Below are 144,179 nucleotides of genomic sequence, written 5' to 3' on the forward strand. Positions count from 1 at the left end.
TATACTTCATAATTTTGATTTAGGTGTATCCTGATGAACATATTATTATGCATTTTACACGATATTCGTAAATTATTTTTGAGATGTTGCTGTAAGTTATTTCACCTTCTACCACCTGAAATCTGTATCTTGCATTGCAATAGTGTTTTTATACATCTTGAGATACAAACGACAATGTGCAAAACCCTTCATCAGATTAACCTTTAATCAATACATAAACCTAACGAATCATCTGCTTGACTGGGTCAGTGAACTCAGAAATTGCATCTGCAATCACGCTCTCGGTGCCCTTAATGAACATGGTTTCGAAATTGTATTCTTGCAGGAAAAGACACCACCTGTTTAATCGTGGATGTGTTAGCTTAAAAATAAGAAGAAAGATCAATGATTTATGGTCGAAATAAATTTTCATATGATGGCTGTAAACGTAAGATCGGACGGAATGGCGGGAGCATGTGGTCGAGCACTACTTACAAAGAAAGCACTATAAATTCACCAAAATTTCCCCAGAAAAGGGGTGTAGCCCTACTAATACTCATTTAATTAAATTTGCAAAATAAGAAAATTAACCCAAAATATATTTTAGAAAGACCTAAGCTAAAATTCGACTAATTGTGGGTACAAGTGGCCAGGTCCGACATAAAAGAACTATCCTTAAATTTAACAAAAGTTAACCAAACTGGTACTGTCAGAACAATATCACGAGAATTTACATGTGTTCCAATACTTAGCAACCGCGATGCAAAAGTAAATAGAGAGTAAACAGACGGTTCACACTTGGCCTGGACAGTCCCAGCTGAGTCGCCTTTGACTTTTCAACCACCAAAATAATATCAATTTATGCAAGTTTCGAGGTTTCTCTGACTATGTTGATGGTGATTGAATTATTAACGTTTTTTCTAACAAACCAGCACATTCGAATACTTTCCTTTCCATATGATGGAACATCTGCACACCCATACAGCTAGCTGAACAACAGCAGAACGGCACAAACGGAGGGACAAAGCTTCCTCGTTTAAACTCAATGGAGGCGGTATATTTCTCATTGATCTTGAGCAACCTCACGCCTTTTATCCTGGTAACACCGTTTATCTTTGCTGATAAGTTCCATTTGCTTAATCCTCTCACCTAGGTCAAGTTGATACAACCTCATTCTAATCCCACAATCTGTGGATAGCCCTAAGCCTGCCTACTTTCACCTCATTCCCACTCTCACGCATTCTTAGGAATGGAAATGGAGGGACGAAAAAAGGAGAGTGACATATAAAATAAACACAAATGGGTACTTGTTTCCATTCAAAACACGTAGCATGTCAACATGAAGAGAAGGCGGTCATCCATATACCATCCATCGATACCAAATTCAGATCGTGTGAACACAGTAAATAGAGTGGATGTAACAGTTCCACTTCATATTAACGAGTGCCTTTATTCTAGGCATAACTGACATGTTCTTAAATAAAGAAGAAATCAATCAATACCCTGTACATGTAATACATATATTAGATATACACATCGTTATAGATTCAACGAATAACATCCTGCGTTCACTTTTACGATCAGATAACTCGTAAGATATAAAACATGGTATAATTCAGTAGATTAGATATATAGCAATGGTCCTCCTCTATCATTCAATACCTTTCTTGTCAAGACCACAGGTTACATTCAACAGTTACCAATTTTTAATAGTTTTCATACGATTGTTCGTTTATAGTGATAGTGTAACTTCTGTAGATGTTAGAATACATATAGTGTTAAGTCCAAGGACACACCTCTCAGTGCCGCACTGATATGATTGATTTTGTGCATCAGTCAGTCTATAAAGTACTACTTCATTTTAAAATTTCAAAGAAGTCGTCATCTGTCATTTCATGACAACCTGTATTACTGAAGCCATTGTCTCAGCCCATGCAGACTAAGTATTCTCACCAAACGTAACCAACACTTCCCTGGCTTTAGGGCTATATAAAGTTCACATCCAAGTTTACAGCATGTATGCATCCGACCATCCTGGCCATGGGCAACTGCTGATAAGGCAGTCCACACTGCCTCAGCACCTGCTGCTTCAATATTCATGACCTCAACAACGTAATCCAGCTCCTAAGTGACTGCTCTCCAGCATATGTAGAATTTACCATTCATTTGTGTCAGACGAATATTACGAGCAACTCTGTGGCGGCGGTGGCGTATCTAGCAGCGTGAACTTCATGAGACGTGACAACTACATAAACTTAGCCTATAAAGTCATAATAAATCCCAAGCAAAGAAAAAATATATCGAGAAAACAGACATGAACATAAATCACAGATAAAAACTCAAGCATTCTAATGTTAAAAAAACAATGGTAAGAACAGCATTATAAATACAGTCTTTTTGTGCAGCTGTGTTCACTATAAATGTATTAAGTTTTGACGACAGACTGTAGTAACATTTATCAACTACTGAAATTGGCCCTCGATTATTATTCTCTTATGTTTTCTGTTTAACACGTCAGAACATCACTTCAATGCACCTTCACCTGGTTGCACCACATAGCAGCGAGGTTTTCCCATTGGGCACCAGTACTGCACATTCTCTACATGTCTCTGCCGACTGGCATGGCTCCAAAGCCATGTACTATGCCTTTATGTACGTAATGATTTGCAGCCACTGTCAAGATGGAGGTATTTCATCAAAATACGACGATGGTGTAGTTTCCAATAATAAATGGGATGGTAAACCATAATCAGCCTCTGAACGCCATCCCCAGTAGACCAATACAAACACACTATGAAGTAGCAATACAAAACGGACCTTAATGTTTGGAAAAATATATTTAATTTAGTTCAAAAGTTTTTCTAAGTCTCTCTCCGACAATATGTGGGTTTTTTGCTAGCAGAATTCGTTAAAATCAGTCACAAGCCATGTTCTTCAACTACTATTAAATCTTCATAAACACACATGCTTAAATTAACTTCTCTGTACAATTTTACTATACATCTCAGTACATTTTCTACAATAAACAAATATTAATTTATCCACGTATTGACAGTAAGTCTTTACCCACCAATAATTAACCCTGTCGTTTGAATTACACAGCACAGCTAACCCCACAAACAAGTTACATACATAAACACCGAAACCAGCCCAGATAAAAGTACTCCAACGAAACAGACACAAAAATTTAACTTTCGGGCTGCACTGGACTGAATCTCTCCTTAAGACAGAAATAAATAAATAACTCGTTGTTTATCGACTTGTTCACACCAAATTATGTATCATGTTCTCCCTATGTCCATGCACCGAAATGTGCCACCTTATTCTTCGTGTGAATGAAAATACCACCAATTGCTTCAGTTCTGGCGGAACACAGACATGAAGCACACTTATATACCGACTCCAAAAGATATTTACTCTGACACGAATAAAAGGTAAATGTGACACGACTGCACGTAGTATATAGTATGAATACCTTTTATAACAATTTTCTCACCAGCGTAAATTAATTTTGAAGTTCACTATCTCTGTGTTTTCTCCTGCTCAAATTCAAGGCCTTTTTGTTTGTAGATTAACGGAACCATACATAGAATTTTAAGATTCCACTGGAACATTACATTTTGAACTAAGCAGAACACATTTTATTTCCTCACAAAAATCGATCTCCTTAATAGCAGCTTCTTGCACATTATCAAACTCTCTCCCCTTCGCACATTTTTTCCATGACCGTTGAACTGCAATATCCCTTCATTTATGTTCTGCATTGACAGCATGCATATTAAATATAGAGAATTCGCATAACAAGTTCTATATCTGCATCTGCATACATACATACACCTCAAACCATCGTACGGTGCATGGCGGAGGGTAACTTGTACCACTACCAGTCATATCCTTTCCTGTCGAACTATTTCATTCGCAAATGGAGCGATGGAAAGCAGACTCTCTGTACGCCTCAATACGAACTCTAATTTTTCTTACATTTTCCTCCCGGTTATTACGCAAAATTTACATTGGTTGGAAGTAGGACTCTTCTGAAGTCATTCTAAAACCCCTCTTCTCTACATTTTCTCAACACTGTCGTCTTCTCACCGGAGATTGTCATTTGAGTTCAAGAAGTTTCTCCACAACACTCAAGTGCTGATCGATACCCACCGGTAATATATCTATCAGAATGCCTATGAACTGCTTCGATGTCTTCCTTTTAATCTCATCTGGTGGGGATCACAAACACTCCAGCAGTTCTCAAGAATGCTTGTATACGTTTCTTCTTTACAGATCAGCAACACCTTCAAAAAATTCTCCCAGTAATACGAAGACCATTCGCCTTCTCTACGATCGTACTTACATGGTCGTTTCATTTCATATCACTTTAGAATATTGTCCCTAGATATTTCTACCTTCAACACACCAACTCACACCTACTTCGCTCCTGTTTCACCCTCGCACACTTCAAGCTTCCTGACCAGTTTTTCTTTGTTTTTCTCTAGAAAAAAAAATTCCATCCTTCTGCCCTATAGAACATGTACGTCATCCCCGTATTGCTTCCCGTGGAATGGCTCTTTCATTGGCCAGACAGACAATAGTCGGGAGGACCGAGATCAGGGCTGTAGGGAGGATGAGGAAAAACAGTCCACTGAAATTCTGTGAGCCCTACAGGGTGCTCAGACTTATGTGAGGCCTTACGTTCTCATGAAGAATGAGAAGTTCGTTTGCATTTTTGTGGCGACGAGCGCACTCAAATCGTTTGTTCAGTTTGCTGAGGGTAGCGCAATACCCATCAGAGTTGATCATTGCACCATGAGGGGGGGGGGGGGGGACATCAAACGAATAATGCCTTAAAAGTTCCAGAAGACCACCATGAATTTACGGGCTGAGGGTGCGGCTTTAAATTATTATTATTTTTTTTTATTTTTGCAGAGGAGAGGTGGTGTGGCGTCATTCCATGGATTGCCGTTTCGTTTCCGATCGGAAGTGATGAACCCATGCATTATTACCTGTGATGATTTCTACAAAAGAATTTCACGATCAGCCTCGTAACGCTCAAGCAATTCCGCACACATGGTCTTTTGTTGCTCTTTATGGGCTTCCGTTAGGCGGCTATGACCCAGAGGGTACACAGCTCTGAGAACTCCGGTGGATGAGAGTGTCAACACTACCAACGGTGACGCCCAGTTGTGCAGCGAGATGTTTTTGTGTGATCCGACAGTCAACTCGAACACGAGTGTCCACACGCTCAGCATTGCAGGAGTCACAGCTGTGTGCGGCCGGCCGGGACGCAGGAGATTGGGCAGGCTTGAGCGACCTTTTCACGATGATGATAGATGCCTTGCCGAGCGACTGACCGTGCTTTTGGTCACAGCCAGGTCTCCGTACTCTTTCCGTAGAATCCTACGAATATCTGCAAAGCTCTGGTTTTTCGTCAAAAGAAGCTCAAGCTTCCTGCTTGGAACAAACCGCCATTTTGAAAGCTGAATGCTTTTAGAATATTATAAGTGTGTTATTGTAATGCTTTCAGATATTTTACTATATTACAGTTTTTCCGTTATTCTCTTCTAGTTACATAAGAAACAGCTCTTTGAATAACGAATTTCGTAAGGTTAAAGTACTGGTTTGTCTTACTTAAGACTCTTTGAGGTCGTACTGTTTCACAAATGTGTCGCCCTGTAATCGTACTTCGTTACTCTGCATATTCGATTGGCGGCGTTTAGGAGCACATTTCACTTGCACTTTCAATTCACGTTTGTGTTTCAAAAAATTTTTAGTTTTGAATTATTACTGTTTATAATATTGCCAGCCGCCTCAGTGTGATTTCCGGCCTTTTATTGTAAGTGCTATCGCATGTGTATGCAGCTTTACAGTCGTTTGCTTGTTATGTAGTTGCTTCTGTTATTATATGTTGGTAAGATCCTCTGGGCAAAAGGCTTGCTGGGGGGTGGAGGGGGGGGGGAGTAAGTTTCATGGCAAATATAAGGGTTTTTGTGTTATTGTGGTACGGGACGAAGTGTTAGCGCTGAGGGGATTGAGAAAATTATAATTCATCGTGCTGAATTCTACATCTCGGTTTGATACTGTTTTAACGGCTAACGTTATCAGTGAGTTGTTACTTCCATCGATTTGGCCATTTGTTACACACATCAAAAAAGTTCCAGAACCTGTACATAAAACTGGAATAGAGATCAACATAAACATCATTTCTGCCCTTTTTGTAGCTCTTGAAAACCACACATTGCATGTTGCACCACCAAACAGCGAGACCTTCAGAGGCGGTGGTCCAGATTGCTGTACACACCGGTGCCTTTAATACCCAGTAGCACGTCGTCTTGCATTGATTCATGCCTTTATTCGTCGTGGCAAACAATCAAATAGTTCATCAAGGCACTGTTGGTCCAGATTGTCCCAATCATCAACGGCGATTCGGTGTAGATCCTTCAGAGTGGTTGATCGTCCGCAAAGAGCCCTTTGCAATCTATCCCCGGCAATGTCGATAGGGTTCGATATGGTTCATGTCTGGAGAACATGCTAGCCACTCTAGTCCAGCGATGTCTTTATCAGGAAGGAAGCCATTCATAATATGTGCAAGGTGGGAGCGGGAATTGTACTCCATGAAGAATGCCTCGCCAATATGCTGCCCATATGGCTGCACTATCGGTCGGAGAATGACATTCACGTATCGTACAGTCGTTATGACGCCTTCAATGACCACCAGCGGCATACGTCGACCCTACTTAATGCCAACTCTAAGACTGCAGAGAACCTCCACCTTGCTGCACTCGCTGCCCAATGTGACTATGGCTTTCAACTTGACGGGTTACCTCCAAACACGTCTGTGACGATTGTCTGGTTGAAGGCGTATTCGACACTCATCGGTGAAGAGAGCTTCATGCCAATCATGAGCGGTCTATTCGTCATGTTGTTGGCCCCATCTGTACCGCACTGCATGGTGTCGTGATTGCAAAGATGGACCTCGCCATGGACATCGATAGTGAAGTTGCGCATCATGAAGCCTATTGCGAGCAGTTTGAGTCGTAACACGACGTCCTGTGGGTGCACGAAAACCATTATTATTCAACATGTTGGTTTTGCTGTCAGGGTTCATCCGAGTCTAAATCCGTAGGTAGCGGTCATTCATGGCAATTGTAGCTCTTGGGCGGCCTGAGCGAGGCATGTCAGCGACAGTTCAGGTCTCTCTGTATCTCCTCCATCCGAACAACATCGCTTTGGTTCACTCCGAGACTCCTAGACACTTCGCTTTTTGAGAGCCCTTCCTGGCACAAAGTAACAATGCGGGCGTGATCGAACCGCGGTATTGACCGTGTAGGCATAGTGAAACTACATACACCACGAGCTGTGTACCCCCTTCCTGGTGGAATTTTCACGCAATTTGGGAGCATAGATCCTGATAAATCAGTACCCAGAACAACCACCTGTGTCTGCAATAACGACCTTGATACGCCTGGGCATTGAGAGCCCTTCCTGGCACAAAGAAACAATGCGGGCGTACGGGTACAATGGGGTGTACAGGTGTACAGGTACAGCTGCCCATGCAGCTTCAACACGATATCACAGTTCATCAAGAGTAGTGACTGGCGTATTGTGACGAGCTAGTTGCTCGAACACTATTGACCAGACGTTTTCAATTGGTGAGAAATCTGGAGAATGTGCTGGCCAGGGCAGCAGTCGAATATTTTTTGTATCCACAAAGGCCCGTACAGGACCTGCAACATGCGGTGGTGCATTATCCTGTTGAAATGTAGGGTTTCGCAGGGATCGAATGAAGGGTAGAGCCACTGGTCGTAACACATCTGAAATGTAACGTCCACTGTTCAAAGTGCCGTCAATGCGAACAAGAGGTGACCGGGACGTCTAACCAATGGGACCCCATACCATGACGCCGGGTGATACGCCAGTATGGCGACGACGAATACATGCTTCCAATGTGCGTTCACCGCTAAGTCGCCAAACACGGATGCGACCATCATGATGTTGTAAGCAGAACCTGGTTCGTCGTTGAGTACATCATTGCAGGCGCTCCTGTCTATGATGCAGCATCATGGGTAACTGCAGCCATGGTCTCCGAGCTGACAGTCCATGCTCCTGCAAACGTCGTCGAACAGTTCGTGCAGATGGTTGTTGTCTTGCAAACGTCCCCATATGTTGACTCACGGATCGAGACGTGGCTGCACGATCCATTACACCCATGCGGATAGGATGACTGTCATCTCGACTGCTAGTGATCCGAGGCCGTTGGGATCCAGCACGGCGTTCCGTATTACCCTCCTGAACCCACCGATGTCCTATTCTGCTAACAGTCAATGGATCTGGACCAACGCGAGCAGCAATGTCACGATACGATAAACCTCAATCGCGATAGGCTACAATCCGACCTTTATCAAAGTCGGAAACGTGATGGTACGCGATTCTCCTCCTTACACGAGGCATCACAACAACGTTTCACCAGGCTACGCCGGTCAACTGCTGTATGTGCATGAGAAATCGGTTGGAAACTTTCTTCATGTCAGCACGTTGTAGGTGTCGCCACCGGCACCAACCTTGTGTAAATGCTCTGGTTGCATATCACAGCTTCTTCTTCGTCTAGGATAAATTTCGCGTCTGTAGCACGTCATCTTCGTGGTGGCAATTTTAATGGCCAGTAGTGTAGTTATATTCTGCCCATGTGCATTCCTTGCGTTAATAGTATTAGTATCTAATATTTGACTTCCATGTAGAGTTAACGCACCTTGTGGAAAATAAACATTTCTCAGTTGTGTCCGCACTGTGACATATAAGTGATTCATAAGTCGAACGATGGAAGGGTCGGTAAATTTTTCCTAGCGGTCACCAGTTGCTGCTTGCGGCATTGTGGTGTAGATAAAATGGGAATTACCTACTTCGACTTCAGTTTGCTAACCTGTGAAAGAGTGAAGTACGTGGCCAGAATTTGGCGACCTTCCTTTCATCGGGCTTCTACACTCCATCACTCCCCGTCCATATTATTAGACGCTTGGAACGGAATTTGTGCCTTAATAAGGCACTAATTCAGTTAGACGTAGTACATACATTTAATATTTGTTCTTAAACCACTTTATCTAAACGTATACATTAATTTTACACCTTTAAAATAGTATTATTAGAAACATGCGACCATTCCATTCCCTCCAACGTATAAAATATTAGTCTTAGAGAAAAAACTAATAGGATCCTTTTTGTAAGAAATTTAATGTAGTGTAATTTCGAACTGGAAAGAATTTTTGCTTGAAGGCGCCATTTTAGAGTTATTCAAGGAGAAAACATTGAAAAGTGACCATCAAACGCACCCATCTCCCTCGTTAAAGCTCACACTCCACCCGTCAGAATTTTTAGTATGTTGTCCCTGGCACTAACTCTACCAATGTATGAAAATTTGTGATTATATGGTTTCTTTCCCTGTTCGACTTTTTACGTCTTCATTGCCTAGACTACAGTGTCCGCTTGTGAGTTGTCACTTCAGTGATGCGGAGTGACTGGGCTATAGTGTCCGCTAGTGAGTCTGAATGGAGCTTATGATTTATTAAAGTTTCCGATACAGCAGAATGTATTTGTTGTTACGGTGACTAGTTACGAAAGCTTGCATTAATTTTCAAATCAGTACCTGAATCTCTAATGTCTGACTGTACGTAATTACATTGGGCCCTTTATAACTCTTATCGCAGTGTTAAGAGTACTTGGTCAGCTTTGTCAGTAATAACCATAAATCGTAGAAACGAAAATCTTTTAACCTTTTTAAATGAATCCTGTAAATAAAACGATGTAACCTGTCTTCCAGCCCACAGGCTTCCCTAACAACACGTTTCACCCATAATTCCTCTGCTTTATGTGTAACAGTCAAAGTACGTTTTGAATTGTTATGTAAGTTTAATTCTGTACAGCGAACAAAGGCAAAAGAGTTATGCAGCACTCACTGAAACTGTATGCATGGCTTGAAAACGAATGCAAGCTTTCGAAACTTGTCGTAAATAAATCCAATTATTTGCAACTGTGACGCAAACCTTAATACGTACATATTGTAAAATGTTCTTATGCATGTGTGTACAGTTCACATCTCTTTCAAAACTACTTAACTGATTCCAACCAAACTTGCTACACTTATCCCTTGTCAGGCAACAGAGCTATGGTGGCAAGAACCACCTACTTATCATAGCTCAGGAATTATTACGTCATAAATACTGAGGTGCGTGAAAAACTGCTGCGTTGTACATGACGTTTGTATTTATTACTTCTTTGAAACTAATTCTATTCGAAACCTATTTTGCAGATAATACCCACATATGCCGCCCCATATACCTACACATATATATATTTGTGTTCATATAGTTCTGGAGATAGCTTGTCATAAATACCGAGCTGCATAAAAACTACCGAATTATACATGACGTTGAAATTTATTACTTCTATGCTACTAGCTCTGTTGAAATATATCATTGTGCGGACATAGGTCAGGAGATAGCACGTCATAAACACTGAACTGGGTGAAAAATTGCCGCAGCGTGCATGACGTTTAAATTAATTACTTCTTTGCTACTATTTCTATTCGGAACATTCTTCGCAGATAATTTCCACATAAAAAAGAAAACAAAATGGTGCTCGAACAGGACTTGTGGGCCATCGGTACCGACCGGCTGTAATGTCATCCTCAGCCCTTAGTCGTCAGTGGACGCAGATACGGAGGTGCATGTGGTCAGCACACCGCTCTCCCGGCCGATGACAGGTTTTGTGATCGGTGTCGCTACATCTCAGTCAAGTAGCTCCTCAATTTGCCTCACCAGGGCTGAGTGCACCCCGATTGCTAACAGCACTCGGCAGACGCGGAAAGTTGCCCATCCAAGAACTAGTCAAGCCCGACAGCGCTTAACTTTGGTCATCTGGCGGGAACTTGTGTTACCACTACGGCAAGCCCGTTGGCAAATATCCAACTATGCTGTTGCATGTACCGACACAAATACATCATTGTGCGACACATGGTCCAAGAGATATGATGCAGTGAACATTGATATTCGTGAGAAAATACCGTGCCATGAATGAATACATTTATTCTTTACTCTTAAGACACTTCTACTGTCGACGTGGTAGCAGTTTTGACAGCTTTCAACTGCGAAGCGCAGACTATTGTAGGGGAAACATCAGTATTCTATTGAGTTATGAAGAAGCTTTGTCAAAGAGATCTATACAAAATAGCGTTGTAGACACGCGAAGCAGTTGCGGGCAGTTTACTGAAACTGTCTGAGATCATCTCATCTCTACTGCAAGAAGACATAAGGTAATAATAAACGAAAGGAAGATCTTAGTCTTGACCACAGGTCAAATTGGCAAAATAAATACCTTGGCAATGTGGAACATGTAAGTGATTGTAAAAAAATTCAGCTGCTGATTCTTATACCAACGCAACGTTGGCATTGCATAATAAAAACGTTATTTTCAATTTGAAGGTGGGTTGGAAAACCACAGTGCTGTACTAGGCATGCTCCTGTTTGATATGGTACGCCGGCTGAAGTGGCCGAGCGGTTCTAGGCGCTACAGTCTGGAAACGCGCGACCGCAACGGTCGTAGGTTCGAATCCTGCCTCGGGCATGGATGTGTGTGATGTCCTTAGGTTAGTTAGGTTTCAGTAGTTCTAAGTTCTAGGTGACTGATGACCTCTTTTTTTTATATGGTACGCACTTCACTTCCTTCGATTTTAAAGGTGAGCCTTCTTGGGTCACGATTAGTGAAGATATCGCTGTGTGTGATTCTTTTTTATCTCTTTACTTTATACTTACCATTACTGTTTCACATATCTTGTTCTTTAATGTAAAGTGTAATTATGTTCTACTTTTACTATCTCACAACGCGAATATGTCATTAACGAGTTATTTCCTGTTTTTGAGAGCGCAATAATTTTAATATTATGATAATTTCTGTTCTGATAAACGTAAATAAATAAAAGAGAAGTGCTATACGAATGGGGAGCGTGAGCCATATCGAGAATGAGTGTGGCCACTAGATCGAGCACATTTGCAGTGAATACTGGGGTGGATTTGCGCCGTAATAAAACGTTCGTCAGATATTGCCGCACACTTACTTTCCGAGTGCGGCATATACTTAATATTGACGCGGTCATCGTGCAAAGTAAGTTTTAAAGTGTTGTGAGCGGCAGTTGCTGTGGCCTGAGTTACAAAACTGATAATGAGGATTCACACTCACTAAAATACTAACAGCCGCTATAAAATCACGTGTATCAGAAACGTTGTCTTACAGAAATACGAACTTCGATATATAAAAGACTGCCAGATACTTTCGATCATGCTGTGCATGAAGCGAGATGAGACAAGAATAGTGTTACTGCCGACAGGATCATGTACCAAATAAGACGATGCAATAGTTGCTGTCTGTCAAGAGCAGATCCCTACTCTGACTTCGCCGCCACCGCCACCGAACAGCAAATGATTTCGTAAATCGTTTCCCAGGTAACAGTTAAGGCATTTGAAGTAAAGATGACTCCGTCTATCTATCTCTCTTTCCCTCTGTCTCAGAAAATATTTAGGAAACAGATGCATTCACTTTAAGTGTAATTTCATTTTTTTTTTTTTAGGTAATCATACACAAGATTCGCCTTGGAGTAAATGTAGTTTTGTAGTGAGTGGATTCAGAATTTCCTATTGTCATTGTTTACCATATTACTATTTTTCTACCACTGTAATTTGCCTGTCTTCATGTCTTTTTCTTCTACTAGCTATTGTAAACTTTATTATGTATCTTTTGTGGTATGTGCTTCGACATATGCATGTGCAGTGACTATACTTTTATTTTGTACTTAATAAATAGTGTGATCTGGGGCGCCCGCCATTAGCTGTGGTTCAAATGGCTCTGAGCACCATGCGAATTAACTTCTGAGGTCATCAGTCGCTTAGAACTTAAAACTAATTAAACCTAACTAACCTAAGGACATCAAACACATCCATGCCCGAGGCAGGATTTGAACCTGCGACCGTAGCAGTCGCTCGGCTCCAGACTGTAGCGCCCAGATCCGCACGGCCACTCCGGCCGGCCCGCCATTAGCGTGCTCCGAGCAATTAGAATAAAGCAGGTCACATTTAACAATGGTAAAATATATATACACAATGGGAAGTTTTTTACATATACGACTACAGTACTCGAACTATGTTTAAGTTTTGGAAGTCGTATTATAACAGCAATCTCAAAGCCATGAGTGAGATTACTTGTTTCTGTAGATACCACTGAGCGATATTACAGATTGAGCATTTTTCAAAAGTATTCTCGATATTTCGGTAGTTAATATTCTTCTGTGTTTTGTTTAGTAAATTCTAATGTGATCATTACAGCGAATTTGTAGTAAAACTAGACCTTGCGAGTAGGGAATCAGCATACTTTACTTAACTGTGTTTTCGGTGTTAAATATTCCGTCACTTTCAGGGTCAATATTCGACATTCAAATGTTTTGAGTTCAAGTTTCGTTACAGAGCCTCCTAATTTGCCTAACGAAGCAAGCCCTAAATCACGTCCTGTGATAATCTCTTGGTCTTAGGACAGCACGTTTCCGCCATGTCCTGAATTATTTCTGTATATTTTACAGTGATCATCTCCTACTGAAGTTTAACCTCCTTCAGTTTCCTCTACTGCTACGGAAGTTATTACATCATTTCTTAGCTAAAGTCCTGTCTTCCCGTCTCTTATTCTAGTTAGTCTATTCAATACATTTGCTTCTTCGTTTCGCACCTAATCATTACACATAAATAAGAGCATTCTTCTGTAACGCTACTTCTCAGCGGTTCGATTCACTTCCATCCAATTTTGCGCACAGTTCATAATGCGTTTGCCATAATTTAGTGCTCCAGGCGTACATTCTCAGATGTATCTTAAATTAAGATCTCTATTTGACTCTTAAGGTCCCCTTCGCCTGTATTATTCTGTTTTTTACATCCCTTTTACTTCGTCCGTTTTTTCATTATAAGGTACCAGAATTCTTTCTCTTGATCTACTATACGGTACCATTTGATGTTAATTTTGTCGTCAACATCAATTATGTTTCTCCTCAATATATTCGCGAATCTTTGTTTCACTCTGATTCCAAGTTTTGTGCTCAGTAGACAGTTTTTTATATCCTACAGGTGCTGTAATATCTCTTTACTTCCAGAGAAATATAGCAATTTCTCCGAACCAAGTCATTATTCGGAACTTTTGCCGGGGGTTAAAAAATCCACGAATGACAGAAAAATTCTTAAGACCGCATGGATATCCCAAAATTTGAAGCTTCACTGGAAACCACTGAACTGTGGAATCGCTGTGACAAAATAAAATAGTTAGTTTTACACATAGTGTACGTCACGCTGTATAGAAGTGTATACTGCTTTAGACTCCCGTCATGATAAATCTAACGTTAATATGGTCACATTCACGTGGCATTGAGAATTACGGAATGAAGTTTTTTGCTTCATACTACTGCAGGTAATATTCCCGTCTTAGAACCCATAGGCAGGGCTGTTTTATACTCGAGTTGGTATCGCCCACTTTTCATGTGCGCTGTTGTATTCCAGCACCGAATGTTGGTAGTTTTAATGAAACTGTCATATCTTATCAGTTTATGAGGCAACAGCTTTCAAAACACAGAAGAGAGTCATAAAAATAATAAACATAAATTGTAATCGGACTCACTAAAAGGACCTGTTTACATAGCTCAGGATTGTAACAGCATCACGTGTGTGCCTATCAATCTGTTATGCAAAATAAAATTGTTACACTAACAGAATCACACATTCATGGGAAAAGAGCTAGACAGAACTAAGGAAAAATATGAACAGAAAACACAAAAAATTGTATCCGATAATAAAGTTGCACAGAAAAATCCTCAGAGAGAGTAAAGAGGCAAGTAAAATTAAGATAGCTAAAAAAAGTGTTAAAACATACCTTATAAATAGTGCATCCGGTACAGCAAGGAATTATTAAGAGAACATATAGGGCTAATTATAAAAAATATCATAAGATATTTTTAACAACACTTGGAATTATACAAATATCTCGTCAAAACATAGTGCTTATTTTGTAAAATCTTATGTCGCAGGTCTCTGATGCAAAACAAGCGAACTGCTTCCTTTTTGATATATCATATTAATGCGTGTGTCTGCGTGTGTTTGTGTGCGTAACGTAGTGTAAGTTGTGAATGGTGAAAAAATATGAACTAAGAGAACAGTGTAATTTTCTGGAGATTATTGATGGTTTTTAAATTAGCAGCTCTGGTTTCCGACACTGATGGAATAGTGCCGACCGGCCGCCATGTAATCCTCCGCCAATGTCTTCATTAGGTTTCCGTGTGGAGGGGCATGGTGTCAGCAAAGCGCTCTACCAGTTGTTGCCAGCTTCCCATACTTTAGAGACGCTACTTCCTAGCGAGGTACTTCCTCAAATGGATTCACGAGTGTGAGTGGACCCATTCCAGCCCTCCCACTAAGTCCCTGTCAGTAGCGAGAGCTGAATCTTGGTCTACTGTATTGCTGTCAGACACGTTGACCACTCTGATAAGCAGAGGCACTTGCTTTCAAATTAAATCGTTTACCATCCAGATCTGTGCGAAATAACATTTATATTTTAATTTATGTACTGATTAACTTAATCTGACAAGATTATGGTCATAAGGCCACTCCTACATATGACTGATGCGTTTTACATATTTTACATTATATACACTGCACCACCAAGAAATAATTTACGTAGTGTAATGATATTTCGGAAATACACCTATCTATGTAACATATGTAAGTGATTAACACTGCATAGGATAACCACGGGATTGCTCCTGATGTCATACGAAATCCCATCCCAGTCCGCAACTTCAGGCGTAAGTCCAGTGTGTTTAGCACGCAGACGGGCTGGTTGCAGGCCTCGTTCTAACCAACACACGGCCATCACTGGTACCAAGGTTGAACCAGCTCTCATCAGAAAACAGAACAGACCTCCGTCCTGCCCTCCAATGAGCTATCGCTTGACACTACTGAAGTCACCAATGGCGGTGGTTCGGAGTCAGTGGACTGCACGCTACAGGGAGTCTGGCTCGGAGCTATCCCTGAAGTAACAGATTTGTAAGAGTTCGTTGTGTCACTGTGGTGCCAATGCTGCTCAAATTTCTGCTGCAGATGCAGCACTATGCACCAAAGCCATACGGTGAACATAATGGTCTCCCCTCTCGGTAACCCCACGTGGGGACTGATGACCTCAGATATTAAGTCCCGTAGTGCTTAGGGCTATCTGAACCATTCTCTCATCATCATACAACACAAACGTATACTACACCTCGCACAAGCACGCACACGCACACACACACACACACACACACACACACACACACACACACACACAAACACAAACACACACACACACACACACACACACACACGATACATACATGCAGTATCACAAATATTGTAATGGAGCATGTTGTAAATAAATAAAAAAGGAGCATTTGCCTCACTATTTGACAGAGGAATGTTTCGTCATAAACATGAATATTTGGGGAAAGAACAACAGCTTCTTCTTTACACGATGTAAAGTCTCCACAGAGTACTTGTGTATAGAAAATCAACTTCTTAGTTGCTTATCTGTTTGTGATAAGATGGCGTGTGAAATATCATGATCTGTAAATGGATAAGGTATTTAAGTTTCGTGACCAGTGACTTTTTTACACTATGAGTGGCGGATTACTACATTTATTTCTCCCTCTTTCAGTATACAGGCAATCCCACATATCATATGCCGCACTGACACGTAATGCGATACACACCGTTTTCTGTTGCCTAAAGCGTCTTCAGCATTACATTTATCTTTCTTAGTGAATATGAAACAAAGTACATCTATTATTATAATGTTGTGCAATTCCACGCCACATGAATGAGATGTCAGTACAGCTGTCGAACGGTTTGTCATCCGTTTTGTGATAGTGCTAACATACTCTTGCGAATTGAGCCGAGTCTAAGTGCGACTGTGGAGGGAGTTGTCGTAAGGGGCTTAGTGATGATAACTATACATGACCTAACTACAGCGCGTTTGCTTGGAAAGCGTTCTCAGTGATTTCGTTTCTTTGCAACAGAAGTTAACGAAAGACGTCTTTACCGGCCAGCAGCGTTGACATAAACTAGGGGTTTACCGTATGAAAGTAATTTTAACTTAAGTATGGAGGGATGGACGTCTAGATTTTTAGTTCTCATGCATGAATATTCTGATATGATTATCGAAGTTGTTCAGGCGTAATTTTGTCTCTGCAGGCCCGCAATTGAATAGAGTGTGCACATGCAATGTCAACGTTGCGCATGGGCCTGCGTCCCCTAGGTAAAAGAACTTTCCACAGAGTGCGTCAAATTCCACTTGGGGCGTGCATGCAGTGACAACATATCCGTATCAGCCACTGCGCCAATTTTCGGTACAAACACTGTGACGTGGCTCAACGGTTATAAGCCGAAAAGTATCATGGCAAAATGTCGACGTCATCCGCTTGAATGACCAGAACCTCACTGAGTAGGAGTAGAGTAATTTACATATAGTAGTATATGAATTTTATAAAGATGTACGGTGTTCGTATAAATTACATTACGAGAACTACATCCTCCGTTAGACAGAAGAGAGGACGTCGTTACTGTTAATCAACATCATCGATCAGTTTCGGTTACTCCCAGATGTTCCAACGGTCCACTTTCATCTTTAATTTGCATTGCCGCGTTACGTTTGTTTATGTTATATAATCCAGACTTGAGTAAATGCAGGGGAACATAAATGAATCAGCTACTAAATGTTGCAGCAATGCTCGATTATTTAAAACCCATTTACAAGCCTGTTATTTGTACCGCTTCCCTCCATGTATAAAAGACTGCTCAAATGCTAGTGGCTGCAAGAGGCTGAACAGCCCAGAGTAGCTTTCATTTGTTCGTCTGTCCTGTTTATTAGGAGTGCAAAGTAGCGGGTTTTCCGCGTACTTCTTCGTAGAAAGTGAAAGAGCCGTCATCGGGGACTGATAACGAAGCTAGATGGCGAGAGGAGTACCAGAGGATATGGAACTGCCACTGTCGTGGACGGCAAGTGGACAGTCTATCCTCAAACTGAACATCCGCCATCTGTGGTTATGTGGAGTGTGGCCACTTCCTGGTTCCTGGATGTTTGAACTGTACGGCTTTGTGGGGCTGGTACTGGGCGTCTGGAATGCAGTAGAGAGTTCGCTGGCCCTTTACTACTGCTGGGGAGACATGGAGGAGACGACTCTGGTTCTTACCAGTACCTTCACAATCGGCTGCGGCACCGTCAAGATGGCCTTCTTTATGCACAACCAGCGGCAGTACTACGCGCTGGCTCGACGCGTGGACATGCTGATGTCTCTGCAGAGGGAAGCCTGCTCTGCGGACCCTGGTTTGACCGACATCCACCACTGCTCCCAGAGGCGTGCGTTCCGTCTCACCATGGGCATGCTGCTGTTCATGTTCTCGCAATGTTTCGTGTGGTTCCCCATGCCGATAGTGGCGCGGAGCGAGGAACGGCGCCTGCCGTTCGCTCAGCACGCCTGGGACAACAATACCCACTACTACGCGCTGTCGTACGCCGTGCAGTGCGTGATAGGGGCATGGACGAGTCAGCTGAGTTTCGGCGTCGACCTGCTCTTCGTCGCCGTCATGATTCTAGTGGCTGCGCAGCTGCAGATACTCGCACTGCGCATTGTCAATCTGAAGGCGGAGAGCTACGAAGTAAAGATGGAAGATGAGGCCAGATCCGTGAACGGCACGACAGCAAATATTTCCGATGAATTGTACGAAAATTTGTGCCTTTGTATCGAAAGCCACCAGAAAATTCTCAGGTACGTTGCATAAACTGAGTAATTTCTCTCGCACGTATCTTAATAAGCACTACTACTCTGATCCGTACTAAGCACGAGTATTTGAAAAGTCCGTAGCAATTCTTTTCTAACATTTGTTGACTATTAAGAATGACTACATAAGAAAAAGTGTTATTCCACACGCATAGTTTTAATGCCGCATAAAATATTTTCTCGGTGCAGCGACATATAACTAGCACTCAGTGAACAGTAATGGATACTTTTGCACTTCACTAAACTTAAGAGTAAACTAGCTTTGTGTTCGTGACATATTGGTCCGCAACCTCTTTCAACACTTTAAACGTAGCGATACTCCATGAATGGAATATAGGTGCCCACCAGTACGTTGTCTGACACTGTTATGTTGACGGATATGTCTAATAGTCTTTTGCTGTTTGGAAAGTGCGACACGACATCCAGTGGTAACCACAATATAAAATGTAAAAACAGTGTATTTTGACAAGACTGCAGTTTTTGGAAGTGTGAAGTTATCATGCATAAAATATACGGAGCGAAAAGTTATCTACAACTTGTAGTGAAATCAGACGGCGGTAGTCGAAGGACATTACACAGAGGGAGTTGCTGATCAACAGCTCGTAGAGACTTCAGACCGCAGTAGTCGAAGGACATTACTCAGAGACCGTGGTGAGGAAGAACTTGTTCAATTTGCACTCGCAATAAGCAAGAAGAAATTTATAAATGAAATCTAAATTACGAAGCATCCAACAAGAACCTTAACATTTCCCAACGACCCCTCGACCCTGGTAGAGACGGCAAGTGATTTCGACGATCAGTTGAACGGAAAGACATAGGTAGTATCTTGAAAATAGGTTATAAGATGAACATCACTAAACGTAGACAAGGGTCGTGGAGTGTGATGGATTTAAGTCAGGTGATGCTGGGGCAGCTACATTAGGAAATCGGAAACGAAAACTAGTCAACCAGTTTTGTTGTTTTGGTAGAAATTGCTAATGACGTCAGTAGCGAAGAGGATATAAAATGCACCACGGCTCGGGTTCGATTCCTGGCTTGGGAGGTGGTTTTCTCCCCTCGGGTGTTTTTTCCCCATCATCGTTTCGTCGTCACTGATACGTAAGTCACACAATGTACCATCAACTTGAGTACTAGAAGGGACCGTTTAACAGGAGCTAACCTAAGACATAAGAGAACAGTCAAACTGGAAAGAAGTTTGTATGTATGTCGCGCATACTGTAAGCAGGCTCAGATGATTGTAGGTTATAGAAGTTTGCTGAGAAATGGAGAAACTTGGACAGGATTGACTAGGGGGAGCGCTGCATCAAACAAGTCTTTGTACTGCACACAAAAAGCAACTCGCAATGGAATAGGATGTGGTGAGTGCTTGAAAATGGCAACTGGACAACAAGCCACAAACGGAAACTCATCTGTAAAATGAAGTTGTACCTCGATGGTCCTTCTGGAATAAATAGTGTGTCGAGCTGGAATTCGCAACAATGATTTGCGCCCTCCATGTGTGTACAGGAAACGAGTTTAACAAAAAATATGCTAAAATAATAGGTGTTCAGACTAACTAGGATATTATTCGAGTTTGTGGTACCCATGACGTAAGCATTAGCATGTAAAGCTCCTTTCACTACAAGACCATTAGACGAGGAAAACAAGCTCTGAATAGACGAAAATGGGGAAGGTAACCGGGCGTGAACGTTTCAAAGGGAACTTCCACCACTATATTAGTGAATTAAACCTATGTCAGTTGGAAGTCATAAAAACCATCGACTGCCTGCGGCAAGAACAGGGCAAACCTTCACAAACATGTTTGACTGGTGGAGATAGCAACAACAATGCTCCAGTATCTAAAATAGTACGCTGTTGCCAAAAGACATCTAACATCTCATGAAATATCAAGAACTGGTTTTTAAGCAAAATAGTAACGAAAATTCTTAAGTCTCATTGTCAACCGTTCCTGCATGGGCTATGAAAAGTATAAGGTAACAGTTCGCGAAGTGACAGAATTCATGTCCAGAAACATTCAGTCTACAAACAGAAAAAAATCGTATTACATATTGCTGTAAGGAGTATGATCTCAAATGCCGTGTAGACCACGGATGAGAAGTAGACATGACAGAAGTGTGACTGACTCGTAAACCATATGTTAGAGTGATTAGTTACTGCTCTTGAACTTTACTTAAAGGGGATTCAGATTCCATACACCTTTACGTAGGATCCGAAGTGCACTTCAGCCTTTTGTTGAAGCAAGCTGCAAAACGACTAATGCCGATTCCTGCAGCATTGTATCACGTTTTCCATCTCTAGGAACTTAATTTTGATTACATTAGCCATACGAAGAGAGAGCTGCAGTAAATGTCCGTTGTTATTACAAAACTAGTTCAGTAGCTGTTACAACTGGAGAAACCTTTAACAACTATTAACCATCTCGACAGTTATGTCAAAAGACTATCTATCCATTGACCTCTTGTAGCTCATACTGCGTCTGCTGATGTTGTCTTCTGTGGTCTTTCGCAAGCCAATAACGAAACAACAAAAGCTGGATATGAGGACACGCTATCTGAAGATGACGAAATTACACAAATCAGTCACACCTACTGTCGATTTTGGCTGAAATGTCCTGCTTCGTATTAACTCAAATTTCAGATGGCCTTTGGATTCCTTACAATCAAAAACAGTAAGGATCCTACAGCAAACATTAAGCTCGAGTACGTATTATAAAATTCCTCGAGAAAACAATAGGCCGTGCGGAGTGGCTGCAGGGTTTGAGGCGCCTTGTCACGGACTGCGCGGCCCCTCCTGCCGGAGGTTAGGGTCTTCCCTCGGGCATGGGTGTGTGTGTTGTTCTTAGCATAAGTTAGTGTAAGTTAAAGTAGTGTGTAAGTCTAGGGACCGGTGAAAATGTTCAAATGTGTTTGAAATCTTATGGGACTTAACTGCTAAGGTCATCAGTCCCTGAGCTTACACACTACTTAACCTAAATTATCCTAAGGACAAACACACACACACACACACCAGTGCCTGAGGGAGGACTCGAACCTCCGCCGGGACCAGCCGCACAGTCCATGACTGCAGCGCTTTGACTGCTCGGCTAATCCCGCGCGGCTAGGGACCGATGACCTCAGCAGTTTGGTACGATCTTGCGTCAAAACAGACGGCAGCTACCGAATACAATAACCGCGTGAAACGTAGTTCGTTTTTGACATACGATACCTCGCAAGCAGCAAAAAAGGACATATTTTGATTCATGCTGTTAGTTAAAACTGATACTTCACTAAGTGCCGGTAGCTAGTTTCGAGCATGTGCTAATCCTCAAGCGATCTGTGGATGTGGGAACATCATCCTTGTATGTATTACAAAACATAAATCTTGTGTCAAGAAGAGGACCCATGGCATGGTCGGCAATGGACACGACCTCGGAATAAGTATCCACAAGGCGTGCAAACTGATTAGATGAAACATTAAGACCACTGCCCTCCACCAGGTTGTGTGCTCCCTGGCGGCGTTGAAGGCACGTGACACGATGACAGAAGTATACGGGCGGCGTAGACACGAATGGGGAATTATTGTAGCGAAGATAAGTGGCGCCAGTGCGGAAATCCGCCGACTTAACCGAGCATCTTGGAAACAGCGAAGTTGGTCGGCTGTTCGCGTCGTACTGACGTGAGCATTTGTGGTAAGTGGTTGAAGAAGGCTGAAATCACGCGTAGGCGACAAGAGGTTGGACGTCCATGCCACATTACAGAAGACAGTTATCGAAGGCTTACCGACTCTCTAAATAAGGATAAGCGACGGTCTGTGGCAGATCTGAAGACAGAGTACATTTCTGGTGCAAGCACAAATCTTTTGGAAGCACACCTTTCAGAGCACAGTGATGAACTTGGTGCCCCGCAGCAGAGGACCCCTACACGTCTTCCCATGCTGGTACAATAACAGCGTCAGTTATGATTACAGTGGGTACTAAATCATCGTGATCGGACCACGTTTCAATGGAATTTTTTCGCCTGGTCGGATGAACCCCATTTATTGGTAAACCACGTTGATGGTCGCGTCCAGATACGCTCTCATCCAGGCGACCAGTTGCTTGAAACATGCAACTGGCCACGGCTACAGACCGGTGGGAGCAGTATTAGCCGGCTGGGGTGGCCGAGCGGTTCTAGGCGCTACAGTCTGGAACCGCGCGATCGCTACGGTCGCAGGTTCGAATCCTGCCTCGGGCATGGATGTGTGTGATGTCCTTAGGTTAATTAGGTTTAAGTTCTATGGGACTGATGACCTCAGAAGTTAAGTCCCATAGTGCTTAGAGCCATTTGAACCATTTGAGCAGTATTATGTTATGGGGGACATTCACCTGGGCTTCCATGGGACCTGCAGTAGTAATCGATGACACCATGACAGCTCCGGGCTACGTGAACAATATTAGGCACCATCTGTAGCCCATTATGCTTGACGTCTTCGTCGACAGAGATGGATCTTCCAGCAGGATAACTGTCCATCTCAGAAGGTCAGAATCATGCTGCAGTCGTTTGAGGAGCATGCTTGTGAATCCACCTTGATGTCGTGGCCATCAGATTCAGCTTTTCTAAATCCGATGACACACAAATGGGACGCGTTTGGGTGCCAGCTCCGAGCCGACAAACCAATCGTTCGTTGATTACGGGAAGCGTGTGACTTGTCTGTAGGCGTCTGGTACCTCAGAACTCCGGAAAACAATAAGCAGTTGTTGAACGCAAGACACGCAGAATTATTGCCTTATTGAGTTCCAGAAGTTGTCCAAGACGCATTTTAGTACCTGGTCATAATCACGTCAGTGTACACTCCATTGTTTGTAATTCGGTTACTTGACTGTGCAATTGTATGTGGAGAAGTTTAGAATCCTTAACATTCCAGCTTCGCTCATAGCGGCTTAAAATCATCTGACGCGTAAGTACACTTCGTTGTCAAAAGTATCCGAAAAACATAGGTTTTTCATATTAGGTGTATTGTGCTGCCACCTACTGCCAAGTACTCCAAATCAGCGACCTCAGTAGTCATTAGACATCTTGACAGAGCAGAATGGGGCGCTCCGCGGAACTCATGGACTTCTAACTTCGCCAGGTGACTGGGTGTCACTTGCGTCAAACGTCTGTACGCGAGATTTTCACACTCCCAAACATCCCTAGGTCCACTGTTTCTGATGTGATTGTGGACTGGAAACGTGAAGGGACACGGACAGCACTAAAGCGTACAGGCCGACTTTGACTGTTGGCTGACTGAGGCCGCCGTCAGTTGAAGAGGGTCGTATTGTGTAATACGCAGACACCTATCCACACCATCACACAGGAATTCCAAACTTCATGAGGATCCACTGCAAGTACTATGACAGTTAGGTGGGAGATGAGAAAACTTGGATTTCATGGTCGAGCGGCTGCTCATAAGCCACCCATCACGCCAGTAAATGCCAAACGATCCTCGCTAGGTGTTAAGAGCGTAAACAGTGGACGATTGAACGTCATCTGCTAGCGTATGTAGTGCCAACAGTAGAATTTGGAGGCGGTGGTGTCGTGGTGTGGTCGAGTTTTTCATGGAGGGTGTAGGGAAGCAGCCTACTCACGCTGTAGTAAATTCACATCAGTTTCCATTGTGTGCCAGCCAGTCTGCTGTAACTTTGTAACTAGCTCTGACGTCATAAATGTTGCGCAATACCTTAAAAATCAAGCAAATGACCTAAAACTTTTCTAGCATGTCAGAAATAATACTAAATTAATGTGTGTTAAATATCAGTTCGATAACTTCAGCCATTTTCGAAATTTGGACGTTTTCCTGGAAAAATCATTGGCGCAACAGAAAAGAGCTAGAGACTTCAAAATTTATATTTAGATTCATCTTTCATAATGATTTAATAAAAACAGTACTTTGGATTTCACATATTAAGACTTTAGTGAAAATTCATGATTTTCTGGCTTTCATCTCAAAACTGAAGGAAGCAAGATAGATTAAGTAGATTAATAAATAAGGCTAGGATGTTTAGATTTAAATAGGTTGGAGGTCCGCTATGACTATGAAGATGTGTAAAGTTTCTTTTGAATACCTATAAAATTACAGCGATAGTGGATCTCAAAAGGGCCAGTTCAGAGCTCATCTACTGCGTACAGTGTAATTTAATTAATTCTCTCGCCCAGAATATTTAACTTAGCCACGTCAAAATTTTATTATCAATACTTACCTACGTGCTGAATGCACGTTCAAATTAAGAGCTTCTTCGGCCATAAGCAAAAGAAGCTATAAATTATTATGTAACTTGAAGTGGTGCGTTACTAGCCCAGCGGCTAGTCGGGAGAGCCGAAAAGATCAGGCGTTCTCTTAGCCGTCCGCACCACGGCTATATATATATAAGAACGCTGCGCGAGGAAGCAAGGCCCCAGTTCTCTCCAGACGCTGAATGACACGCCATCTGTGTATCTGCTACAAACAGCCTCGGGTGCCCTATTAAGTTACTAGAGATACGCGGAACCATGAAAACATTTCATGTGAAGTGTTAATTCTGGAATGATTTTCATTATCTAGCTTCAGTTTGCGTATTGTCGCGTTTTCACGTGCCGTCGCGGGACAGACATTCTACCAAATATTTAGCGTGGCGTTTGATGAAATATTTTCATCAAATTATGGCGAGCATTCTTTTTTAACATTTAATTCGGACATTTATAGTTGCATCAGCGCATTAGACTCTGAACTGCTCTGTTAGTTAGGTTGTAGGGATACTTGTGTTTTTTATCAGTGAATTTCAGAATATACTCAACTATTTTGGAAAACCGTTTTTGATTAGAAATCCCGGACAATCTCCTAATTCCTCAGAGCTATAAGCAGCAGCTATAATGGTATCTCAATTGAAGTGGGCACTAGGATCTCTAATTACTGGTTCCATGTTTTATTAAATCACTTTCTGGGGGCCAAAAAGTAAATAGAGAGCCAGTGTTGAGAACGGCGAAAGACAGCATTAACAACATTCTAAAAGCCAGAAACTGATTCAACACGCAAGCATTTATCCAGCAAATTAGATTTGATTTCTTTTTACAACTTAACCGCCGCCCCACATATGGTGCATCGGCCGGGAAATGTTACAACATTCAAACAAGGGTACAACAGTAGAATTAGTATACAAACCTAACTCGCCGCCCCACAAAGGCGCTTGCACCCCCTTTTTTTGCGTAACACTATCACAGCACTGTTGAAAAGCACATTTTCAAAATGCACGGCGGTCCCGGCGGAGGTTCCTGTCCTCCCTCGGGCATGGATGTGCGTATTTGTCCTTAGGATAATTTAGGTTAAGTAGTGTGTAAGCTTAGGAACTGACGACTGTAGCTGTTAAGTCCCATAAGATTTCACACACACACATAATGCACGGCCTGTGATGGAGTGGTTAGATGACAATAACATACCTGTAATTGACTAGCCTGCACAGCATCCTGACCTGAATCCTATAGAACAGCTTTGGGATGTTTTGGAACGCCGACTTCGTGCCAGGCCTCACCGACCGTCATGGATACCTCTCCTCAGTGCAGCACTCAGTGAAGAACGGTTTGCCATTCTCCAAGAAATCTTCCTGCACCTGACTTAGCGTATGCCTGCGAGAGTGGAAGCTGTCATCAAGGCTAAGGGTGGGACAACACCATATTGAATTCCAGCATTACCGATGGAAGACGCCACGAACTTCTAAGTCACATTAAGCAAGATTTACGGATCCTTTTGATCGCATACTGTGGCATCGCAAGTACTCGAAGAGAATGTTACAGCGCTTTTACTAAATGAGGAGCCAACACAATGTGACCACTATCCGCCGCAAGACATCACGATGTCCCGTCGCATTGCTAGCACTTCACGCAATAAGGAAAGTAAGATAACTGATCGAAAGTATTCAGACATCTGTTAGTGAATCTTAAAATAAGGTGTGTCCACCCTTCGCCATTATGACGGCTTGAATTCTGCGGTGGATAATTTCAAGGAAGTTGTCTGTGGAGGAATTGCAGCCCGTTCTTCATTAAGAGCCGAAACCAAAGAGGGTTCCGTTTTTGGACACTTGAATCTGGTGCGAAACCGACGTTGTAGATTACCCACAGTGTTCAGTTGGGTTCAGGTAGGGAGAGTGGTAGGCCTGTCCGTGTCATTACTGCTGTCTCCGCCAACTATTTCCTCAGAGAAGCTGCTCTACGACAGAGTCCATCGTTATGCTGATAAAATCAATAATCGTTCCGAATCGTTCCTCTATTATACACAGTACACAGATCATGCAAAATGGGTTCGTATCTTTCCTCATCCACGAGAAGCACCCTAATATATAACACCACCTTCTCTGTACTTCACTGTTAGTACTACACATTATGGTGGGTAGTATTATCCAGACATTCACAAAACCAAAACCCTTTCATCGAATAGTCACAGGTTCCATCGTGTTTCACCACTTAAAATCATTGTGAAGTGGCATCGATTTTACACCATCTCGAGCGTTGCTTAGCATTGATAACAGGAAGTGTAGCTTCTGAGGACATGCTCGACCACCGTACCCCATTCTTTTTAACTCGTGATGCACAGTCATTGCGCTACCTGAACAGCTGGTATCAGTTTGGACTCATGAGTGATACCTTTCGATGATTTCATGGGATTTCTGACAATCACCTTGCACAGTGTTCTTTAATCCCTATTAGTCATTAACTGAGGTCTGCCTGGTCTTCGTCCGGCGGTGGTCGTTCCCTCGAATTTTCACTTGAGAATCACATCACCAACAGTCGACCTGCGCAGCTGTAGAGGGACTGAAAAGTCCCTCATGAATTTGTTACTCGGTTGACATCCAATGACTAGTGCATATTCGGAGTCAATGACCTGTCCCGGCCAACCCATCCTGCTCTTACTGCTGCTTTGCTCGTAGCAGAATACTAAAATAGTTCAAATGGCTTTGAGCACTATGGGACTTATCATCTGAGGTAATCAGTCCCCTAGAACCTACAACTACTTAAACCTGACTAACCTAAGGACATCACACACACCCATGCCCGAGGCAGGGTTCGAACCTGTGACCGTAGTGGTCGCGCGGTTCCCGACTGTAGCGCCTAGAACCGCTCGGCCACCCCTGTCGGCGGTAGGAGAATCCTCCCAGCCTCAGTTTATACTGATGGGTATGCCTCTCTTGACACCTAGTCTTCACTTCTGCAATGCATTGGGTGTGTCTGGATACTTTTCATTATTTAGTATATACACTACTGGCCATTAAAATTGCTACACCACGAAAATGACGAGCGACAGACGCGAAATTTAACCTGGCAGGAAGAAGATGCTGTGATATACAAATGATCAGTTTTTCAGAGCATTCACACAAGGTTGGCGCCGGTGGCGACACCTACAACGTGCTGACATGAGGAAAGTATCCAACCGATTTCTCATACACAAACAGCAGTTCACCGGCGTTGCCTGGTGAAACGTTGTTGTGATGCCTCGTGTAAGGAGGAGGAATGCGTACCATCACGTTTCCGACTTTGATAAAGGTCGGGTTGTAGCCTATCGCAATTGCGGTTTATCGTATCGCGACATTGCTGCTCCCGTTGGTCCAGATACAATGACTGTTATCAGAATATGGAATCGGTGGGTTATCTTATCTGCATGGCTGTAACGGATCGAGCAGCCATGTCTCGATCTCTGAGTCAACAGATGGGGAAGTTTGCAAGACAACAACCATCTGCACGAACAGTTCGACGACATTTGCAGCAGCATGGACTATCAGCTCGGAGACCATGGCTGCGGTTACCCGTGACGCTGCATCACAGACAGGAGCACCTGCGATGCTGTACTCAACGACGAATCTGGAAGCACGAATGGCAAAGCGTCATTTTTTCGGATGAATCCAGGTTCTGTTAACAGCATCATGATGGTCGCATCCGTGTTTGGCGACATCGCGGTGAACGCACGTTGGAAGCGTGTATTCGTCATCGCCATATGGCTCTGAGCACTATGAGACTTAACTGCTGAGGTCATAAGTCCCCTAGAACTTAGAACTACTTAAACCTAACTAACCTAAGGACAACACACACATCCATGCCCGAGGCAGGATTCGAACCTGCGACCGTAGCCGTCACGCGGTTCCAGACTGTAGCGCCTATAACCACACGGCCACTCCGGCCGGCTCGTCATCGCCATACTGCAGCGGATAGACACTTGGTGCAGGGAGTGGCAACTGACCCTTAACATAGACAAATGTAATGTATTGCGAATACACAGAATGAAGGATCCTTTATTGTACGATTATATGATAGCGGAACAAACACTGGTAGCAGTTGCTTTTGCAAAATATCTGGGGGTATGCGTACGGAACGATTTGAAGTGGAATGATCATATAAAATTAACTGTTGGTAAGGCGGGTGCGAGGTTGAGATTCATTGGGAGAGTCCTTAGAAAATGTAGTTCATCAACGATAGAGGTGGCTTACAAAACACTCATTCGACCTATACCTGAGTATTGTTCATCAGTGTGGGATCCGTACCGGGTGGGGTTGACAGAGGAGATAGAGAAGATTCAAAGAAGAGCGGCGCGTTTCGTCACAGGGTTATTTGGTAAGCGTGATAGCTTTACGGAGATGTTTAGCAAACTCAAGTGGCAGACTCTGCAAGAGAGGCGCTCTGCATGCGGTGTAGCTTGCAGTCCAGGTTTCGAGCGGGTGCGTTTCTGCATGAGTTATCGAATATATTGCTTCCCCCTACTTTTACCTCCCGAGGAGATCACGTAAAATGGGAGAGATTCGAGCGATACACGGAGGCTATCTGGCAGTCGTTCTTCCCGCGAACCATACGCAACTGGAACAGGGTGGCTTGCGGAGTGTAAATGGAAATGTAGATGTAGATCACCCGGCGTGATGGTATGGGGTGCCATTGGTTACACGTCTCGGTCACCTCTTGTTCGCATTAACGGCACTTTGAACGGTGGACGTTACATTTCAGATGTGTTACGACCCGTGGCTCTACCCTTCATTCGATCCCTGCGAAATCCAACATTTCAGCAGGATAATGCAGGACCGCATATTGCAGGTCCTGTACGGGCCTTTCTGGATACAGAAAATGTTCGACTGTTGCCCTGGCCAGCACATTCTCCAAATCTCTCACCAACTGAAAACGTCTGGTCAGTGGTGGCCGAGCAACTGGCTCGTCACAATACGCCAGGCACTACTTTTGAAGAACTGTGGTATCGTGTTGAAGTTTCATGGGCAGCTGTACCTGTACACGCCATCCGAGCTCTGTTTGACGCAATGCCCAGGCGTATCATGGCCGTTATTACGACCAGAGGTGGGTATTCTGGGTACTGATTTCTCAGGATATATGCACCCGAATCGCGTGAAATTGTAATCACATGTCAGTTCTAGTATAATATATTTGTCCAATGAATACCCGTTTATCATCTGCATTTCCTCTTGGTGTAGCAATTTTAATGGCCAGTAGTGTATAATTGGAGCAGAAATGACGGGGGAATCATTCCTGCTGCCATACGGACCTTATATTGGAAAATCCATGGACATTAGTGAGATTGACAAAGAGAAGCTTATTATGACCCAGCACCTGGGAACGAGGATTACGGAAATGGCAAAACTGGTCTGCTGTTAATTTGCTACTGTCAGGACTTTGGTACAAAGTAACTGAAAGAGGTACAAGTACTCCATTCAACGCTCATTACTCGACCTGTGGCTCCTCGTCAAACTTCTCCTTTGTGTTTCCCTTTCGACCCAATGGCAACTGTCGATTATGACTGAAGAGGTCATTATGACAGGACCATTAATCTGTGAAATCATGTCACCTGAATGCAAATCACCTTTCTTGTCAGTTCAAGTCGTGTATAGATGTGCCGCCATTACACGAACAGCTAATCGAAACATACACCATACCCAAATATGCAGGCCCTTGGTAGAAGTATTATCCTGTGGGGGAGAGAAATGCAACGTTAATCGAAGGCATCATGATTGCTGTTGACTACTATCGACTATGTGGACTTCATTGCTGATAACCTTCGCCCCTTCATGCTTGATGCCTTACCTGACGCCGATGGCGTTTCTAGTGGTTATCTGCCCCTGTCAAAGGCTAGGATTTGTTTACAGTGGTTTGAGAAGCAATAAATAAATATACATCGGCTACCAAATTGGCCTGGTTTAAAACCGATGGAACACAAATGGGACTCTACTTAGTCCCAGCACACCGCCAACATATCACCGGCTCAAAATTTATGCAAGCATGAGCCATGTGTAGACATCTGTGATCACATAGCTCCGGAAAATTACCAAGGATTGCCAAATGTTGCTCTACTGCATTCCTAAGTTCATTCACTACGCTATTAAGCAAGGCGTGATTATGATTTGACTCATTAGATTAAATTATTGATGGTTAACATAAGAGGTTCCATACGGCTGTTTGCAGACGGAATACAGAACACCAAACACCGAACCACTGCCCAGAAAGGTAAGTGGACAGGTACTTGCGTCATGGACAGGACTACCAGTCCCTCTCATGTTTCAGTATGTAATGGCTCCAAGGAAACACTACAATCTGTCAACGTACCCCTGGGAACATTATTAATTTTGATCACCACACGTACTTCTACATCTACATCTACATCTACTTTTATACTCCGCAAGCCACCTAACGGTGTGTGGCGGGGGGCACTTCACGTGCCACTGTCATTACCTCCCTTTCCTGTTCCAGTCGCGTATGGTTCGCGGGAAGAACGACTGTCTGAAAGCCTCCGTGCGCGCTCTAATCTCTCTAATTTTACATTCGTGATCTCCTCGGGAGGTATAAGTAGGGGGAAGCAATATATTCGATACCTCATCCAAAAACGCACCCTCTCGAAACCTGGCGATCAAGCTACACCGCGATGCAGAGCGCCTCTCTTGCAGAGTCTGCCACTTGAGTATATTAAACATCTCCGTAACGCTATCACGGTTACCAAATAACCCTGTGACGAAACGCGCCGCTCTTCTTTGGATCTTCTCTATCTCCTCCGTCAGACCGATCTGGTACGGATCCCACACTGATGAGCAATACTCAAGTATAGGTCGAACGAGTGTTTTGTAAGCCACCTCCTTTGTTGATGGACTACATTTTCTAAGCACTCTCCCAATGAATCTCAACCTGGTACCCGCCTTACCAACAATTAATTTTATATGATCATTCCACTTCAAATCGTTCCGCACGCATACTCCCAGATATTTTACAGAAGTAACTGCTACCAGTGTTTGTTCCGCTATCATATAATCATACAATAAAGGATCCTTCTTTCTATGTATTCGCAATACATTACATTTGTCTATGTTAAGGGTCAGTTGCCACTCCCTGCACCAAGTGCCTATCCGCTGCAGATCTTCCTGCATTTCGCTACAATTTTCTAATGCTGCAACTTCTCTGTATACTACAGCATCATCCGCGAAAAGCCGCATGGAACTTCCGACACTATCTACTAGGTCATTTATATATATTGTGAAAAGCAAGACTTGCAAGCTGTAAGTTACTCCCTCTGTTAGAAAACTTCCAGGACAGCTTTTTATTTCTGAGTTTGCAGTACTAAAAAGGAACGAATGTAGCTTTTATGTTACCTGATACGTGTGCGTCCTTGAAATGGCCTTGGCCATGTTTCCGGGCAGACTCACTATGTGGCAGGGCTGTGCTTAGCAACACATTGTTCGGGTTCTCGGCGCATTAGTTACTGTGACACAATGGGAGCAAAGAATGAACATTATGTTCTGTGTTAAGCTCGGGAAAAACCCCTAGTGAAACTTCGACAATGGTTAAGTAAACGCACCCAGGCGATACTCTATCAAGAAGTTCGAATGGCACAAAGGCAGTGAGGGATTCAATCCAAAACGATGGCAGAGCTGGTCGCCGTCTAAAGCACACACGGACGCCAAAATGGAGCGAGTACAGCAGCTACTTACAAGACGGCCGTCATGTTATTGTATGTGCAGAAGAACTTAACGTGAATTGTAATGTGCGTCATGATATACGGTAACAGGTACATAATGCAAAACTTGTCCCTCATATGCTAACAAACAGAAACAGGGAACACAAAGACTTTTTGCTGAACGAATAGATAGAACCAGATGTGACCCTACGTTTCTGTGAAAGATTGTTCCTGGGGTGAAAGTTTGTGCCACCAGCGTGAGCTTCACACGAAGTGTCAAAGTGCTGAATGGCGGAGTCCTCGATCACCACCTCGGAAAAAGTCACACGACCATCTTCTAGAAGAAAGACAATGTTGAACGCTTTCTTTGACAGTAAAGGAATATTTCACCACGAGTATGTTCTTACAGTTCAGTCAATAAACCATAGTTTTTATTAGGAAGATTTAAAACGTTTGCGGCAAATAATTCGATGTCACCGCCCTTATTAGTGATATTTTCGGGACCGGTTCTTATTGCATGAGAGTACAAAACACCATACTGGTTGAACTACACTACTCGCCATTATAATTGCTACATCACGAAAATGACGTTCTACAGACGCGAAATTTAACCGACAGAAAGACGATGCAGTGATAAGCGAATGATAAGCTTTTCAGAGCATTCACACAAGGTTGGTGCTGGTGGCGACACCTACAACGCGCTGACATGAGAAAAGTATCCAACCGATTTCTCATACACAAACAGCAGTTCACCGGCGTTGCCTGGTGAAACGTTGTTGTGATGCCTCGTGTAAGGAGGAGAAATGCGTATCATCACGTTTCTGACTTCGATGAAGGTCGGATTGTAGCCTATCGCGATTGCGGTTTATCGTATCGTGACATTGCTGCTCGCGTTGGTCCACATCCAATAACTGTTAGCAAAATATGGAATCGGTCGGTTCAGGAGGGTAATACGGAACGCCGTGCAGAATCCAACGGCCTCGTATCACTAGCAGTCGAGATGACAGGCATCTTATCCGCACGGCTGTAACGGATCGTGCAGCCACGTCTCGTTGCCTGAGGCAACAGAGGGGGACGTTTACAAGATAACAACCATCTGCACGAACAGTTCGACGACGTTTGCAGCAGCATGGACTATCAGCTCGGAGACCATGGCTGCGGTTACCCTTGACGCTACTTCACAGACAGGGCACCTGCGATGGTGTACTCAACGACGAACGTGGGAGCACAAATGGCAAAACGTCATTTTTTCGGATGAATCCAGGTTCTGTTTACAGCATCATGATGGTCGCATCCGTGTTTGGCGACATCGCGGTGAACGCACATTGGAAGCTTGTATTCGTCATCGCCATACTGGTGTATCACCCGGCGTGATGGTATGGGGTGCCATTGGTTACACGTCTAGGTCACCTCTTATTCGCATTGACCTCACTTTGAACAGTGGACGTTACATTTCAGATGTGTTACGACCCGTGGGTCTGCCCTTCATTCGATCCCTGCGAAACCATACATTTAAGCAGAATAACGCACGACCGCATGTTTCAGGTCTTGTACAGGCCTTTCTGGATACAGAGAATCTTCGACTGCTGCCCTGGCCAGCAAATTTTCCAGATCTCTCACCAATTGAGAACGTCTGGTCAGTGGTGTCCGAGCAACTGGCTCGTCACAATACGCCAGTCACTACTCTTGATGGACTGTGGCATCGTGTTGAAGCTGCATGGACAGCTGTACCTGTACACGCCATCCAAGTTCTGTTTGACTCAATTCCTAGGTGTATCAAGGCCGTTATTACCGGCCAGAGGTGGTTGTTCTGGAGACTGATTTCTCAGGATCTATGCACCCAAACTGCGTGAAAATGTAATCACACGTCAGTTCTAGTATAATGTATTTGTCCAATGAATACCCGTTTATCAACTGTGTTTCTTCTTGGTGTAGCAGTTTTAATGGCCAGTAGTGTATTACCGAGTATCTACCTAGGCATTCTGCTCTTGCCATCTGACATCCGGCATGTTCGCCCGACCTCTTGCCTTCCGACCAAAAACTTTGGCAACTGTGTGTAGATGGGACTACTTCGATAGGAGCTAGGATTGTTGCTTGGTAAGTGCAATTTTCTGTTTAAAAAACCTGTCCTGGAACTTTTCTGGAACAGCGAGTATGTAGATGGTGCTTGTTTTAACTTGAGACTACTAAATATCTCGAAAACGACGCATCGTACGAAAAAAAAAAAATGCTATAGGTGAAAAGTTAATATGAGCAAAGTGGACATCTACCTGTGCTACAAGTGGCCACTTCATGACCACCTCTGTTGCACGGGCGGAACTAATTTCTTATTTTCGAACGGGGACTCCCGACTTTTATTTTAAATTCGGATTCTGAGCCAAAAAATACGTACCGTTTACTCACCACTCACGTGGTAGTTGGCGCCATATAGGACATATATCAAATGTGCCTTTTTTTGCGGTTAAGATCCGCCGCAGTTGATTCCATATTTCATTTAAGACGTAAATGTGTCTTTTTTGGGCCCTGACGGTTGATATTGCGCTCTAAATTTACTTTAGTTTTACAGATTCGACTGTACAGTACAATAGCGTTAACCGTTTCAATGTCTGGTTAGAGACTACGTTCAGCGTATTCCAGGATCAAGGACGTGGATATAATAGTTCAATGTTCCTATAGGAATGCTTAATATCGATGAGTCGCCTTTTCTGTCACCATAGAATGCTTCATTTCAGTGATTATCCATGACAAGTGCGCCTGTCACTATTACTTCACGGATATTTTATTTCATTAGAAAGGATTTTGTTTGTATTCTACCGGTAGGCAGCGTGAAAGTTACGGAGGTAGGATGGAAGCACACACCGAAATCGGTAGCCCTGATGGCTGAGTTGTAGTGCGACCACTGATATGAAGCATTCCGATGGTTTGGGAACTCGCAGCACTCAACCCCATACGGAAGAGAAAACTGCACTACCATACAAATAGATTTATGATCAGAAATACCGATTTCTATCCATGTTATTTGTACTTTACAATCACATTTGCAACACTCGAGTAATGTCTGAACATCAATATCAACCAACATAGAAAAAAAATTATTTTTACTTCGTAAATGAAAAGTAGAATGAAATGGGCAATGGTTTGAGTAAAGCGTACATATTTTTTGGGGGTAGAATCCGAAATGCAATAAAAAAGGGGTGAGGGGTGGGGTTCACATTTGAAACACGAAGCTGGTCCCTCCTCACAGAGGAAGGTTGGATTGCGGTGCCCCGTTGTAACACAGAGACATGTCTCCTTTATCGATTTAACTTTTCACGTACAACTTTTTTTTTCGTATAATGACTCGATTCGAAATATTTGGCTGTCTCAGATTAAAACAAACAGCCTGTATAATCTATATCTAAAGACAGCACGGTTGGTTAACGTTGTTACCAAAAATCTCGAAAAGTTATTGAGCGATTTATTTCTAATTTTTCACGATACTCCAATGAATATTTGGACGGACACCGACTCTATATAGTCAATTTACATTAAATTATTTCACGGGACATTAATGAACTTTTGAACAGACACAGGTTACATATTTCTCAATATATATTACATACATATAATAAACAATTATGCATTACAACAACCACGTTTGCAAAAAAATACTGAAAAGTGCTTAACCAACTTCCGACAAATTTTTACACGATGATCGTGTAAACATTTAGATAATTTAGACTATGTAAACTGCAATGTACAGGTTTCGACTACGAGATATGAAATGTAGTGCAGTGTCATGGTTTCACCGAAATAAGTTCTTTCACTTTGTATGTAATTTTAAACGAAACTTAATACATAGAAATACGCAATTTCGTGTTCGTCCTCTGTTTTAACAGAATGACTTAAATATGTTTGCTGGCAGTTTGTGAGGGCATTGTGAAGAACAATGCCCCCAATTTTTTTACGTGGTAAATAAAACAGAAATTGTTGCATACATCGCATTACTCATGTGTGATCTGGCATTGTCATGCTGAAAGACACGATTCTCCATCTGTGGACGCTCTTTTCGAACTCATCTTTTCAGATTTCTAATTACAGAGTGCCGTTTCTCACCCATCGATACAGTTTTGTTACTCCGTTTCTCACTTATCGATGCAGTTTTGTTACACACCATAATGTTAAACCCTACAATTCGGAGCGCTCTAGCGGCAGAAGGCTGAAAAAATGTCGATATGAAGAATAAAAATGTAGAATGTTATTAAAGTTATTTACAAAGTATTAAGAGTTTTCACATTAAAAAATTCCTTTTCGTCACGCCCTCCTATTTGCAATATGCGTTAAACGAAAAAAAGGGGAAAAACCAGACAAACGCTGTCCCAACGGTACCGACCGGCCGTCGTTCCATTCTCATCCCATAGACGTCACCAGACTTGGATACGGAGGGGCATGCGGTCAGCACACTACTCTCCCGGCCATTGTTGTTTTTTTTTTTGTGGTCGGTGTCGCTACTTCTCAGTCAAGTGGCTCCTCAATTGGCCTCGCAAGGGCTGAGTGCTTCCCACTTGCCAACAGCGCTTGACAGACTCGGACAGTGACCCATCCGAATGCTAGACAAGCCCGACAGCACTCAACTTCGGTGATCTGATGGGAATGGTGTAACCTCTTTGGCAAGGCCGTTGGCAATATACATTTAACTGAGAATAGTAAAGAACTAAAAAAGACATTGTAATCTTACTAACAACTTAAATTTTGACAGGTGGTCTCCTACAAATTACTGAAGATGATTTCAAATGTAAATTGCTGATAACTCTAACAGAAGTTAATGGTCACGGTATTTGTTTAAAGTGAAATAGATTCGGGTCTTTATGTGGCTGCATTACCAAAGCCTTCACTGCGCAGTTAGTTACAATTTAAAATTGGACGTACCACTGCCTTAGTTAATGTTTCGTTCAATTAAATCTACCTTTTTCTTGTTCCAGGTTCGTCAAGGACTTGGAGAGCACTATGAGTTCCGTTGTAATGACACAGTTCTGCTTTAGTGTCCTCGTCGCGTGTGTAGCATTATTTCAAGCGACATACGTAAGTTTTTAAATTTTTGGAATGATACAAACGCATTGTTTTTTTTATTATTAGTGTGTAAGAAATTCATGTAGCAGTTGTATGACAAAAACTCTGTGCTCAAAAGCCCACGGCGGTCCGTATGGACCCAGAAATGATAAACGGCTCCCTTCATCGAATTTTAACATGAATTTCGATTGTTATGACATAATAACACTCCAGAAATTGTATGCAGAAGACAGAGTAAATCTTGAAGGCGATGGAAAACAAATGTAAAATTGTGGTTACTGAAGAAAAGTTCTATTAGTGAGGTTGCAATATAGCCCCGTGAATTCCATTAACGCTCAATTAACAGACATAAAGAGTTATGGAATGATGTAGGGAAGACTGACGCAATCATCTGCTCTCACTTTCAGAAAATCGGCTGTGTAATACTGTTTACATCTCTTCATAATCAACGAAAGATACGAATAAAGGGTGTGGTTGTAGTTAGTAAAATAATTCAGACTCCCAAGTTTATCAATTTTCATTTTTTGTGTCAATACATTTTCCGGGAATTCAAATTCCCGGCTTCATAAGAGAGCTATTTTACAGTCAGGAACATTTTAACTTTTAAATGCCTGCACATTTCCGTCTACGAGGGCATATATGTGTTGGCCTACAAGCAACACATCTCGATACGAGGATAAAGTTTTAATTATCGTTAGAAAATACACCACCGTATGAGGGAATCGGAAATAGCTAGGCGTATCGGCAAAGCACTCCTATCGTGAATAAAAAGCGTTAGCTTCGAGCCCAGTTAAAATCAGATGCACTTACTAGAGATGGGCCAAAGCGTTATTTACATAGATCGAATCAGATCTGATCACTCAATGCAGTGAACTAGCTCTTCTTCATTAATCGCCACTCACCGTTCACTCAGAAAAATAATCACGACTTAAAGGAAGACACCTTGCCTTTAATTCTGGCCATTTTACCTGTATTTTATATTAGAGATAATATTGTTAAGTCACATGAATTGTAGTTTTGAGATTTAAAAGTTCAGTTTGGTCTGCTGTAAAAAACAAAGATATTTCAAAGAAGCCCTGAATATTTTTTATAAAGTGGAAAGAATATAAAAGTGAGATTGATTCATGTTATATTTTCATACTTTTATTCCAGACAAAATACAATATACGAATTACAACATTATTTTAATTATTTTAAGTATTCGCTGACGCTTCGGCACTTAATGAACCCTAGGAAATACTAAAACCGGCAGTATGCCCATGAGAACATTATAAATCTTGATTGTAATACATATTTCCAAGCTGTACATTACATAGAGGGTGTTTGTTTTAACTTGAGACAGCTAAATATCTCGAAAACCATGGGTCACACCAACAAAATTTCCGGGTGAAAAGTAAATATTAGTAAAGGGAACATGTCTGTGCTACAACTCGGCAACTCCCAACCATCGCTCCTGTGTGGGCTTTGTATTTTTATTGAATATTTAGGTTTTACTCCAAAAAATATGTACGGTTTACTGAAAACTTTGTTTTATATTTATGGTAGATGGCACTGTAAGCTATTGTACAAACATCGAGTATACTGTTTTAATTTTATATTTCATTTACGACGAAAATTTATACCTAACGATTGATATCTATGTTCGAAGTTTACTTTAGTGTTGCAAATTTGATTGTAGTGTACAAAATGGATTGCCGTTTCAGTATCTGGTTAGAGACTACGTTTATCTTGATACAGGAACAACAAATTTTATCTAATAGTTTTCTGTTGCCCGTCGGTAGGCTTGATATTGGAGCCTCTCACCATTGAGTCCTTGATTTCGGTGAGTATCCATGGGAAATGCACCTTTCTCTATCACTTCATGGATGTTTTATGTTATAACGATGGCTGTTGTTTGTATTGCATGAGCAGCTGCGTAATGGCCAGCGCGAGAGGTACAGCGGTTGGATGGAAACACACACCGAAATCAGTCACCCTGATGTCATTGTGAATTATTTTGACAAACGTAATTCTTACTAATCCATGTACATTGCGTACCAAATGTCTTGCCGATATCACCCAAGGCCATACAAAATTGGAGCAGACAGGCCCTGTCTTCTCCCAAGAGCTCCGACAAAAACACTTCAAGATGTTCACTTAGTTTTGGATTGTTACTTTCAGGTCCAATTGCATCCACGTAGAAGCCACAAAGCTTCAGTGGTACTTTAACATGTTTACGAAAAAAGATTAAAAAAGATAATGAGAATGGTTAAAACTGGTAAGCTGACTTTACTAGATTGGAGAAGGTATAAAATGGTACAGCTGTCTACAGATTATGAGCGCTATACGAGAGTTTACAGCGAAGGCTGTAACCTACGTGGCGTTAGCGAAGATTTACAGTAACAACTAACTCTTGCGAAACACCCTCCGACTGAACTTCAGTTAACGTACATCTAAAAAGGGTGTGACGACAACAAGGACGGAACAAATATTGGCAGACGACGACAGAATCCTCATCGATGGAGTTGTACTTCTAGCATTTTCCTGTATTTCTTGCCTCCAGCAAAGCAAGATAGTCAGTGAAGAATCTCTTCATTCTGTACCCGCACTGAGAGCAGTTAAGGAACTGGTATTCAGACCGGTTGATGATGGATAATTTGTTCTGTCCTAATGGACTCGTTAAGGACCTGTGTCTTTAAATACAGGAACAGGTTCAGTACTACCATGGTTTGAAGTTGCATACGAATTTTGCTTCCTTCCACGAATATGGGGACTGTTCCTTCTGCCATATTTTTTTGAAAATGTTTACATGGATATTCCAAGTTTGGATTCGTAGATGTAGCTGTATACTTGTAGGGAAGCAGCCTACTCACGCTGTAGTAAATTCACATCAGTTTCCATTGTGTGTCAGCCAGTCTGCTGTAACTAGCTCTGACGTCATAAATGTTGCGCAATACCTTAAAAATCAAGCAAATGAACTAAAACTTTTCTAGCATGTCAGGAATATTACTAAATTAATGTGTGTTAAATATCAGTTCGATAACTTCAGCCATTTCCGAGATTTGGACGTTTTTCTGGAAAAATCATTGGCGCAACAGAAAAGAGCTAGAGACTTCAAAATTTATATTTAGATTCATCTTTCATAATGATTTAATAAAAACAGTACTTTGGATTTCACAAATTAAGACTTTAGTGGAAATTCATGATTTTCTGGTTTTCGTCTCAAAACTGAAGGAAGCAAGATAGATTAAGTAGGCTAGTAAATAAGGCTAGGTTGTTTAGATTTAAATAGGTTGGAGGTCCGCTATGATTATGAAGATGTGTAAAGTTTCTTTTTAATACCTATAAAATTATAGCGATAGCGGATCTCAACAGGGCCAGTTCAGAGCTCATCTAGTGCGTGCAGGGCAATTAAATTAATTCTCTCGCCTAAAGTATTTAACTTAGCCACGTCAAAATTTTATTATCAATACTTACTTGCGTGCTGAATGCACGTTTAAATTAAGAGATTCTTCGGCCATCAGCCAAAGAAGCTATAAATTATTATGTATCTTGAAGTGGTGCGTTACTAGCCCAGCGGCTAGTCGGGAGAGCGGATTTGATCAGGCGATCCCTCAGCCGTCCGCACCGCGGCTTTATATATAAGAACACTGCGCGAGGAAGCAAGGCCCCAGTTCTCTCCAGACGCTGAATGACACGCCATCTGTGTCGGTAGTCGCGTCGCATCAGTGTATCTGCTACAAACAGCCTCGGGTGCCGTATTAAGTTACTAGAGATACGCGGAACCATGAGAACATTTCATGTGAAGTGTTAATTCTGGAATGATTTTCATTAACTAGCTTCAGTTTGCGTATTGTCGTATTTTCACGTGCCGTCGCGGGACAGTCATTCTACCAAAAATTTAGCGTGGCGTTTGATGAAATATTTTCATCAAATTATGGCGAGCATTCTTTTTTAACATTTAATTCGGACATTTATAGTTGCATCAGCGCATTAGACTCTGAACTGCTCTGTTAGTTAGGTTGTAGGGATACTTGTGGTTTTTATCAGTGAATTTCAGAATATACTCAACTATTTTGGAAAACCGTTTTTGATTAGAAATCCCGGACAATCTCCTAATTCCTCAGAGCTATAAGCTGCAGCTATAAGAACATTCTCAGGCAAAGTGGGCACTAGGATATCTATTTACTGGCTCCAAGTTTTATTAAATCACTTTCTGGGGGCCACGAAGTAAATAGAGAGCCAGTGTTGAGAACGGCAAAAGACAGCATTAACAACATTCTAAAAGCTAGAAACTGATTCAACACGCAAGCGTTTATACAACAGTAGATTTATTCTTATTCCAACGCATCCGCCGCCCCACATATGGTGCATCGGCCGGGAAATCAACTAAGTGAAAGTGATTTTAACTATTCGGATTCGCGAGTGGAATGCGACACGCAACTGAGTATAAAACAGTGAAAGTGTTACGTGTGCATGTGGACGACGCAATTGGATTAACAACACATCTGGATTGACGGAGCTGGCACTGAGTCTAGCGGTGCTGCCAGCATCGCGAGAAGCCAGTTTCGCCGTACCGCAGTCGTCCGCTGGAGCAGCCGACGCAGAGCCTGCAATTGCGGGCCACGCAAACACACAACAGCCGTCGGAGAGCCGTCTGCAGTTCAACGTGCCACGTCGCATCAGGAATCCTGGTACGCCGCGCCGGCAACGCCATACGTCGTGCAGAAGGAACTAAGTTAAGTGAAAAGCTGTTAAAAATTTTACTAACCTGCACTAAAAGACTGTCGGCGATGGAACCGCCAAAAGAAACTGAGGTTAAACTTATATCAGAACCTATGTCTGTTGAGGGAACTGTAAATCCAGACAACGGTTCGAGTGTAAATATGCATGAAAGTAGTAATGTTAAAGTGAAATATGAAATATTGTCTCCTGACAGTAGTGTGCGAAGGGGCAATGATTCAATAATAGAGACCCCTGTAGTGAAGCAGAAAGTAGAAATTGTAAATTTATTGGATGATAGTTTCTCTGATGAATTAAAAATGAAACAGTCATCAGAGATGGTAGAGTTTAAGAAGGAGCAGTTCGATATGACTAATCAATCAGAAGTTTCATTTAGTTTTGATGATTCTGGTATTGGAGCTAGTTTTTCGTCACCTGAGTGTGATAAAAAGCCAGCTAGTGAGCAAACCAAAGATGCTGGGGCTGTTGATCTAAATGTTATATTACAAGCAATAGCTGCCAGTAATGCAAAAATGTCAGCCAGTAATGCTAGAATGACAGCTGAATTAAAGTCTGAGATTGTGGCCAGCCAAACAAGTTTTAATAAGCGGTTGGAGGTAATGGACGATACCTTCAAGGCTGGTTGCAATAAGTTGAAAGAGGATCTAGACAGTTTGAACTATAAAATTGATTGCAATCATGAGGATATTAAGAAAAAGGTTGCTCAACAGTTTTCTGAAATGTATAAAACAGTTAAATCCGAAGTTGCTGAGGTTCGCAAAGACTTCCAAATGGAAGATGCGAAGCTGGAGCACAAGTTAACAGAAAAGATCGAGGCGGAATCTGAACTGTGCTCAGATAGATTTAAAGATGTTAATATAAAAGTAAACATATGTCAAGCAGAAGTAGAAGCAATCAAAACTGATACTACTCATATTGTGCAAAGAGTAGATAATGTTGAAACGAAAGTAGAAAATATCAGTACTAACATTGCTAACATTGAAAGTAAAGTAGCTTCAGTAACTTCTGGTAATGGTAATGTACAACAAGTTGTAGCTGCAAACGCCGCTTTTATCGGGTGTCGGCAGTTTTTGCGGTTCGATCCAGATAAAAATATCCATCCGCTAGATTTCTGGAACGATTTTGAAGATGTGATTCCATCAACTTGGTCTGAACGAGAGAAAATCTCGTTTATTAGAAGCCATTTAGCAGGTGACGCCATGCGTTGGTCAGCTGATGTTATGTTAAAGTGTAAAACATTAGCGGAGTTTAAAACAGCTTTCATTAATGAGTATTGGTCTAGCAATAAGCAAAATGAAGTGTTGAGAGAATTTTGGAGTGGAAAACGCTTCAATGCAGGTAAGGAATCAATTAAAGAGTTTGCTAGGTCATGGATTTCACGGTTGTCACATTTGGCGGAAAAGCTGAAACCTGAAATGATTATACTAGGTCTTGAAGCCAAACTGCCATGGTATTGGCAAACTAGAATTATATCTGCCCCTAGAGACAATCTGGATCGTTTCATTGAGTATTTGGAACGTGTAGAACGTGTTGCTGCCAATGAGGAGCAAGCACGTAATAACCGAAATGCCAATAACAATAATAGTAATTTTAGGAACGAGCAAAGTGGCAATGTAAACATTAGAACAGTAGGTGTTCGCCGTCCTAAGAGAGGTAGGAATTGGGGAAATAATTATCAGAACCAACAATGGCATTCAAATGACAGTAATGTTGTGCCAAACAAAAATATGCATGTAAACCACTGTACGGAAAGCAATGCTATGCCAGTTAACTATAATGAAAATAAAGGAAACAGCAGTAGGCCGAGGCAGGAAAACTAGTTCCCGTCTATGAGGACACTGGCGCTCACCAGGCGGTTACTTTTCCTAAGCCAGTAGTTAAGGGAATTGGTAAGACAGATCAGAATACTCAAACTGAACAGATGGATGAAATGTCGGTAGCACCTAAGGATACAACAGAAATATTAGATCACTCACAGTATTTGATAGATACCGTGTTAGAGACGCTTTCTAAGTGGGAAGAGAAAGAGAAGGCGCAGCAGTGTAACAATAGGGATGAGCTACAAAGTATTGAATTGTCAGGTGAAGAAGCAGAAGAAATTCATGCTTATATTTACGATGAGAATGATGTGCTCTTATCTAAAGTGCCTGTGCAGGATGTTGATAATGTACTAATAGATTTAGGACAGGAGATAAGTGAGAATGTAGAGGGTAGCCTGTTTGGGGTCGATGAACCCAGTAGCTGTGACCAGTTGTCACTTGAGAAGGAAACCGACGATAATGGTGAAAGTGGTTTAGCTGTAACTAGTATTATGCCCGGTCTGGAGGCGCAGAATCGCTCAGACTACAGTAATTTGGGTCATGTTCAGCAAACTAAATGTAATGAAGTCGTGCGGTGTTTCGATTTAAAATTAATAGACCGACTGGAAAAGGCAGCTGAAAATGTAATTCAGGAAACCCCTACACACTGTGACCTAAATGTAATGAAGACAGATGTCGATCACTTTAGTTGGAGACAAATCCAAAAGGAACTACTAGATGAATGTGAGGAACCACCTGTACAACCTAGAATAAGCCACCCTATAATAATAGTGAATATGTTGGGTATCAATGTACGTTGTCTCTTAGACAGTGGAAGTGAGGTGAGTGCAATATCTCAGTCCTTCTTTGATGCATTACCTGGTAAGGACAAGCTTACAGTAATGGGGGTATCAGGACTAAGAATAATTGGTGCTACTGGCAAAGTGTCAAAAACGGTAAAGCAAGAAGCTTTACTGCCCTTTAATATTAATGGTAATTTAATTGATCATCCATGTTTAATTGTAAATAATCTCAGTATTGAGGTTTTAATTGGCATAGATTTCTTGTCAAAATATCAGAGTGTTGTTGACTTTGAAAGAAGCCAGTTAAAAATGGTCTTGCCAATAACCGGAGTAATTATAGTACCTTTTAGTGATAAACATGTAGTAACTGATCATGAAACTTGGGAGCTGCCTATACGAGTTCTGAAAAATAGGAGGTATTGGGACGAAGGTGTTAATCTTAATAACAATAAGCTGAATACAGAAGAAGAAGAAGAAGCAATTATTTTAGACAAAATAGAAACTAAATTGCAGGAAATCGATAAAATTTCCGCCAATCAGAAGGAAGAACTGAGACAGGTTCTAAAAAAGCATCATAAAGTATTTTCAGATCGACCTGGCAGATTCATAGGTAGCCACTGAATGCTGTAGGGAGGAGGTTGTTCTTTAACCTCTACACAGTGTGGCAGCTGTGCAGTCCCAGCTGTGTGAGATCTTCTTTCCCATTTCAGGTCTCACTCAATCTTCATCTTTCCTATCCCCAAAAATTTCGACCTCTACTTTCCAACACAAAATTTTCCGGTATGATTATCACGTCAATAATAAGCTAATGAATGCTGTAGGGAGGAGGTTGTTCTTTAACCTCTACACAGTATGGCAGCTGTGCAGTCCCAGCTGTGTGAGATCTTCTTTCCTTTTCAGGTCTCACTCACTCTTCATCTTTTCTATCCACCTAAAATTTCTAACTCTTCTTTACAGCATTAAACAAATGAATGCTGTAGGGAGGAGGTTGTTCTTTAACCTCTACACAGTGTGGCAGCTGTGCAGTCCCAGCTGTGTGAGATCTTCTTTCCCATTTCAGGTCTCACTCATTCTTCCTCTTTCCTATCCACAAAAATTTCGACCTCTTCTTTCATACATGAAAAATTTCCGTCATGGCTAACAAGCCATGAGTTACGTAACCATTCTATCCACCGATTAGAAAAAAAAAAAAACCTAATGTGACAAACCTAATAGTGACAAACAATAGAGAAGTATGAAGTAATTAAGATAAAATATATTGGAGTAACAAGCATGTGTAGAAACCTGGTAATATAGTAAGTACAAAGTGTTGTTTATTAGAAATGGTCCACCAACAGTAATTTAAAAAGATATATGAATTCATGTACAAGCAGGATCTGAAGTGGTAGTGAAACCTAGTGTATGCATTAGAGCTAACTAATAAATAGTAAGAAAGAGATTGCTTAGTGATGAAAAATATGCAGATAAGTTGTAAGATTTAACTCACCTGGTGTAGCAAGGAAAGGCAGAGTAATAGAATTGAGCAGTGTTTGTGGTAGAGACGTGAAGGACACGTCCCTGAAGTATTTATAAGGTTGGAGCTGGCCATTATTTTAGTGTAGTGTGTGACAGGATACACCTACACATATTGAGGTTATGAGTTGGAGGCGTGAATGCGACCATAGGTACCCTTATGTTAGATGAGACAGAGCAGCTCATGGTGTCCTATAGGTTTAAGGAATATAGCATTACGCTCGTCCATAATTATTTGATGCAGTTTAGTGGTAGGTCTGAGAGAGACTACCTGTGGTTTCAGCGTCCGACTGAGTGGAAATGGATTGCCACGTGAGCAAACTAATCAGCTGCAATACACTATGAATACGAAATAAATGTGCTATCCTATGCTTTAAATATTAATAGAGTGAGTGTTAAATAAGTACATACACTAGCAAAATAAATAAATAACATACTGATAGACGTGAAACACTATTTTAGCTCAGCATGAGTACACTTCAAAGTAAGTAAAAACCTAATTGCAGATGTGGAACTGACAACAGCAGAGGACCAATAAGTGGATTTAGTAGTCAACTAAACGTAGTGTGTTTTGAACACTCACAACTGTACTATTACCAAAAGTTACTCACATGTACATGGAAGCTGAGAAAACAACCACTAATCATACTCATACTATCTCTAAGAATAAAGTAATCAAAGATGAGTCAGTTAAGTAAATAAAATGCAGATTTGTCAGGAATGTACCGAGCATTGGTTCAGTGTTCCGGCCCAGAAATAATAAATTCAGATTAAATATGATTTATGATTGTTTGCCTTAGGAGCATAAATTTTCTCTAATACGTGACTAACGGCGTTTTGAGCCATTTGTTTATCGATTATGACAATTAAGTAACCACGAGAGTAGAATTGAAAAAAAAATTCTGTTAACTTTGTTCCAGCAACATATTAGAGGATAAAATGTATATATCCCCATTTCTTTGTGATCCACCCTTAGATATTAAGTGAACAGAGTCTGAGGCACTCTTTTTGTTTGTTCTACAGGACAAACCAGATAATGGCAGCCTGGTAGCTGCATGAAAGCGTGGAGTGACTTGGACACAACTCACAGTGCCCCTCCCCTTTCCCCCATGTAATTTAGAGAGATCGAGAAGGACGCACACCATAGCAACTTCCCCTCCTCTACCCTTGTGAATGGAAGTGTAGGACGCCAGCCAAAGCGGCTACAACCACGTGTGTAAAAAATTATTTGTAAACTTTTCTTTCAGGTTTAGAAAAGACTGCTAAGAGATAATCATCTGTTTATGTATCATGTTATTTTCTTTGAATTTGTGTATGTAAAAATGTATTTAATGTATTTAATGGATCTAAGATTTTCATAATTTTTCAATTTTTATGTGTTTATTTGTCTAAGGCAATATGTATGCCAAAATATTTCGTTGACTTTGCTTAAAATTTTGAGTAATGACATTGTTTAAAAGGCAGTGAACATGCCTACAATTTAAATAATTAATGTAGGTAATCAGATTTCTTTAATGTTTATACAGGTTTATATTTCAATTTTAATGTTTCATAGGAAGTTAAACTGTACTCTTGCTTCCCTTTTTGTAATTAAATTTTTTTTTCATTCATTAACATTCATAAACAAAAAAATTTAAGTAGAGGGTGATGTAGGGAAGCAGCCTACTCACGCTGTAGTAAATTCACATCAGTTTCCATTGTGTGTCAGCCAGTCTGCTGTAACTAGCTCTGACGTCATAAATGTTGCGCAATACCTTAAAAATCAAGCAAATGAACTAAAACTTTTCTAGCATGTCAGGAATATTACTAAATTAATGTGTGTTAAATATCAGTTCGATAACTTCAGCCATTTCCGAGATTTGGACGTTTTTCTGGAAAAATCATTGGCGCAACAGAAAAGAGCTAGAGACTTCAAAATTTATATTTAGATTCATCTTTCATAATGATTTAATAAAAACAGTACTTTGGATTTCACAAATTAAGACTTTAGTGGAAATTCATGATTTTCTGGTTTTCGTCTCAAAACTGAAGGAAGCAAGATAGATTAAGTAGGCTAGTAAATAAGGCTAGGTTGTTTAGATTTAAATAGGTTGGAGGTCCGCTATGATTATGAAGATGTGTAAAGTTTCTTTTTAATACCTATAAAATTATAGCGATAGCGGATCTCAACAGGGCCAGTTCAGAGCTCATCTAGTGCGTGCAGGGCAATTAAATTAATTCTCTCGCCTAAAGTATTTAACTTAGCCACGTCAAAATTTTATTATCAATACTTACTTGCGTGCTGAATGCACGTTTAAATTAAGAGATTCTTCGGCCATCAGCCAAAGAAGCTATAAATTATTATGTATCTTGAAGTGGTGCGTTACTAGCCCAGCGGCTAGTCGGGAGAGCGGATTTGATCAGGCGATCCCTCAGCCGTCCGCACCGCGGCTTTATATATAAGAACACTGCGCGAGGAAGCAAGGCCCCAGTTCTCTCCAGACGCTGAATGACACGCCATCTGTGTCGGTAGTCGCGTCGCATCAGTGTATCTGCTACAAACAGCCTCGGGTGCCGTATTAAGTTACTAGAGATACGCGGAACCATGAGAACATTTCATGTGAAGTGTTAATTCTGGAATGATTTTCATTAACTAGCTTCAGTTTGCGTATTGTCGTATTTTCACGTGCCGTCGCGGGACAGTCATTCTACCAAAAATTTAGCGTGGCGTTTGATGAAATATTTTCATCAAATTATGGCGAGCATTCTTTTTTAACATTTAATTCGGACATTTATAGTTGCATCAGCGCATTAGACTCTGAACTGCTCTGTTAGTTAGGTTGCAGGGATACTTGTGGTTTTTATCAGTGAATTTCAGAATATACTCAACTATTTTGGAAAACCGTTTTTGATTAGAAATCCCGGACAATCTCCTAATTCCTCAGAGCTATAAGCTGCAGCTATAAGAACATTCTCAGGCAAAGTGGGCACTAGGATATCTATTTACTGGCTCCAAGTTTTATTAAATCACTTTCTGGGGGCCACGAAGTAAATAGAGAGCCAGTGTTGAGAACGGCAAAAGACAGCATTAACAACATTCTAAAAGCTAGAAACTGATTCAACACGCAAGCGTTTATACAACAGTAGATTTATTCTTATTCCAACGCATCCGCCGCCCCACATACTGTTACGCTGATTGTGAGATATTTCTCGTACTTGTCGACTCTTGCGAACTTAGGAATTGTGTGGATGATACTTTTCCTAAAATGTGTGGATATGCCCTTATCTCGGAACAGTTAGTATAGGGGGTCAAGTACATTCATTAGACAGCCTGCTGACAGCTTCTCAAGAATTGTGTAGAGAAAGTAGAGCCATTCATAGAGTCTTGGAAATCTTTGCGCTTTGCCTCATACATTCTACTTTCAAACTTGAATAGTCGTTTGGTTGCCGTTTGCCCGGACGATTGTAGAAAGTTCTATGGAAAGTTATCTGTCCCTTCTGCTTCATTAGATCTCAAGACCGCAAAGGCTCTTTTTAATTTTGACTCTAAAACTAGATCGCGTATGTTTCCCTTACTGACTCCAGTTTCCTCTTCTGTCGTGTCATCAGAAATGTCCTCTCCCATATAGCGGCGCACAATGTATTCATTCCATCTAATCGCTCTTTCGTATGCATTAAACAGTGGAATTTACTTCGCACTCTTGGTGTTTGCTTGCTTTTAATTTCAACGAAAGCTGTTTTTTTTTCTACAATATTGAGTCGATATGCGTAGATCACATAACTAATGAGGAAGTATTGAATAGGATTGGGGAGAAGAGAAGTTTGTGGCACAACTTGACTAGAAGAAGGGATCGGTTGGTAGGACATGTTCTGAGGCATCAAGGGATCACCAATTTAGTATTGGAGGGCAGCGTGGAGGGTAAAAATCGTAGAGGGAGACCAAGAGATGAATACACTAAGCAGATTCAGAAGGATGTAGGTTGCGGTAGGTACTGGGCGATGAAGAGGCTTGTACAGGATAGAGTAGCATCGAGAGCTGCATCAAACCAGTCTCAGGACTGAAGACCACAACAACAACAACCTTCCAGTAATCATTTCTGTTTCGATTTGTTCACATGTTTCCTACAGACATTTCGTCTTGGCCGTCCTGAATGTCCTATTTATTTCATTCCTAAGGGATTTATATTGGTGTATTCCTGTCATTACCTGATCACTTGAGGTATTCCGTCCGTTGCCCAACGTTTCTTCACAATAATGGTCAAGGTTTCTTCCCACTTACCTTTCCTGTATCAATACTTGTCTGTCCAATATCTGTGATTTCACTCGTTAGAAATGTCCGTTCCTCTTCAACTAAAATTCATCCATTATGATTCCTTCAGTACTTAATTTCCCACTCCTTTCCCCACTGATTGTTCCAGATGCTTCTCTTACATTTCAGTCCATAAGTCATCGTTACTGAATTGTGATCTCAGACTATACAGGGTGTTATAAAAAGGTACAGAAAACTTTCAGGAAACATTCCTCACCCAAAACGAAAGAAAATATGTTATGTGGACATGTGTCCGGAAACGCTTACTTTCCATGTTAGAGCTCATTTTATTACTTCTCTTCAAATCACATTAATCGTGGAATGGAAACACACAGCAACAGAACGTACGGGCGTGACTTCAAACACTTTGTTACAGGAAATGTTCAAAATGTCCTCCGTTAGCGAGGATACATGCATCCAGCCTCCGTCGCATGAAATCCCTGATGCGCTGATGCAGCCCTGGAGAATGGCGTATTGTATCACAGCCGTCCACAATATGAGCACGAAGAGTCTCTACATTTGGTACCGGGGTTGCGTAGACAAGAGCTTTCAAATGCCCCCATAAATGAAAGTCAAGAGGGTTGAGGTCAGGAGAGCGTGGAGGCCATGGGATTGGTCCGCCTCTACCAATCCATCGGTCACCGAATCTGTTGTTGAGAAGCGTACGAACACTTCGACTGAAAAGTGCAGGAGCTCCATCGTGCATGAACCACATGTTGTGTCGTACTTGTTCTAGCAGCACAGGTAGAGTATCCCGTATGAAATCATGATAACGTGCTCCATTGAGCGTAGGTGGAAGAAATTAAAATGAGCTCTAACACGGAAATTAAGCGTTTCGGGACACATGTCCACATAACATATTTTCTTTATTTGTGTGTGAGGAATGTCTCCTGAAAGTTTGGCCGTACCTTTTTGTAACACCCTGTATATGTACCTCGGTACACCTTACCATTATAAGGGGTGTTCAAAAAGAAACAGCCAGAGTCTGGAATGCGCAAACCGGTGACAGGAGGGTGATATCGTGGCGTGTGTAACGAGGTGGGGCTCCGACCAGAGCGTGAAAGTTCACAGCTCGTCATTAGAGCGCGCACGTGCACGTCACGTGACTATACAGAGCTAGCAGGAGCATGCATCAATCGTCGAAAGTCGCCAGTCGCAATGCAAACAGCGAAATGGAGGCGTCACCAAAATAGGTAAAGAGGTTCTATTCGTTTTCTCACAGCCTAAGGAGCAGGAGGAACAGACATTCATCGACAAATTGGACAAGTGTACGGCGAATACTGCCCGTCCCTTGCGAGGGTCGAGGCGTGGCACAAGCGCTTCAGCGAAGGACGGGTGTCGTTAGCCGATGATGCACGGTCTGGAGCACCACACTGCACTACCGATGGCATCGTCCTCCTGTTGGATGCACTCATTACCCAGGACCGCCGAGTGACAGTGAAAGCCATAGCCCCCGTGGTCGGATTGAGCGTCGGAAGAGTTCAGACCATCATGAAGGAATGACTGCACATGCGCAAAGTGTGCGCCAAATGGGTGCCCCACAGTCTTCAACCTCACTGGAAGCATGTCGAATGGCCACTTTCTTGCTCATCTGCCGCGCGATGCTCGGGAAGGGAATCTGTTCCTGGCACGATTAATCACTGGAGATGAGTCATGGTGTTATCATTTTGAACCAAAAACAAAACGTCAGAGTCCCCAGTGGAAGCATCCAGGGTCAACGTCACCAAAAAAAGCGAACGTCATCCACACGAGTGCAGGAAAGGTTATGCTGACGTTCTTTTTTGACCAAGATGGCCCCCTTCTGATTCACTTCCTGCAGCACGGGAAAGCCCAGCATTACTCGCAAACCTTGACCACCCTTTGCCACGTGATCAAATCAAAACGACCATGCAATTTCAACTGTGGGGTCATTCTACTCTACGGCAATGCAAAGCCTCTTACGGCCAACACAGTCGCGGCACTCCTGCAGAAATTCAAATGGGAGGTACTCGGCCACCCTCCATACAGTCCGGACCTCACTCCTTGTGATTACGCCATTTTTGGTCTCCTTAAAAAGGCTGTGAGGGGCAAACGATTCACCTCGGACGACGACGTCCAGCTGTACATGCGGAACTAGTAAACATCGCAGGCCTGGGAATTTTATGAGACAGCCATTCACCGCTTTATCTCACAGTGGGATGAGTGTCTCAACAGCCAAGGTCAATACTTCTAACACACAGGTACTGATTTCTTTCATTATGCCTCTGGCTCGTTTCTTTTGGAACGCCCCTTATAAACATTTGATTTTGAAATCTCTGTCGGTCCAGGACGTAATCCAGCTGGAATCTTCCGATTTCTCCGGATCTTATCGAAATACAGAGTGAACATCAATAAAGAAACGGATTCTTGATTGGAAATGTATCGTTGTCACGGCAGATTGCGCTGAAGTATGATAGCAACTCTGTAAACGTGCCGTGTGTTCCTTGTGTGTTTCAGGCTGTGTGATTAAGTACTGTAAGCAGCAGAAAGTCCCGATTTTCATGTCGGGAACGAGCCGAGATGGTCTTTGTTTATGACCAAACACATGCAAACGGTTGAGAGGCAGCACGGTTGTACCAAAACAAGCACCTTCACAGTCACCAACCATATCACAAAAGAGTTAAAGCCCGGTTTGGACGTTAGTGTGATCAGGGACCCTTTCAGACCGACGAACGTGCAGGGAGACGGCGGGCTGTGCGTACACCAGATTTGGAGGACCAAATTCTACGGGATATTGAGACAGACCACAGTAAAGTTCCTGGCAAGTGGCCCGCCGACATGGTGTACGCCAAATTAGTATTATGTGTATCTTGCCTGACAACCGCTTTGTCCCTGTCACTTGCAAATCCATGGAGGCTGCTGCGAGCATCACTTGAGATGTGGATGAGATGCAGCTCTATACTTCGTTGCAGGCACATATGTTCATAGGACCTTTTTTTTCCTCCATTACTAGTTAGGAATACGTCCCTGCAGTTTGTCCTGTATTTGTCCTCTTCTTTCTTCTTGTGATTCTAGAGTTGTTACTTTTTTTTTTTTTTTTTTTTTTTTGAGTCATCAGTTTCCTGACTGGTATGATGTGGCGCACCAGGTATTCCTCTCCTGTGCCAACCTCTTCATCTCAAAGTAGCGTTTGCATCCTACGTCGTCAGTTATTTGCTATATGTATTTCAATCTCTGTCTTCATCTACAGATTTTACCCTCTACAACTCCCTCTAGTACCATGGAAGTTATTCCCAGATGTCTTAACACATGTCCTATCATGCTGTCCCTTCTACTTTTCAGCGTTTTGCACATATTCCTTTCCTCTCAGATCTTGTGCAGCATCTCCTCATTCTTTATCAGTCCCCCGAATTTTAGACATTTGTCTGTAGCACCACATCTCAAATGCTTCGATTTTCTTCTGTTCCTGTTTTCCCACAGTCCACGTTTCACTACCATACATTGTTGTGGTGCTGACGTACATTCTCCGAAATTTCTTCCTCAAATTAAGACCGAAATTTGATATTAGTAGACTTCTCTTGGCTAGGAATGCCTTTCTTGCTATAGCTAGTCTGCTTTTGATGTCCTCCTTGCTCCGTCCGTCATTGGTTATTTTGCTGCCTAGGTAGCAGAATTGCTTAACTTTAACTACTTCGTGATCATCAATCCTGATGTTAAGTTTCTCGCTGCTCTCATTACTTTCGTCTTTCTTCGATTTAGCCTCAGTCCATATTCTGCACTTATTAGAATGTTCATTCCATTCAGGAGACCATGTAATTGTTCTTTACTTTCACCGAGGACAGAAATCTCAACAGCGAATCGTAGCACTGACATCCTTTCACCTTGAATTTTAATTCCACTCCCGAACCTTTCTTTTAATTCCATCATTGCTTCCTCGATGTACAGATTGAATAGTAGGGGCGATAGGTTACATTCTTGTCTTAAACCCTTTTTAATACGAACAGTTCTTTCTTTGTCGTCCAGTCTTATTATTCTCTCTTGGCTCTTGTACATATTGCATATTACACATCTCTCCCTATAGCTCACCCCTAATTTTCTTAAAATTTCTAAACTCTTGCACCATTTGACATTGGCGAATCCTATAAACGTGTATTGATTTATCTTGCTTCCATCATCAACCACTACGTCAGAATTGCCTCTCTGGTGCCTTTACCTTTCGTAAAGTCAAGCAGATCGTCATCTGACTTACCCTAAATTTTATTTTCCATTATTTTGTAAATTATTCCTGTAAGCAACTTGGATGCATGAGCTATTAAGATGATTGTGCGATAATTCTCGCACTTGCCAGCTCTTGTAGTCTCTGAATTTGTGTGGATGTTATTTTTCCGAAAGTCTGATGGTATTTCGCCAGACATTATGCACACCAAAGTTAATAGTAGTTTTGTTGTCACTTAAACTAACGATTTTAGAAATTCTGATGGAATGTTATCAATCTCTTTGGCCTTATTTGACCCTAAGTCCTACAAAGCTCTTTTAAATTCTGATTCTAATACTGGATCCCCCGTCTCTTCTAAATCTACTCCTGTTTCTTATTCTATCACATCAAACAAATCCTTCTCCTCATAGAGGCCTTCAATGTACTCTTTCCTCCTATTCGCTCTCTCCTCTGCATTTAAAAGTGGAATTCCCATTGCAATCTTAATGTTACCACCATTGCTTTTAAGTTGACCAAAGGTTGCTTTGACTTTTCTATATGCTGAATCAGTCCTTCCGACAATAATTTCTTTTTCGATTTCTTCACATTTTTCTTGCAGCCATTTCGTCTTAGCTTCCCAGCACTTCCTATTTATTTCATTCCTCAGCGTCTTGTATTTCTGTATTCCTTAACTTACCTGAATGTTCTTGTACTTCCTTCTTTCATCGATGAACTGAAGTAGTTCTTCTGTTACCCATGGTTTCTTTGCGGTTAGCTTCTTTGTACCTATGTTTTTCTTTCCAAATTCAGTAACTGTCTTTTTTAGAGATCTCAATTCCTCTTCAACTGTAATGCCTCCTGAGCTATTCCTTATTGCTGTACGTATACCCTTAGAGAATTTCATGTGTATCGCGTTGTTCCTTGGTACTTCTGTACCAGTACTTCAGGCCGCACTTCATCGCTACTAAATAGTGATCTCGGTCTATATTTGCTCCTGGGTACGCCTTACAAGCCAGTATCTGATTTGAGAATCTCTGTCGGACCATGGTGAGATCTATCTGAAATCTTTTCAAATCACCTGGCGCTTTGCAAATGTACATCCTCCCCATGTGAACAGAGTATTCGCTATTACTAACTGAAATTTACTACAGAACTCAATTTGTCATTCACCTCTCTCACTCCTTGTCCGAAGCCCATATTGTCCCGTAACCTATCCTTCTGCCACTTCCCCTATAGCTGCGTTCCAATCTGCCATGACTATTAGATTTTCATCTCTCTTTACGTGCTGTATTACCATATCAACGTCATTTGACACTTTCTCTATTTCTCTATCTCTTCACCTTCAGCTTACGACGTCTGCATGTATACCTGAATTATCGTTGTCGGTGTTGGTTTGCTGCCGATTCTGATAAGTACAACTCTATCACTGAACGCTTCACAGGAGCACAAAAAATGGTTCAAATGCCTCTGAGCACTATGGGACTTAACTTGTGAGGTCATCAGTCCCCTAGAACTTAGAATTACTTAAACCTATCTAACCTAAGGATATCACACTCATCCATGCCACAGACACGATTCGAACCGGCGACCGCAGCGGTCACGTGGTTCCAGACTGAAGCGCCTACAACCGCTCGGCCACTCCGGCCGGCCAGGAGCACACACTCTGCCCCACTTTCCTCTTCACAACGAATCCTATTACCGTTATACCATTTTGAGCTGTCACTGATAATTCCATATAGTCATCTGATCAGATAATGTTGTCTTCTCTCCTTTTCACTTCACTGGCCCCTACTATATCCAGATTGAGCCTTTAAATTTTATAGCTTCCCTACCACATTCAATCTTCTAACATTCCACGCCCCGACACGTAGATTGTTATCCTAAGTTGATGACGCAATCTTTTTCTCATGGTCAATTACCCCTTGGCTGTCCCCTCCCGAAGACCCGATTGGGGGCTATTCCGGAATATTTTGCCAATGCACAGATCATCATGACTGTTTCTTAATTACAGGCTACACGTCCTCTGGATACGTCTCATGTGTCTTCAGTGCAGTGGTTTCCATTGCCTTCTGCATCCTCATGCCGTTGATCATTGCTGATTAGGGGCAGTTTCCCACCCCAAGGGCAAGAGAGTGCTCTTAACCTCTGTCCGGTCCTCCACCCTCTTTGACATGGCCGTTGGCAAAATGAGGGTGACCCCTTATATCGGAAGTCTTCGGCCGCCAATGCCAATTATTGATCAAAGCCGCGGAGGGTTTCGAACCCGCGACCGAGAATGTTTTAATTGCTAGTCAAAGATGCTACCCCTAGACCCCGGTTTAAGTTACTCGCTTTTACCATTTTTATTGCAAATCTCAATTACTCTTTCTCTGCTCTCATTCCTTCTGTCAAGTCCATATGCTCCCGTTACTCTTTCTTCCTTCCTCTATACGCCCATTCCAGTCCACGTGGTTATTAGATTTTCATCGCCCTGTACATAGTGAATTAGCAGTTCAGTGTCTTCATATACTTTCTATGTATTACCATATCAACGTCATTTGACACTTTCTCTATTTCTCTATCTCTTCACCTTCAGCTTGCGACGTCTATTATTACTAACTGTATTCGTGACAAATTTGGCGGAAAGTATTCGCACTTGCCACCGAATGTACCAGAAAAACTATATCGTCGAACGACATCTAGTTCAGGAAATGCGGCGTCATAAACACTGTTTGCAACGTTGGCATGTATATCTGAAATGTCACTGGTGGAGTTGGTCAACTGTGGAGTCTGATGAGAATATCCCTTTTCATTACGAATCCTAGTACCGTTACGCCACTTTCTGCTGCTGTTAATATCCATACATATTATAAAAATGGACGTACGTATATATGTATGTGTGTATCTGTATACCTATGTTCCACATTTGAACCACTGGAAGAATTTCAAACAAACTTTTTAGGCATATCACTTACTGTGGAGGTACGACATACCTACCTATCAGACTGGAATATTTGAAAAACCCATTGACTTTATTTATCCAGTATTTGAGAATGAGAGCACTTAAAGGGCTTGCAACAAATTTTACACATAATTTAAAACCGTTAGAAAACTTTTTCTCGCTGACGATCCCAAAACTGTCGCTTGAATAATGACGTTGTAGCGTATCACTTCCTTATTACTAACTGTATTCGTGACAAATTTGGCGGAAAGTATTCGCACTTGCCACCGAATGTACCAGAAAAACTATATCGTCGAACGACATCTAGTTCAGGAAATGCGGCGTCATAAACACTGAAATGCGTGAAAACCGCGTCATTGTGTATCACATTTTCATTTCATACACCTTTACTACTAACTCTAATCACAAAACATTTGGTAGACTATAGCCACATACAGCTGGATGAACCTGCAAAATTGTATCACTGTACAGCACATCGCTCAAGAGTATAACATCATGCAAGTCGAGCTAAGTGAAAATGAAACTGCAGGGCGAAATTAGCTAGGGATACAGATGATTTGAGTGTAAAAACACATGTGAAATGTGTTAAATATTTGTGAATTATAGTTGGCATGTGTATACACGGGCAAAGCACCGGTAAAAATGTGATCGTAAACGATTTAAGCAGTCTGGAAAGAAATACTTTTTGGGTAAGAACCGCCAGCCTCCAACCAGGGTGAGCGTGATGACGTGGACAGAGAAGGGGGGAGGAGGAGATGGGCAGAGAGGGGGAGGGGAAAACTGACAGAGAGAGAGGAGATGTGGAGATGCACAGAGAAAGGAAAGAGAAAGAGGAAAGAGTAGTAGATGGATAGAGAGAGGGGCTAAGGGAACAGACAGAGAGGGGACTTGAGGAAATAGACAGAGAGAATGGAAAAGGAGACAGACAAAGAAAGGAAGACGAAGAGATAGAATTAGAGGAAAGGAGGCAGAGAGAGGGGAAGGTGCAAACTGAAAGAGAGAGGAGATAGGGTATGGACAGAGAAAGGGGCACAAGGAGGTGGTGGGAGAGTGGGCGATGGAGGTGGTGGAGAAAGAGAGGGGGTTCAGGAGACTGACAGAGATTGGGTGACGAAAGAGATGGACGCTTTCTTTGCCATTTCACTTCACTGTATCCCACTGTATCTAAGTACAGCCTTTCCATTTCCTTTTTCAGACTTCTTTAGCTTTCCTTGCTACACTCATAGAATGTTATCCCGCTGTTGGTTATTTTTTCCTAGACTCATCGTCACTTCCCCCTTGGCAGTCCCACAAAGCGTGTTAACACTGCGTTGGTTACATATATACACTATATACGTTACTAGTAACACCTATAGGAGGAAAGGATATGGACAGCTTCTACGTAAATCTATGCACACTGCTCCATGCTGCAAATGGGGAAATTGATTCTCAGTCATCCTGTACGTCAGTCGTAGCGTTCCTCCTGGAAAGACGACTTCCAGCACGACGATGACTGTTCGCTTTACACTTTACATACACAGGTAATGCTCTCCGCCCACCCCTTCCCCCCCCCCCACCCCCCCCACCCCTCCGCCGCCAGCATTTCCTGCCCAGTTCTCTCATGTAAGTATTCAATATTACTTCAGTGAGCTGTTGTTTACATAAGGTAACTAATTTCATGCGATAAGAGAAATTTTACGTAAAATATGTTCCTGTAAATAATGGCAGGGTAGCGATTGATTTGTAAGTGCGATTTTGTCACTGACTCATGCAGTGATAATGGGAAGGGAATTTGGTTGGTAACCATGGCACCATGTTGCTGCCTGTCGTTGACATCATTGTAAAGCCGTGTAACCATGTTGTAGTCACTTGGTGATGAATTAAATAATGACCAGTAAGTTACTGCACTTCTTTCGCCGTAAACTGCATTGCTGGTAGACTTCATAGATCTTTTCCATTCAGGAACTTTTTAGAGCGAGGGAAAAAGGACTATCTGTATGTCTCCATATGAGCCGTAATTTCTCGCATTTTATCCTCACAGTCCTTACGCACAATGTAATGTTGACGACAGTGGGATCGAACGGCAGTCAGCTTCAATTGCTGGCTCTCTAAATTTTCTCAGTGGTGTTCCTCGAAGAAAAAAGTTGCGTTCCCTCAAGGGGCTCCCATCTGAGTTCTCCAAGCATCTCCGTAACACTTTCGTGTTGTTCGAACCTACTGGTAACAAATCGAGCACCTCGCCTCTGAATTGCTGCGATGTCTTTCTTCAATCTGACCTGGTACGGATCCCAAGCACTCGAGCAATATTCAAGAATAGACGGCACCAGCGTCCTATATGCGATCTCCTGTACAGATGAATCACGTATCCCTGAAATTCTCCAAGTAAACTGAAGTCAACTATCCGCCTTCTCTACCACAGTTTTCACATGCTCGTTAGATTTCATATCGTTTTGCAACGCTACGTCCAGATACTTAAACGACGCGAATGTGTCAAGCAGGACACTACTATTGTATCCGAAAATTATAGGTTTATTGTTCCTACTCATCCGCATTAACTTATATTTTTTCACATTTAGGGCTAGCTGTCATTCATCACAGGAACTAGAAATTTGGTCGTCTTGTATCTTCCTACAGTCACTCAACTCTGACGCCTTATCGTACAACATGTCATTATCAGCAAACAACTTCAGATTTCTGCCCACCCTGTCCGCCAAATCGTTTATGTATATAGAGCACAACAGTGGTGCTATCACTCTTCTGTGGGGCAATCCTGACGTAGGCTTGTCTCAGATGAATATTTTCCGGGTTCTGTTACTTTAGACGTCTTCCAGCTACCCATATATCTGCGCACTTATTCCATATGCTCTTAACATCGTTAACATACTGCAATGGGGCACAGTTTCAAATGCTTTGCGGATATCTAAAAATATGAAATTTGCCTCTTGACATTCATCCGTAGTTCGCAGTTTATCATGTGAGAAAAGGGATAGCTCAGTTTCACACGAGCGACACTTTCCAAAACCATGCTGTTTGGGGAACATAAGCTTTTCAGTCTCAAGAAAGATTATTACATTCGGACTCAGAGCATGTTAAAGGATTCTGTAACAAACCGATATTAGGCGTCTGTACTTTTACCCTTGTTATATACGGGTAATGCAATGCTTGATTTATCTTGATATAGCTATCGAGTATCAGAATATTCGACATTAGTGGCCGTATCTTCTGATACCATTTAGTTAGAAGTTTAAGTTTCTTACACCAGCAGACACCGTAGACCCTAGTATCTAAAATAAATTTCTACACTATACGGCCAACCGTTACTGAGAATAGGAGGCCTTAATAGACCGACAGACAGACTGTCGGAAAACAAATTACCAAAAAAATTTTTTTTTCTTGTGATACAACTTTTCCGACCTTTTTTTTTTTAGTTTTACTGTTAAACTTTGCTTTCTACCAAATTTCCCCTTATTCTAGGTCAACGGGAAATACCGTATAGGTTTTAATCAAGGAGTTTACGAGTATCGAAATAGATAGCGTAAGTCTCCGTATGTTTTCACTGCATTGACTTAGGAGCATATATTTAATATACCGCCAAGGGAATATAGACCTTAATATGTGACATAAATTTGAACCTGATACCTCTGCCCATCTGTGAGAAAAAGGGCTCTTGACAGACGGTCGAATAACAAATTGCAACAAAAAAAAAAAATAAATAACTTGTATAAATGTGGTACACTTGTACTTAGAAATCTTGCATCTTGTCAAATTTCGTGAGTCTAGGTCAACAGGAAGTACCCTATAGGTTCTGAAGAGTGAGTTTTGGTTTATCAAAATATGTGATATAAATGCCATTTTTTGATTGCATTGACTTAGAAACTTCAATTTCTTACTTCAATTTCTTACTTGTACTTCTTGCACCGCCAATGACTGTGGGCCTTAGTTTGTGACATAAATTTCAACTTAATACTTCTACCCGTTCCTGAGGAAAAGGGTTTCTAACAGTCGGACACACAGGCTGACAGATTGACTGACTGACTGGCAGACAGGCGGACGACAAAGTGACCCGACAAGTGTTCCATTTTTATCGATTTAGGTATGGCACCCTATACAACGATAATGTAGCAAATATAAACCGAACTATGTCAGTGATAATATTACTTCACGATATATTATTATGTACTATTGAGAGAATCTTCATAGCGCTTCATTTTCAGTAGCTTGAGAATTGGTACTCAATTATGATAATTGCTGCATTCCACCACTTAACTTTTCTACTGAGACATATTTTTATTTTTGCAGAGTACAGACTTCACTGCAGTGCTCAAGTGCGCGTCTTTCCTTCCAGTGCCAGGTGGGCAGGTGTTCCTGTATTGCTGGGCCGCACACAACGTAACCGAGCAGGTAGGCACATGTCGAAGATTTGGCAACTGCAAAACAACACCGTCGGAATCAATGTTGTTGAGGAACACACATATCTGACTCGGTGCTTATAGATCAGTCGTGTGAGACTTTTTTTTAAATTTGTGTACGAATTCTATTTTGTTAAGGCCATGTCTATATAAATTTACGATAGGTATTCAAACAGTCTACCCTGAACCTCATTAAGTTCTTGTTACCTTCGTTCTAATCGCCCTACCTTTCTCCCCCCCCCCCCCCCCATTCTGTCAAACATGATATTACTCGCTTTTCTTTCAAGTAACTCTAGTAGCACTTCGAGTGCCTTCTGTCCCTTCTCCACTCCCACCTCTTCCCTCTATTTCTCTCCTTAAAAGAAAAATGAATTACTGGTGGCGAGCCCTGGGACCTCATCTTGTAGCTAATGTTTTCTTTCCTCCCCCATAACAGAATCTTTACTTCAACACGTGTGTTTTCATACATACTGACGAAACGAAACATTATGACCACTTGCTTAATTATGGGCCATCTTCGTAGCGCAGTGTATCACCAATTCTGCTTATTACCGATTCTAAAGTTCGTTGTAAGATTTCTGGAGCTATGTGGCACCAGGTAACTACGCACAAGTCATGTAATTTCCGTAATAACTGTCCTCTGATTTGTGTACATTCATATCAGGTGAATTTAGTTACCAAAACATTAACATGACTTTCACTCTCCTCCAAGTACGGTAGCCTGATTCGAGCTTCGAGAAACTGACAATTATACTGCTGAAAGGCAAAATCATCGTCAGGGAAGACATCAAGCATGATAGGATGCTGGTGGTTCGCAGTTGACCTGGTGTCTTCGATTACTGTCGCATGTTCCATGCAAGCGCAGGAGAACGTCTATCATACCAGGGTAATTCGGAAAGTAAGGTGCGATCGGTCGCGAAATGGAAAATACAGTGAAAATCTGATGAAGCTTTGCACAGATGCGCTGGGCACTGTGTCTGGTACGCCTGTCGATCGCATCATGTCACTTTTTTCAGTCCTGACCTCGCAGTGAGAACGTAAAGATGGCTGCTAAGTAGTGTCTCTCGACAAGTGTGAGGTGTTTGCGAAAGATTTCGCCTGAAGCTATGCGATCCACATGACTTAACTGTCATGCGGTTCGTTCTACATGACAATTCTCGGCCGCAGTCTGCAGGAGCAATGAAGATGCTCTTGCAGCGTTTTCGATTTGAAGTTTTTGATCACCCACAATACAGCCCGTAATTGGCTACCCTGAGGTTCATCTCTGCTCACATGAACCGCTGACTATGAAGACAATATTTTGACTTAGACAACGAGCTGCAGTCTAGACTAGAAAATTGTCGAAATCACTGGCGGCTGTCTTCTATAACGAGGGAACTGAAAAGTAGGTACAACGCTACGACAGATGCCTGAGTCTGAACGGCAACTGTGTACAGAAGTAGCTGGAAGGTGTAGCTAACCGTTGCAAATAAAACAGTTTTCATTTACACTGTGCTTTTCCATTTTACGACCTATCGTTCCTTACTTTCCGAATAGCCCTCGTAGAATAGTACTGCGCCCACCAGCTTACGTACGCGGCACGCTGGACGCTTGAGCAGCCGTTCGGTCAGATGGCGGTGTTTGTGGGGACGATCGTCGGCCTGGGGCAGCAGCCACGTGATTCATCTGCCGAGCTGACACGTTTCCAATGACTCACAGTCCAATCTCGATGGTCCAGAGCCCGCTAAACCCGTAATTGACGATGTCGCAGGACCAACATGTGAACACGTGGGAGTGCAGAGCCCCTTGTTCAAACTGTGCGCTAAATGGTGTGCTCCGCCACACATGTGCGTCCACCGGTATTGTACTCTTTCACCAGAGTAGCCACATATCGCCATTTATCTGCCTCTAGAGTGCAGACAAGTCTCCAAACCCCACGTTCTGTGAAGATTCGTGGACGTCCAACCATTTAGCACCTAGTCGTAGTTTCACTGCCCTTCTACCACTTTCCTTAGATGCTCACGACAGTAGCACATGAAAATTCGATAACCTTATCGCAGTTTTCGAGATACTTGTTCACAGGCTCTGCTTAATAACAATCTGCCCATTGGCAAAGTCGCTTATCTCAGTGTATTTCTCCATTCTCAGCCCATATACTCACTACGGGAACCCCCATCCGTCTCTGCTCTGCTTACATACTTTTCTTAATGCGCTACGTGGCCGAAACGCCACCAGAATGCATCCCACTTGCTAGTGGCCAGTGGTCATAAAATTCTGATTTATCAGTGTATGTGTAGTTAGTGTATTTATTTATTCATTTAATCCTATCTCATTAGAGCCATCTGGCCCTCCGTTGCATTATTCCCGTGTTTCGCAAATAAACCACTCTTTTTTACATCACTGTTACCAAACAAAATGTTTTAATATGACGAATAGTAGTGAAATGATCTGAGTGAAGTGGCAATGTGAGTAAATAACACTGACTGAAATAATAAAGTTAATAATGGCAGTACTTGTATTGCAGTAACTGGTGGCACTAATAGTGCTAATAATGCTATTATTAATAATAATGACAATAATAACAATATTATCGACTTTTAAAAAGCGTTCGATAATGTAAAATGGTTCAAGATGTTCCAAATTCTGAAAAAAAGCGATAAGCTACACGGAAAGACGGGTAATATACAATGTGTATAAGAACCAAGAGGGACCAATAAGAGTGCAAGAAGAAGAACGAAGTACTCGAGTTGAAAAGGGATGTGGTCTTTCACCCCTACTGTTCAACCTTTTCAGCGAAGAAATAATGACGGAAATAAAAGAAAAGTTCAAGAACAGGATTCAAATTCATGGTGAAAGGATATCAATGATAAGATTCGCTGATGACATTGCTGTCCTCACTAGAGTGAACAAGAATTACGAGATGCCTAATGAGCACAAAATATGGATTGAGAGTAAACTGGAAAAAGACAAAGATAATCAGAAATTCGAGAAATGAGAACAGCAAGAAACTTAACATCAGAATACAGGATTAAGAATTAGATGAAGGAATTCTGCTACTTAGGCAGAAAAATATCCCATGATGTAGGTGGGAAGGGGGAGGTAAAAAGAAGACTAGCACTGGCAAAAAGGGCTTTCCTGGCCAAAAGCAGTCTACTAGTATCACACATATGCCTAAATTTGAGGACGAATTTTATGAGATTGTACGTTTTCAGCACAGCATTGTATGGTAGCGAAACATGGACTATGGGAAAATCGGGACAGAAGGGAATCGAAGCATTTTAGAGGCGGCACTACAGAAAAATGTTGAACATTCGGTGGGCTGGTAAGGTTAGAAATGTGGACATTCTCCGCAGAATCAGCGAGGATACGAATATATGAGAATCATTGACAAGAGGAAGGAACAGCATGACAGGATATTTGCTAAAACAACCGGGAATCAGTTGACTGAAGATAGAGGGAGCTGAAGTGGGTAAAATCATCAGAAAAAGACATGGCTTGGAAAACATCTAGCATAAAATTGAGGACGTAGGTTTCAAGAGCTGCTCTAAAGTGAGAAGCTTGGTATTTGAGAAGGATTCGTGGCGGGCCGTATCAAACCAGTTAGAAGACTAATGAGCGAGAAAAAGGAGGAGGCGCAAGACAGATATTTTCTGATACATTGAGTTCTGGAGAAAGGAAATTTAAGAAGACTGCACTAGAAAGACCACTAGGAAATGAGAACTATCTGGTATCTGGTATGAAAGAATGATGCACAAAGGTGACAAGTGCGTGCATGGACAGTGGTAATGTTGCTTTAGTAGATATGTCATTAGCTGTCTTCTGAAGATGGAGTTGTTACTGAGTTCGCTAATGTAACGAGTGAGGTTGTTTTAAATACGGCTTACTATTACTGAAGAGGACTTCGAGAAAGTTGCTGAACGATGGAGTGGTACAGAAAGGAATTTTCTCTTATGGGAACGGGAGTTTCTGCCACGTTGTTCAGATAAGAGCGCTCATGTCGAGGAGAGATTAGTAGGACAGTATTCGTTGACAAGACAGTAGAGAAGACAGGTGGTATGGAATTCTCTAAGCCGGTCTGCATGCGGCCAGGATAGCTAAGCGTGATGGTGAGGTACAAGTTTTTTTTTCAGGTCAAGAGGGAGCAGCTTTTCATATTTTTATAGGGCGTGGAGTGATGCTGATGCTTACTTGTCCATTGCAGTTATGAGCTCTGTCCGATGTCGATTTTCATCTATTATTACTCGTAGACTCTTGGCTGAAGGAAAGAAGTCGACATTTGACCCATGCAGGATCAAAGTTGTCAACGACCTTGCCGCTGTGGTAACAGCGTTTCCCGTCAGATCACCGAAGTTAAGTCTTGTCGGGCTTGGCTAGAACCTGGGTAGGTGACCGTCCGGGTCTGCCGAGCGCTGTTGGTTAGCGGGATGCACTCAGTTTTTGTGAGATCGATTAACGAGCTACTTCACTGAGAAATATTGGCTCCGGTCACGATAACTGACAAAGGCCGTCAGAGCGGTTTATCAAAAGATACCCCTCCAAATCCGCATCCAGTGACGCCTGTCGGTTGAGCATGACATGGCAGTCGGTCGGTACAGTTTGGTTTTCCCAGGTCTGTTCATATGATGTTTAGTTAGGGCCAAGGATGGTAGGGATTCATGATATTTCAGGTAATAAACCTAGAACAACCCACCAGTAGCGCTCGGGTTTTGTATGGGTTCAGGTCATATCCTGCACCTATTTTGGTAGTGTGCACAGATCAGTAAGGAGATTCTTGATAGGTGTATTCAGGTTTATTCGTTTTGCTCCTAGATACAGCTAGAGGTCGTCAGCGTACATGTGGTATTTGCGGTGGGACAAAACTGGTGACAAATATAGAGCACATGTAAACACGTATATACACAGAGCACAGGACGTAATAGTGAACCCTTGGGTACGTCTGTTACTATCTGCCTCGACTGAGTTTTTAAGGTGTCTGACATGAAGCGTTGCTGGCGACACGCCAGATATGAACAAAAACACTGCACTGCACTTGGCGCGGAATTTACACAGCTCAGTTCGGCAAGTAAAAGGTCAAATAAAACAGTCTCAGAGGCTTTGCTGAAGTCTTAAGAAGTGGATGATTGTTGCCTCTCGTGCATCCATGGCAGAATATGTGTTACCGTTAATAAGGCAGATGTGCTGAAACGTTTAAGGAGACCTGACTGGTATTCGCCTAGTAGGTTGAGTGTAGTTGGATATGAGGTTTCGTGATTGCAGCCTTATCATGTTGACTTCTTGCCGCAATAGTTCGGCTGGAAACCATCCAGCCATCTTCAGGTGAGTGTCCGCCACTGGAGACTGCAAGTTCCTGGCGTCGGCTTTGTAGCAAAAATTTGGCTCGTAAACGCATAGGCATTGGTGGCCGTCACAAGAGCGTCCTCTTATCGAAATCCGCGCCCTCTGCAACTAATGGTCTATCTGTGGCGCGCAGGCGCATGCGTAAAGGTGAAACTACATGTCCATCCCCTGTGGAAAAGCACGCTCGGGTCGTTAAAATAAGTCAGATGTCACTTTGAATAAACTGACTTCTCTCAGAAGAAATGAGAGAGATCGTCTGTCCCAAGGCTTGTCCAGTCGAAAGCCGCTGTCACGATTTATAAAATTTAGTGTTAGATGTATTTCCACGGATTCTTTAATTACTGCATCCCAAAAAGTTTTCGCTGATGCCAAGATTTCTGTGGCAGAATAATCCATAGCGTCCTGTGGCAATACAATGCTCAGTTACGGCCGACCTAATGGGTTGCGAAAGGCGAGTGCAGCGCTGATGTTCAACGCACCTTTCATGTAGTGCGCCTATCGTCTGACTTATGTTAGCTTAGTGCACCAACGTTCTAAGAACACCAATAGGTTGTGAAGGGTGATGGCAACCCGACGCTTGCAGATAAAGATCCGTATGTGTGGGGTTACAGTACACAGAATGCCCTAATGACCCATCCACTCCCCTAGTAACCAAGACGTCCTAAAATTGTAAGCAACCGTCCTATTCTGTTTCCATAGTAAACTGGATGTTATTGTGGATTGAATTCAGATGTTACAAGAGACGTGACAGTTCTTCCTCACCATGGGACCACACTACAGAAGTGTCATCTACATTTCGCCAGAAGAATCTCGGTTTAAGTTCTGCCGAATCAAGTGCCCTTTCTTCAAAGTCTTCCATAAAGGAGTATACCTCCAAAGGGCAGAGAGGACTGCCCATGGCAACACCGTCAGTCTGTTCAAAATATTCGTTGTTAAATAAAAAGTCATTTGAGGAAAGGACATGACATAAAAGTGCTATTATATCGGCTGTGAACTTATTGCTGATGTGTGACAAAGAGTCCACAAGAGAAACCTTAGTGAAAAGTGAGATGACATCGAATCTCACTAATAAGTCAGTTTCACTGAGTTGAAGTGACTTCCGTCTATTGATAAGGTCAGCCTTGTTGCGAACATGATGCGCGCACTTCTCCACAAAAGGTCTCAGTAGAGAGGCGAGATGTATCGCCAAATCATACGTGCGGGCGTCGAAATTACTGACGATTTGCCGTAACGGAAACTGTTTCTTATGAATCTTCGGAACACCGTATAACCTGGGTGACACAGAACTATGAGGTCTTAGTCTGCTGGCCACTTCTTGCGGAACAGAACAACAATTCAGCAGTGCTGATGTTTTCCTTTCCACTTTCGCTGCGGGATCTTCGTAAGTCTTCCGATAGCAAGCTATAAATTTTCTGTTCATAAACCTCACGAGGCAACAGCATGGTGGCGTTTTCCTTATCCACCGGTAAGATCACCTCGTAGCTTTCGTAGTGTGGCCCTTTCCAAGGCAGAAATGTAGCTCTTCTTAGGTAAAGCTTTCGTGAGTGCACGATATGTTTCACGTCTTATTTCTTCTGCAGCTTCACTAGGAAGAGGTGTGACAGCATCCTCAACAGCACTAATAAAATCTGTCAGAGGCAGGGTTTCGGCGTAAGGCCGAAGTTCAAGCCTTTTGGAAGCACAGGCAGTGTTACGTTGTCCAAAACCTTATCCGTTAAATTGACCACGGGGCGTCGAAAAGTATCTTCTTGTGGTAACGTAGCTGACTGCCGGGCGAACTTCGAAAACTGTCTTGATGTAGACTGCTTATGGACCCAGTCCAATTTTGCTCAGGTCACGTCGATGACCCATGCCCAGGAAAGTGATTGCAGGATTGACGCCATTTCCATTCTCTCCTTCACTAGTGTTGGGCTCGCCTTTCGTATAATGAATTTTGCAGCAGCGGTCTGGATAAAATGTCTCAATCTGGCAAACATCGGAATAAGTTTATTGTTCCGACAGCCCAGTAAAAAACACTGAGAACTTAACAATATCACTCGCGTATTGCGTAACCCGTCCAACCACTATATTTGTATTGCCTTCTCCTCCCCGAAGAGATATCTTATGTTATTCTTGAAGTTTTCCCGGCGTACTGAATATTCGATGAGGTTTCGGGATTACAACTGTAACTTGCTGACTTCTTACCACTATATTTCGGCTGGAAACCGTCCAGTCATCTTCACGTGAGTGTCCATGACTGGAGACTGCAAGTTCCCAGCGTCGGCTTTATAGCAAGGAATTAGCGCGGAAACAGATGCTCATTGGCCGCTGTCACAGGGGTGTCCTATTAATTTGTGGTAAGATCTTATGGGACCAAACTTCTTAGGTCACCGGTCCATAACCCTACACACTACTTAATCTAACTTAAACTAACTTGTGCTGTGGACAACACACACACCCATGACCGAGGGAGCACTCGAACCTCCGACACGGGGAGCCGCCCGGACCGGGACAAGATGCCTGAGACCGCGCAGCTACCCCGCACGGCCGGGCATCCTGTGATAGATGGTTTTTTACCTGGTCGTGGAATATATCGTGGACCATATGTTGTAAGACCTTGGGTAGTGTAGATAAAATGCAAATAGGTCTGTAAACAGAGGGTACTGTGGCAAAGTCTTCTTTAGGTAGTGACATTACTAGTTCCGTTTTCCAGATCTCAGGGAAAATACTTGTGGTTAAAAAGTAGTTGAAGATATTTGCTATAGTTGCCAGTTGTATGTCAATAATAAGATTCATTTGGACTGTGATGCCATCATGTTAGCGTGATGCTTAATTTTTGTATCTTTGATTCCCATCTCGTAAAAGCAGGATGGGCTGTAGTAGAACCTCGTTGTTTTCAGTGGAACATCCGAGCAGACTAGAAGTGAGGCAAAGGGTAGCCAAATAGGAAATTTTTTGGTGCGAATATCCAGACTGGGATTTGTGTCTAAAATCAAGAGAAAACTCCCGAAAACTTCTGTCGGAGGGGAGGATTGGAGCTAATTTTAATTTATTTCTGGGACAGTCTAGTCCAGTATCCCAGCCTAAAATTAAAATTTTGTAAGCGTATGTGTCTCCGACGTTCGACGTACGATTGGCCATCATCATGTTACGTTCTCTCATTTTGTGACACATTGCGAAGAGATTTATTGTCCAGCACAAGATACTGATATACGTTGCTGTTAAGGCACTGAACGCCACCATCTTTCTATCCATTTCGGCCCAGTATTCGTGATGAAAATGTCTTCGAAGACCTGAATTCGAACCGACTATCTCCGCATCGAATTCCACTGCAAAATCTTGCATTAGTGATAAAGGGCGAAATATCTACGTCGTAAAAGAGTAAAATATCAGGGTATTTAAGAAACAGTGTAAGAAATAAAAACCAGTTTTTTCAGAAAGTTACTGTAGCAAACGGGAGTACATTTGAAGTGACTTTTCAACGGCTTTTTGTAGCTCACGGAAAGAATTTGTCATTAATACGCCATTTGTTAATATTCATGGAGGAAGCTTTCATAACAAGGGGGCAGAAGATGGCTAATTGGATCATCATACCGTATTTTCATATCCACTTCATTTCAAGTGTATTTTCCCTATTTCGATCTAAACTAGTGGATCGGCTTGGCACTTAAACTTCCTTGCCACCAGTTCTATTACCAACACATTCGGCAGACGTATCCACATGTGCCGCTGAATGTACCTGCAAAATTACGTTGAAGAGCCAAAGACACTGGTACAACTGTCAAATATCGTATAGGGCCCCCTCGAACACGCAAAAGTGCCGCAGTACGACCTGGAATAGACTAGACTAATGTCTGGAGTAGTGCTAGAAGGAACTGACACCACGAATCTTGCAGGGCTGCCCATAAATTCGTGAAAGTACAAACGGGTTGAGACCTCTTCTGAACAGAACGTTGCAAGGCATCCCAGATACGTGCAATAATAATCATGTCTGGGGTGTTTGGTGGCCATCGGAGGTGTTTAAACTCAGAAAAGTGTTCCTGGAGCCACTCTGTAGCAATTATAGACATGTGTGGTGTCGCACTGTCCTGCTGGAATTGCCAAAGTCCGTTGGAATGTGCAATGGGCATGAACAGATGCAGATGGTTAGACAGGATGCTTACGTACGTGTCACCTGTCACAGTCGTGTCTAGACGTATCAGGGGCCCCATATCACTAAAACTGCACACGCCCCACACCATTGCAGAGCCTCCACCAGCTTGAATCACCGAGCGAGGTGGCGCAGTGGTTAGCACACTGGACTCGCATTCGGGAGGACGACGGTTCAATCCCGTCTCCAGCCATCCTGATTTAGGTTTTCCGTGATTTCCCTAAATCGTTTCAGGCAAATGCCGGGATGGTTCCTTTGAAAGGGCACGGCCGATTTCCTTCCCAATCCTTCCCTAACCCGAGCTTGCGCTCCGTCTCTAATGACCTCGTTGTCGACAGGACGTTAAACACTAACCACCACCACCAGCTTGAACAGTCCCCTGCTTACATGCAGGCACCACGTATTCAAGAGATTGTCTCCACACCCGTACACATCCATCCGCTCGATACAATTTGAAACAAGACTCGTCCGACCAGGCAACATGTTTCCAGTCACTAACAGTCCAACGTCGGTGTCGACGGGCCCAGGCGAAGAGTACAGCTTTGTGTAGAGCAGTCATCAAGGTTACACGTGTGAGCCTTCGGCTCCAGAAGCCCATATAGAAGATGTTTCGTTGAATGGTTCGCGTGATGACACTTGTTGATGACCAAGCACTGAAATCTGCAGGAATTTGTGGAAGGGCTGAACTTCTGTCACGTTGAATTGTTCTCTTCAGTCGTCGTAGGTCGCGTTCTTCTGGATCTTTTTATGTACGCAGTGATGTCGGAGATCTGATATTTTACCGGATTTCTAATATTCATGGTACACTAGTGAAATGGTCGTACGGGAAAATGACAACTTCTTCGTTACCTCGGAGATGCTGTTCGTATCGCTCGTGCTCCACCACCACGTTTAAACTCATTTAAATCTTGGTAACCTGCCATTGTAGCAACAGCAACCGATCTAACAACTGCGGCAGACACTTGGCATCTTATATAGGCGTTGCCGACCGCTGTGCTCTATTCTGCCTGTTTACATTGTATTTGAAAACGCATGCCTATACCAGTGTCTTTGGCACTTCAGTGTGTACGACATGTAGTTCAGAAGAGAAGAAGTCTAAACACAGAGCTGCTTGAAAACGAAATTGCATGGCAAAATATGCTACAAATATACCTGAAACATGTATACAAAATGTGTGAATTATGTTAAATATATCGTACCTGTTCGCACATTGCTGAAACTGTTGGGAAAATGAACGACTTAAATGCTTGTATAGACTTCAGCCAAACACATTTTACGGCCTGGAAAGAAATACTGTGGTGTGAGAACCAACAACCTCCTATTGGTGCGGTTTTGATGTACCGAGTAGGATAGGAGTGGGAGAGATGGGGAGACAAAGACTGGGAGGAAATAGATATAGGATGGGGAAGAGATAAACGGAGAGAGGGGGCAGGAGTTGGACACAAAGATGGGAAAGATGATGATGGAGAGAGATACAGGGAGGAGGAAATGGGCATACGGAGGGGAAAGAGCAGACGTACAGAGAAAGAGGGGGAGGAGAGTAACGACAGAGAGGAACTAATGGACAGAGATGGGGTAGGGGGAAACGCATAGAAAGAGGGATAAGAGGAGATGAATAGAGAGTAAAGAGGAGATGAATAGAGAGTACAACGGAGGAGGTGGAGAGTGATATGTGTCGGAGGAGATGGATAGAGAGGGGGGGGGGGGAGTATGGAGTATGAGTTCGACAGAGGTAGGAAGAGGAGGAAGTGGACTGAAGAAAGAATTAGAAGATATTCAGAGAGACGAAGATGAGGAAGACATGGGCAGAAGAGAATAAAGAAGGAGAAGAGAGGGCGAGAAGAAGGAGGACAGAGGGCGGGGGCAAGAAGAAAAGGACTAACTGTTTGAATAAAACCATACCCGAGCAACGACAGGTGCTCACCCAGTTACGATATAAAATGGCACGCCTACTGAAAGAAAGAGAGTGTTCGTAATAATTTTAATACGTTACATGATGATTTTGGTGTAGAATATTAAAACAGCAGCACATTTAATCAGCACTGATTAATGATTGAGTGCATGCTTTACTATTTCTGCAGTCATAATTTCTGTTATACAGATTTAGTTTCTTGGCAGCAGTAAATAAATAAATATACTTCCCTGTTCTTCTAAAAACCGAGAGTGTGCTCTGTCTACAATGATCTCATCGTCTATGGGGTGTTAAATCCTAATCTTCTTTTCTCTCCCCACAATATAAATTTCAATCAGTGAATATTTCAACCCTCCTGTAGATAAACTGCTTAGATGATGAACCACACTGAGAAACATTTAAGGCGAGTAAAATATGCCCTGGCGAAAAACAGCAATACCATAAAACGAAAGGCAGATGTGTGTGTTTTTTTTTATTTCAGCGCTAGTGATGTCCCCTCGACATGGCAGAACGAAGAAAATTTCTTGAGGTGTTTTGCTGTCCATAGGCGGAGGCGGTGGTGCTGTCAGCATACAGCTGTTGCTGGGTGGAAGCGAGTGGACGTTTCAAACGCAGCCTGAGAATCCTCATCAGCAGGGCCCAGAAACCTCTGGTTCTCACCGCTGGACGCCTCTACCCAATCAACAGGGAAGCCTTCGTCTCGGTCTGTGTAAAGTCTTATCATGGTAGCTTAAAACTAATTCAGGCAACCAAATTAGAGTGCGATGCTGCTAAGGAGTTTTGTTAAAATTGACCAGCTCAACTAAAAGATGCAGGCTAATTGCTTTTCGTGAATTTGAAGGTGACAGTGCTACCGAGCAACTTGTTCGTCTACATCTATGCTGCACAATCCACCCTACAGTGTATAGCGCAGAATACGTTATGTACCAGTGTCAATTCCCTGTTTTCCTCTTAAACTAGCCGTGTGGTTCTAGGCGCTGCAGTCTGGAACCGCGAGACCGCTACGGTCGCAGGTTCGAATCCTGCCTCGGGCATGGCTGTGTGTGGTGTCCTTAGGTTAGTTAGGTTTAACTAGTTCTAAGTTCTAGGGGACTAATGACCTCAGAAGTTGAGTCCCATAGTGCTCAGAGCCATTTTGAACCTCTTAAACTAGGGTATTGTTCGCAGGAAAAACAACTGCTACTAAGCCTACACGTTGTCTCAAGTCTGTCTAAATTTTACCTTGAATGGTCTTTCCGGGAGATATACGTAGAAGTGAGCAATATATAGGTCGACTTTTCTAAGAACGTACACTCTACTTCGGCAATAAATCATACCGTGATGCAGAACGCCTCTCTTGCAGGTCCTGCAACAGGAGTTGTTTGATCACATCTGTCACGCTTTCGCGCTTACTAAATGAACCAGTACTTGAAACATGCTGCTCTTCCTTTAATCTCCACTGTTTCCTCTATCAATCCTATCTGGTACGGATCCCATACTGAAGAGTAGCATTCCGGTATTAGTCGAACAAATGTTTTGTAAGCTATTGCCCGCCCTGTGGCCGCACGGTTAGAGGGCCCATGTCACTAATTGTGAGGCCCCTCCCGCCGGAGGTTCGAGTCCTACCGCGGGCATGGGTGTGTGTGCTGTTTTTAGCGTAAGTTAGTTTAAGTAGTGTGTAAGTGTAGGGACCGATGACCTTAGCAATTTGGTCCCTTAGAAATTCACACAAATTTCAACATTTATAAGCTATTTACTTTGTTGATGGTCTACACTTCTACATCTACATCTACATGGATACTCTGCAAATCAAATTTAAGTGCCTGGCAGAAGGTTCATCGAACCACCTTCACAATTCTCTATTATTCCAAACTCATATAGCGTACGGAAAGAATGAACACCTATATCTTTCCGTACGAGCTCACATTTCCCTTATTTTATCTCGGTGATCGTTCCTCCCTATGTAAGTCGGTGTCAACAAAATATCTTCGCATTCGGAGGAGACAGTTGGTGATTGTAATTTTGTGAGAAGATTCCGTCGCAACGAAAAACGCCTTTCTTTTAATGATTCCCATCTCAAATCCTGTATCATTTCTGTGACATTCTCTTCCACATTTCGCAATAATACAAAACGTGCTGCCTTTCTTTGAACTTTTCCGATGTACTCCGTCAGTCCTATCTGGTAAGGATCCCACACCGCGCAGCAGTATTCTAAAAGAGGACGTACAAGCGTAGTGTAGGCAGTCTCCTTATTAGGTCTGTTACATTTTCTAAGTGTCCTGCCAATAAAACGCAGTCTTTGCTTAGCCTTCCCCACAACATTTTCAATGTGTTCCTTCCAATTTAAGTTGTTCATAATTGTAATACCTAGGCATTTAGTTGAATTTACGGCTTTTAGATTAGACTGATTCATCGCGTAACCGAAGTTAACGAGTTCCTTTTAGCACTCATGTGGATGACCTCACACTTTTCGTTATTTAAGGTCAACTGCTACTTTTCGCATCCTTCCGATATTTCTTCTAAATCGTTTTACAGTTTGTTTTGATCTCCTGATGACTTTATTAGTCGATAAACGACAGCGTCATCAGCAAACAACCGAAGACGGCTGCTCAGATTGTCTCCCAAGTCGCTTACGTGGATAAGGAACAGTAAAGAGCGTATAACACTACCTTGGAGAACGCCAGAAATCACTTCTGCTTTACTCGATGACTTCCCGTCAATTACTATGAACTGTGACCTGTCTGATAGGAAATCAAAGATCCAGTCAGATACCTGAGACCATATTCCGTAAGCAAGCAATTTCACTACGAGCAGCTTGTGTGGTTCAGTGTCAAAAGCGTTCCGGAAATCCAGAAATGCGGAATCGATCTGAAATCCCTTGTGAATGGTACTCAGAACTTCATGTGAATAAAGAACTAGTTGTGTTTGACAAGAACGATGTTTTCTAAACCCATGTTGACTGTGTGTCAATAGATCGTTTTCTTCGAGGTAATTCATTATGTTCGAAGGAACTGTCATTCGTCAGCACCATCTACCGTGGCATGATGCATTTCCGGACACATGTTCATAGGACTCCTTCGCTTATAACTTTACTCGGGACGTACATGTCTAGTGCGTACTCTACAACGCTTTTGAACTTTGTCCGTTGATGGTCAACATTGTCAGTGCTGGAGAAACTTGCAAGGTAATCTGAAATCTCTCTTGTTGCTCCTGTTAAACGGAAAGATCTTCATGCCTTTCTTTGTAATTCCATTTACCACCGTATGCAGCGTTGCTCTAACTGGATTATGGTCACTGATTCCATATTCTAGGCTACTGAGTCGAAAAGTTAGAGTCTGTTTGTCACCAGCAGGTTTATAGCTGGTATGTTAAGATCTCCACTTAAAACTATACTGTGACCAGAATATTTACACGAAGTATTCTGTAAGTTTCCCGACAAGTGTTCCGCCACTAAGGCTGCTGATGCAAAAGGTCTATGAATATTGTTTCGTATTGTGAATCTGTACCCATCACATTTAATATTACCACATTTTTATTATAAACATGCCTCCAGTACCAGCGTTCAATCTATGTACTACGACAAGTCATAGCATTTCCTTCAGTTACGCGTGCCTCTGGAGTATCGCCTCAGTTGTGCGGCGATATTCGTGATTTACTTACAAAGAGATCAAATCTCGTAAAAAAAGACGCAAAGTCATGGAGTAAATCGGAAGTGATGCAAGTGTGACCCTAGGAAGTACTACAGCCCCGCTGTTGTTTTTAATCCATGCAGGATGAATATCAGTAAAACCAACAAAGTGCAGGGACGAGTTCCTAACTGGAATTGGAGAAGAAAGGGTGCTATGAACATGTGTCCGGAAATGCATCATGCCACGGTAGAGGGCTCAGACGAATGACAGTTCCTCTGATCAAGTGCTGTGTGTTGAGGATGTGTGATAGAGGCAGCGAACTGTAAGCAGCAAAATAGTTCAGTATTAATGTAGCAAACAAGTCGAGATTGTGTTTATATACGTCCAAGCAGATGGAGATGGTCGAGAGACAGCACAACTACACCAAAACAAGTGCCCTTACAGGCATCAACCACATCCCACAACATTTCAAGCACTTTTTGGACGTTTATGTGACCATGGGTCCTTTCAGACAAATGAACGTCTAGCTACTGCCACTATGACCTGCAATTCGAAGGAAGCCACATTTAAAATCTGTTGTAACGTGGATGAGATGCAGTTCTGTTCTGTGTTCTGGGACAACTCGTCGTTTCACGCACACCATCCATTTCCGGACACGTATCTATAGGACATTCCTTCCTCCATTCCCAGTCAGGAATTAATGTTTCATCCATCACAAACGATTCAGAAGACAATTTGAGCAGTCCTCTCAGATTGTCTGTAGATGATGCTGTCCTTCACTTACAGTCCAATAAAATCATCAGACAATGAAAACCTACTGCAAAATGAATTGGACAAGATATCTTAAGGTGCTAAAAGCAGCAATGGATTGTAAATAACGAAATGTTTGATGTCACCCACAGGAATACTAACAGAAATCCGTTAAATTTTGATTACACGATAAGAAAGCACATAAAGCCAAAGGCTGTCAATTCAACTATATACCTAAGCATTACAGTTACGAACAACTTAAACTGGAACGCTGACATGGAAAATGTAGTGGGAAAAGCAAAAGAAAGGCTACATTTTTGTATTTTATTGGCAGAACACTTCAAAGATGCAACAGATCTATTAGTGATTGCCACCGATGCACTTCTCAGTCCGCTTCTGAGTCCAATATGCAGCGATATTGGGTCCTCACCTGCCTAAATTGACGTACGACAAAATTTCACATGCTGATTATCGTGAAGTAGGGGTTAGTTTAACGGACATGGCCCGGGAACTGTTTGAGGGGAGGGGGCAGTTGTTAAAACAATGTCGTTTTTAACTATGGCGAGGTCTTTTCACACAATTTCAGTTACCAGTTTCTCCTCCGAATGCGAAAATATTTTGCTGATGCCCAATTGCTTATGGAGATCACAATTATATAAGTGATGTCAGTGGTTATACGAAAAGATTTAAGTGTTCTTTTTTTCCGCACTTTTTTCGACAGTGGAATGGTAGAGATATAGCTGAATGAAGGTGGTTCGATGAACGCTCTTCCCGGCACTTAAAAGTGTGAATTGCAGAATAGTCATTTAGATGCACATGTACAATATCGGAAGTAGTTGTTTACTCCATGTTTGTCTCCTTTGTTACAGTCTAAGGAATCGAATCTACGGCGTAATAGAGTTACATACACAATGAAGGTCGAGAATACTGTCTTTTATCTCTGGTTATCCAACGTTGTTTATGTAAATAATAATCATTGGGAAGGTCGTCAGTTAAAGTTATGTGTATACTAACTAATAACCATTACTTTTTTACGTAACATTATGTAAATACTACGGACTTTCAACTCGTATTGAATGATTCTTTCTACCACAAATTCAGTTAGTAAGAACACTGTCATAAATCACTGTTTTTCTAACCACAGATTTTGAGCTCCTTCTGAAAAAAGATACATTTCACCATAGCATCATAGCAGTGTACACTTTTCAAGTACATTTATTACTTAGATGTATGCAATCAGTTTACATACATTTATAGTCAACGCAACTTCTTCTGATCTCATTATGTATATTTATCTTCCAGCTGGTGAATGCATCCTATTCATACTACGCATTGTTGGGTCAAATGAACAGACGTTAAACCCATATTCTTTGGAGCTGAACTGTGGAAGAATACTGATTTGCGCATCTTTAATAAAGACACACTGGTATTCCTACAGCTTATACAAAAATGATGATTCTAGATTAAATTATCTGATCTAATGGAGAGAATAAAATGTCTGAACTGTTAATGAAATATCAGTTAAACAGATGTTAATTGATTGAAAAAGACACTACTGATATTCTTGAATAATATGCATAAGCTACCGAGTGCAAGGGAGTAGTTTGTAAGAAAGGTGACAAAATTAATGGATTTATTCTACTCCCAATAAAGATATAGAAAAACAACAATTATTTACATAGAAAATAAAGTAATCAAGTTTCTCTATAGTTTTTTCAATCAACAATTGTTTTTTCCTCAATAAAGGTTTTATTATTTTAGCAACCTAGGAGAATTTATGGCGATTGTATGCACACAAAAACAGTAATACTGAACATCTGCCTGAAATATGAAGAAAGCCTTGTCACCAAATAAGTAATGATGTAAAGTAACATACTCTGATTATCTCTCATCTCAGGGATTTCGTCATTTTACTTCCATTTATAAATAAATGTTTATTGTACTTGCAGAAATGTGAACTGTACCCTAAATGATAACATATTACAGTACAGAAATTTCTAATTCTGTAGTGTTGCTTCAAGCTTGTATACAACCTGAAGAACTATAGAGTTTAAAAATGAATTGCATATCTAATGACAGTTATTAAGACATTTTTGTACATATTTGAAAACTGTAATAAAGTTAAACTTTTATCATTAATGCCATATTAACATGGTTTACTAAAGCAAATGAAAATAATTATAGGGATAACTATTTCTAATTGCCTGTAAAGTATTTATAGTAGAATGTAGGGGACCAGTATTTCAAAAGTGTGATTTCATCCACTCTCTGTATTTGACATATAAAATTAAAACAGAGAATCCAAATTAGATAGACACATAATTGTGTACTAATTAACAACACTAGAAGTAAGGCTAACAATACGTTTCAGATGTGTATCAACTAAAAGTATTACATTTTAGTGTGCAATAGTCCCTATACCCCATCATATGCAGTAGTCTCTCCTGAACAAATAAAAATAACTTTACTTGAAGATTTATTAAAAACTGTATAATTTCCAAATGCAAAAAAACGAGCTCATCTTAATTTACTATAAGAATAAAATGGTTGAACTTAATGACAAAGTGATCTTTTTCACTGTCGTCGAATATATTTTATTGTTAATACCAGTACGTCCACGAAATTAACCAATAACTCATAAGTAATTTCTCCTATTCAGTAGAAATAGGTGATTTCGGTTCTATAGAAAGTTCTTCATATTTCATCTTTGCAAAGTTGGAAGCATTAATTGGATTCAACATTACTGTGAAACTTTGCAGGCTGCACAAAGACAGATGCTATTGGCCAGAATATATGGAGAGAAAAAAGTAATTCAGCTTTGTCTACACTGACAAACTGCCTATTTGCCTCTGTCTCTGTTTCTTCGGCCGACATTTGTCTGATAATTTTACTGACGTTTCGCCAGCACGAGTGGCTGGCATTGTCAAAGCTTCACCCTCCATTGCCGGTGGTGGAGCCGTGCTCGCAGCCGCAGACTATATGTACCTGGCTCGCCAATGTCCGAGGGCTTCTCCGAGGTCTTCTCCGAGGTCATTTCCGGTGCGGTTTTCCTCTTGCTACCTGCGACGGTCGTTCGCTGCAGTACGGGAGGCCAGGATCCGTTTAGCTTAAGGCTTTCCTCTTTCTTGTTGAAGCTGTTCCCGTGTTTGTGTATCTGTATAGCTTCTCTAAACAAGCGGGTGTGATAGTGCTTCTCTACAGCCAGAATTCCGCGTCGGAGAATTTTATTACGTAGTCGGTCTCACTCAGCGCGTGCTCTGCCACGGCCGATTTCTCCACCTGCCCCAACCTGCAATGTCGCTTATGTTCTTTGATCCTGGTGTTGATTGATCGTCCAGTCATTCCGACATAAACTTTTCCGCGTGTGCATGGTATGTTGTATATTCCCGAAATTTCAAATGGGTCCCTTTTATTCTTTGCCGATCTAAGACATTATTTTCCTTCTTTGTCGGTTTGAAAATTGTCTTTACCCCGCGTTTGTGCAATATATGATCAATTCTGTCCGTCACTCTGGGAACGCACAACAGAAATGCCGTACCCGACATTTCTTTTCCTGATTTCTTACTTCGTCGAGTGTTTGGCTCTGTTACACTTCTACCACAATTTGTGGAGTACCCATTGCTCGTCAGAACACTTTCCAAATGTCGCATTTCGCTTTTGAGGTGCTGCGGCTCACATATTCGTCCAGCTCGCGCTACGAGCGTATGAGTCATACTTCTTTTCTGGCTCGGGTGGTGGTTTGATAGTTTGTGCAGGTATCGGTCCACGTGTGTCGGTTTTCGGTACACGCTATGGCCCAGGTTATCGCCGTCCCTTGTGACCAGCACGTCTAGAAATGGTAGTTTATTGTCCTTTTCTACTTCCATGGTAAATTTTATGTTGGTGTGGAGGCTGTTCAAGTGTTCAGCAAATATAGGGTAACATCCCTCGGTAATGCTGCACTGATTCTCACGAGCTGTTCTTCACCATGGCTCCACACAACGAAAGTATCATAGACGTACCTGTACCACACCTTAGGTTTACAAGTCGCCGAGTTCAGTGCCTGTGCTTCGAAACGCTCCATGAAGAAGTTGGCCACCACTGGACTAAGGGAACTACCCATGGCAAAGCCTTCCAGCTGTTCGTAGAAATGGTCATTCCACGTGAAACAGCTCGTGGTGAGACATGCATGGCAGAGCTTTGTAATGACTTGCTCGAAAATGGAACCGATGTTCCCCAGAGCGTCTCAGAGTGGCACTTTCCTAAACAAAGAAACAATATCAAGGCTGACCAGGATATCGTTTGGTGCAAGTTTTAGTATCTCCAGCTTCTCAATGAAATGTTCTGAGTCCTTTATGTGTGTGTTGCTCTTCCCCACGTGCGGCTGGAGTAGAGAGGCCAAGTGTTTTCCCAGTTTATACGTCGGTGAGCCAGGAGCGGTTACAGTCGGCATTAGTGGAACGTTGCTCATATGGATCTTAGGCCAGGGGTTCCCAAACTGCGGGGCGCGCCCCCCTTGGGGGGGGGGGGGGGGGCGTGATGATGTTGGAAGGGGAGCGCGGGTGGAGTTAGCGGTATAAACCTAATATTTCTTTTTAATATCGATATTTTAATAAAAATGAATGTGCAGGTATTAATGATAGATTATGGTGCTAAATGCAATCGTTTGGTGTCCCACTTCCCGCAATCCTATCTCAATAACCTATCCTAGAACATACAGCTTTTGAAGATCACGTTTAGAATGCCACGTTTAGAATGTCACACACAGAAACTCTCAAAATTACGAAGGCGATATGCGTTAATTCTAATATATCAGATTTGTAAACAACTTTCTTCTGACACCTGGAAAACGGAAAAGTCAGGTATTAACTATTCCGTACATTTGTACACATGAACTGAACGTAATCATGTTATAACTTTTAGCGGTAGTAGGCTATGTTCATCAGAGTAATAATCACTTATACTGCGTAACTGCAAAAATGCCGTTTTATTACCCTGTCAACCCTCGGATCCCCATGTGATGCGATTACAGTGACTTTAATAGACTGTATACGCTTCAAATGAACTGGCGGGTTCGTAATTCGGACGCCAGGGTCATGCCGTTTGTCACCAGAAAAATGTGCACGACGTGAATGCGAAACTACTACAAGTGTTCGTTCTGAGCAGAGTACTCCACGCCGTTCTGGAAACATTGTCGTGACTGCTAACAATGAAACATAACCCAGCTAGGTAGAGAATGAAGTCCATTAGTGAGGCTATTTTTTTTTTCGAACGGTCAGTACTACAGCTCTTTAATTCGGATTACTTATCTGACAAAACAGTTACTTTTCTTCTGCCTTTTTGAAATACGGCATAATTTCGTTTGAAATTAGTGTACGTTCTTTGCTGTGACAATGGCTTCTTTTGGTACGAGTACAGAGATAACTGCTTGGCACTGTGCACAGTTTCCAGCGATGTGTGAGGTGTATCCATGAAATTTCTCCCAGCAAGAGCCCTGCTCGGCCACCAGGTAGCAGACAGTGCACTGAGTACCTGTGCTGCGGCTGGGCTTCCACGTTCTTCGTCCCACTCCTCATAGGCAGTCATCTGAGGTACCGGCAGACAACAGTAGCTTTCCTTTATTTCAGTTGGTTGCTTGCTGTTGTTGACACATCTGATGTATTGGATTTTGCTGAAATCGCGTTGAATCTTTCACAGTTGTGCCTCAGTAAAATCTGTGTTAGTGCGAAATTATACTGTTAACGTCTTGTTTTCTTTTTACTTCGCCATGAGTGTTGTGAAAAAACGTAAATATAATGATGATTATATCAAATACGGCTTGCTTCTATACAAAAAGATGGTGTTGACCAGCCGCAATGTTTTATTTGCTATGAGATATTGAGCAATGATTCCATGAGACCTTCTCGTCTGGAACGCCATTTGTGGGAAAAGCATGGTGCATTGAAAGAGAAGCCGAAGGAATTTTTTGCTGCAAAATGTGATAATTAGAAGCGAAATAAGTTGGATACTGCTGGATCCTTCGCTCAGACATCAGAAAAGGTACTTGAAGCCTCGTATGAGTTATTGTTACTTATTTCAAAGACCAAGATAAGTCATATTATCGGAGAGACACTAGTCAAACCCTGTTTGTTGAAAGCTGCTAATATTGTTCTTGGGTCAGAAAGCAAACAAAAACTTTCACAAATGCCGCTTTCTGACAATACTGTGAAACGTCGGATTGATGATATGGCCGAAGACATACAAAATCAATTAGTTACGGCAAGCCGGCCGCGGTGGTCTAGTGGTTCTAGGCGCGCAGTCCGGAACCGCGGGACTGCTACGGTCGCAGGTTCGAATCCTGCCTCGGGCATGGATGTGTGTGATGTCCTTAGGTTAGTTAGGTTTAAGTAGTTCTAAGTTCTAGGGGACTGATGACCACAGATGTTAAGTCCCATAGTGCTCAGACCAATTTGAACCAATTTGAGTTACGGCAGTCAAACAATCGCAGTTTTTCGCAATACAGTTAGACGAGAGTACCGATGTTGCGAATTGTTGCCAACTGCTAGCTTTCGTTCGCTATATAAAAAATGAAGCAATTAAAGAAGAGTTGCTGTTTTCTACAGAGTTAAAGACAACTTCAAAAGCAATTCATATAATGGCAGCCGTCTCTGAATTCTTTTGTAAAAATGAGTTATCATGGCAGAAACTGATAGGCGTATGCACAGACGGCGCCCCATCAATGCATGGATGTCGATCAGGATTCATGCAGATGGTCAGAAAAAAAACCTAGTGTTACTGTTATCCACTGTGTAATACACCGTCAAGCATTGGCAGCTAAGACACTTCCAAAGGAACTCAATGATGTCTTGAAACTGTGCATCAAAATCGTGAATCGTATTAAAAAGACTGCGATAAATTCCAGGTCATTTACGGCTCTTTGTGAAGGCTTGGGAGCAGTGTATAAAACACTTTTATTTCATACAGAAGTACGCTGGCTCTCAAAAGGAAATATGCTAGGAAGATTATTTGAACTTCGAGACGAAGTGATCAAGTTTCTGGAAAATAACCAACAAACTGAATTGTATGTGGAATTTAGCAAGCCCGTCGTTCATGTTGCATTGGCTTATCTGTCAGATATTTTCGAGTCTTAAAACAAATTGAATTTGAATTTACAAGGTGGAGAGTCAAACATATTTTTCATCGGAATGCCATCAAAGCGTTTACTGGTAAGTTGCAACTATGGAAACGTAAAATTTTAGCCTGCAATTATTCCTGCTTTCCCAGATTGTTTGGAATCCTGGAAGAAGCCCGATTTCAAAACGATTTTAAGGATACTAATACTAAGAGTAAAATATTGAACCATTTGCAGCACCTCATTGATGAATTCGAACGATGGTTCCCTAACAGTTGTGATGATAAAATTTATTATAGGTTAGCGACGGATCCATTTCACGTTGACGTGGATGTGTTGCCAGACAGACTACAAGAGGAAGTCTTAGAAATTAAAAATGATTCTGCAGCGAAGTATGACTTTGAGAAGATGGATAAGCCTTTATTTTGGGTGAAATATCTCACAGTGTATCCCAGCACAGCAGAACAAGCACTGAAACTGTATTTACCATTTTCAAGCACTTATTTGTGCGAAAGAGCATTTTCAGCGGTAGTGGCGATAAAAAATAAGCTTAGAAGCAAACTCAATATTGCCAATGATTTACGTTGCGCAGTTACTACTATTCAGTGAAGAATTCAAAATTTTGTAAAGTATATGCAAGCTCATCCTTCACATTGATTTTTTTTTCTTGCCATGTGTTTGCGGAAATAATATTTTAATAATAAATACGTCACATTATAAGAGAACTTATTATTTTCCTCCTAACCATCCTTACATGTAGGTAATACTGTAAAATTATAAAAAAACTACTTCTAAGAATCAATATAAAATAAACATAGTGAATCTGATTTAAATATAAATACTGCGTGTGATCCTTATGGATTCTGATGTTACGTGTGATATGTTATTTCAACTAATAATAGTATTTCTTCTGGATGAAGACCCAGCGAAAGTTTATCCTAGATATGGCAAGCGAAGAGTAGTCCTAAAATCGTATAATTGTGAAGAAATGGTGTGCAGCAAGGGAATGTAATCAAGGTAAGGAAGTTGTTTTATTCATATTTTTTAAATTTCTGCGTAGTCTGCAAAATTATTTCGTAAAACCTATTTTTATTTTTTGTCTGGTTCTGGGAACTGGGCCTTTGTCGCCGTTCGGTAACTGTCGTCGTTGACATAAATGCCAAGCTATTCGCAATGACAATGGGGAGCGCTACAGGCGTACAAATCAGTGATGTTCGTTAACACCGTGACTGAGCGACTATTTTTGGTAATGAGTTAAAGTAGTAAGCTACATTCAACTTAAAATAATGGCCCGCATCCACCAATCTGCAAGGGTCGCAAATATTTTTCCTTGTTTACCAAGGACTTTCTTTACTTTAGGAGTGGCTTGTAATCACTAGACTAGACTGATGACGTAATAACTGCGACTCTATACATTAACAGCCCACCATGTTACATGACGTCACCATCACAAATTTTTCAATAGTTTCTTGCTAATTGATAAAAATCTCTATATTTTTAGGGGGGGGGGCACGGAAGTTTTCTTTTCGGCAGAAGGGGGGCGTGACAAACAAAAGTTTTGGAACCTCTGTCTTAGGCAATCCATACAGTCGAGGTGGTAGGGCTTCCGTGTTGATCAGGTTTCTCTGTATGTTCACCGGCAGAGAAGACGCCTTGATTAACCGATTCGTATTCCTGTGATACGCTGCGTCGGATCTGTGCTTAGTTATCTGTACGTCGTCGGATCTAATAGGTGTCGGATCTTTTGCTCATAATCTTCGGTCTTCATTACGACGGTTGCATTCCCTTTATCGGCAGGCAGTACCAATATACTCCTGTCGGCGTTAAGATTCTTAATAACGTGTACCTCTCCTTTCTTCAGATTGCAAGCTGGTGGTTTAGCTCGGGACAGTATCCTGGATGTTTCAGTGCGTATTTCCTCTGCCCTTTCACAAGGAAGGGTCCGAATGGCCGCTTCGGTGTTAGCAATGATGTGCTCCATAGGTATAGTTCCCTCCTTTTTTGAAGAACAGACACTTCCTCTTCGGTCAATTGTCGTTCAGTGAGGTTGACCACTGTGTGTGACATGTCGGGAATCGCCCTGTCAGCGTGCTTCCCGCATCTTCCAAACTTTCTCCTCCGTCGCTCAGTGCAGCATTCGAGTTCGTTCTGCATGCTCCTTGAGTGACGCTGTCGAAATTGTCCCAGTCGTCTCAATGCATTCCGCTACTTAGTTGATAGAATATGTCCAAAATTTCCTGATCCGTTCTTGCCAAGTCTCTCCGTATTGTATGAATTCGTTCACGAAGAGAAGCTCGTTCCATTCTGTCGTAGATACGATGTGCTTGGGCGGTGGTGAATAGGCGCTTACATTTCAAGTACTTCGGTGTAGCTTCTTCATCTCTGCACTGCGAAAGGAAGGGGAGAAAGGACATCAATCACGCTTTCTTCTTCCATCGTTGATCAAGGCGTCGGTACAATCTGCAAATCTCCTCCCCGTAGAGGCGTAATACAAAATTGATAAGGCTTTTGTGGCCACTTGTTGACAAACTGCCTATTTGCTTCTGTCCCGGGTTCTTCTTCCGACGTTCGTCCGATGATTTTACTGACGTTTCGCCAGCGTGAGTGGCTGGCATTGTCGAAGCTTCAGCCTCCATTGCCGGTGGTGAACTGGAGCCGAGCTCGAGGCCGCAGACAATATGTACCTAGCGCGCCAACGCCCGAGGTCATTTCCGGTGTGGTTCTCCTCTTGCTACCTCCGACGGTTCCACTCAGTGACGCTCTAGAGCACATCGGTTCCGTTTTCCCACAAGACATCACAAAGCTCTTCCATGCATGCCTCACCACTAGCTATTTCACGTGGAACGGCAATTTCTACGAACAGCTGGTGGGCTTTATCATGGGTAGTCCCTTAGCCCAGTGGTGGCCAACTTCTTCATGGAGCATTTCGAAGCACAGGCACTGGCCTCGGCGACTCGTAAACCTAAGGTGTGGTACAGGTACGTCGATGATACTTTCGTTGTGTGGAGCCATGGTGAAGAACAGCTCTGTGACTTCCTATGACACTTGAACAGCCTTCACACCAACATAAAATTTACCATGGAAGTAGAAAAGGACAAAAAACTACCATTACTAGATGTGCTGGTAACAAGGGACGGTGAAAACCTGGAACATAGCGTGTAGCGAAAACCGACGCACATGGACCGATACCTGCACAAACTATCAAACCACCACCCGAGTCAGAAACAGGTGTGATTCGTATGCCTGTAACGCGAGCAGGGCGAATATGTGAGCCGCAGCACCTCAAACGCGAAATGCAACCTCCACAAATAATATTAGAAGTGTAACAGAGCCAAATACCCGACGAAGTAAGTAACCAGGAAAAGAAATGTCGGGTACGGCCTTTCTGCCATACATTCCCAGAGTGACGGACAGAATCGGCCGTATATTGCACAAGCACGGCGTAAAGACAATTTTCAAACAGACAAGGAAGATCAAAGAATGTCTAAGATCGGCAAAGGATAAAAGGGAACCACTTGCAATGTCGGGAATATACCGCTTACCATGCAGATGCGGAAAAGTTTATGTCGGAATGACTGGACAATCAGTCAACATCAGGATCAAAGAACATAAGCGACATTGCAGGTTGTGGCAGGTGGAGAAATTGGCCGTGTCAAAGCACGCGCTGAGTGAGACCGATCACGTAATAAAATTCGCCGACACGGAAGTTCTGGCTGTAGAGAAGCACTGTCAAACCCGCTTGTTTAGAGAAGCTGTAGAAACTCAAACACGGGAACAGCTTCAACAAGAAAGAGGAAAGCATTAAGGTAAACGTTTCCTGGCTTCCTTGTACTGCAGCGAACGACCGTCGCAGGTAGCAATACGAGAACCGCACCGGAAATGACCTCGGCTAAGCCCTGCGATATTGGCTCGCCAGGTACATACGGGGTTAGTCACCTAACATTACCGGTGGATGTATTTCGTAAACCACATCAAATACTGACGAATCGATTCCACAGACCGAACGTGAGGAGAGGGGCTAATGTAATTGGTTAATACAAAACATAAAAAAATGCATGGAAGTATGTTTTTTAGCACAAACCTACGTTTTTTTTAATGGAACCCCGTTAGTTTTGTTAGCACATCTGAACATATAAACAAATACGTAATCAGTGCCGTTTGTTGCATTGTAAAATGTTAATTACATCCGAAGATATTGTAACCTAAATTTGACGCTTGAGTACCACTCCTCCGCTGTTCGATCGTGTGTATCGGAGAGCACCGAATTACGTAGGGATCCAAAGGGAACGGTGATGGACCTTAGGTACAGAAGAGACTGGAACAGCACATTACGTCCACTTGCTAACCCCTTTTTATTGGTCTTTTTCACTGACGCACATGTACATTACCATGAGGGGTGAGGTACACGTACACACGTGGTTTCCGTTTTCAATTACGGAGTGGAATAGAGTGTGTCCCGACATGTCAGGCCAATAGATGTTCAATGTGGTGGCCATCAATTGCTGCACACAATTGCAATCTCTGGCGTAATGAATGTCGTACACGCCGCAGTACATCTGGTGTAATGTCGCCACAGACTGCCACAGTACGTTGTTTCATATCCTCTGGGGTTGTAGGCACATCACGGTACACATTCTCCTTTAACGTACCCCACAGAAAGAAGTCCAGAGGTGTAAGATCAGGAGAACGGGCTGGCCAATTTATACGTCCTCCACGTCCTATGAAACGCCCGTCGAACGTCCTGTCAAGGGTCAGCCTAGTGTTCATTGCGGAATGTGCAGGTGTACCATCATTCTGATACCACATACGTCGACGCGTTTCCAGAGGGACATTTTCGAGCAACGTTGGCAGATAATTCTGTAGAAACGCGATGTATATTGCAGCTGTTTGGGCCCCTGCAATGAAGTGAGGACCAATGAGGTGGTCGCCAATGATTCCGCACCATACATTTACAGTCCACGGTCGCTGTCTCAACCTGCGAGGATTGTCCACGGACCAGTAATGCATGTTCCGTAGATTCACTGCCCCGTGGTTTGTGAAACCCGCTTCATCGGTAAACAGTTAGAACTGCAACGCATTCTCTGTTAATGCCCATTGACAGAATTGCACTCGATGATTAAAGTCATCACCATGTAATTGCTAATGTAGCGACACATGAAACGGGTGAAAGCGGTGACGATGCAGTATGCGCATGACACTACTTTGACTCAGTCCACCGACTCTCGCAATGTCCCGCGTACTCATATGTGGGTTCATGGCACAGCAGCTAACACACCAACTGCACCCGCTTCTCCTGTGACGGGCCTGTTACGGTCACGTTTGCGTGCTACTACCATACCTGTTGCATACAGTTGGCGGTAGATGTTTTGCAATGTGCGGCACGTTGGATGCTCCGGGTACCGCTCTGCATACACCCTGCAGGCTTCAGCTGCATTTCGTCGACACTCGCCATAGATGAGTATCACCTCCGCCTTTTCAGAGTTCGAATACACCATGGTCACAGTTCCTACAACACTACATTATCACAGACGTCTGGTAACACGGTGTACTACAGTTGGTATGCGTGCGGAGACGAATGCAGAATAACAATAGCAGCAAGCGCTACATGCGGACACTGCGACAGCTAGAACAAACCACAACAGTGCACTACAGCCACACTCGTAAACACGGTCGTCATCGTAAACATGTCCCTGCAGATGCTGCTCGCCGACCGTGGCCCGAGTTTGTTACAACACACAACTGAACGTCGGAGGTTTCAAGCGTCAACTTTAGGTTACAATATCTCCGGATGTAATTAACATTTTACAATGCAACAAATGGTACTGATTACGTATTTGTTTATATGTTCGGATGTGCTAACAAAACTAACGTGGTTCCATTTAAAAATACGTAGGTTTGTGTTAAAAATCATACTTCCGTGCATTTTTGTATGGTTTGTATTAAGCAATTACACTAGCTCCTCTCCTCACGTTCGGTCTGTGGAATCGGTTCGTCAGTATTTGATGTGGTTTACGAAATATATCCAGCGGTAACGTTAGGTGACTCACCCTGTATAGTCTGCAGCCGCGAGCTCGGCTCCAGTTCACCACCGGCAATGGAGGGTGAAGCTTTGACAATGCTAGCATTCGTGCTGGCGAAACGTCAATAAAATCATCAGACGAACGTCGGCCGAAGAACCCGAGACAGAAGGAAATAGGCAGTTTGCCAAAAGGTGGCCGCGAAAGCTTGAACAATTTTGTGTTTGTCTATACTGCTAACACTTAGCGATGCCGAAAAGGCAACTTCTACTTATGAACAATATCAAATAAGTTGCAAATTCGGACGAAAAGTAACTCAACAATTGTTTGTAACAAACTAACAACGGAAACTGAAAGTCGCTTTACAAATTACGATCGCGTTGTACCGAAGTTACCGGCTTACCAAGGTGCTATCAACCAAGCATAAATGCCTGACATATTGCTCATGTACTATCTCTTACAACTAGGGTACGGTCGTACATTTCTCCAGGCAAATGGCAAGCTACCAATTTGGTAACTTTCAACTTTTTTTAAATGCTTGCAGTGTGTCTTAGAAGCTAAAGTGTTGACATTGCGTTTCTTTCGATTTGTTTTTCCCAGATGATGAATTTCAGGCCAAGTTTCAACATGTCAGACTGGACCATGCCTTTGTGAAGCAAACGAGATTAATGAAGTCAAGATATGTATCTTTAATGATGGCACAGAGGAATGTTTGAATAGAACTGGACGAAGTAAAGACTGTAATACAGATATCTTATTGAATGGTTAAAGAAAAATGACGAAACATCTTATATACAGGAAAGTACGTACAGTGAAACGGATGAAGCATCTTGTCAGGGGGAAGATGAGGACGAAGATAATATAGGATTGCAGGGGCTAGACATGAAAAGGGTGAAGAATACGTATGAGAAATAGTGGTAGATGTCCAGACAAATGATAACCATAATGCTCGTCACTCCATTACTGTGAATTTGGAACTAGATGAGGAGGATAATGAATCAGAAAAGACAGTAAACTGATTATTGTGAGAATATAGGAGCGGGATTGGCAGAAGTATTTTGATTTGTCATTAGTGGACACTTTGACTGACTTCAAAAAAATTAATAGTCAGTGCAGTGCTGTAATTGTGTGTGTAGCCTCTAGACATGGGCAAGGTTTTGACAGAAGGGAAATTATACACGATATACCGGAAGAAGATGAAGTCAGTAAACATAGTAATTAATTCTTTGATGTATAGTGAAGAAGTGCAGTGTTCAGCTGACAGTGGTCTTTGCTCTGTCAGTAAAAAAAATGGTTACATGCTTAACCTAATAACAAAGACTTAATAATAATGCCTGTTACGTGTTTTCGGACAGTTACGGGAAAGGTAAAAGAACGAGTTAAATATGAAGTACTGCCACCTGTTAAAATAAATCGCATCCGGTTGTATCATCACTTGCTGGTAATTCATAGATCGAGCACTGAGATATTGAGCGATGTAGACTTTTCCAGGAATACAAAGTGAAGCTGGATTTAAAGGAAGATCCAGTGATTTTTGGAAATGAAAAGGAGAAAAGGTTACTACACAATTTTCTAAAAACAGGAAACTGACAAATGAGGAATGGGCAATATTCCGGTTTAAGGCATTTTAGGAAAGATGAAGAGTTGGGAATATATGTAGGTTGAAACTTAAAAAGTGGCAACACTGCTGTGGAGGCAATAAGCGATGAAATCTGCTATTGTCGCTGATAGCACACATTGCTGACATACATGCCTTACCTACCATACGTACCTTACCTCCGAGCAAATGCGCTCGTCCATCCCACGTCACCGGCGTGCGCAAAATCGAGGGAAACAGTCACTTGTGAATGAAGGGTCTAACGTAATGGTGTCACTACGTTTTCGAAACAGGAACAATGGAGTTGGATCAAAATTGAATGTGCCAGAGGTCGTACAGCACAACAGTGTCATCAAGGTCTTCAAGAGGCGTGCGTGGAATCGTCACTGCTGTACAGAACAGTGACATATTGGGTAAAAGCCTTCAACGAAGGTCAGCTAACGGTGGCAGACATGTATGGGGCAAGTCGTCCTAGCGTCTCTGAAGAAGAAGTGCGTGCTGTGGCCACGTTAGAGGACAGTGATCGACGCCATACGATTCGTGAGCTCGCCCAGGAATCCCAATTAGCACATATGGTAGTGCTTCACATCCTGAAGGAATGCCTGGGCATGCGAAAAATTGCATCACGATGGGTTCCGCATGACTTGACAAATGGAGAAATGGATGCATTAAGATGCTGCACAGGAGCACTTGGAGCCCTATGAGCGCGAAGAGAGGCTTTCTTACTCCGTATCGTAACACTGGATGTGACATGGGCCACATCATATGCCAGTCCAAAGAATGGCATCATTATGGGTCTCCTCTTAAGTCAAAGGTGCGTCAGAACCCCAGTATGGTGGACGTTATGGTGATTCTCATGTACGCTGTGATGGCGTTATCCTAACGCATTATATTGAGAGATTTCAGGGAACTCTCACTTCTAATTCAGTGTTATGCCGCTTCATGTTCTTCGGGAATGTGATCTTTATTGCGATTTTTACTTCATACATCATAATGAAATGATGAGCAGTAGTTAATGCTCTTTCTTGTGTGCTCTAGAGAAGGAATAAGCTTTACATCCATTCAAAGGAATAGGGTGCCTATTTAATCATCTGCAGCGAAGGCGCATGACGACGGTGGGCTGAGGAAAGCGCGTTTCTTCTGCAGAACCTGGGTGAAAAAATTTCCAGACGGCTGAGCTCTGCAGTCACAGTGTGCAGGCACATTGGTTGGCACCAGTTGGGAGGCAGCCGCGTCCAGCTAGACTGACTAGCGCTGAGAAGTCGGTGCTACAGTGGCCAGAGCATTGTAAACCGGCAATAAAGCAGAAGATGGGCCCTTGTTAGGGAGGAAGCCAACAAAACAACTGTGAGAATTCATCGAATTTCCGTGGGACAGAGCCACTGCCACCCAAATGTCCAGACTCTGTTACAAAACATATTGTGAAAGCACGAGGCTTTTAGCGAGTTTATGGCCATTCTTTGGAAACTTTGAAATGGACGCAACAGGGGAGATAATTAGCTTTTATGTAGGGATGTAGTTCCATCTGGGTCATGTTGTTGGCAAAAGATACGGAAATGCACGGGAAGGAGGCTGCAAAACTTAAGCTTTATTCCTTTTTCTCCTATTAACTTTAAAGTCTCTCATTGGTCGAATCGGTGAATACAGAGCAAAGGCCACTCTCCCAGCTTCGAATGTTGGGCTCAAGCTCATGATTGGCTTGTGCTAAAGTGGGGGAAGACGTAAATATGCTTTGCTACTGAGCTGAGGAGGAAGCGGACAGAAAGAGAAGAGAGGTCACTCTTGTACTGGCGCTTTGCTAGTAAAGAACTGCAGGTCTGTATCAAAATGGTGAGACTTGATCGGCCGGAGTGGCCGAGCGGTTCTAAGCGCTACACTCTGAAGCCGCGTGACCGCTACGGTCGCAGGTTCGAATCCTGCCTCGGGCATGGATGTGTGTGCTGTCCTTAGCTTAGTTAGGTTTAAGTAGTTCTAAGTGCTAGGTGACTGATGACCTCAGAAGTTAAGTCCCATAGTGCTCAGAGCCATTTGAACCATTTTTTTTTTTTTGTGAGACTTGTGTCCTTTGCTAGTGTGCAACTTAGAGCCTGTGCCGGTCACTTTCTAAAGCGTCAGAGATACTGCTTCTAGTATCACACACACAACGAGTGATGTGTGGGAGTACTTATTTGTCTTGAGTTGGCCATCTACGCATTTGACATATTTCGCAATGCATAGTTGTGGCATGGAGTCAAATTGGTTTGGGAGACCAGCAAACGGGTCCACCTGCACACTGGAATCCACCGGCCTTTCAGAGGCTCATAGGAAAGTACCTGTGTTCTGAACTAATCGAACACGAGACGGCGTACTTGCATTTTCAGGCGTGCACCATTAATAACAGATTGCGGCCATCCATGACTTCAGTCGCTGAATGGATTGTTGTGTGCTGCCCTGACCAGCAAGAGGGTAAGTTATTCGCTGCTATGCCATAGGGCTCCAATATGTGTCTCTCAGCACCCTGTTCTTTCGAACCATATTTTTCTTTTTGGAATGGTAGAATATAGATACTTGATGCTGATATAGTTTTTGTACCATAACTCGGATTCAGATGTATGAAGTCAGATAAAGCTTTCAACTTTCCTCCACGGCAGACCGTCAATGCACAATATTACTGTTTGTCTTTGGAGCATCACCCGCGACCAGCTTTGCGGAAGAAGCAGCGACACTTTCTGCGCAACCCACCCATCATTTTGCACGACAATGCACCGGCGCATACGGCACAAGCTGTGGCTGCTCTGTTCGGTGGATGGGACTGGAAATTACTGTACCATCCACCATACTCCACAGACTTAACTGCTTGTGACTTTGATTTGATTCAGAAGATGAAGGAACCAATTCGCGGCATTCACTTCAGAGCTGTTCCAGAGATTCGACAGGCCGTCCATTTGCACCATCAACAGAACAGGTTCTTCTGACGGTATACCACGCTTTCCACGTGGCTATCAACAGGTTCTACATAACGCTGGTGACAACTTTGAAGGACAATAACACTTGCAAATATGTAACTCTTTTGTTTGGGTTGTGAATAAATAATTGCCACTTTTTAAGTCGCATCATGAATATTGTGTAGAAGAAGAGGCTGGTTCCAGAGGAATTAGTAATGAGGCACCTTAAGACAATGAATTGGGAGAAATTTCTGAACTGAAAATGGTTCAAATGGCTCTAAGCACTATGGGACGTCATCTGAGGGCATCAGTCCCCAGGACGTAGAACTGCTTAAACCTAACCAACCTAAGGACATCACACACATCCATGCCCGAGGCAGGATTCAAACCTGCGACCATAGCAGCAGCGCTGTTCCGGACTGAAGCGCCTACAACTTCTCTGCCACAGCGGCCGTCTTTACTGAACTGAATAGGAACTGTGGGTAACTAGGACCAACTGGCCCGCTCACATTATCTGAACCACACACATGGGTGATTGCTTAATGGTGGGAAATCGCAGACGATGACCCTCCCTGCAGGTTCACAAATTTAAAAGTATCGACGCTAGTAGTTAACGTTTGCATCTCCTGTATAGCTGCTGCATGAAGGGTCGACGCTGATAGCCTGCGTCGTCGTGGCCGCCACTGCCGCTATGCCGCCGTCGACGACCCTGCTGCTTCAAACCGCTGCTGACTCGAACTCAGCACTACTCTCCATAGCATTCCTCTTCTTGCTTGAAGTTCCGCGGTGACCTTCCCCGCACCTAGCTTTGGCCACACACAATTTTATGCTCAGAGCCCTCAAGCAAACTGCCTTTCATGCAGCACCTTAGGGACCTGGATCACAGAATACTATAAGGGGTTAGAATTCCAATTCCAGTTCTAAAAGGATTATCCTGGACGAGGAAATCCAAATTGCAACGGTTATTGCTGCTGATTAGCTCTCCCAAACAGCATCCGATATGATCAAACCAGCTGCGTCTTTACCTGTGGTTACTCGTACTTAAAAGTACTTGGGCTATGCACGACTCTGTTGAAGAAGAATAGCTCGATGTAGTCATAGGGTCGAGTTGCGGATCTCTGCTTTCATGTTCCACAGATAATTCATTGCAAATAATAACCTCTAGGTGAGACCCTGCTGTCACATAGTCTATGCATTGGCTAGAATTGCACAGTTAAGTACACAGATACGCAGATAAAACGTAAATGAATAATTTAATAACAAGGTTCTGGCCGGGCGGTTCTGGGCGCTTCAGTCCGGAACCACGCGGCTTCTACGGTCGCAGGTTCGAATCCTGCCTCGGGCATGGATGTGTGTCATGTCCTTAGGATAGTTACTTTTACGTAGTTGTAAGTCTAGGGTACTGATGACCTCAGACGTTAAGTCCCAAAGTGCTCAGAGCCATTTGAACAATTTTGTTACCGTAATCTAATCTAATCACTGAGAGCTACACGAACTAGAAGCCTTAGGATTCATATTAACAAACATTTTGGAGTTACGTTCTGATGCAAATGTTACTACTTGAAACAAAGATTTTCATGTGGCTGTTACTTTCTGTTGCAATAAAACAATCTAAAGGAGTTACCTTTCCCCTTGCTTTAAATATAGGTTCAGTTGTTCAAATGAAAGAGTACAATAATATGTTCGACTGTATTTTTCATCTTTCGTTAAAATGGAACGATTCCACATGTCATAAAAGAATTACTTATAATTATTCGTTAAATAATGCTGCGGCGTTGAGGAACAATTCTTTTTCTTTTAAACACTCTGTGTTTCGCCATTTTATGTATATATTGTATCAGTGGCAGTAATATCATTGTAAATGGGACAGCTTTCATCTGTGGATAAATTCGTAGACTACAAATACCTATGGAGTGTCCATAGTCAAAACCAAATCCGAAGTATTACAGGACTAGTGTAATGCTGTTGGTTTTCAAAATGGCTCTGAGCACTATGGGACTTAACATCTGTGGTCATCAGTCCCCTAGAACTCAGAACTACTTAAACCTAATTAACCTAAGGACATCACACACATCCATGCCCGAGGCAGGATTCGAACCTGCGACCGTAGCAGTCCCGCGGTTCCGGACTGAACGCCTAGAACCGCTAGACCACCGCGGCCGGCTGTTGGTTTTCATTTTGTGCTAAGCCCGAACCTTTAATGTTACACCCAGTTGTCACACACTTACTTGTTTGCAATAGCAATAACAGACAAGTGTTGCAATGGATGGAAGTCGAAAGTGAAAAATAAGGAAAAGAATCTTTTCGTAGGTAAGGAGCATAAAAACCTAATTACTAACTATATGAGTATTGTTGAATGGTATAAGACATTACAATAAAGAGTTACTGTCGGATATATATATTTTATGAGACTATATTATCATATATTTACCTGAGATCTGCTAGATAAATACCACAGTGTGGGAGTGTGCTGCTAGGCAGTCCATTGAATGTACATACATTTCGAGTTTTCCCCTGATAATATAATTTATATGCAAAAATCATAGATACCGTTTCCGGACTGTAAAATCTTACTAATACTGTGATTATCTAAAAATAGCCACAATAGGATATTGTATAATGAATTTGCGAAATTAAAATTTTAACTTCTGCTAGGATGAATGAAGATACTTGTCTCAAAAAACGGAAGTGGCCTTATATTTATCTCTTCAAACCTCTCACTCAAATGCATCACAAGTATCTTATTTAAATTATTAAGGAAATAATGAAAAGTTTATACAGTATTGATAACACAGGCCAACGAAAATTGTTTATTGAAAAACTCTTTTTACTTTGATGGTTGATCTTTATAGATTTTTACGAGCTGAATCCAAGTCTAGCCTTAGTTATTTTGTATCACGCATAGTTTTCGAGCAATATGCGTTTTACAATATAGTACAGAAATCCTATGCTATAAGGTAAATGGGGAAATTAATGAAACACTTCGTTACAACATAAGCATTGATTGTACACTCCTGGAAATTAAAATAAGAACACCGTGAATTCATTGTCCCAGGAAGGGGAAACTTTATTGATACATTCCTGGGGTCAGATACATCACATGATCACACTGACAGAACCACAGGCACATAGACACAGGCAACAGAGCATGCACAATGTCGGCACTAATACAGTGTATATCCACCTTTCGCAGCAATGCAGGCTGCTATTCTCCCATGGAGACAATCGTAGAGATGCTGGATGTAGTCCTGTGGAACGGCTTGCCATGCCATTTCCACCTGGCGCCTCAGTTGGACCAGCGTTCGTGCTGGACGTGCAGACCGCGTGAGTCGACGCTTCATCCAGTCCCAAACATGCTCTATGGGGGACAGATCCGGAGATCTTGCTGGCCAGGGTAGTTGACTTACACCTTCTAGAGCACGTTGGGTGGCACGGGATACATGCAGACGTGCATTGTTCTGTTGGAACAGCAAGTTCCCTTGCCGGTCTAGGAATGGTAGAACGATGGGTTCGATGACGGTTTGGATGTACCGTGCACTATTCAGTGTCCCCTCGACGATCCCCAGTGGTGTACGGCCAGTGTAGGAGATCGCTCCCCACACCATGATGCCGGGTGTTGGCCTTGTGTGCCTCGGTCGTATGCAGTCCTGATTGTGGCGCTCACCTGCACGGCGCCAAACACGCATACGACCATCATTGGCACCAAGGCAGAAGCGACTCTCATCGCTGAAGACGACACGTCTCCATTCGTCCTTCCATTCTCGCCTGTCGCGACACCACTGGAGGCGGGCTGCACGATGTTGGGGCGTGAGCGGAAGACGGCCTAACGGTGTGCGGGACCGTAGCCCAGCTTCATGGAGACGGTTGCGAATGGTCCTCGCCGATACCCCAGGAGCAACAGTGTCCCTAATTTGCTGGGAAGTGGCGGTGCGGTCCCCTACGGCACAGTGTAGGATCCTACGGTCTTGGCGTGCATCCGTGCGTCGCTGCGGTCCGGTCCCAGGTCGACGGGCACGTGCACCTTCCGCCGACCACTAGCGACAACATCGATGTACTGTGGAGACCTCACGCCCCACGTGTTGAGCAATTCGGCGGTACGTCCACCCGGCCTCCCGCATGCTCACTATACGCCGTCGCTCAAAGTCCGTCAACTGCACATACGGTTCACGTCCACGCTGTCGCGGCATGCTACCAGTGTTAAAGACTGCGATGGAGCTCCGTATGCCACGGCAAACTGGCTGACACTGACGGCGGCGGTGCACAAATGCTGCGCAGCTAGCGCCATTCGACGGCCAACACCGCGGTTCCTGGTGTGTCTGCTGTGCCGTGCGTGTGATCATTGCTTATACAGCCCTCTCGCAGTGTCCGGAGCAAGTATGGTGAGTCTGACACACCGGTGTCAATGTGTTCTTTTTTCCATTTCCAGGAGTGTATTTACAGTAAACTACTGAAAACTATGATATGTGTTAATAGAGGTTTCACTTGTCAGGTGGAATTGGTTTGTATTTTCTTTATCCTCTTTCTTTGAAGCATCTTGTGTAGCTTTTTCTACCATGAATCGCTTGGTGAATTTCAAGGTGAAGTGACCAACAGTAGTCACCCATCATGTTGGTGTTCCACCGGCATTGGTAGCGTTTTTCTGTCACTTTAATGTCCTGGTGAAAAAGCTCTCCTTGCTCATCACTAACATCTCCCATGTTGTCCGTGAAGTAATCAGGGGAACTGTTCAAAAAGTGAACCTTCAGGCTCATTAAACATCCTAAAGTTTTGAACTTCTTTAACATTGTAGCTATAATAGAGACATATTCTGGTCTTTTTCGCGTCCTAAGAACTTTGTAACAATTTGCTTGAGTAATTCCCATGCTTCATTCTCATTTAAGGTCATTGTGAATTCAAAGGTAACATCAAACATCAGTTTTCTAATGTCAGGTCCGACAAAGACGCCGTCTTTTAGTTTAGCTTCTGAAAGGTGTGAAAACTTTTTGCAGAGATGGCATGGTCCATCTTTAGGCAAAGCCTATACAAACAGTATCATTAGGCCTTACTTTATGTGTACAGGTGGTAAGAGTACGTTTTTTGGATCTACAAGGTTTTTGCGTAGAATGTTCTTCTCCTTGTGTTTTAAAGACTCTCTCACAGGTCAGTTCTTTCCGCACCAGTGTTGATCCCTAGCCCTACTGTCCCATTTACACAAGAAACATGGAAATTTGGTAAAGTAACCTTGCTGACGGAGGAGCAAGTATGTTAGTTTTAGATCGCCACATATCATCCAACCATGAGCAGAATAGCCTATTTCATTTACCACTATTTCTAGGTTTTCATAGCTTTCTTTCATATGTACAGAAATTCAAACAGAAATAGAGTCATAAATATTACCATTGTGTTATACAACAGTCTTTAAACTAGTTTTAGATGTATCAATAAACAGCCTCCGGTCTTCCTTTTTGTATTCAATAACAAACTCATTCATCAGGCCAGGAATGTCAGAGTAGTACACTAAATTACCTTCTTGTTGAAAAAATTTGGAAAATTGCTGCTGTCTCTTTCTATACATGTATATGCTGGTTCCATCTGCCAATAAGTTTTTTCTTTTAATCTAGAGACAAGCAATTCAGCTTTTCCTTTCGTTAAGCCCAGATCCCTAACCAAATTGTTAAGGTCGGTCTGCATAAACAATTTGGGCTCTAGACTTTCTGCATTACGATGGAATTCATCGTCTTCTGGTTCGTGTAAATCACATTGTACTTCACAAAATACTTCTGTTGGGATAGAATTTAAATCATCTGGTAGCTCAGGAACTAGCAAATCTACACCATGCCCTACTGGTCAGATGGCGGACGGAAGGCTGGGGTAGCTGATTACCTTCTTGTTTTTCGAATTACCACCAGTGATATCAATACTGAAAAAGTAGCAATCATTGGAATGATTTCTTGGCTCCCTGCATATCCTAGGAACAGCAAGTTAAAGGCTTTTTCTCCTTTTTGGACTATTTTCTCAGATCTTCAACACACACGTAACATACTATATGTGGCACCCAAGATTTATCTTTATTACCAAGTTTAGATCCAAAATATGATAGATAAACCTTTACCACAAAATCTGTAATGTTCCTTTGGTGTTTTTTCATCTAAAATTCACCACAAATATAACAAACTGTCAACAGAGTTTTATAACCATGATTAGACATTGTATTGAGCACTTGTACAGGAAACGGAAAATTAAGGTTTGGTTGACAGTAAACAAAACACCATCTGTTAACACGAAAACAGAAACGACCTTTTTTGCCAGCAAATCTTTTTCAGCATTGATACCAACGTCATCTACATTCATTACACCTTCTTTTTAAATTACTTTAACTGTATAAAAGCTGTTAATTGTTTAAAAATTACCTAATTTAATAAATTTAACTGTAAAATGTGAGGAAATGGTGGATGATACAATTTTTTAAGTATCATATTTGGATTTCCCACCATTAAAAAATTCGGATATGGTATTTTTAACAAAAAAGTTTTTCCATCGTTGGCCTGTGTAATAGCCTTACTCCTGAACGACACGGCTTTACTTGCAATGTAGTGATGTTACAAGCAAACCTAGTCAAGTGACCTTGGGAGCAGTGTATGTCGGCGATAAAAATTATAATTTACTCATGTATGGGTCCAAAGCCTCAATTATTGTCTAACCGATGGAACCATTAACCATCGTAAGCTCTCAGTGTCATTCCTTTAAAGCAACCTGCATATGAATTACATTAATGACCTGTTTTGGCCTTGAGCCGTTTTCAGATGTATCATACTGGTGATGTGCGTGTCACGTTTAATTTTTTTTTTTTTCGTGGGGTTGGCACGTTCCCACGTATACACATTCCTATAAAAATATAAATATAAAAATAACTTTGACACACATATCATCAACGTCATACATTTGGAAATGCCCTAAGGCCAAAACCGGCCCCTAACATAATACTCGTAATTTACATGCATGTTGGGACATTAGATTAATAGAAAGTGTTGCAAGGGAAACATTTATTACAAGGCGTAGTTCAGCAGTTTGCAGCTTATTTACTCAGACGCTAGCTTTTGTGAAAACTTGACGTTATAATGATTGCGCCAGTTGCACTACAATCCCCTTGTCGTAAAAGACACTGTAGAAGTAGAAGTTTGTGTTTTAAAGGGGCAAGCAATAATTGAACTAAGTCCATACCGTTAGAGTGAAACACCAATAATAGAAATAAAATCTAAGTTGACCATATTTCGTTCGTGTATCTACATCGGCATCTACATCCAAACCCCTACGATTACTCTGCAATTCACAATTAAATGCCTGGCAGAGCGTTCATCGAACCACCTTTAAGCTACTTCTCCATCTTTCGACTCTTTAAAAGCGCGAGGAAGAAATGAGCACTTTATTTTCTTCGTGCTTCCTCTGATTTTGTTATAATGATCGTTTCTACCTATGTAGGTGGGCACCAACAACACAGAAGAAAAAACTTGGTATTGAAATTTCGTAAGAAGGATGTCGACTTGCCGAACGTATACCCACAGTTCTCGCAAGCTGCGGTACATAGCATGTCCCGGCAGTCGGGGCACTAAATGGGCTATGAAGAACGTAGAAGTGCCTGATGTTGATTTAATAAGCAGCCCATTGACTCTTCAGCGATACGTGGAACAACTGACCCAGTCTAGTCCTGCTTCGTAAATCACACTTAATATCGGATATGTCCACCTTTGGCACAGGTAACAGGAGGGATCTGGCACTACATCTGCACACAAGTCACTTAATTCCCTTAAATTACGGGCAGAGGGACGGTGAGCTCTGACGCCACGTTCAATGACATCCCAGATGTTTTCGATTGGGTTCAGATCTGGTGAGTTGGGGGGCCAGCACATCAACAGGAAGTCGCAACTGTATTATTCGACCCACTCCACCACACTCCTAGCGTTGTACATGGCGCATAACCTTGTAGAAAAATACGACTGCCGCCGGGAAATATGATCGTCATGAAGGGGTGTACGTGGTCTGCAACTAGTGTGTGCTCGCACGAGCTCAACTTGAACCATGGATGTCCACGTGAATGTTCCACAGAGCATAACAGGGTCGCCGCATGCTCGTCTCCGTACGCTGTACTGCTGTCAATGAGCTGTTACACTCAGCTGGCGGCTACACGGATAGCGGAGGCTGCGTGGCGTGGACAGGGCGGTTTTTTAGGTTAGAAGGCCTCGGGGAAGTACGGGGTGAGCTGCAATCTCAAAGGGTGCATGGCAAATACCGGACGTGCTTGGATCAAGGAACAGTCGGAATTGTAGTTGTAAATTGTTGTAGTTGTGCTGGGAAGTCCCTGAGCTTCAAACACTAATAGAAAGCACAGAATCTGAAATCTTTATAGGTACAGAAAGCTGGCTAAAGCCTGAAATAAGTTCTGCAGAAATTTTTACGAGGTCTCAGACGGTGTTCAAGAAAGATAGATTAGGCAGATTTGGTGGTGGAGTGTTTGTGTCTGTCAGTAGTGGATTAACTTGTAGTGAAGTCGAAGTAGATACTCCGTGCGAATTGGTATGGTGGAGGTTATACTTAACAGCCGAACTAAGTTAATAATTGGCTCCTTCTACCGACCCCCAGACTCTGATGATATAGTTGCTGAACAGTTCAGAGAAAATTTGAGTCTCGTAACAAATAAATACCCCACTCATTCGGTTATAGTTGGTGGGGACTTCAACCTTCCCTCGATATGTTGGCAAAAATACTTGTTCAAAACCGGTGGTAGGCAGAAAACATCCTCCGAGATTGTCCTAAATGCTTTCTCCGAAAATTATTTCGAGCAGTTAGTCCACGAACCCACGCAAATTATAAATGGTTGCGAAAACACACTTGACCTCTTAGCCACAAACAATCCAGAGCTAATAGAGAGCATCATGACTGATACAGGGATTAGTGATCACAAGGTCGTTGTAGCTATACTCAATACCGTTTCTTCCAAATCCACCAGAAACAAACGCAAAATAATTTTATTTAAAAAAGCGGATAAAGTGTCACTAGAAGCCTTCCTAAGAGACAATCTCCATTCCTTCCGAACTGACTATGCAAATGTAGACGAGATGTGGCTCAAATTCAAAGATATAGTAGCAACAGCAATTGAGAGATTCAAACCTCATAAATTGGTAAGAGATGGAACTAATCCCCCATGGTACAATAAACAGGTCCGAACGCTGTTGCAGAGGCTACTGAAAAAGCATGCAAAGTTCAGAAGAACGCGAAATCCCGAAGATTGGCTAAAATTTACAGACGCACGAAATTTGGCACGGACTTTAATGCGAGATGCCTGTAATAGGTTCCACAACGAAACATTGTCTCCAAATTTGGTAGAAAATCCGAAGAAATTCTGGTCGTATGTAAAGTACACAAGAGGCAAGACGCAGTCAATACCTTCGCTGCGCAGTACTGTTACCGACGACTGTGCAGCTAAAGCGGAGTTATTGAACACAGTTTTCCGAAATTCCTTCACCAGGGAAGACGAATGGAATATTCCAGAATTTGAAACACGAACAGTTGCTAGCATAAGTTTCTTAGAAGTAGATACCTTAGGGGTTGCGAAGCAATTCAAATAGCTTGATACGGGCAAGTCTTCATGTCCAGATTGGATGCCGATTAGGTTCCTTTCAGATTACGCTGATACAATAGCTCCCTACTTAGCAATCATATACAACCTCTCGCTCACCGATAGATCTGTACCTAGAGACTGGAAACTTGCGCAGGTCGCACCATTGTTTAAGAAGGGTAGTAGGAGGAATCCATCGAACTACAGACCTATATCATTGACGTCGGTTTGCAGTAGGGTTTTGGGGAATATATTGTATTCAAACATTATGAATCACCTCGAAGGGACCGGTCTATTGACACGTAATCGGCATGGTTTCAGAAAACATCGTTCTTGTGCAACGCAGCTAGCTCTTTATTCGCAGGAAGTAATGGCCGCTATCGACAGGGAATCTCAAGTTGATTCCGTGTTTCTAGATTTCCGGAAAGCTTTTGACACCGTTCCCCACAAGCGACTTTTAATCAAGCCGGGGGCCTATGGGGTAGCGTCTCAGTTGTGCAACTGGATTCGTGATTTCCTGTCAGGAAGGTCGCAGTTCGTAGTAATAGACGGCAAATCATCGAGTAAAATTGAAGTGATATCAGGTGTTCTCAGGGAAGCGTCCTGGGACCTCTGCTGTTCCTGATCTATATAAATGACCTGGGTGACAATCTGAGCAGTTCTCTTAGGTTGTTCACACATGATGCTGTAATTTACCGTCTAGTAAGGTCATCCGAAGACCATTATCAGTTGCAAAGCGATTTAGAAAAGGTTGCTGTATGGTGTGGCAGGTGACAGTTGACGCTAAATAACGAAAAGTGTGAGGTGATCCACATGAGTTCCAAAAGAAACCCCTTTGGAATTCGATTACTCGATAAACAGTACAATTCTCAAGGCTGTCAATTCAACTAAGTACCTGGGTGTTAAAATTACGAACAACTTCAGTCGGAAAGACCACATAGATAATATTGTGGGGAAGGCGAGCCAAAGGTTGTGTTTCATTGGCAACACACTTAGAAGATGCAACAAGTCCACTAAAGAGACAGCTTACACTACACTCGTTCGTCCTCTTTTATAATATTGCTGCGGTGTGGGATCCTTAGCAGGTGGGATTGAAGGAAGACATCGAATGGGTGCAAAAAAGGGCTGCTCGTTTTGTATTATCACGTAATAGGGGAGAGAGTGTGGCAGATATGATAGGCGAGTTGGGATGGAAGTCATTAAAGCAAAGACGTTTTTCGTCGCGGCGATATCTATTTACGAAATTTCAGTCACCAACTTTCTATTCCGAATGCGAAAATATTTTGTTGAGCCCAACCTACATAGGTAGGAATGATCATCAAAATAAAATAAGAGAAATCAGAGCTCGAACAGAAAGGTTTAGGTGTTCGTTTATCCCGCGCGCTGTTTGGGAGTGGGATGGTAGAGGGATAGTATGATTGTGGTTCGATGAACCCTCTGCCAAATGTGAATTGCAGAGTAATCATGTAGATGTAGATGTAGATGTAGACGACGGATTCACGTCCTCTCATCGGCGTGATGAAGAGGGTATGGGGATTCATTAGACCATTCAATGCTCTGCCACCGCGCCATCGTACAGTGCGATGGTCACGTGCCCATCTCAGTCGTAATTGCCAATGTCGTGGAGTTAATACTGGCACATTCATGGGTCGTCACCAGCGGAGGGTCATCGTTAGGAGTGCTCGGTGTACTGTGCGTTTATTCACTCTTGAACTCTCCTAGCAATGAAGTCTAATGTTAGTACAGCCACCGTTCGACTCCTGTTACGTTTTAGCTGTGTGCCAGGCTACGTCGTCCGACATCTGCAATGAGGGGTGGCTGCCCAAACAGACCACGACTGGACGGGTTTCCACCTTGTTTCAGCATGTGCTGAAGATACTCACAGCAGCACTCCACTAACATCCGACAAGTCTTGGAGTTTCAAGAAATGCTCGTGCCGAGCCTCTGGGCTATCTCAATCTGCCCTCGTTCAAAGTAGGACAGATCACACGCCTTCCTCAATCTACACAGGGACAGTACAGTCACTGATACTACAAGTACCGTGCATGAATTTGAATAGCAGTCGTTTCTGGGCAGGTGACACTGCTATCACCAGGACGGGGCTATATCCGTAATATGTCTGTGGTCATAATCTTCTGGCTGAGCATGTATTAGAACTGTACACGGTGCGCACGAGCGAATAAAGAGCAGGAATCCGTTCAAATAATTAAATGGCTCTAAGCAGTATGGGACTTAACATCTGAGGTCATGAGCCGCCTAGAACGCAGAACTACTTAAACCTAACTAACCTAAGGATATGACACACATCCATGCCAGAGGCAGGATTGGAACCTGGTAGCGTAGCGGACGCGCGGTTCCAGATCGTACCGCCTAGAACCGCTCGGCCACTCCGGCCAGCCCAGGAATCCGTATTTTTGGTGGTCTAAATCATGAATAAATGCCTGATCAGAAAAACTGACCGCAGAAGAGGTTTACTGCAAATTGTGGGTCTACATCAGTTGCTGGATTACGGGAGAGGCGGTCAGGGGAACCAAAGTTCAGCTCGCGAAATTTGGTCATGTCACTGGGGAACAGCAAAGGAGCACGTTAACTAGACGAGCGCTGATGGCAAAGATGGCGATGCGTCCCCGCACAGTACCTCCCACATACACGTCTGAGACAACACGTGATTCCTCTCACACCACCCGATTGGCCGACGAGGTCGAAGAAAGTCCACGGAAGGCGTCCTTTGTTCAGCAGCTCTTACAGTTAGATCCTAAACACCCCAGCATTCCACGGTCAAGACGTTTGACTGTGGCGGCCAGCCATCGTCCAAGGCGGTTACCACATTTCAATAAGGAGAAATGAAAAATATTTTTTTCTGTATTCATACCAACCAGCAATAACACTCAGAACCACTGTGCGCATAGTTGGTGACTTAAGAGTTGCGAGATGATTGTCAGGTTGACGGAGTGCTGCACGCTCAGTAGAGGGGGTGCTACCAATTTGACAATGGGAACGTTGTGCACCATGGCCAGCACAAGCCTAACTGCCGCCCCGTGCGAGCTGCAAAATTGCCACCTCTCCTGTTTAAAAAAAAAAAGTTCGTGTAACGTTAAAATTTGTCAATTTTTGATATGTATGGGAACTTGATTAGAAAAGATAATCATATAATTGAAACAAATCTAGCTCTTAAAAACAGTTTTAATAATTCTTATGACTTTACTGTTACCGTGAATCAGTTTTCGTCAAATTCTTTTGCTTAGAGGCAATATTGAGCTTGTGGGGTGATACCTCGGGCAGTACAAAGTTGTGGGGAAAGGGACGGTGGCGGGGGGGGGGGGGGGGGGTACAGAAAGAAGTTTACCGTCAATGTATTTTGAATGTAGGTTTTATAAGGTATCACACCAAATAAACTGCCGGAAAAAGATCGAAACCCCAAAAAATAATTAAGAAATTTCGAGAATGCATTCCTCTAGGTAACACATTCAAGTCATTAAAATTGCGAGATAAAAAGTTAATGTAAGCGCGAGATAAACCATAGCAAATCTGAAATTCTGGTACACAAGCAACCGGCGAAACCGCCAGAATGTTGACTGCAGGCACATAAACGTGCTAGCATCGTGTTGTATAGTTGTCGGGTATTAGTTTGTTGGACGGAGTTCCTTGCCTGTTGCACTTGGTCGGGCAACACAACAGTTCATGCTGATCGTGGATGACGCTGGCGTTGTCGTGCGATGATGTCGCGTGTGTGCTCCATCGGAGACGGATCTGGTGATCTAGCAGGCCACAACAACATGGCGCCACTCTGTGGAGTACGCTGCGTTACAACAGTGGCAAGTTGATGAGCGTCTTTGTCGCCTTAATGACATTCTTGAATATCATCAACTCAACACGTCCAGTCTCAAAGGTAATTAATGCTCACGACCGTAACAGCGCACATTTAAAGCAAACCAGATTTCCATTTCATAGTGGCAAAAATAGCATTTCTGGTGACAGAATTTTAGTAGAATCAAACACGAGAATGTACGTTTTGAGCACAGCACTGTATGTTAATGACACGTGGACCATGGGGAAACCGGAATATAAGAGAATAGAAGTCTTTGAAATGTGGCGCTACAAAAGAACGTTGAAAATTAAGTGAACTGATAATGTGAGGAATGAGGAGGTTCTCTGCAGAAGCAACGAGGAAACACTGACCAGAATAAGCGACAGGGTGATAGGACATCTGTTAAAATATCAGGGAATATCTTGCATGGTATTAGAGGGACCTCTGTAGTGTAAAAACTGTAGAGGAAGAGAGAGATTGAAAACAATTGAGAACGCAGGAGAGGAATTCGTGGTGAGCCGCGTCAAAGCAGTCAGAAGAACGTATGACTCAAAAAAAAAAAAATGCGCGAAATTTGGACACATTGGTGTTGTGATTTTTCCTCCGTTGTATTTTAAGTGAAAATATTATATTGGAACTTGTCAAAAAACTTAATAATTTTTTCTTAATGGTAAGTTAACTACTCGACTGTCATACCAAAGATTCATTTGAAAAGTATTCTAGGCTGACACATAAAAGAGAATTTACACTCTTCGTTAATTAGTTTTGGTAGTAATTACCTTTCGTTTTTCTCATGTCGTGGTGATAAGACGTACAAACGAAGTGCTCTGTAAATTCAGGTGAAATGTGCTAAATAATGAAAGCAACTTTTGAAAGAATACGATTTTCTCGTTTACGATACTATTAATCCTAGCTCCTGTGACTCTGGACGATTATTATTATTTTAATTCTGTATGGAGAATTTAGATGGAGGTGACGATCTTCACGATGGCGCTGATCGACGACAGAGGTACTTGAATGTGTTCATCTCTTTCCCTCCATGGCCACCAATGTCAATTTCAGTATCTAGGTCATATTTGGCACGACATTCAGAACCTGCTATCTTTCATTTCACTTAATTATGAAGTCCGATTATTTTATTTCTCAGATGAATAAGTACATTTTAACCACAATGCTTTTTCCCTAAGCCAAGGGGAATAATAGTACTTAGAACATATGATCGTACATTCTCAAACAACTGATTGTGTAATACCTAACTATACTTATGACCCATTTCTCGTACAGTATTAATTCTTATTTTGAACCACTCACTCACGAATATACGTGCACTCTTCTTTTGTATAGTCAGTTGGCTGTATTCCTTAATAACGTTACTATTAATATTCAGTGGCTTATTTCTACAAATGACGTTTGCCTCCGTCACAACGGCGCTTCTGGCGAAATACATATTACGTGACATTCATACCAACTCTCATTTCAAAATTACGACAATGGCTGACTAAGTTTTTAAACTTTTAACAGGGCAGTTACAATGGCAACAGTGACAGGACCCTTGTTTCAGAAAAATTTGTACAGATTTTAAGTTGAAATAATTTAAGTAGTTTTTTCCATCCATTATTGTTACTATAACCAATGCCAAATGCATACAACAAAAGAAATTTATTACCAAAATCAGTCCATAAAATTGATAAATATTTATCTTAAAAATTCGGAAAAGAAGAAGTTTTGTAACATTACACCTGGTATCAAGAAAACCCATTGACAAAAGAAAATACGCAATGTAAGAACAACAGCGTTAATACGGTTTAGTTGATCCTAAATGTGGGGTAGAACAGCATTTTTGCAACAACCAATACGTAGCAGGCTTGTTTTTCAAAAATTATTTTTCAGATTTTTTGTAGATTTTTGTAAATAGATTACACGTGAATGTATCGCAAGATGGCGGAAAATTTTTGTTTTGGCGCGCGGGGGGCTGGATCGTCAGTCTATTGTATGAGCAGAGAGATATCTTACTGCATTAATTTCAACGAATGCAACTACGATATCTGATTTGTTTACGTGTGATATGAATTCCTGCAATAGTGAAGCTTGGTTATACATTGACGAACGAGCACAGATAACGATGGTGAAACTTTAGGTCTCAACCGTAGATAGTTCATCGGACGACGAATATGTTTCTCAGCCCCCAATAAATCCTGAGGTAGACGGAGATATCACGGTCGTAGCGATTAGTGGTACTCTGTCGCAAACGGCAGACGAAAATACGACTATGCTAGAATCCGTACCAGACTAACCACTTAAGTAGGTTCCAGCAGAGCCAAACTTATTAAAATTGTTCAAAGTTATCTGTTTAGAAACTAGCGTCAATACAGAGATGAGCAGTTTAGAAACTGATGTAAAATATATAACAGAAATGCAAGACAAACTGACAACAAAGATAACCCAGTTAAAAACCGAAGTGGCACATCTGGTGATTGAAGTAATACGGGAAAATTTAAATTATTGAATCAGGGCACTGACAAATTAAAAACAAAAGATGTGCCGGATCATATAAGAAAACTAACTGAAGGCCTTAATGCTATGCACTTACAAAAACGACACTTTTCACAAAAATGCAGTAAGCTGTCACTCAAAGGTGAAGTGGCAACCAAAAAACAGGAACGGCAGTTTCACGAATTTTTGTAGGAAAAAGATATTCATATGAACCGCACTTTAGAAACAGAATTACAGAACGGTATAAATAGCACAATGAAACAAGTTTCCACTAAACAGAACACACTTGTTACAAAATTACAGACGGACGTAGAGCAAATTAACAGGCAGTTTGATGGCAACTCAACGTAGAGACGCAGAAAAAGGGGAAGAACCTGAAAACATGCATGTGGGTAGTGACGACAGTGCTCATAGTGACTATCTCAGTACCAATGTTAATATGATTTCGCCTAACTACGACGTCTATGGCAATCAGCGAAACCAGAGTGTCAATAGGAAACAGGCAACAGTAGAACCAACCCATGGCCGACTGCATTGCTCGAAGAGGGTCTTATAAATCATCGACAGTTTCAGTTGTTTGTTCCTGAACGCAAGTCAGTACATTCTGTTATTTTTATCAAGTCATTCAGGAATGTGTTGCCTAAGGCATGGTTCGAACAGCAATGGATTCAGTATGTTACCGGATACATTCATGCTGACGGTGCGCTGTGGGCGACAGAAATGTTTGAAACTAGCCAAACATTAGAGCAATTCGAAAATGATTTTCCTTCTAAGTACTGGTCAGGAACGACTGCGGAAATAGTTTTTCCTTCCTGAACAATACAATCCACAGCTAAAATCTCTACGAAAATACTTCGAAAAGTATCTAAACAAAACACGTTTCTGGAATGTACCAGTTTCACATACTGATGTTATACGGATTTTAAAAGCCAAGTTACCCTTTAACAATAGAGAAAAACTTGTACAGGTACCTGAGAGCAACTTGGTGTGCTTCTTATAGATCTCAGCTTCCATTGATTTGGTTTATGAAGACGCCAGGCACAGCGGTAAGAGCAAAAATAGTTATCGTAAAGGTGGCGGAAATGAGTCACCGCCGCCCCAAGCGCAATGCGGCTTCAACAATGTCGAGCTCGCGGCTGAGCCACGAGCGGCTTTTGTCGATCCAGCCTTTGCAGCGCAAAAACAAAACCCGAATTTTGGAGGTAATTCCAATTACCATCCTAATAACAACCAAGGCTTTAAAAGAAAGAGGAAGAATGGTGACAGGAACTATTCTGGCTATTATGGCAACGGGAATCCACACTGAAATAGCAGAATGGTAGAATTCAGTGGGGAAACGCTTATAACCAGTGTCAACAACAGCACAATAGCAATAACAACTTAGCCGATATCTGAAATACACATTGGCAGTATCCTCAAACTAACCAACCGTTTCGATTTCTGACCCAACATCCCAAAATAATATGACGCCTATGAGCTCAGTACTAAATAACGACCGAAATGCGCAAAGTATAAGTAACGCACCGGCTGTAAACATTATCGAAGTGACAAATGAGACGCCAACCGACAATAACAGGACGTTAAGCTAAACGAGACCACATTATGCCCTCCCATAGTGGCCATGGATAGTCGAGGAGGCCATCCATGAAATCAGCATAACAATTTATTGAGATACCAAGATGAAGGTGACATACGTGATGTGTGGAGAAACGATGAAATACCCCGTTCGTACGAGGAGGGTGGCATAGTTCAAACAAGTATACAGGCGCTAGTAGAAAAAATACTGCCAAGATTAGTGTGATACCGAAAGCCCTTTTCAAAGAGACTGGCAGTCACAAGGCCCTACCAACCTACCCAATACAAAATTGTAGGATATTACACTATGCTCGAAGTACAGATTGAAAAGATCGCATTCCAGTCGGTTTTCCTGGTGGTCGAAGTGTTGACAGAACAATGTATTTTTGTACTGAATTTCCTCAGGGAAAAGTGTGCTAAAATTGATTTAGAATGTAAGGAATGTCACCTGTTTATCAATGATCAAAACCGTGTAATAGATTTAATAATGGTTAAAGGTAGGATTGGTAAGCCTCGTAAAATCATACACATTCAAATTTTGAAGATCAACGTGTTTCATTGCCATGAACCGACAGAACAATGGTGCCAACAAGTGGAGCGTGATGAAATCCTAAATCTAGAAGAGTGAACAGAGATTTCTCCACAACAAAAAGTAGAACTTGGAAGTATATTGTTTGGATATGAATGTGTGTTCGAAGTACTGCAGTTTTTTAAGACCTGGAGTTATTAGAACGTGTAAGTAACACATGGATATTTGTCCCCACGACACGTTTAGCAAGAACACATATTCCTTACCATGGTCGCAAAGAGAGGCGGTAACTCAGGAGATAATCTTTTATAACAATTAGTCATTCAGAATTGTAAATATTATGTACCAAATGTTTCTCTAAATGTTAATATGTAACAACAGTTTTACAGATATAAAATAAAAAAACCGACTGAAGATAGCACGAAATGTGCTGAAACATGTCTGGGTGAAAGAAAACAGAAAAAGGTGTCTTGCATAAGGCAGAATTTCTGTTCCTAATTCGAAGAAAACACGGACATAATAAGAAAAACCGCAAGATCACAAGATGATTACCTGCGTTCACATTCAGTAAATGTCCGTCTAGCGAAACTCATCAGTTTCAAATCTTACATGTCCCCACCTTCGGTCATCTGAAAGAGGCAGGTGCCTTAACCTGAAACTGACGCAACGGTACCAATACAAAAGTCTTGACACCTGTGTGGGTAGCTAAGAATGTTAGAGTCAACCAGAGCATATTTTATGTCTTCAAAGTTGGTTTGGCACTGTTGTGTCCATATCCACTGCGTGCCCTTCTTTTACAGTCCTAACGAGGCGGTACTATTTAGCAGTTGATTAGGTACAAAAAGGCCGAAGTAAGAACACAAACCCATGAACGCTTTTAGCTGCCGTTTTGTGCAAAGCACAGAAAAATTCTTAATCGCTAGCATATTTTCAGGGTCAGGCTTTATTCTAGCACCTGAAATTATGTGAGCTAAAAATTTAATCTTTTTCCTAACAAACTTTTGATTTCTTAAGGTTCACTGTTACCCCACCTGCCGAAAATTTCTGTAGCATTCTCTCAAGTAGTTCTAAATGCTCATCCCAGGTAGATGAACACAGTGAGCTTGTCTAGGAGATCAGGCCCTAAAACCGGGTCAAGTGCAGTTATAAAGACTCCAGGACTAACGTTCAACCCAAAGGGTAAAAGGCAGTACTAGTAGGATTTGCCTGCAAATATAAAAGCTGAATACTTTCTCCTTTCAGGTGACAGTTCGATCTGCCAGTAAGAAGTCCGGAGATCAGCACTGCACACCATGAAACCGTTGTGACTGTTCTTCGAAATTTTCAGGCCGGGTGGTTACTTGGACAATAATTTTGTTAATTTCCCAGGCGTCGACAACGAGTTTCACTCTGTTATCTGCCTTTTTTACAGCGAGTAGCAGGCCGCAGTATGGTGATAACGAGGTCTCAATAATATTCCAAGACAACATTCTTTTTATCTCCTGAGCTACCGTCTCTCTTTGGGGCCATGGTAAGGAGTATGTGTTCTTGCTATACTTGACGTGGGGACGAATATCCATGGGGTACTTATACGCTCTAATAACTCCGTGTCTTATCGAACATACCTTCATATCCAAATAATATACTTCCAAGTTCTACTTCTTGTTGCAGAGAAATCTCTGTGCACTCTTCTAACTTATTTAGGATTTCATCACGCTCCACTTAATGGCACCACTGTTCAGTCTATTCATGGCAATGCAATGTGTTGACCTTAAAAATTTCAATGTGTATATTTTTACAAGGCTCACCAATCCTACCTGTAACCATTATTAAATCTATTACACGGTTTTTATCATTGATAAACAGGTGACATTCCCTACATTCTAAATCAATTTTAGCACACTTTTCCCTGAGGAAATCCAGTCCAAAAATACATTGTTCTATCAACACTTCGACCACCAGGAAAATCGACTGAAATGCGATCTTCTCAATCTGTACATCGAGCACAGTTTGCACTTTAACCAGCTTGGATTTGCCATGTATGGTACCTAGTATCCTACAATACTGTATTGTGTAGGATGGTAGGGCCTTGTGACTGCCAGTACCTTTGAAAAGGGCTTTCGGTATCTCACTAATCTGGGCGCCGGTGGCTACTCAAATACTGGGCAGTATTTTTCCTATTAGCGCCTGTATACTTGTTTGAACTATGCCATCCTCCTCGTACAAACGGGGTATTTCATCGTTTGCCCACACGTCACATATATCACCTTCACCTTGGTAACTCAGTAAATTGTTATGCTGATTGCATGACTCTCCCCCACGACTATCCATGGCCAATATTGGAGGGCATAATGTGTCCACGTTTAGTTTAACACCCTATTATTGTCGGTTGATGTCTCTTTCGTCAATTCGATAATGTTTGCGGCCGGTCCGTTACTTATACGTTACGCATTCCGGTCATCATTTAGTCCTGAGCTCACAGGGGTCATTATTTTGTGTTCGAAATCGAAACGGTAGGTTCGTTTGAGCATACTTCCATTGTGTATTTTTGGTATTGGCTAAGTTGTTATTGCTACTGTGCTGTGGTTGACACTGGTTACAAGCGTTTTCCCACTGATTTCTACGATCCTGCCCATTCAATTTTCGATTCCGGTTGCCAGAATAGCCAGAATAATTACTGTCACCATTCTTCCTCTTTCTTATAAAGCCCTCTTGTTATGAGAAGTAATTTCGTCTCACTTTTGGGTTGTAACAAAATCGGCTTGCAAGGTGGACATGTTCTCGCAAGGCAACATAATTACTAATGCCTTATCACGTTTCCCTCAAGGTTTACCTGAATACGAGTAATTGATAGAACAGGACACTGAGTTTAGGATTATTCCTATAAAGGACACTAAGTTTAAAAAGAATTTTTGTTTGTTTGTAATAACATGGCTAAACTGCAAGGGGAGTATTCGCGGTATTCAGTTAAGCAACGGTCCATAGATCCCTGCGCAGCAACACTACCTACTGTATCACGATGTGTTATTTTATATGAGAAACGCAAACAGCCATTTGTGGTGTGTTTGTATTCCCAAAGCGTGTGAAAAGGATTTAATCTGGTACACTCATTTCACTAGGGGACACTACAATGCCCATAAGTGCTGTAAGAAGTTAAACGTTTACTGCTACTTTCCTAATATGTTGAGACACACGCAGCACGTTTTCAAAATTGGTATTGTTTGCCGGAAGGCTAAGACTTCCAACCAAAACTGAACTAATTTGTATTGATGCTACAGGACCCCTGCTCTCTGCTAGATGTGTATGTAATAGGCGTATATGATGTATTTTCCAAATATTTGAAACTGCATGCCACAAAATCTACGGCAGCTAAGCCTACTTTCAAATATACGCTAAATGACTACTTTTCCTCTGTTGGGAAACCTCAACTGATTTTATCTGACAATTCAACTAATTTTACATGCCAGGCTTGGAAACAATTTTTAAGGGAGCAGCATATCCAGCAAATTTTAATATAAAAGTACAGTCCACAATCTAATCTCACTGAAAGAATGCTCCGTGAGCTAAATAGATTCATGAGAACGTACGTAGCCGGTAAGCAGTCAAAGTGAATCGAGTACTTATATGTCTTTGAACCGGTGGTAAATAATCTACCAATTTACGACACAACAGTTACACTGTCGGATCTTATTCATAACAAGAAAGAAGACAACAGGTGGGTAAACCCCATCCCATCTGTTCCAAGAGAAGACGTAGGTTTGGATGATAAGTTGAGACAAGTGGTAGTTTCTATTACAGAGAATGCCAACCTTAGAAGCTATATTTTGACAGGAAATTACACGCTATAACTAGATTGGTTACTGGAAGAAGATCTTGCTTAGAACTGATGTTACTGGAAGAAGATCTTGCTTAGAACTCATGTTAAATCATCTTCATTAGCTAAGAGAAACCCTAAGGGGAAAATTAAATGTACTAGCTGTTACAACATTGTACATTTTCCACACGACGGATGTTACCTAACTGCGTATACTCACATTGGCTAAGTCAAAGGACTTTATGCACACCGAGACTTTAAGAAGTTTTACCATGTGTAGAATTACACGTTACACATGTTTATGGACGGAAATACACTATGTACTCTATGATAAGGGAAAGAAAATTTGGCCAAGGTACGTTATGTTTATACTAGGCAGAAAAGTTAACTGTCAGAGTAATGCCAATTTCGTTTTCACTGTTAGTGGATCTGGGCGCAATACGTAATTAAACTACGGCACACATACAGGAATTATTGAATAGAGAAATAAGCACAGAATACTACTTGTAAGGTTTAGATTGAATGATTTTTTTATCACGGTGGTTTTAGTTTTAAGTTCATGAATACATGTACCTGGCGCGAATAATTAGTACATAAATGGCTCTGAGCACTATGGGAATTAACAAAAATGGCTCTGAGCACTATGGGACTTAACATCTGAGGTCATCAGTCCGCTAGAACTCAGAACTGCTTAAACCTAACTAACCTAAGGACATCACACACATCCATGCCCTAGGCAGGATTCGAACCTGCGACCGTAGCACCAGCGCGGTTCCGCGCAATTAGCACAGAGCTGGTATTAAATTAAAGTAGTGGTAAGTATTCTTTTCAACCACTTGTGTATCAGGATAATAAGGATCTGGGTAAGTTTCACGTAAAAAATTCAGATTCCATTCGGCACGTTATTAGTATATGGTTACTCAAGTGCACTTCATGGTGCATAGAAACTTTAACAACGTATTCACACTACTACGTAATTTCGTCGCAACTTTGATTAGAACTAAATTATAGCATGTTTTAGGAGGATGAACTGATTTCTAGCTGCTGAAGAAAGTCTCTCGCATCATCTACTATTTACTCTGCAACGTAGCATAAGTTATGTGCTTCAAGAATTAGTATGAAATGGCGCGGGTACATTTAACTTTATATGTGAGAGGATAACTACGCTAATGAGAGACGATTTGTAAACATGAAATAAGGTAAATGAAACATCGTCTACAAATAAGTACAATGTATGTTACAAACTCAAATCTGGGAATAAATACTTGCTAACACTATGTCATACGCAATTATTCACGGGAGGTGCCCGTCGAAATTCTACAAGACTTCATCTGGCGATAAAAGCAGTAAAGCTATACAGACATCAGAACTATTTCAGGCGACGTTGTAAACTTTATGACGAGCATTGGTTGCACACAACATGCCGCTTGGTAACGCCAGTGGAAACACGAGTTTTACGTCATGAAAGCATGATATGATTACTATTAATAAAAAAATTCTACATGCTTTGAATTTTCTTACATTTGTAATATTTTACTCTACATAGGTGGAGATGTTTTATGTGTGATGAGAGCTGACAGGTGACAGAGGTCACGGTGATTATTAATACACGCACATATGAGTGCAGCGAAGAGGCAAATACAACATGAGACACTTGCAGTACACTGACACACTCAGAAGCAGCCTAGCGCACAGCGACCAAACTTCATTATTACTAATGTGATTCGTATTACTTAGCCGGCCGATGTGGCTGAGCGGTTCTAGGCGCTTCAGTCCGGAACCGCGCTGCTGCTACGGTCGCAGGTTCGCAATTTGAATAGAAACCAAGATACACCTTCAAATGGACACTCACGATAGTGGAAAGAGATGTAGAGACACAATTTCCTGACTCACTAAAGTGTTACCACTACAGCTCATGATCTACGTCCCACGTTGCTAAATAAAAAAGACACCGTTGTTCACTGAACTTTAGACAGAACAGCACCTATGATTATGTATATGTTAGTGTTAAGTTAGACTAAGTACTGTTCTCTCTGAATTTTATTTGTCGAATGTTTATCTTGCCCATGATGAGACAACTGTAAAATGCACAAAGAAGATATACTGGGAAGTTATCAAATAGATTCTGATTAATAGAGGCAGGCAGTGGAGAGTTTAAGCAACTATAAGAAAGAATTTACCACACTTACCACTCCAGATACCCTTGCTAACCCCACAGCGTGAATCGGTACACCAAAATATACGACGCTCTTGTGAATTTTATTTCAGGAAAAATGTAATTGTAGATCATAGAAAAGAATTGTGAAATGTAATGTTGTCAATGTGGTATTGAAAATGCTATTTGTACACAGGAATAATGACGCTATAAACCAATCATAAAGAACTGAACTAAGGACCTGTATAAAGTGTACTGTAATATTAATATTTTGATGTAAAGGACTATGCAGTTATTTTTGTGTATAGCATTTAAGTTAATGTATGTTTTCTGTACCCTGCTGTATATGTTTTCATTGCTAAGAAACCATAAATGTACAGTATACTAAAGAAACGAATGTTAGAGCAAGTGTTTAGGTATGTGCCAGGGCCGGCAACAGAACTATAAGAAAATTGGTGATGAGAAATCCCTTAAAAGACATGCACTCAATTCAAGTACGTGTGTCAATGAGTGAAAGAACTAACAGTATGTAAAGTGGTTGGGCTCATTGCGCTCATTGCCCGGAATTTGATGTTTCTTCGGACAATTCGCCCAAGGGGGTAACGTAAAGAATCTTAATAACTTTTCCTTGTTGATAGATGTATATCTAATTATTCGACTTTCATTCCAAAGATTCATTTGGAATGTATTTAACGCTGACGGACAAAAGGAGATTTACGCTCTTCATTAATTAGTTTTAGTAATAGTTACCTTTCGTTGTTCTCATAACCTGGTGATAAGACGCATAAACGGAGTGCTCTGTAATTTCAAGTAAAATTGTGCTAAATAATGAAAACAACTTCTGAAACAATACAATTCTCTCATTCACGATACCATGGATCCCGGCCCCTGTAACTCTGGAAGATTATTATTATTTCAATTATGTGCGGAGAATTTAGATGGAGGCGACGATCTTCATGACGGCGCTGTTTGACAAGAGAGGTACGTGATTGTGTTCATCTCTTTCCCGTCGTGGCGGCCAATGTCAGTTTCAGTATCTAGATCACATTTGCCGTGACATCCAGAATCTGCAATCTTCCATTTCATTTATTTACAAAGTCCGATTATTTTCTTTCTCAGATGAATAAATGCATTTTGCCACAATTCTTTTTACCCTGGCTACGAGGAATGATAGTACTTAAAATGTACGTGCGTCTCTCCCGATCGTACGTTTGCATACAACGGAGTGTACCGACGTAACTATACTTACGACACATTTCCCTTACAGTACTAATTCTTATTTTGAACCACTCACTCGCGAATGTACGTCCCCTCTTATTTTGCATAGTCAGTCGGGTGTATTCCTTAACATCATTACTTTTAATATTCAGTGACTTAGTTTCCACACTAGACCTTTGCCTCTGTCACTACTGGACTTCGCGCGAAATATTTATTACGTCACATTCGTACTAACATTCCAAAATTACGACACTGGCTGACTAAGTTTTCAACAATTTAACACGGCAGTTACAAACTACATTCATTTTTCTCAAGGCTTACAAAGTGACCCATTTTCCATACCTAAGATGGTACTGTGACTAGTGCCATCGCAACACACTACCATGTTTCGTGTTTAGATATCCGTGTATATTTCCAAGAGAATACCAAGCGACTGCGACACACGTCTTGAATCTGCCCTTCGTATTATACCAACTTAATAGAGTCGGTTTTACATAATGCAAAATTGTTACAAAGGGATAAAATGGCCGATCGTAGCTTTGCATACATAAAAGTATGTAATAGTCAGTCTGTGATTTTGTGTGATATACAGAAGTAACGAACTCTTGCTGGGGTGAACACCTTGGACACATTTTCCGTCTAACAGTGTGGCCTCCTTTCCACATCGGATGCTTCATTGATATCAGTGATCCATAAACAAAACGAGGAACTACATTTGTAAGGAAAAAGACATTTTTAAATATAGATGTTGTACAAATGATTACTATTCATACAGCTGAAGTAACAACAATAATATAAATGATTTGTCTTACGTCAGACGGCTCAAGGTAAAAACAATTTTACTGAAATGTAACGGAAGAGCCTGTGTCGATTTCACTGCCAACAATGGTGATATTTATTACAACTGTACTCTGTTCATCATAAGAATAATCCTGTTGTACACATTACGACTTGTATTCTTCCGCATTTGCTTGAATCTCATTGGATTTCGCTTTCCGTGGAGCGGAAGCCAAGCTGGAACCAGTACAGTCAAGTACGATCACAAGTATACGTTTTATGCTGCACCGAGCGATAACGCGAAGCAGCAGCTTTACCGCCGCATTTAACTTTGGCAGCACTGGCCAGCCAGTGGTCCACACTTGCAATGGTGCGAAGAGTTGCAGTTCAGAAGTAAAAAGAGAAGAGCGAAGAAACAATATAGCTGCGAATGTCATTTAATTTTTAAAGAGAATGAAATACTATTTGGCAAAACCTCTTAGGTGACCAGACTGAAAGCGTAAAATGTTCTCGTTCTCACCTTACACAGTATTATAGTTACAAACAAGAGTGATGAAAATTCCTAACATAAAAGCAGGGTAAATTTTTCTGAGCGAGTTATGTGTGATGTAAAAGCGTACCACAGGTATTTCGTCCTACTGTTGAATACTGAAGCCAGTGAAGGTATTAATTACAGTCAATCGTCAAGTAATATATTAGCTCCTTCGTCATCTGTATTGGAGAAGTATGTTTCAGTTATGGACCTGTCATCTGCTACGTTGATTACGAGTCGATCAACAACAGAATCCACGAAGCCGGCCAGGCTCAGGTATTTTCCTCTTAAGGTCGGGACACACACGTCCGGGCCGTGTCAGGGCCGAGCGTCGGACGAGTGACGGCCGTACTCCAGTCCGTTCCTGCAGGAGCCACACATGACCGGGGCACGTCCGTGTCTCTTTTGTTCCTTGTAGTGACTCGGACGCGGTGAGCTGTGTTTCTGTTTGTGAAAGCTGTAAAACATGTTCACTAATTTTCGTAATAGTGAATTAGGACTTATAGCACTTGCTTTAGACGAAGAGGAAAACGAACGAAGGCAAACAAGAAGAAGAAAATTATGGATCCACAGTGCCTGGAAAACAAGACCAGTACAGGGAGAGTTTCGAACACTATTTTCTCACCTCGTAGATGATGAGACTAAGTTTTATGAATATTTTAGGATGACGCAGTACACCTTCTGTGAACTTTTAAAGAAACTAGAACCAAGGCTGAGAAAAAATGACACGTTCTGGAGAGTATCAGTTTCACCCAACGAACGACTGGCTGTTTTTTTACGGTAGGTTAAAGAAAAGTACACAGAACACAAATAAATAAGAAGTTTTAAGGACAGCATTTTTATTTTATTACTTTAGTAATTGAAAGATAAATACATAAGTTAGTAAATAGTACAGTTAAATTTCTACTACCCTAATAAAAACAAATGAGGACTATTCAGTGAATTAGTTTCTGAAGCTGATGAGGATGCAGGGGAACTTGGAGGATGATGGCTTTGGTTATTTATATACGAATTGTGCGAATCCCTTTGCAGGTCCAAAAGCTGCTGTGTAGGTTCTGTTGACTCGTTTCCCACAGGTGAAGGATATGGTGTTGAAACAGATTTTGCTGAGGAATTGGAGGATGATGGAGTGAATTGATGGACTGATACGTCATTCATGAGTTGCTTCAGTTCAAAGTCTTGTACAATTGAAAAAATCCTACTTTTAGCTTGATGAAACAGTAGTGGATGCAATGATTTTAGGGCTGGTGCTATACCAGCCAAAAAAGCATCAACTGGGTTTTGTATATCTCTCTGTTTTTCAGCTTTTTTTTCTGCCAAAATGTAAGCCATGAGCTGGCTTGATGCAGATTCTTGTGGTTTAACCTCACGCTGAAATTTTCGTTTCAGTGGTGGTTTCATAAACGTGTTCTTCTTTGAAGTGACGGACGAATGAGCTGAGGGCGTCTGGGAATGCCGAGTGCGCTCTATCAAATTCTCTGTTTCACTGTCCTGGGTTTTAATGACCCATTCTTCATCTGCAATGTCTTCTTGTGTAGACACTTTTTCGTTTTCAACAATCGACTGCTCCTCTTGGGAATCTGTATTTGATTCTTGTTTATGCTCATTATTGTCTTGCGTGTAAGGAACATTGGAAACTGTTTCTCGTTCTACCATGTAAGGTAGCAGGAACGTTAAGAGATCTTCATACTTGTATTTATGTTGATGAACAGCAGCTTGTCCTGAAACAGTTTTCCTTTTCTGCAAGGTCTTCCTTAGTTGGTCACGAACAGATGCCCATTTTTTTTTGCATTCCTCTATTCCACCTGTAGCAAAAATTTTTTAAATCGCGTATTTATATTACAATGTTTAAAATGCTGCAAATATTTTATAGATTATACAGTATTTCTCATCTTATACATTCAATTTTTTTCAGGTTCCTTGCTACAGGAGATTCCTTTAAAACTATTTCCTTCAGCTACAGGTTGGGAAAATCCACAGTTGCAGCTATCGTCCACGACACCTCTAGAACAGTTATCGATTTATTGTTGGAAGAGGTGATGCCTGTGCCGAATGAAGAAAAATGGAATGCTATAGCTGAGGAGTTTTGGACAAAATGGCAGTTTCCAAACTGCACTGGATCTTTAGATGGAAAGCACGTAACAATACAGGCTCCAAACAACTCAGGAAGTCTCTATTGGAATTACAAAAAAACATATTCCATTGTGCTTCTTGCTCTGGTTGACCCATGTTATAATTTTATTGCAATAGACGTGGGAGCGTACGGAAAAAACTCTGACGGAGGCATTCTAGTAAATTCAAATCTTGGAAAGTCATTGGAAAACAATACGCTTAGCGTCCCAAAGAGTAAAACTTTACCCGGAACTGATGTTGAACTTCCAATGGTAATTGTAGGCGGTGAAGCTTTCCCTCTCAAAACATACTTGATGCGACCATATCCTGGCAGGAACTTAACAAATGACAAGGCTATATTTAATTATCGTTTGAGTCGGGCAAGAACAATATCCGAAAATGCATTCGGTATATTGCAACAGAAATTTCGAATATTTAGAAGAATCCTTCAGGGAGATTCTAATAACCTTACAATGATTGTGACGGCTGCGTGTGTACTGTACAACTTTATTCGAAAAATGGAAGGTTTAGGGTGCCCGAACAGAGGATGGATCAAACGGAAACTGCTGAGGGATCCGGAAGTTCATCAAATCTTCGAAACCTACCTCGAATTCGTGGGAGATCAACAGATGCTGCATTTGCTGTACGAGAACAACTCATAAAATTCCTGAACTCTCCACAAGGGACTGTGGAATGGCAAGAACATGTCGCCTTGGCGATATAACGATGACATAAACCAAACATCTGTTTGTAAAATAAAAAGTAAATAAATTCTTTCGGGTATTAAAACTTGTATAGTTTTTATCTTACCTTTGGCTTGTGGATCTGTTGCAATTGTCTTCCAAACTCTGTCTTTGTACTCGATATTCCTGTAGTTTTCACTTCCCTGATCGTAAAGAACAGGAAACTTACGAACTTCCTCTATTAGTCGTTCCACATCCATGTTTTGTACACAGAACAGTTTTGCGCAGTTGCACAGCTCACAAGACAACCCCACCGTCAGGCCGTGTCCGTCACGTGAAAATTTAAACACGGCGAATCCCACCCGGCCCAGCCCCGGCCCGTTGACGTTCCCCGTGCACGGCCCGGTCAAGTGGGGCCCGCTGCATTTGTTTCAATGTTGTATTTCGTAGTCCGGGTGACGGCCGATACTCGGACGTGTCTCGGCACGGACACGGTCCTGACATGTGTGTCCCGACCTTAATTATTCATTTCTGACGTGCCGTTCTACATCCCGCCACCGTGAAAAAACGGCATGCGTTAGTTCCATTACGTCTGTAAACTTAGCAGTCATGTTATTCCTTGGTCCAAATCCCTTAACTTAACCTCAGTTCTGTTGGTTCATATTGTTATGGTACAGTGACAAATGTAAAAATGCAGCATTTGTAGGGTGTGCTCGATACTGTGAAAAGAATTGTTTTTCATATTTCTACGACACTTATGTACGTCTGTGGATTAAAACAATGAACACAGTTCAAATAAAGGGTATCTGGTTTTTCATTTTTGTCTTAAATTAAATTGTTATGTTTTCCTAATTTAACATACATTTATTAACAGAGTTCCATAAACCACCGAGAATTAAGAATTTATATTTGAAATGAAAACAGAAGCCTTGCGTGCAATATATCATTAGAAACAAGAAGAGATGCATTGTTCATAAAAAAGTGATGATGAATTTTATAATTACGAGATGTAGGTATTTCAAATAGAACGATAAAAAAATCAACTAAGACGAATCTTGACCATCGAACTGTACGAAGCTACGAAGTTACAGCTCTACCGATCTGTTAATTGTACAAAGTACACTCCTCTGGAAAACTTCGAAGAAGATTATCTCTATAAATTTATGAAAAACATTAAGAACAACCTATTTTTCAGCACTTTTTAACCGTGTTCCACATGCGTGTTTCACTACGGAACAACAAACAACCTCAGATATTTTCATACGATCTATTAACAGCCCAAAAATCGGAGCTCAGCAGCGCAGAGACTGTGACCGTACACGATTTTTGAAATAAAAGTTACACAGCTAAAGCGTGGTTAAGAAATACGTCGATGACTGTTAATACATTTGGGTATCTTAAAGTCTCATTTAACGTAACTTAGTAGTAATACATCTTTTACAGGAGTAGGGCCTACTTCCAGGATCGTAACACAACCAGTGTACGTATGCTACAGCTTCTGACCAATCATCGCGTTTGTGTTTGTTTACATCAGATTTATTCTTATGACGAACGGAGTAGAGTCCGACCATTTGTATACAAGCTGCAGCGCTGTTCAGATCGAAAGATATCCAGTGTCCACATATCCCATTCTGGCCTGTTTACCACATCTTAATCTAACGACCTTGCTATTAATTGGTAACAAACATAAATTAGTACATTACATTAATTAAAAAAAGTAACTGCCATATGAGAAACGATCACCTGAATTTATTAAATGTTTTGACTGCCATTTTTCACTTAGTCATACCATTCTATTATAACAGCCCTAATTTGATTTCATATTACTTGTTTAATGAAATTTAAAAAAAATATAATGAAATGATTTTGTTTTCAAATGTTACCCTTTCTTAAATTTGTTTTTTGTTATTTCTTATTTGCTCTTTCTTTCAGTCAGTACGTACGAACTTTGTTGTAAAACCCCTTATTTACGTGTGGTAATATAAATTCATTTAGACAGAATTAAGTACGTTTAAAATTACGTGAACTTAGTCAACCCTCTCATGCTGATAAATTCGTATTAACTGAATAAGAATATTTGGTTGAGAATTAAATCTTTTACATAATTTGGGCTTGGCACACATTTTCTAAATGCAGTGGTTTTTTTTAATATTTACTGAATTCTTTCCCGGCGTTAGCTATGGAACACAAGACTGTCTCTATTAGCAGAAAATGGTTAAAGATTGCCAAGCCGACCTGAACGTTTAATTATCATTGATAAAACACACTTCACTACACATCTAAGTTATTTGAAAGAACCAACAAATTGTTAAATTTCAACGTTAACTATCCGCCTATGAATGCACAAATGTGAAACTAGTAATAAATTCCGTCAGTCTCTGGATCGCTGTAAAAGAAAAACGTTTTCTTCATTCACTGCTAATTTTTATCTGCTCCCGATTTACGGGTTTGGTTAATTTTTCTTAGCGGAACAATTTTTTAAATGTGCCGCCGCTGCAAATCGTTCTGTCGCGGCACAGCCCAGCAACACCGCTAAAAATGCCGAAAATTCTTTAAAGAAATATTATAGATGACATGGGCAAGGTAATTTACATTAGTAATACACACGTTTGATAAATTATACTGTATTTAGACCACAACAATAATTCAACTTACATTAGTTTGTAATTTCTCCTCTAATGGCGGCTAAATCTAGATACAGACAAATGAAGTCTACCCATTCATAAAATGCTACGTCACAGGTTCCTCTCTCTCTCAGCTCTCGAGGAAGAAGACAAGGAATGCACACTGTGTATTCCTATTTATACGACTATCAACCGTTAATGTCTCTTTGCAATCTGCAGCTGTATTTTACATTTTTCTTATCGCAGATATTGACACATTTCGTAATTACATTATGGGTATAGAAATATTACAATCATAAATACATCGAGAATATAGCTACAGAAAATATTACAATAATAACGAATGTCCTTTACACAAAATTAAATAATATTTTTTGTTAAATAATTACAGTATATACAAATTGCCTAATAGCGGCGTATATAGTACAAATAAATTTTAGTTTATTAATAGTGTGTGTGTTGCCAGGGAACGTTATATTGCCCCCCGGCAGCATTTGGCAAAGAGTTTGACACAATGGTGCCAGTAACGTTCTTTACTATTCTGTATTTTTTTATGGAATGGCTCTTTTAATTAGTCCCAGGGTTATATAGGTTCATGGCTCCCCCATTTGGGCGAAGGCAGACAGGAAACCTGGGCAAAACTGTGTCGGAGCCCAGCCATCCCAGTTGATTCATGATTAATCTTGTCTCTTTAACAGTCATTCTTTTGCATTGATTTAGCAGTTTGTCATGAACGGTTACATAATATCACAGTCACATACAGTTCAACGAAAGTTTATGGTGTGTGATTAACAACTCGTAATTATTATTTTTGCGATATACTGCAAGGTCACTTGTCCTAGGATATATCACTTAGTTTTTTGAAATCATTTAGTACAACGTCACTTTTCATAATGTTCCCACTACCTACGTGTTACAAATCTTGTTAGTGTTCATTTTCTCTTGTCAATTTACGGGTATGCATAATAAATGTTCACTGTTTATCAAAAATCGAGTTCATTGACATGTTATGAGTTTGTGTAAATATTTTGGAATATGTCAATAACGCTGTAGTTGGTGAGCGGTGCGGAGTAATTGTTGAGCGGCGCTCGGCGCGGCGCGTCGGCTCCGTGTAGGTCACCGCCCCCGGTGTTGACAGCTACGGCGCGGAGAGGCGTGTGGCTGTCTGGTCTGCTACGGGCGGCTGCGGCCGCTGCATGGCTGAAGTAGCCGGATGCGCGTTGTATATCAGCTCGCCCGTGTGACATCTTCTTGCAGTGCTCCAGCAAACATGCAACAAGTTCACAAACAGTGTACCATCCTTATGGGCATTTTTCCTGCTGTGGGAAAGAACGCACACAGTTATTGGCAGTTATTATTCAGTAGGCCTTCACTAGTCTGGGTTGCACAATGTTTCGTTGTCACAGTAACACGTTTTATGGGCACACAATATTTTTTCACCGTGTCATGACTTGTCATTAGTCACACGCAAGTTTTCACCTTAGGACAAAATCTATCTCTGTAGTCAATGCGCTTTTCTGGCGTCCCTTGACACACAAAGAGTTATAGTTTGACACTAACTTGGTCCACCGTCTGTTATCGGCTCACTGCTCGTGTTGTGCTAGTTCCTTGTCCACTTGCACACACGGCGATGATACAGTTTCTTATTGCTTGTTCAAAACAACCTCGTCACGTATTGCTGCAGGTTTAACAGTCACTGTCTGTCTCTGCCACACAATACTACACTTTTGTTTAAGTTTTTTCAGTTACAATGTCCGTTGTGCAATTAGTTGTAACAGCACATTCGTAACTTCTTTGTTCGCTCTTTACCAAGGTGTGTGATAATTGCGTACATGGTAACAAATATTAAAATTTCGTATTAGTTTGCCCAAAAATCATCTATATTTATGTTCGAGTAGATTTGATTTGTGCATTCCAGCCGGATTCAGGCATATTGTTCAATAATTGCTTTGAAATTATGTCTCACTTTACTTGCAAGGTCCTACGTAACTACAGTGTAGTCTCTGTAGGCTAAAATGGACTTGGACTGTATCGGGCTAGCTCTTTTAACTGATTAGATCTGCACATGCTTCAATCGAAGCTTCTTTGTGCTTAACTTTGCGTTACTTAAATTCGCAATAAGTTTGCCTCCCATGGTGCCCTCGGGTCACTACTGGGTGCATTATTCTCTTTGATAACACTGGTTTGAAAATAAAGTTCTCAGGGTCTCATATTATTGATATTATTCTGGGATCGAATCTGTCAATCTGACAGATATATATATATATATATATATATATATATATATATATATATATATATATATATATATATATATATGTATGTATAATAGAAAAGATTGTACCAAGAAATATTTCAAGTTTGACGCACATATAGAATATTATGCAGTACACAAACTAATCACTACTAAAATGTTCCTCCTGACTGATCTCTGTCACAATTTAACACTACAAATAATTGCACTAATCAGGTTATCTGTCCAGACATTTAGAGCATGTTTAAGCTAACACTAATTAAAAAGAAGACATAACACAAATATTCATAAACAAAAGAGAAAGTCAATCATATTCTTATAACTAAATACTTCTACACTAGTACATTATCTCTACAGATCACACATCATTAATGTTCAATCATTTTCAAAAGAATGGTGTCCCTTTTTTACACATAACACATAGGACTATTACTCATTTACTGTAGGAATATTTTCACATCCTTACGCGGATACAGTCCCCGTACTCTTCCTGAGTGGGGATCTGCTAAGAGACAGCTACTATTTCCTTCTTGGACTAAGGAATGGAGTATGAGGCTCGACAGTAGGTTTTGTGAGGCTTCACCTCGATATTGTATTGATATCTCTTAAAAATTCCTGTTCGTTCTGAAAATACTTTTGCATAGTTAGATAATAACTGTACCAAATCCTGCTGTTGCATTGAGTTCAAATTTTCTGACTGTGATACTTTGTTCACAAGTGCGTCCACATTTCCTTTTAATTGATCACTTTGTACGTCTGGATAATAGAGATTTTGTCCTAGAGAATGATTGTCTAAATGTAGTATCCACTGATTCCTACATTTTATATTAATAGCATTACAATTAGGCACAGGTACCTCTTCAGATCTGAGCATGGACAATTCTGTCCTCCTACCCGCGTTCATCAAACTTAATTTTCCCCGAGAAAGGTCGATTACTGCGTCCCTTTCTCTCAAAAAATCTACCCCCAAAATGCAGGCTACCTCTAAACCCTTTACTACCAGGAATGAGCACGCTGTGGCTTCTCCCCCTATATACATCTCTACCCGCACTTGGAGTTTAATTATTTGTCGCTGTGCACTGATGGCTCCAGTGGCTTTGCAATTGTTCACAGGAAAAGTCAGCATACGCTTTTCTTTCCCCAGTACTCTGAATAAGTCCATACTCATGACACTGACAGTAGCACCTGTATCTACGATTGCTTGCACATCAATATTGTTAATTTTGATCTCTATTATCGCTTGTACTTTGTCTTTGTGCTCCTTTATGCACGTGGTTGGTTCAGTTATTAATTCATGTCCCATCTGTACCTCGTCATTATACCTGAGGATACAGATTCTCGATGTTTTGTTCTGTGTCGGACTGCTCTCACTCCAAACCTCAGGCGACGATCTCGGCTGAATCTAGTTTGTTGGATTATTGCTGGTGGATGGGTGTGGCTGGTCTGTGTCGCTGACCTCCACTATGTGTAAGTTGGGTTGCGTCGGCCGCCACGTTTGCGCAATTGGCGCATTTTGTGGTGGCGGTCGGTTATTGTCATATCTTTCACTGTTTTGCCGGTCCGGACTGGGCCGCTGGTTCTGTGGCCAAGTTCGGTTTGCATTACTATAGGTGTTAGTGTTCCACGGCCCCCTGGCATTTTTCCATCTACTATTGCTTGGTGGGCCTGTTTCATATCGGTCATCGGACCTCCTTTTCCGGCCATTATTCACTGGCGGATTATTGCCGTTCCGGTCTCTACCTCTATTCCCGTTTTGTACATAATCTTGTCTCCTATTGTTACCTCCGCCGTCTCCATTATTTGGTGGAGGCGTGTTATTTCGACCATTTCTGTAACCGTTTCCGTTACTTCTAGCCTGTTCAGAGGCTGCCTTAACATCCTCCTGAATCAGGTCAATTGAGTCCAGAACAGACAAGAAATGTTCCATGTCGTTCTCCGGTACGTGTATAAGTTTTTCCTTTACGTGTATCGGCAAGTGTGATTTCAAAAGTCTGATCAAATCCCGGGATGAAATCTGCTCGTCCCAGTAACGGGTCTTATTAATGTATTTCTCAAAATATTTTCGCAAATTTCCTAATCGTGGAGAATACGGCTCTGGATTATATACCTCTTTCTGTAATCTCTCCTGAATACATGTTGACCAATATTTGGCCAAGAACGCCTTTTCAAATTGCTCATATGTGTCGCAACTGTCAGCTGCTTCGGTTGCCCATAATGCAGCATCTCCTTGTATGTAAGACATAACGAACTGTATTTTCTGTGTATGACTCCAAACGCTAGGCAAAATTTTTCTAAATACCTTGATAAATACTACAGGGTGAACAGATTTCTTCTCCGTTGTAAAGATCTGAAACTGTCGGCTTCTAATCAGGCTTTCTTCAATCACTATTTTGGAGTGACATTTGTTTGTTTCGCTAACATTGGTTGCCTGTTCTGTCTCGCAGTCGCAATTTTTCACTGCTGTATTTATAAGCCTATCATTCTTGGACCTGGCTGGCGTGACACACGCCTGTGCGTCGACGTGCAACAAGCTGTTTTCCAGCACCGCAAGACGACGGTTGACAATCCGCTGCCACAGCGGAATGCCCCTTTTAGGTCCTGCACTTCCGCATTGGAGCCCACGTCTTTGGCTTCAATCGCGGAGTGCACTTTCTCCCCAATTTTTTTGATAAATTGGTTTTCAATTATGTGCACTTGTTCGGACATTTTCTGCTCAATTACTTGACTTGTGTCAATTTCTAATTGTTCCATCCTGTTAGCCATTACACTGATTTCACCTACGATACTGGCGTTAGCCACTTGGATTTTATCTACTCTTTCGCTCAGTTCTTGCACCGCTTTGGGTATGGTTTCATAGTTTTGTCTCAAACTAACAATCTCACTTTGCATAGCTTCCAAAGATTACATTAACTGCAAGTCTCTCTCATGCTGGCGTGGATCACGCTCTGCTTGTTTAGCATCACGTCCTCTATCGCGTTCTGCTTGCATACGTGCAAATTCAGCTTGGAAATTGAGCATGCGCTCGAACATAGCTCTTAATGATTGCACTTCTGACACCTCACCACTCTCTGGTCCGTGTCTAGTGCTTGTGGGTGGTACAGTATTTCTACTATCAACTGAATCACTGGCTGGCAGTGGCAACATTTCTTGTCGTTCTGCCCCAAGATTCTCACATTGTACTTCCTGAACTACACCACTAACAGTACTTTGTGCCCCACTTTCTAACTCGGGATCACTGCTTGCTAACTGTTGTTCATTATCCATGTTTATATCTTTCTGACTACGCAATCTAACCATAGTCAACAAAAGAAACAATATCCGAACTAAATATCCTAACACTCAGGTTTCACTGACATAATCACACAAGAAATGGTCATTTGTCGAAACACACTTATTATATACTACGATGACGAACTACTCAAATGTCCTGTTATTTTAAAAAAAAAGGAACACTAACAACAAGCACACCACTAATGATCCGAGAACACTGCACTGAGGCTACTTTACTACCCACAGGACAACTACACTGTAGCTTTACCTTTTGGTGATCTATCTTGGGTGCAGCTGCCCCCTGGTATTGTGGTAGGTAATTAATTTTTCGATATAATGAGCTCTCTTCTTCAGCTTGCCTCTGGGTATATAGTGTTGTCATGCAAAAAATCATATACAAGTATTACCACACAATATTGGTTAGGCAATACATACAATACATGAAGAAATTATTAATTGTTCTCCAACAAAGTTCGACTACAATAATTCCCTAGTTATCCCATGGGTATTTTGTGGCCACTGCATATTCGAGCCCCACGTTGCGCGCCAATTTAATGAAATTAAAAAAAAGAAGATATATAGTGAAATGATTTTGTTTTCAAATGTTACCCTTTTTTAAATTTGTTTTTTGTTATTTCTTATTTGCTCTTTCTTTCAGTCAGTACGTACGAACTTTGTTGTACAACCCCTTATTTACGTGTGGTAATAAAAATTCATTTAGACAGACTTAAGTACATTTAAAATTACGTGAACGTAGTCAACCCTCTCATGCTGATAAATTCATATTAACTGACTAAGAATATTTAGTTGAGAATTAAATCTTTTACATAATTCGGCCTTGGCACACATTTTCTAAATGCAGTGGTTTTTTTTTTTTAAATACTTACTGAATTCTTTCCCAGCGTTAGCTATGGAACACAAGACTGTCTCTATTAGCAGAAAATGGTTAAATATTGCCAAGCCAACCTGAACGTTTAATTATCATTGATAAAACACACTTCACTATACATTTAAGTTATTTGAAAGAACCAACAAATTGTTAAATTTCAACATGCCTATGAATGCACAAATGTGAACTAGTAATAAATTCCGTCATTCTCTGGATCGCTGTAAAAGAAAAACATTTTCTTCATTCACTGCTAATTTTTATATGCTCCCGATTTACGGGTTTGGTTAATTTTTCTTAGCGGAACAATTTTTTAAATGTGCCGCCGCTGCAAATCGTTCGTTCGCGGCACAGCCCAGCAACACCGCTAAAAATGCCGAAAATTCTTTAAAGAAATATTATAGATGACATGGGCAAGGTAATTTACATTAGTAATACACACGTTTGATAAATTATACTGTATTTAGACCACAACAATAATTCAACTTACATTAGTTTGTAACTTCTCCTCTAATGGCGGCTAAATCTAGATACAGACAAATGAAGTCTACCCATTCATAAAATGCTACGTCACAGGTTCCTCTCTCTCTCAGCTCTCGAGGAAGAAGACAAGGAATGCACACTGTGTATTCCTATTTATACGACTATCAACCGTTAATGTCTCTTTGCAATCTGCAGCTGTATTTTACATTTTTCTTATCGCAGATATTGACACATTTCGTAATTACATTATGAGGATAGAAATATTACAATCATAAATACATCGAGAATATTACTACAGAAAATATTACAATAATAACGAATGTCCTTTACACAAAATTAAATAATATTTTTTGTTAAATAATTACAGTATATACAAATTGCTTCATAGCGGCGTATATAGTACAATTAAATTTTAGTTTATTAATAGTGTGTGTGTTGCCAGGGAACGTTACACTTGCTATAAACATGTATCACATTTGAAGATGGCCGTCTGTATAACGCGCATTCACGTAGCCATGTTACTTTCACTTTTATACTACAGGTGCTGATGGGTGATATTTGATCCCGCTCGTGAGTCGTTATCAGTGGAGGACAAACATGAAAATAGTCTCGAAAAAAAGATATTTGTGCCATCAACTGTACAATTTTATGTTTATTATCTAGCAGCTCCGATTGTTACAATAGTTTTCAACGAGAAAAAAAACATTATACATCAATGTTTCAACCATATATTTCCGTATTCATTTGTATGGCTCATATATGACGAAAATTTTCGGTTGAACGTTTTGTCCTTGAAAATGATTGTATCAATCGAAACTGGTGGAGAATAGGCATTGAACTGCCCAGCTCATGGCACAAATATGTTCGTTTCTATTAAGACTGCAGTGACTGCGCCACATACTGTTCTGCTGCTGACGTAAGCTCACGACCGAATTCAAGTCTGCTCTTTGTTCGATTATTTCCCAACCAAGTTCCATAACTCTTTCAAACTTCTATTTACGCAGCTCCACGTTGGCTCACCGGATGGACGTTTTCCAGTCTCCAATAGCACCGACCGACTGACTCTTCTTCTTCTTCTCAAAAATGAGAGAGGAACGCTTTTCTTTCTTATCACGGGACGTAGCGATTTTTTCTGGTACCAGGGGTCTGGGGTTAGATCGTAGGGTTACTGTGCTGTTATTCCGCCACGAGGTATAGGGATGGGTCGCCTCTCTTTGGAGTATCGAACCTGCTCAGCCCGATGTCACGTGAAACGACGGAATGGCTTTGAGAGTCCCTTTTGCATTGTTTTAATAAAGCGTACGTAGGCTAGGGACAGAGCCAGGAGCCAGGACAGATAAGAAAGAAAAGCGTTCCTCTCTCATTTTTGAGAAGAAGAAGAAAGAGCCAGAAGAAAAATAAAAACAGAAGCAGAGACTAGCCCAGCAACAGGAGGCGTCTCGGGGCGAGGAGACCATTCCAGAAGGCACACATCAGCAGCGGATGCGGCGGCGATGGCCGACGGTGGTGTAAGGGGCACATTTCGCAGCAGACGGCGCACAAATATAACGGCAGCAGTGAGCGTTTCAGTTACAAGACTAGCAAGTATCTCAAAAGATGGAAAAATTTTTTTCTGTCGCAGGCCCTCATGTGCCTGAGTCACAAAGTAGGCAATTCATTAGAGTTTGCTGATGTGCTAAAATTATTATCGCAATGCTTCAAATGACACTAAGAACATTCTAAATGAAAATGAGTTCCTTGCTGATTGGGACCTTGCACTTGAACTTACAGACCTAGAGCAATATGATACCCTTTTTAAATTTGTTAAAACTAAAATAGTGAGCTCAGCACACAGTAAGTTATTAGTCAGAAACCTAAGCGGCACTTGGCCATATGTGCACCCCATATTAGTAGAAAACAATGCTAGTAAGAGGCCACTTGACTTCTACACCATCAGATGTTTGCAAGTCAACAAGAAAGTGGGGAAAGTATAGATCAGTGGAGTTCCAGCTTGGATAACACGCAATATCATTTCAGTGAAACAGTCAGAGGTGTGAAGAATCGGAGCTAGAAGATAGCCTTGCTCGCATTTGGAAATTAAGCCAAGCAGTGTTTATCCAAGGGCTTCATGACGACAAGATAAAGACGAGAGGTAAGCAGCTAACGTTATTAGAGCCTGTAGAGATAGCTTTGACAGTGGAGAGCGCGATAGCGTCGGCCAGGGGAAAGATGTTGACGCAACTTGGTGGTCTGGTGTCGAGGACTGGTGTCGTCTGGGAAGCGAGGTCTTATGGTACGAGAGCAGGTAAAAGAATAAGAAACGTGGGCCTAGTGAAAGCAAGATAAGGCACGAATGCGAACCGATCACGAGTAGTGAGACGCTTACAATGTAATTCGCCACGTCATAGAGGCCCATGTGTGCATCTGAAGGCCGTAACGTGTTTCAGATCCAAACAAAACTGTCATTACGAGAGAGACTACCCAGAAAGCGTTTGCCATGCACAAAATGCACATAGGAGATCTAAAAACCAGGAAAACTTCTGAGTGTGTGGGCTTTATTTTGTCAAGTGGCGCAATGTATTGATTCAACAAGTACCCTTTGGCTCCTGAAAGAAACAATTTCCACCTCACTACAACAGAAGTCAGACAGACGCCCGTAATATACCAACAAGAACTGCTTGAAAAACATTCAGCAACAAATATCTTCTGGAGTCGTCGTCTGTAGGGAAAAGGCACAGAAATATTCTATATTCTTACGTAACTAGTGGAATACTTGGGTACTGGAGTATTGCTAGTTAGTGTAAGAAAAACAATAAACGAACGAAAAATATTATTTATTGCAAAAAATTCTGAGAAATCAAGTGAAGCGTTTTCTTATAAAATAATTAATTTCCAGCTTCTTTTCGGAACAGTAGATTGCCTCTATCTATAGGAATGCTATTATTTTACAAAGTATTGAAAGGTCTATTTCTCCCTTTTCTTTAAGAATGTTATTGACTTGCCAGAATGGCTGAGAGCCACGCCTACACAACTTCAATAACTTTTCTAGATACAGTCAAGGCTGTCCCGTAAGAAATGTAATGGAGTGTACTGTTATTGAGGACAGATGGAGCTCGCACATGCTGTATCACACAATACCGTGAGCTGTGACGACTGCTGCCTGCATTGCTCGCTGATGACAAATAACACAACTATCTCTTTCTATCTAGATTGACCTTCGCCAATCAAACTCTTCCTACACCTTGATGAAGTCAAGGACTCCTATCTGCCCCTAGTCTATTGGCGTGGTACACTGGTCATAAAACCAGTCCCCTATGATGCCACTCAGTATTCACTTGCAGGTGTTTAACTAGTACTCTGTGCGTGTTCACACCACACAATAAGTGTGGCGGCCAACACAGTGAACAACGCTTAATCGAGAGTCACTCAATATAGAGTATCACTCCGATTCACTAACAACACAGGTGCTCTCCCAGTGAAGTACTGAGGAGAGACTTTGTTCTTCACTCTTTGCATACACAAATGAACGCACTCACTCTTGTTACATCTTCTCACTCCAAGAGCGACAACATAACGGCCCCTTTTTCTGGAAAAATTGCAAGGGTGTATCATTCACTGTCTTCCCTCACTCCTATGGCCCTTTGTGTCAGAAATATTCCGCCAATCAGCGTTGCTCTTTTAAATGGGAGAATGACGTTTCGTTTAAGTCGACCAATGCGGAAACATGTATCATCTCCGCTAGGCGTATACTGTCCCTCTGTGAGAACTCTGTAACTATGCAGTCGGTCCGTCAAAAATGCATCTTCTGGGTGCTCCGACACAATGTAGCGGAATCTGCTTTTAATTCGAACACAGGGGTCGTTATCCCTTCACTCTGGCAAAAGCTGTAATCTCTCTGGGCGGATGGTCTGGCCGAAGTAAGTGTGTGTTGACTCACCCATCTGAAGGGACTGGCCTTCCAGCAGGCTGGTTGCCTCTTTAGAATGAAAATTCCCGTGGCCGTCATGTTGTGCACTCCAGCCTCGACTTTTTCAACCTCGGTGTGCACTTCCGATTTACTTATTAAATTTTCATATCACCTACATGAATTCATACAAAATTGACTCTACCTTATCGAGTTTGGGTTCGAATGAAGCGTCTTGATGTGCAGAATACGATTGTGAGGACGGAATGTGTAAGAAATGAAGGTCAGAAGACCACATAACCTAACATACCCCTCCACCTTGTGACAAAATTTTAGTCTGGGGTTTGTCAATGCCGAGGAATGCATTGACAAAGCCAGGCAAAACTTGTTCTTTTAGATTTTCCAATAAACTTTCTCAGCCATTCTTAACAGTTTTGTAATTATTTCTTTATAGATATTGTTTCTAGTTTTTCATTATACAATTTATGTTTAGTTGTTAGGCAGACATAGACTATACAAAGGTTGATTTTCTTTGCAGTTGCTATTATGCATCTTTGCTTTTCTTTTTCATTTCCAAAGTTGCTTTTACAATATTAATTTTTCTAAACTCGTAAGTGTACAGTGTATCATGTCTCAGTGTGATTATTTCTTTTCTTTATGTAAGCTTTGCATGAATGTTCGCAAAAGCTCTGTTGTGTCACTTTGTTTCGATTATTTATTTCTTTTATGTGTCACTGTTTTATTTTTGTTTCTTTTTTTTTAAGAATGAAAAAGCTTTTCTCTTAATTCTATCCTTGGTACCAATGTTATGATTGCAACAAAAATGTACTTATGAACATTCTTTACAGAAGGAAAATACTACATAATTCTTTTTCTAATTTACATATAAAGAAAATAAGAGAGTGTATGACTATCCTAATTTAGTTTCTATCTCAAAAATGTTGAGGTATGTATAAATTAAGGACCTTACATATTTAGTAAAATAATTACTTATACAAACAGAAACAAGGTAAGTATTATTCGCATATATCTAATTTTTACAATCTATGCTGGTTGTATTTACTCTGTCCGTTTCTTTGTTTGACCATCCCACTGGAAGTGCTGGAAGGTGTCATCTCATTTATATGGGTGTCACAAATCATGTGAGAGGCACTCTAGCATGTGATGCCAGGTCTTCTTTGTTGATATTGTCATCATGAAGTGGTTTTTTTTAACCAATAATGATGACTCTGGTTTATTGAGTATACGGTGAGGGTACTCCTTTGCTGTCACACCTGGGGCGGTATGGCAGTTTGATGATTATAGTAAGTTGGTGATTACCAACGATCGTCACCTAATATATGTGCTGTGATGTCTTGGTACTCAACACGTGGTTTGATATGGCAATTTGGTGATGTGGTAGGGAGAATGATATTCATTTTGCTGAATCCATTTCTGCATAATGTTTGTTGGTACTGCTTAATATTCCGTTTGTCGTTTCTTTTTGTATTTGTTTGACTATTCAAGGTTTATTTTTGGAGAGGTGTTTGTAGTAGTTACCATGCCTCAAAGTTCATTGAAAGACGTTTGCACCAATTTTCTTTGTAGGATAGGAGAGGAAGGTATCGTGCTGTTTGAAAGACGTTTGCACCAATTTTCTTTGTAGGATAGGAGAGGAAGGTATCGTGCTGTCTTCTGCCCTTCTTTGTCTTCCATCTTCTGTTCTTCTCTTCTTTCTTGCATTCTTCTGTTCTTCTTGGGCTAGGAATATGTGACTTCTAATGCAGGGGAGATATAGGATCTGTAGGATCTGCCTGCCTTTCCAAATATAAGTTGATGAGTTGATTTCTTGTACCTTCTTTGTAGTCTCGTCGTATCATGATTCTCCCCACACTTGTCCATGGAGTAGCAGTATCGTGGCATATGACATGTCAATGCTGCTTGTTGTTCTTGTGAAGTCCAACTTGGTTGCAACCTGCACTTCCAGTGTGACGTTGGCCTTCATTTTGTTGTCATTGCCTTAAGTGCTTTCTCAACATGTCTGTACCCTCTCCATCACTATCTTGAAGCATTTGGTATTGAGGAAGCTGGTGACTGATGTTGGAGAAGATGTCCCTCCGACATGTAGAAATATTTACTACTTTAGTTTTACATATAATTGTTATTTAAAGAAACTCTGATTTTATATAACGCAAAAATTTTCTGATAGCAGCAAAAATTGATTTATATATATATATATATATATATATATATATATATATATATATATATATATATATATATATATATATATATGATTTCTTTTCTTTATTGTAATTATGTACTACCACTTCCTCATCCTTTTATGGGTTGTGAGTCATTTCTTGTTTGTGTGCATGTTGCAAGATACTCAATACTACAAGAGATTGTTAGTCTGTTTTGTGTCCCTTTTTTGTGTTGTTCTGTTGATCTATTAATTTATTATTTTATTTAGTGGTTAGTACAAGAGAGGGTGTTTCCTTTGCCCCTCTGTCTCCTTCCCTTTCTTCCCCTCTACCATTCCTTTCATTCACATGCGTTTAAGTGACTCACTTGGTAGATGCCAATACATTTACCTGTTTTTAGGTTTGTTAGCTCTACGGCATTTTCGTGAGCGATCCTGGAAGTTATCATCGGCCGTTTACAGACTGCAATAAATATATTGCATTTATTTTGGCTCTTATATGAAAGGTAATGAGTTTTTACAAATACTTTTTGGCCCACCATGAAGCATTTCTTTGTGGCAGACTTGTCTTGAGTGATCTTACGTCTCGTTGCTGCTGAGCGAATGTTTCGTGTCTGTGATGTTTTCATGGAATAATTGGAACTTTAATGATTTCTTTTATTTTTCTGGTGGATCTATATTATTAAATACTGTAATTCGTGGATAAGTCATGGTACTATGTTAATGTGGTGTCTCATTAATTACCTCTTGGAATGTTCGTAGGTAGAGGTCCCAAGTACAATGGTTCTTTCTACAAAACAGTCTACAAAGCGTTCCAAAATGGTACCTTTGGCCGGATTTCCACTTGGTTTATATTTATAAATAAAGGTTAGTTTGAATTTTAATTTGTCTAACTTGTTTTTTCAATGTACTGATCTGTATTGAGGCCCATTGTCTGAGATGATTCTTTTCACTCACTCAACTTTTGTATGAAGTCCTTTTGAAATGCTTTACTAATTGTAAAACCCACAGCTTGTTTTAAAGGTGGAAGCGTAGGGTATTTTGATGATGCTAGTTCAATTACAACAAATATGTTGGTGAAGCCTTTCCTTGTTTGTGGAATTGGGCCACAAATATAGGTTGCAGCAATCTGTCTTAATTTCTAAGGAATAATTGGATACATTGGTGGTCTGCTCTTGTATGTCACATGTTTTGACTATATGCGTTTAGTACAACTTTTAAGAACACGTCGAATATGTCACTCCATATTTGGGAAGTGTACTGTTTGTTTCATTTTTAGATACCATTTCTTGGGTCCAAAATGTCCACAGCTGAATTGGGTATACCAAATGTATTTATTAATAAGTTCGTCAGGGATGGATGCTAACCATTGTGGAGTATCATCATTACATTTGAAACATAAAATATTTTCTTTTACTATGTAATTTTTTTCTAATTTCTGTGTTTGTTTTTTCAGTAAGTTTGTGTTTAATCTTGAGGAGGGTATGATCTTGGTTTTGTTCGTCAGATAAATTTTTTAAAGCATTTGTCATAAAATTTTTGAATGGTACGTTTTTAAGATAATGGTTAGTTTGTACTTTATGTTCAATGGTGATATTCTGGTCCTCTGCCATTCTCTGTGGTGAACGAGTCAATGCATCGGCCAGAATATTTTCCGGTCCTGATATGTATGTGATTGAAAAGTCATACTCCTGCAATACTTGCATCCATCTTGCCAAACGTCCGTGGGCTGATTTGGAAGAGATTAAAAACTCTAATGCTTTATGGTGTGTGTATACTTGCGTTTCTCTGCCAAACATAAAATGTAGAAATTTTTTAAATGCCCATACTATGGCTAGAGCTTCTAACTCTGTTATAGAATAATTCTTTTCTGCTTTCGATGGTACTCTACTTGCAAAAGCTATTGTTTTGTGTATTTTCTTACCGTTTTCTTCAGTTTGGTGAAATAGTACCCACCCAGCCCAGTCATTGCACTATCAGTAACTAGACAGAACTCCTGACTTAAATCTGGGTATGATAAAATCGGAGCGTTATTCAGTGCCTCCTTAAGCTTATGAAAGTCTTCATCTGCCTGTTTAACCCATATCCAGGGTGTGTTTTTTCCTGTCAGTGCACGTAGTCTAGGTGCTGCAAGAGTGACTATCCACGTAAGCTTTCTGTAAAAATTTATCAACTCCAAGAATCTCTTTAAACTTTTCTTGTTGTAGGGAGTAGGAATACTATGAATAGCGTCAATCTTCTTATCGTCCGGCGTTGTATCTTCTGCAGATATGTTATGTGCTAAAAATTTAATTTTTGACTTTCAAAAAATGCGATTTGGTAATTTTAACGGTGACCCCATGTTTTTTAATAATTTGTAGGAGATTATCCAGTATATAATTATGTTCTGCCCAAGTTGCCTCCGCCACAAGAACATAATTCACATAGCAATTAATTTTCTGACATTTGTCGAGAATCAGAATAGAGTTCAGACCGCACATAAACGCAGCTGACGAAATTTTCAGACCAAATGGTAAACGTTTGAATTGGTAGCAACGACCAAAGACAATAAAGGCTGTGTATTTTCGACATGAAGGTTCCAATTCTATTTGCCAAAAACTTGAACGCAAATCGATAGATGAAAGGATCTGTACTCCATGAAACTTCTGAATCAACGCCTCCAATTTCTCCCGTCTACCTGTTTTCGAAATTATAATTGCATTTCTTTTTTGTCTCGAATCGAGTACCAAACGTATGCTCCCGTCCTTCTTACTCACAATGTGTAAGGGTGAATTATATGGTGACTTTGCTGGTTCAATCATGTCATCATCCAACATTTTTCTGATCTCAAGGAATACTTGCCCTCGGTAACTTATTGTATGGAATAAGGTGGAATACAAAAGGGTTTATGATATTTGACCTCAAATTTGTATTAAAAATATATAATGCTACCCTTCTTCGGTGCAAATACCTCCACATGTGGTCTCAATATGCCTTCCAAATTTTTCCTATCCTGGAGCGAAATATCATCTATTTCCTCTATCTTATTACTAATCTCTTGATGAATTTCTTCTATTATTTATGGTGGGAGTGGGTCAGGGTTTTCCTCGAACTTACGTCTAGCGTGTCTCTCCTCCTATATATCATCCCCTTCTTGACTTAAATACAATTGCGTTACTTTTCCCTATTCTTTTTCGTCACTCAAAGTTTGAATAAAATATAGTATTACATCATCTATTGTTACGAAGCCTTGTGGTATGCAAATGTGAACCTTACGCTCATTAATGAAGTCTACCCCGATAATGATATCAGCTGTAAGTTTTCGTACGATTACAAAAGTGTTTTCAAACTCGTAACCTTGACAATTGAATGAAAGACGTGTTTCGTACCTCACCTCAGTTGCATTTTTCCTAAGGCTCCCAAAACTCTTGCCCTTTTTGCCCTTAAAATCGGTAGTTTTTACCTTTCAAATAGGCTTTCTGACGTAGCAGTCACTTGACTCCCACTATATATCATTGCTTGTGTCGTAATTTCACCAATGTTTATCTTTAATATGGGTTGTATAATTGTGGATGTTACGACTTCCTTTTCTTGCATCAAATCCTCT

At 41.6% G+C, this 144,179-nt stretch overlaps 1 protein-coding gene across 1 annotated transcript; it reads left to right on the forward strand.

Annotated features, from left to right (window-relative positions):
- Positions 1–18,023: 18,023 nt before the first annotated feature.
- On the forward strand, positions 18,024–79,503 carry LOC124712187 (odorant receptor Or2-like). Its single transcript, XM_047242483.1, has 5 exons — positions 18,024–18,841; positions 37,708–37,807; positions 62,292–62,393; positions 74,306–74,461; positions 79,419–79,503. The coding sequence occupies exons 1-5, from the start codon at positions 18,024–18,026 to the stop codon at positions 79,473–79,475; spliced, it is 1,233 nt and encodes a 410-aa protein (XP_047098439.1). The 3' UTR covers positions 79,476–79,503.
- The last annotated feature ends 64,676 nt before the right edge of the window (positions 79,504–144,179 follow it).

Source organism: Schistocerca piceifrons, chromosome 8 (genome assembly GCF_021461385.2).
Source record: "Schistocerca piceifrons isolate TAMUIC-IGC-003096 chromosome 8, iqSchPice1.1, whole genome shotgun sequence".
NCBI lineage: Eukaryota > Metazoa > Arthropoda > Insecta > Orthoptera > Acrididae > Schistocerca > Schistocerca piceifrons.

Excerpts from the sequence above, each read along its gene's own strand:
- LOC124712187 (XM_047242483.1), top strand. The coding sequence starts at position 18,024 with ATGGCGAGAGGAGTACCAGAGGATATGGAACTGCCACTGTCGTGGACG. Across the intron at positions 37,808-62,291 it reads CATTATTTCAAGCGACATAC|AGTACAGACTTCACTGCAGT; the intron begins GTAAGTTTTTAA and ends TTATTTTTGCAG. Across the intron at positions 74,462-79,418 it reads ACAGGGAAGCCTTCGTCTCG|CTGGTGAATGCATCCTATTC; the intron begins GTCTGTGTAAAG and ends TTTATCTTCCAG.